Below are 144,179 nucleotides of genomic sequence, written 5' to 3'. Positions count from 1 at the left end.
AATGATAGAAGGTTACAAGAAGCCAAGGAATATGGATGAAAGGTTGTAATAAGCCAATGGATAAAAACCAAAGGTTGTAATAGACTAAAAGCTGTGAACAGGATGCATGACGTTCATGAAGATCCTCAACTTTGTCAAGATCAAAGGTGGAAAAGGGAATATGAGGGACAATATGATAATGGAGGGCAATAAGATAATGAAGGGAAATGGGATAGGATAGGATAGGATAGGATAGGATAGGATATGAAGGACAATATGATATGATAAGATAGAAAAAGTGAAATTTGCCCCCAAGTATGGTATGCAAAAAGTTCATAAATTACACATGATGCCTGTTTTCTAGATTTTCATCATGGTACTTGCCCAAAGTGCTTAGTTGCCAAGTTTTCACTAGTGGATGAATTATTTTCTTTACTTCCTTTTTTTCACTTTTTTTTGCTCTTTTTTTTTGCCTTTTTTTGAATTTTTATCAGAAAATGGACACATGATAGGGGATGGAAGAAGGACTCAAGCATCTTATTGTTTGGATATTACCTTGAAAAATGGACCATGACTATTAAAAGTATGCTCACAGATGTTGGCGAGATAATGACATGGAAATGAGATCAGACTAAGGTAAGGATTTATGCAAAAGATTGGATCAGAGGGACAAAAGGGTGGAAAATATACATTGAATAATGAAGGGGGTGCAAGAAGAATTTCTTTTGAGTGGATGGTAATTTGGGAAAGATCAACATTGGCACACACCTTAAGGGATGGTGGACTGATGGAGGAAAAGTGGATTTTGGATATTGAGATTCAGATGGAAGAAAGGCTAGGGATTTTGGGACATAGGGACCTAAGGAGGGGGAAAGGAATGCATTGATGGATAGGAATGATAAGGAGGTATTTTGGATGGATGGAAGGTACTCAAATATGTGTTCCTTTGCTGATCCTACATCAGGATGGAGGGATATAAGGACCTAAAATGGATGGAAGGGATGAAGGGCTAGGCATATGTTTAGATATAGGTTTGGTAGGGATACCAACATCTTGAGGAATGTCACTGACACCAAGACCATTAATATTTTCTTTGATATGGAGGGGTTCTTTCTTAAGAAGGTCTACCCCTTTGCCTTTATAAATTTTTTGACCTGTAGGATACTCTTTGATTTGGGAAGAATACGTAAGTCCATCATGAGATGGATATGATATGAAAGAAATGATGGGATCATGAAGTGAATCGGATTGGACCAAAGTGGAGGAACCAATTGTGCATGTAGGGGGTTCATGAACATCTTGAATCAACATGTTAGGATCATGAGGAGGATCAGGATCATGAAGGGGACCAAGATCAATGATAGGCTCTTCATGAGATGGAATGGAAGGAATAATGGGATCATCAAAAGAAATAGGATCTTGGAGTGTATATGGAGGATTAGGACATGGAGATGGAGGGATGGTAGAATCTTGTGGTGGACATGAAGCTAAAAGGACCCTATGATCTTGATAAGGAGTAAGATCATCGGATTCCTCTTTAAAGGTGTTTTACTCTTGGCATGGGGTTGGAATTTGGATATACACAGGGGATTCTGGGAAGGAATTAATGGTTTGACATGAGAGAGATGGAATTTGAATGGGATCCACTAAAATAGGTTTGATGGGAAATGAAGCACAAGGTGACATTGGGTCTAGCATTTTTTAAGTATGGCATGGACTTGTTGTTGGCATAAAACACTATTCTGGTGATGCTTCAGTGAAGATTGATGATGTATGGTGCATGATATTTCTTAAGAGTTGTCATTGATGGCAACTCAACCTATTGATCTTATCCATTATGGAGTTTTGGTTACCCTGATGTCCTGAGGAATTCTTGAGTATGTTCCGGTATAAGTCTGTCAGTGTTACTTAGTGTACAATGTTGGTGAGAATTTCTCATTTTCGGTGAATTTTTTTTGGTTCCAGTCATCTGAGTTAAATTGATTTAGTATGGGAAGAAGATTATCATGTAATACTATCCTCCAATGTTGTCTCTTAAGCATGTTAGAAGGTCTAGTATCTAGTAGAGCAGTAAAAACAGGGTTATCTTCATTATTAATGATGTATCGTGTGGACCGGATTCCTTGAGCTAATTCTAGTGGTTGTTGGTCAGGTCAAGATAATTGGACCAACTTATGGGAAGTGTGTGGTCATATTTTTTGGATTCGAATATTGTTTTGAGAAGATTTGAGCCAACTTGAAGTTACACGTTTCATATTTTTATATTTTGAGAAGTCAACTTGTGGGAGATCATTTTTGTTAGTGCGGATATATAACATTGACTTGGTTAATGTATTTGTGTGTGGATATGGGGTGTGATATGATTTTGGGAGTGACAGAGCGTAGTTTCACATGCACACCTTGAGTTTTGTTAATCTAGTAATTAGTAGCAGGGCAGAACAAAGTAGTTTATCAGAATAACAACAGCGGATCACTTTGTGCCTAACCAGAACTGCTATTTGGCATAGTTAGATGCTTTTGTTCAGTTCATTACTCATTGTACTCATTTTCTATTAGCATGTAAGGTAGTGAGCCTTCCTCTAAGTTTTATCCCTTTTTTAATTTAGCAGTGAGTTCGAAGCAGTGTGCCTGAATGCATGTGCATTCCAACTCATGTAATATTGTTTTACTACTGACCATAGTATAATAATATTGTGGGTTCAAATCCCACCGTGATTTTTTCCTTTCTAGGTTTCCATGTAAAAATATTGGTGTTATGGTTATATGCATATTTGCGTTGTCATTTGGTGGTTAAAGAATCAGATTAACAAATTTATAAATATCGGAACACTGATTCACCCCCCCTCTCAGTGTTCATTGATTCCAACACTTGCATCATGAATTGGATTAGCTTGACAATCAATTATGGACAGCCCTTGGGGGATTTCATCCTTAGGTGTATCATTTGATGAGGATGACACAGAAGGTTCTTGTGAATCTTCAAAATGTGTAGGGATGGGGGCCACTAGATAGTCAATTTGTTTACGAGTGGATGATGAGTCGTTTATAGACATGAGCATATGATTTTGATCTTTCTCGAAAAAATTACTTAGAACTCTCTTTAAGAGATTTGTAATAGAGCTACCTTTGTTTGGAGACACATTTGAATCCTTGCAAGTTTTTGATATGGTTAGGTTTTGTTTTTGGATTTGTTTGAAAGGGATTTGGTTTTGGTTTTATGTTACATTTTGATTTAGAATTTGGTGTTGGTTGAATTGGTTTGACATGTTTGATATTTGCCTTGGTGTGTGTTGCAACTTTTGTTTTTGAATTTGTGGTTGTAGTTGTTGAAACTGACTTGTTGAATGAGTTTGTTATTGATACTCCACATTTGGTTGAACCAATTGTTGACATTGTGTGATTGGTTGAGCATATTGTTGAAATTGCACCATTTATCGTGTTGGTTGGATATGTTGGACCATTGGTTGTGTTGGTTGGACATGTTGGACCATTGGTTGGATTGGTTTGATATGTCAGATCATTAATTTTGTTAGATTATTGGTTTTTTATTCAGGATTTGGTTAAATGAAGTTTGATCAAATGAAGTCTGACTTGGGGATTGGGTAAAAATTTGTGCTTGTTTCTTGAAATTGTTTCATCATGTCTATTTGAGAGATGAGAGCTAGTATGTTTGATCGTTTGATGAGATATTTACATCAATTGGCTCAATATTTCGATTTGGACCTGAAAATTTTTGAAACATTTTAGACATTTGTGTTCTATTCTTCTCAATGTTTTTCACTCTTTGTTCTATGATCTCTATTTCTCGAGCTAGTTTCTCTTTTAGTTTTCGTATTTGGAAACATGTTTCATCATTAAATGTCTGATTGATGTTGCCTTGTTTTTGGGTTGGATAGAGTTGTGATTGTGATGCAAAGGCATCATGGGCCCTTCCACAATCACTTGGAAACATTTCATGGTTTCTTCAAAACTTAAGGTTTCTTGATTCACTCTACCTTCATTAAGCCTTACCTAATGGCTTCAAACAAGGTTTTCTCTTCCTAAGGCCTTCTCAACACATTAAATGGCCTTAAAACAACCCCACCAACCTAACTCAAATTTATACACTCACCTTTCATAAGGTTTCTACTCCAAGACTCAATTTGCTTCAATTAGGCTTCATTCCTACTAGCCCTCCAAATCGGGTAATTGCACATTAACTCAAAATTCTTCCAAAACACTTAGAAAAATATTTATATTTTAAAATACCCATTTCAACCCTCTATAACATATCACAATACCAGATACTATTGTTTTGGACCAACTGTTTGAACCAATACCCTGCTACGTATGAAAGTAGGTAAATTAGGCCACTTTTACAAAGCAACCCTATCAAATACTTCACTCCACAATACCAAACCTAAAAAAATCTTAGGTTAGGTTTCAAATAAACATATTTTAAAGTTTATTTAAGGTTCCATTCCCATTTACCCATTCAAATACAAAACCCTCACTTTTAGGAACCCAAACATAGGGCTTTCCCAATCCCTCACTTCCAATCACTTCTACAACCAAAGGATACAAAACCATTAAAATGACCTATGTAGACATAATCCATCATAAAATTCTGCCCTCATTCAATGAAAACACTTAGACCTATACATGGCACCGGTTATGCACCTTGTCAACTTGTGACTCATCACCCCTAAGGTATCCTCCTTATGCATTTATGATCTCTATTGCATTATAAAATTTAGAACCACTTATTTTGCAATTTCTCAGACCCATTCCACAAGCTACAATGATTACATAAAGCAAAATGGGTCAAATTCACAAAATGGCTCTCAACAACCCCCTTAAACTGTCAGTTACAGTAGTGTATAGGACAGTCAAAATAAATTGATCAAATTTGAATGTAAAACCTTCAATAATAGTATAAAATGATAGTACAAACACTCCTCTACATTTCCAAATCCATTTCCAATAAAAAATGAAGCAAAGAAGATAAAGTGTAGATTTCAACCAAACAGCTCATGAAAACTGTGATCTTCCATTAATAACCAATTCCCTTTACATTCCAATCTATATATCCCCTTATTTTGGCATGTAAACTAATGTTTAAATACATCTACCTCCAAGGAAACTGACTCCAAACCACTTAACTACCCTTTAACCATCTTTTGTGGCATTTACAACTTGAATGTTGTCAATATGACACTTTTTATTATCATTTGACAACTTTTGAAACTCTTTCACACAAAACTCATCTAATAATTTCATTACATTATTATGGTCACACAAAACCTTACTAAACTTAAAAGGCTCATAAAAAAACCTAATTTACCCATTGAACCCCATTACATTACTAGTTTTGACATCATTTTTCCCACATGACAACTTTTGACAATTTATTACAAAATGACTCAATACATAAACAATATGACTTCAAATGGTATTATTAGCCATGATTACAATATCAAAAGGTCATTTTAACCTCATGGACTTAATATCTCATAAATCTTCATTATGGCCTCATGGCGGACAATCTTGTCTTGGGTGCTCCTGCACCATACTCTTGGGGGTTCAAAATTTCCAAGTCCCCTTGGAAACACCTACAAAACACACATTAGAGAAACAAAACAAAAACTTCATCTTGACTTTTGGTTTATACTTGTCCTCCTTCTGAAACCATGCCCTTTCTTTTCCTTTACTCACTTGGAAATGCTCTACCTCATTTATCTTCACTCTTAGTTTGCCTCCACTTGGAAAAATCAGTACCACCTGTTGCCCATTACCTTCCATTATCAACTTCATCATTCTCAACATCACTAATACTATTGCATACACTCGAAACCCAATCAATTTCATCACCCAAAGACATTTCTTTGTCTCGACATAATCAACATACTCAATCTCCATGCTTGGAGAATATACAAACTCTTTGGCCTTCTCATGGCCTACCACCATAATTTCTTCATCCTTAGTATCTTCCCTTGAGACCACCTCATCCTTCTCATGCCATTCCTCTTGGCATACCAACCCATCATCTATCTTCATGGCTACATCATTAGCCTCACCACTTGCTATTATAGGAGTACTTTGCTGATTTGTACTCTTTTCCACTCTCAATAGATATAACACAGTCCCAATCATGACTACCTCATCATTCTCAAGCCCTTCAAGACTTGAATCCTTGTTGTCCTCATCAACATTTTTGTCTTCCATCTCTATTTCAACATCTTGAACCTTTTCTTCACTAGGTTCCTCATCTTCTTGTTGTTGCACCTTGCACTCTTGCCCTTCCAATGGACAACTTACTTCTTCCTTAACATCTTCATCCATGAAGTCTTCTTCTGCATCTTCAAAAGCTTCTTCTAAAGCCTCAAGGCCTTTGTTCATCTCTTGGAATTCCAAGTTCCATCTTCTCACTTCTTGCTTCAATGCTACTATCTCTTTATCAAATTTCCTTTGCCTCTTTCTATTTTTCCTTTCCTCCTTTGCTTGCAAATGTCTTCTTAACACTTCCATCTTTGCTATTCTTCTCCTCAACCAGCAACAACATGAAAGGACCTAATCCCTTTCTTTGATACCAATATGATGCAGAGGCATCATGGGCCCTTTCACAATCACTCGGAAACACTTCATGATTTCTTCAAAACTGAAGGTTTCTTGATTCACTCTACCTTCATTAAGCCTTACCTAATGGCTTCAAACAAGGTTTTCTCTTTCTAAGGCCTTCTCAACACATTCAGTGGCCTTAACACAACCCCATCAACCTAACTCAAGTTTCTACACTAACCTTTCATAAGGTTTCTACTCCAAGACTCAATTTGATTCAATTGGGCTTAATTCCTACTAGCCCTCCAAATTGGGTAATTGCACATTAACTCAAAATTATTCCAAAACACTTAGAAAAATATTTACATTTTAAAATACCCATTTCAATCATCTATAACATATCTCAATACCAGATACTATTGTTTTGGACCAACTGTCTGAACCAATACCCTGCTACGCATGAAAGTAGGCCAATTAGGCCACTTTTACAAAGCAACCCTATCAAATACTTCACTCCACAATACCAAACCTTTAAAAAGTCTTAGGTTAGGTTGAAAATCAACATATTTTTCAATTTTTTTTAATGTGCCATGAACATTTACCCATTCAAATACAAAACCCTCACTTTTAGGAACCCAAACCTAGGGCTTTCCCAATCCCTCACTTCCAATCATTTCTACATCAAAAGGATCCAAAACCATTCACATGACCTGTGTAGACATAATCCATCATAAAATTCTGCCCTCATTCAATGAAAACACTCAGACCTATACATGACACCGATTATGCACCTTGTCAACTTGTGACTCATCACCCCTAAGGTATCCTCCTTATGCATTTATAATCTCTCCTACATTCTAAAAGTTAGAAGCACTTATTTTACAATGTCTCAGAACCATTCCAAAAGCTATAGTGATTACATAAAGTAGAACGAGTCAGATTCACAAAATGACTCTCAAAACCCCCTTAAACTGTCAGTTACAACAGTGTATAGGACAGTCAAAATAAATTGATCAAATTTGAATATAAAATATTCAATAATAGTATCAAATGATATTAAAAACACTCCTCTACATTTCCAAATCCATTTCCAATAAAAAATGAAGAAAAGAAGAAGAGTTTCAAACCAATAAAGTGTAGACTTTAACCAAAAAGTTCAGGGAAACTGTGATCTTCCATTAATAACCAATTGCCTTTACATTCCAATCTGTATATCCCCTTATTTTGGCATGTAAACCAATGTTTAAATAAATCACCCTCCAAGGAAACCAACTCCAAACCACTTAACTACCCTTTAACCATCTTCTGTGGCGTTTACAACTTGAATGTTGTCAATATGACACTTTTTATTGTCATTTGACAACTTTTGAAACTCTTTCACACCAAACTCATCTAATCATTTCATTACATTAATATGGTCACACAAGACCTTATGAAACTTAAAAGGATCATAAAAAAACCTAATTTACCCATTGAACCCCATTACATTACTCATTTTGACATCATTTTGCCCACATGACAACATTTGAGAACTTATTACAAAATGACTCAATACATGAACAATATGACTTCAAATGGTATTATTAGCCATGATTACAATATCAAAAGGTTTTTTTAACCTCATAGACTTAATATCTCATAAATCTTCATTATGGCCCCATGGTGGCCAATCTTGTCTTGGGTGCTCCTTCACCATACTCTCGAGGGTTTAAAATTTCCAAGTCCCCTTGGAAACACCTCCAAAACACACATTAGAGAAACAAAACAAAAACTTCATCTTGACTTTTTGTTTGTACTTGTCCTCCTTCTGAAACCATGCCCTTGACTTTCCTTTATTCACTTGGAACTTCTCTACCTCATTTATCTTCATTCTTAGTTTGCCTCCACTTGGCAAAATTGGTACCACCAGCTGCCCATTACCTTCCATCATCAACTTCATCATGCTCAACATCACTAATACTATTGCATACACCTGCAACCCAATAAATTTCATCACCCAAAGACATTTCTTTGTCTTGGCAACATCAACATACTCAATCTCCATGCTTGGAGAATACACAAACTCTTTGGCCTTCTCATGGCCTACCACCATAATTTCTTCATCCTTAGTCTCTTCTCTTGATACCACCTCATCCTTGTCATGCCATTCCTCTTGACATACCAACTCATCATCTATCTTCATGGCTACATCATTAGACTCACAACCTACTATTATAGGAGTACTTTGATGCTTTGTACTCTTTTCCACTCTCAATGGATATAACACAGTCCCAATCATGACTACCTCATCATTCTCAAGCCCTTCAAGACATGAATCCTTGTTGTCCTCATCAACATCTTTATCTTCCATCTTTTTTTCAAAATCTTGAACCTTTTCATCACTAGGTTCCTCATCTTTTTATTGTTGCACCTTGCACTCTTGCCCTTCCAATGGACAACTTACTTCTTCCTTAACATCTTCATCCATGAAGTCTTCTTCTACATCTTCAAAAGCTTCTTCTAAAGCCTCAAGTCCTTTTGTTCATCTCTTGGAATTCCAGTTTCCATCTTCTCACTTCTTGCTTCAATGCTACTATCTCTTTATCAAATTTCCTTTGTCTCTTTCTCTTTTTCCTTTCCTCCTTTGTTTGCAGATGTCTTCTTAACACTTCCATCTTTGCTATTCTTCTCCTCAACCAGGAACAACCTGCAAGGACCTAATCCCTTTCTCTGATACCAATATGATGCAAAGGCATCATGGGCCCTTCTACAATCACTTGGAAACACTTCATGATTTCTTCAAAACTCAAGGTTTCTTGATTCACTCTACCTTCATTAAGCCTTACCTAATGGCTTCAAACAAGGTTTTCTCTTCCTGAGGCCTTCTCAACACATTCAGTGGCCTTAACACAACCCCACCAACCCAACTCAAGGTTCTACACTCACCTTCATAAGGTTTCTACTCCAAGACTCAATTTGCTTCAATTAGGCTTCATTCCTACTAGCCCTCCAAATCAGGTAATTGCACATTAACTCAAAATTATTCCAAAACACTTAGAAAAATATTTACATTTTCAAATACCCATTTCAACCCTCTATAACATATCTCAATACCAGATACTATTGCTTTGGACCAACTATCTAAACCAATACCCTGCTACGCATGAAAGTAGGCCAATTAGGCCACTTTTACAAAGCAACCCTATCAAATACTTCATTCCACAATACCAAAATTCAAAAATGTCTTAGGTTAGGTTGCAAATCAACATATTTTAAATTTTTTTTTAATGTGTCATGCCTATTTACCCATTCAAATACAAAACCCTCACTTTTAGGAACCCAAACCTATGGCTTTCCCAATCCCTCACTTTCCATCACTTCTACAACCAAAGAATACAAAACCATTCACATGACATGTGTAGACATAATCCATCATAAAATTCTGCCCTCATTCAATGAAAACACTCAGACCTATACATGGCACCGATTATCCACCTTGTCAACTTGTGACTCATCACCCCTAAGGTATCCTCCTTATGCATTTATGATCTCTTCTGCATTATCAAAGTTAGAACCACTTATTTTACAATATCTCAGACCTATTCCACAAGCCATAGTGATTACATAAAGCAGAATGTGTCAGATTCACAAAATGACTCTCAAAACCCCCCTTAAACTGTCAGTTACAACAGTGTATAGGACAGTCAAAATAATTTGATCAAATTTGAATGTAAAACCTTCAATAATAGTATCAAATGATATTACAAACACTCCTCTACATTTCAAAATTTATTGCCAATAAAAAATGAAGCAAAGAAGAAGAGTTTTAGACCAATAAAGTGTAGTTTTTAACCAAAAAGTTCAGGTAAACCATGATCTTCAATTAATAACCGATTGCCTTTACATTCCAATCTATATATCCCCTTATTTTTGCATGTAAACCAATGTTTAAATACATATCCCTCCAAGGAAACCAACTCCAAGCCACTTAACTACCCTTTAACCATAAACTCTTTCACACCAAACTCATCTAATAATTTCATTACATTAATATGGTCACACAAGACCTTATGAAACTTAAAAGGCTCATAAAAAACCTAATTTACCCATTGAACCCCATTACATTGCTCATTTTGACATCATTTTGCCCACATGACAACTATTGACAGCTTATTACAAAATGACTCAATACATGAACAATATGACTTCAAATGGTATTATTAGCCATGATTACAATATCAAAAGGTCATTTTAACCTCATAAACTTAATATCTCATAAATCTTCATTATGGCCTCATGGTAGCCAATCTTGTCTTGGGTGCTCCTGCACCATACTCTCGGGGGTTCAAAATTTCCAAGTCCCCTTGGAAACACTTGCAAAACACACATTAGAGAAACAAAACAAAAACTTCATCTTGACTTTTGGTTTGTACTTGTCCTCCTTCTGAAACCATGCCCTTGATTCTCCTTTACTCACTTGGAACTGCTCTACCTCATTTATCTTCACTCTTAGTTTGCCTCCACTTGGCAAAATCGGTACCACCTGCTGCCCATTACCTTCCATCATCAACTTCATCATGCTCAACATCACTAATACTATTGCATACACCTACAACCTAATCAATTTCATCACCCAAAGATATTTCTTTGTCTTGGCAACATCAACATACTCAATCTCCATTCTTGGAGAATACACAAACTCTTTGGCCTTCTCATGGCCTACCACCATAATTTATTCATCCTTAGTCTCTTCCCTTGAGACCACCTCATCCTTCTCATGCCATTCCTCTTGGAATACAAACTCATCATCTATCTTCATGGGTACATCATTAGCCTCACCACTTGCTATTATAGGAGTACTTTGTTGCTTTGTACTCTTTTCCACTCTTAATGGACATAACACAATCCCAATCATGACTACCTCATCATTCTCAAGCCCTTCAAGACTTGAGTCCTTGTTGTCCTCATCAACATCTTTGTCTTCCATCTCTATTTCAACATCTTGAACCTTTTCATCACTAGGTTCCTCATCTTCTTGTTGTTTCACCTTGCACTCTTGCCCTTCCAATGGACAACTTACTTCTTCCTTAACATCTTCATCTATGAAGTCTTCTTTTGCATCTTCAAAAGCTTCTTCTAAAGCCTCAAGTCCTTTGTTCATCTCTTAGAATTCCATGTTCCATCTTCTCACTTCTTGCTTCAATGCTACTATCTCTTTATCAAATTTCCTTTGCCTCTTTCTGTTTTTCCTTTCCTCCTCTGCTTGCAAATGTCTTCTTAACACTTCCATCTTTTCTATTCTTCTCCTCAACCAGAAACAACCTGCAAGGACCTAATGCCTTGCTCTGATACCAATATGATGCAGAGGCATCATGGGCCCTTCCATAATCACTTGGAAACACTTCATGATTTCTTCAAAACTCAAGGTTTCTTGATTCACTCTACCTTCATTAAGCCTTACCTAATGGCTTCAAACAAGGTTTTCTCTTCCCAAGGCCTTTTGAACACATTTAGTGGCCTTAAAACAACCCCACCAACCTAACTCAAGGTTCTACACTCACCTTTCATAAGATTTCTACTCCAAGACTCAATTTGCTTCAATTAGGCTTCATTCCTACTAGCCCTCCAAATCGAGTAATTGCACATTAACTCAGAATTATTCCAAAACACTTAGAAAACTATTTACATTTTCAAATACCCATTTCAACCCTCTATAACATATCTCAATACCAAAAGAGTATTCAGAGATAAGGCATCAAAAGCTCAAATAATTTTTGAGAAAATCAAACAACATATGGTGGAGAATATCAACATCACCGGTGGAATAGCCAACCCCAAAGATTAGGATGATCATATCATTTTCAAGAATTGGATATTAAAGGGAAGTGACATATTTCAAGCTAATCCTAGAGAAGATGTGAAATGGGAAATCCCTCCTCATGGATGGATGAAAATTAACTTCGATGGTGCTTCCAAGGGTAACCCTGGCATTGTAGGGTGTGGTGTGGTTTTAAGGGATGAATGGGGAAAATGAAAAACCATTAAATATATTCCTATTGGTAGTTAAAATAATCATGTTGCTGAAGCCATCACTACTTATCATGGGTTGGTTCTAGCTAAGGAAGCCAATTGTACTAGAGTTTGGTGTGAAGGTGACTCTTTGAACATTATAAACTATTTTAATAATGTTTTCCCTCCCTCTTGGTCTATACACAATGCCATCAAAACTGCGAAGCAAATAAGTGAAACCTTTGATATGTGTGTTTTTAAACATGTTTACAGGGAAGCCAACACATGTGCTGACTGGGCTGCCAACTTGGCCTTTCATTTTGAGAAAATCATTACCATTTATGGTGAGAGCAATCTTACGTGTGAGGCAAAATCCTTGTTTGAACTAGACCGTATCCAGATGAAGCAACATGGCATCATTAATCATAATTCTTAATGCCTTTTCCTCTTTTTTCGATGAATGATCACAACGGCGGTGTTGATTATTTATTTAATAGTCATATCATATTAACTGGGCACGGATTCTGGGTTGTTTTTTAGAACAATAACATATACTAGAGAGGAAATATTAGAGCCGAGTTTAGGAATTCCAGTGATTTTGAGGGAAATATGGGAGGGAACAAAAAGAGGTTTGAACCAACTTCTTGCTCGGACCGGAAGAAGATTCTTCAAGAGGGAGGCTTAAGTGTTTTCATGGAGAGGCTCTATGGCAAAGACCCTATAGTTACTAGGCATTTCATAAAGAATTGGAAGAATGGCAAGGTTTTGGTTGGCACCCAGATGATGATGGTGGATGAAGATATCATTTTTGAAGCTATGGGGATGGTTAACGATGGTATTAATTTTTATAGAGACCGAAGTGTTTCTAATAAGGCGGTGGATAGATTTCCTATCACGGATGGTGAAAAAAGGAAATTGGTGAAGGTGGATAACTCCTACCACTCCCCTAAGTGTATTTGTAGGCCATGGAGGTTTGTGTTGTTTGCTACCATCAGCTACATTACTCTAGATGGAAGATTCACAAGGGCTTATGGGCACCATTTCATGTTGCTTAAACACTTCCGCCATGGTGGAAAGGTAAGCCTACCTTATTATTTAGCTTGTTCTATGGATTATACCATTAAAGAAATGTAGAAGGACCCTCAAGGTGACCATGCTCTTCATCAGGGTCTTATGGTTTTAGTTTACAAATTATTGAAAGAGAAATCCATTGAGAAACCCATTAGAGGAAAAACTACTAGGGATGATGACACGGAAAGTGAGTATAGTGGTTTCAACCTTGGTTTTGAAACTAAAGGTGAGTCTGAGGATCTTAGCAAAAAGGGGAAGACTAAGGGGAAAATAAATAGGATTGTTGTTGATTCTGACCTCTCAAACTCCGAGGATGAGTCCTTTGAGGATAAATTTATCAAAAGAAAGAAAGGAAAGGGAATGGGAAAACAAACCCAGAGGAACAAGAATACCCGTAGGGGGACTAACAAGGTAAAAAGGAAGATACTGATTGATTCTGATGAGGATGCAGAGGAGGATAAAAATGACAATATGAAAGGTAAGGAGGAGGAGGAGATTCCGGATGTAGATCGTGATGAGGACATGAGTACTCAAGGATTTCAGAATGAGGGCCAAGAGAATAAAATGGGAAATCCTAGCGACTATCATGGGGACAATGATAATATTAAGGGATTTTGGGAAACTATCAGCAAAATTGTGAAAGATATCAACAACCTGAAGAATGATATTAATGTTATAAAAAATGCTACGATATGTGAGAAGTCTCTTTCTAAAAATGTTAAAGAATTAGTGGTTGCAATCAACAATGTTGAAGCTATTGAGGTCATGGTCGGTAAAATTCTTGAAACAGAGAAGAAGGTTAAGGAAATGGAAGGGAATAGAGAGGCGAACGGGCTAGAAACTACCATGAACAACTTGGTCAATAGAGTCAACAAGATGGAATTAAATATGAAGAGGATTGTTGAACATAATTTCTAGATTCTTAAGGCCTTTGTGGATAATATGAATATTCTGATCAACAGATTTGATCACATTAAAGACAAGGAGGACGATAAGGACCAAATGGAGAAAAAGGGTCATGAGAAGAGAACTAGGACCAACACTAGGAAACAAGGTGATATCAAAGGACGAGAGCTAGATGAATTGAAGAACTCTATGGACAACATGAAGCAGATGGAGGCTTATGCAGAAGATATTATAAAAAATATTTAGCTATCTATGTCTTTGTCTTTGTCTTTGTGTTGTCCTTTTTCTATCCTTTAGTTGTCTTTATGCAGCTTTATGTGTTTTGAGTTCCCTTTTTGTTTTGGTTGGGAACTACTTTTTGTTTGGGTGATCAGGCACAGTTTTCTTCTGCTTTAATGTTTAATATTTCTCCTAATTTGTATTAAGGTTCGGGTTCCTTTCAAAAACCTATTTTTACTTAATCAAAAAATATCTCAATACCAGATATTGTAACCCTATCAAATATTGTAACCCTATCAAAGAAACATGACTCAATACATGAACAATATGACTTCAAATGGTATGATAAGCCATGATTACAATATCAAAAGGTCATTTTAACCTCATAGACTTAATATCTCATAAATCTTCATTATGGCCTCATGGTGGCCAATATTGTCTTGGGTGCTCCTGCACCGGATTGCCTTGGATTAAAACTTGATTGTAGTGTCTTATTCATTGGACCAATCATCGATTGATATGTCAAACTATGTTGCATCATAGGAGCTTGGAACCTTGTTTCTGTTGGAGTTGAGAAAATACAACACCACAGGAGCCCAAATGATCTCTGCAAGCTGAAAAACCTGTTACAAGGAGAAGCAAGGAAGCAAATCACAGAAGAAAGAAATACATAGAAAATATGCTCAAAAAGAGGGAGCTCAATATTCACAAAATGTGTAATGTAAAAAACCTTTTCTTGTTACAAAGAAAAGAAAGAACTTAACCTTTAATAGGTCAAGAAGCCCTAAAAGGGAAAACCTAGGTTTGCACATAATAATTAATAAAAGAATTAATTATTATGCACCTACAGTTAGCTTAAGTGTAAAAGAGATAAAGGGAACTTAAATAATTAAACAAATATTGTTTAATTAATCAAGTAAATACCCGAATACTCTAACACCCAAACCTAGAACAACTACTGAAAGCATGAAAGATGGATCCCGTCAACAAGTCCTAATCAGGTACCCAAATACAATGAAATCTCTATGAGACTGGAGAAATAGAGAAAACCACATGGGAACAAAACTCTACTCCAAAAAGAGATGGAAAAGAACACCGCTGAAGCATGAAGAACCTACAAACTCTGTCGAAGAATAACTGTTGATTTGAAGAACCTCCATTGAAATAGAACATTACTAGGTAGAGAAGACTGTAATCTATATGAGTGCCCTCAAATGACACTACTCGAATCAGAAGGCAAATAAGGCAAACAACTTAAATCGAAGATACAGATGGCATGAAAACCAAAGCCTGAAGAGCTGATCAATCGAACCACGAAAGCATTAGAACCAACAAGACAAACCTCCCCATAATGTTGAAGAGGGAGAGGGACAAAAACACTAAAAAGAACAGCCAAGAAGAATTGCACGATGAAGAACCAGGAACATCAAAGGTGCTGAGACAAGTACATGGTATCGTGGAAGAACACTCACTTGACACACATCATAAGGTGAATTTCATGGAAGGAACACTCACTGGACAAAGGAAGATGGCAAACAATAGGCAAACATCAACCCCCTCATGGCACTTTATAAGTAGTGCATGTACAATAAGGCACAAGATATGCAAGATCCCAAGTAAACAATACATGATGGCAATTTATCTCAATGTGTATGCATAAATACAATGCTACAATGATAAGAAGACTGGAATAGAAAGGAGAACCAAAATAGAGACACCCTACTCAGAGAAGAGATCTTGGGACTTGAAACAACCACGATATCCACCAGAGTGCTGAAAAGTGAAAAACTGAATAAAATATGCATGGAGTAGAATATGGAAATAAAACTCATATGGCTGGAAAGTACACAGTACATGCTTTCCAAAAATATAATTTTTTCAAAAAATGGAGTTCGGATGCTCATTCTACGTCTCCTGGAGTGCAAAAAAGAGACCTCAATTTGATTGGAAAAAAACATAGTCAAACAGAAAAATTGGAAAAAATTACCAATGTGAAAAGGTCCGTCTCAGAACCATCTTTCTGAAGCCTATTCGTTTTCAAAAAAATGACTCCGTATACCCAAGATATGACCAAAAAACCAAACCCCCCTTTAAAACAAGAGGAAGGGGTAGTCTGGTGGCTCTAGCAAGTGGAGGTGGCTAGTTGGTGGTGCTCCAGTGGCAATTGGGTGGAGCTCTGGTGGCCAGGCGGCTAGGCAGTGGTGGCCAAGGCGGCAAGAGCCAGGCGGTGGAGGTGGGAACTGGCAGAGCCGGGAGGTGGCTGGAGCGGCAGGGCCGCAAGGAGGCCGGCAGCGGAGAGCAGGGTCTAGCAAGAGCGGTAGGGCCACTGCGGGCTATTGGCAGAGCTGCTGGCCAGGGCGGCAGACGGCTGGTGGGGGGGCCGGGAGGGCGGTCTGCCGGGGAGTTGCTGGGAGGCCGGCGGGAGAAGCCGGCGGCAAGGGCCGGAGTTGGAGGGTGACACGGGGGCTAGAGCTGGAGACGTCAAGGGCCGGAAGCTGAGGATGGTGGGGCCTGAGGCCTGATAGATATGCAGTAGCGGCATGGGGCCCCACGGTACCCTGCATACTGTGGGGAACCCCCAAAAAAAAATTTTTGATTTTTTTGTAAAAAAAAATAACTATCGCCTTTTTCACCAATTTTTTTGATTTTTGATTTTTTTTTGTTATTTTTTAAAAAAAATCAAAATCCGGCCTACATGCCGTAAAAAGGCAAAAAAAAAAAAATTTGAAATTTTTTTCTCGAACTGTGTGCCAGGGTCATACGCCCTGGATCTGGAGAAAAAATACTCCCAGAGGCCCAGGAACCAAAACAAGTCAAATTTTATATGACCATAGGGGTTTTCGGGCCTTCTGAGCACAATGGTGAGGTTTGTTTAGGCCCAAAGTGCTCAGAAAAAAAACCTATCCCTAGGTGCATAAAAAAACTTTCTGAAACCCCAGATCTGCTTCCAATGCAAAAATTCTCAAAACAAGAATAGGTAGCTATAGATCTGAAGCTCTGATACCATGTTGGAGGTGAGAAAATACAACACCATAGGAGCCCAAATGATCTCTACAAGATGAAAAACCTGTTACAAGGAGAAGCAAGGAAGCAAATCACAGAAGAAAGAAATACACAGAAAATATGCTCAAAAAAAGAGAGCTCAATATTCACTAAATGTGTAATGTAAAAAACCTTCTTCTTGTTACAAAGAAAAGAAAGAACTTAACCTTTAATAGGTCAAGAAGCCCTAAAAGGGAAAACATAGGTTTGCACATAATAATTAATAAAAGAATTAATTATTATGCACCTAAAGTTAGCTTAAGTGTAAAAGAGATAAAGGGAACTTAAATAATTAAACAAATATTGTTTAATTAATCAAGTAAATACCTTAATACTCTAACAGTTTCAATAAACATGTCACTATGCAATGTTTTTTTTTTGGATTTTTGAATTTAGGAATGATGTATACAACTAATGGATTTTGCAAATGCAAGCTAAAAGGATGGCAATGCAACTTATGTTTTTGGACTTTTTGAATTTTGGAATGATAATGATATGCACCTAAATGTAATTTTGGGATATGAGAGTGCAACCTATGTTTTTGTTATTTTTAAGATTTGGGAAAACTTTTGGAATGCAAAGGTAAAGACCCATTCTTGAGAAATTGAAATGAAGTCAAGACCTTAAAAGGACAAGAGGACAAATGACAACGTGACAATGTCTCACCTCTATGCTTGGATACTAAGCTAGGTTTGACAAATTATGTTGATAAAAGGAAAATTTTTGGACAAGGTATAGAATTCCTAACAACAACTTAGGGTTTTATCTAAAGTTTTGATTTTTGGAGTTTGACAAACCTAAATTTGCAACTAAATGCAATGGGTACATTGATTAATGACCAATGCCTAAGGTATGAACCCAAGATATGAAATGATATTCAATTTATATGTTATGATATAGGGATTTGAAATGACCCAAAGGTATTATGCAATGATATGATATGATAGGACCTAATAATATGATATGACCTAATGATATGAGCATACTATGGATATGATATGATATGAAAATGATCTAAGGATATGAAAATGATTCAAGGATATGATATGACCTAATTACAAAGGGTATGGATGAAAATGCATGATGATATCGACCTAAGGAAAGACCTAATGCAATAAAGATATATACAAGGACCAATGAATTTAGGAAGTGTAAAATGCAACCTAGGCCAAGACCTAGTTTTGGTATGATAATTATAATAAAAAAATGAATAATAATGACCTAGGGGGGATGATTTTACACCTAAGCACAAATGGAGATAATGACAATGCAATGGACTAATATGACAAAGATAATGAGGATGTGTCCTAAGACCTAAGTTTGGATTATGCAAAACCTAACCCTGAGTGACATGAATTTTGAAACAAGGATATCCAATGTTTTAACAAGACATGTTTGTAAAATCTTTTGAATGTTGGATGGATACTTTGAAATGTTTAATACCAAGTTTGACTTTGAGTTTGTTTGGACTGCTTTTGGAAAATTATTTTTTTGTTTGCCAATGTCTAGTATGTTGATTATGTCCTTTGTTTGGAATTCACCTTTAACAAGCATAGAAGACAAAATATTTGTTTGACTTTGAAAGAAGACACTCATGCACATTTAACAACAAATCCTAAGGCTAGCCAGGACAATACTAGTTGAATCCCCTTACCCAAAATACCTCAGTCAACCAGATAGTTAGAAGCTTGGTAGCATTGGCTCCCCTCCATGACACTCACTTCTTTGGGTCATCACTTCCTAATAAATTTACTATCTCTAATTGAAGGGCACATGAGGGGTTTCTTCAGCATGCACGTATCACAATGCCTGAGTCAACAAGTAGAAGGTTTTTGGCAAATATAAACACAAGGGGTTGTAGTTAAGGAATCCATTCGATTGGTCATAATCAACAATGTTTTCCACTCTGTTAAAGGAGGTCTCCTAGCCTGCAGAGGCTATGCTCTATAGGTTTTTACGTGCCACACGGGCACTAAGGAAGACATAACGTCATTATGACAGCATGTAACACTCATCGCTTGTAACTTTCATCACAAATGCATTTATTTATAGTGGCTAGAAGATCTTGGCTTTAGCTTGTTTCCACTTGGGTCGCTCCCTCTCACCCAACCTTATGGGCTTCTCGGGAGGCAAACCTTTCTAAAGGTTAAAGCATGAATAACATCTGAAAGAAAATAGAGAAAATATTGGTTCTTTAACCTTTAGAAATTGAAATGTGCTCTAAGCTACAAAATGCAAACACGTGTTTCAAATGTAATCCTTTAACCGTGTCTTGAACCAAATGAATTAGTAGTTTATGACTTCAATATTCATCCCACAGATACTACAATGCTGCAAGAAACTAATTAGTAACCCAAAAAAAAATACGTTAGTAGAGAAAAAAAATCAACATGCAATAAAAAAAGCTACATGCAACTAAAAAGCTAACGTGAAAAAAAAAGATAAAAATTTGACATACAACTAAAAAAGCGGATATACAACTAAGCTAAAATGATGACATGCAATAAAAAAAGCTAAAAAAAATGACATGCAACTAAAAAGATAAAAAAGCTAACATACAACTTAAAATAAATGACATGCAACTTAAAAAGATGGCATGCAATTTAACAAAAATCGCATGCAACTCAAAAAGCTAACATGCAACAAAAAAAGCTAAAAAAGCTAACATACAACTTTAAAAAAATGACATGCAACTTAAAAAGCTGACATGCAATTTTTAAAAAATGACATGCAACTTAAAAAGCTAGCATGCAATAAAAAAAGCTTAAAAAAACTAACATGCAAAAAGGATAAAGAAGCTCACATGCAAAAAAGCTAAAAAAAGTTGGCATGCAACTTTTAAAAAAAATGACATGCAATAAAAAAAAAAGCTAATATGCAACTAAAAAAAGCTATAGGGTTCATTTTGACCAATTTGTAAAAAAAAACTGAAGATTGTGGTTAATTTGATCCTCTATTTAATCTAAGATTGATTGAAATTTAAACTAAACAATTGACATTGAAAATGCAGATTGTGATCAATATTAACCCATGTAATGAAAGTAGATGTTAATTTTAACCAAAATGAAAAGAAAATTTATGTTAATTTTAGTTCCAAATGAAAAGAATTAGTCCAAGATAGTGAATTAAACCTCCTAATTAGACTAAATTGAGATGCAAATTTGGGCTTAAAACTATGATCGTAGATGCAAAACACTTCAAACCTTGCACAAAACAATGTCAAAATTTTCTTCCTAGTTCCTACATGCAATCAAGAACTCATAAAAAAAACATGAAAAATGTTAGCATGATTGTTAGTTCACATCAAGTTGACCAAAAAATGTAGCTAGGAAATTGGGAAAACATCAAAGCAATATAAATTAGCCAACAACGAAAGCTAAATTACAATGAAAAAGACCCTAATACATTCAATAGAGGAAATGAAAAAAATATTTAAAATTGATGCAAACCAAAGCACATGAATCTCTTTCATAGCTCCTCCATTGTTCTTCTTTCACCTTCAAATTGTGTGGGTGTCACCTACAAATGCAACTGAATAGCAAGCAAGATGATTGCAAGAAAGCAATTTGAAAGAAACTGCATAAGATTACTCGAAGTATGGTTATCAAAAATGAGCAATGAGAACTCAATTTATAGAAACGAGGATTTTGAATCAACGGAAGAGATTAATCTAGAGACAAGAAGAATCAGTGGCTAGGATCAAACACGTAGTAGAGTTTCCATTAGGAGATAGAGAAAAAGCAAAAGAAATCTGGAATCAAATCAAGGAAGATGGAATCAAATTGAGGAAGATAATATGGGGATTTAATAAATAAATAAATTGATTATCCTCGTATTTTTCCAAATTGGCAAGTTGAAAAGATAAAGATGGGATATTTAATAAATTAAATTTATTAATTATCTGCATATGAGAATATAAATATAATAAATTTAAAATTTATTAATTTACTATTCATATTTAAGAATTTGTTAATCAAATAATTGAATTTATTTAATTATTGAGAAGAAATATTGTATATGTATACATACATACATACATACATATATATATATATATATATATATATATATATATATATACATGTATGTATGTATGTATATATATACATGTATGTATGTATATATGTATATATGTGTATATATATATATGTATGTATGTATATACATACATACATACATACATATATCCATGATATATATATATATACACACATACATACATGCATACATACATACATACATACATACATACATATATATATATGTATGTATATGTGTATGTGTATGTGTATGTGTATGTGAATATGTATGTATGTGTATGTATGTATGTATGTATGTATGTATGTATGTATGTATGTATGTGTGTGTGTGTGTATGTATATATATTGAAGAAGTTGAAAAATCCAACTTCTCACAACCCAAGATCACTTGTATGCAAGAAAACCTGTCACAAGAGAAGAATGGAGACAAAAAACCAACAATGGCTCTAAAGAAGGAAATTATCATTCAGAGAGGGAAGAAAAAGAAATACAATAATATATTATAAAATAAGATTGTGCAACCTTAAATGAGAATGTATTTAAGAATTAGAATAATTATTAAATACATACAATGCAAAAACTAAGAGAAACTTAAGAAGGAATAAAAGGTGACTTAATTAAACCAATTAAGTGAAATTAACCTTTTACTCTAACACCCCCCTTAAGATGAGCTTAGGGAGAAGCTGCAAACTAAATTCATCAAAGAAAATGCAACTACATGATGAAAGCAAATTTGGATCTCGACAACATAGCCTGATGAGGTACCCAATAACAACCAAACCTCTATAAATTGGAGAAATAGAGAAAACCACGTGGGAAAAACTCTACTCCAAAAAAGAGATGGAAAAAGCATGCTAAAAAAAACATGAAGGAAGGAAGGCCTCAATGAGACCCCCCAAGGACAACTTCCTTCACCCCAAGCATAGAGCACAACTCAAGGTAGCACAACATGCTCCTCTATAGGTATGTAATCCAAGATGAGAAAGTCATCCTGAATCAATTGTCTAATGAAGTGCATGTGAAGCTCAATGTGTTTAGTCCTTTGATGCTCCACTGGGTTGCGAGAAATGTGAATGGCACTCTAATTGTCACACCAAAGAATAGTGGGACTATCAGAAGGGAACCCAAACTCAGTCGTCAATTGTTGAAGCCATAAACCCTCTTGACTAGCTAACACCGTTGCTCGGTACTCAGCCTCTATAGATGATAATGCAATAGAAGACCACTTCTTGCAAGACCATATGATAGGGCCAAAACCAAGGCAAAAAACAAAGCTAGAAGTAGACTTCCGATCATGAGCATCACCAGCCCAATTTGAGTCAATGAAGCCAACAATGTGAGGGGATCCTGAAGTATAGTGAATGCCAAACTATGTAGTGCCCTAAATGTACCTCAAAATATATTTGGCAGCTTGCCAATGGCTCTCATGGGGATCATGGGAGAACCTAGAGATAAGACCAACTGCAAAGGAAAGATTCAGGCATGTATGTGTCAGCTACATCAAACTACCAACCAACTGCCTATATAAGATAGGATCCACAGAAGGTGTAGAACAAGTGGTAGACAAAACAACACCTGACTAAAATGGTGTGGGTGTAGGCTTGTAAGAAAGCATGTCAAATGTGTGAAGCATATCAAGAGCATACTTCTACTAAAGTATGGAAATACCATCGAAAGACTGAATAACCTGTAGGCCCAAAAAATAGTGCAGAAGTCTAAGATCTGTCATCTCAAACTGCTCCATCAAAGCTCTCTAAATATCTTGAATCAAGGAGGACGAGCCACTAGAAATGATGAGATCATCAACATATAACACAAGAACAACTATATCATCCCCCTGATGTTGAATATAAACTATGGGATCAAAATGACGTGTGAAGAGTGTGGAAAGCAAGAAAGAGTCCATCTTCTCATACTAGGCTCGAGGGGCCTGTTTGAGACCATATAATGAACATCGAAGTCTGAAAACCAAAGAACAATCATGCACAAATACTTGAGGCTGCTCCATATATATCTCCTCATTAAGGTCTCCATGCAAGAAGGCACTCTTCACATCCATCTGAAAAACTGTCCATCCCTGCGAAGATGCAAGCGAAAATACTTAGCGAATAGAATTCATCTTGGCGCCATGAGAAAAGGTCTCGAAGTAATCAATACCCTCCACCTGAGAGAACCCCTTTGCAACAAGATGAGCCTTATACTTATTAATAGAACCATCTGCAGCATACTTGGTATGGTACATCCACTTGCACCAAACCAACTTTCTTCCTTTCGGAAGAGTACAAAGATCCCAAGTATGATTCTTCATCAAAGAAGAATACTCCTCATCCATGGCCCTATCCCACTCTAGGTGACTTGTCACCTCTAAAAAGTTTTGAGGATCATCTAAAATGACATGAATCAGAAGACTAGAACCATATGTATGTGCACGAGTATGATGAGAATCTAAAGGATCACCTGCCATAGAACCAACGACATCAATTGTAAATAGGGCCCACTTGGGCAAAGGCTGAGCTACAGGTGGTGGTGGTGGTGGTGGAGATGGAGGACCATCATTTACATCATCCTCAAGGAATAAGGAATCCTCAAAAGATGAAGAGGGAGGAGTATGTGGTGAGGGAGAATTTGGTGATGGAGAATCCATCTGAGGAAGGTGCTCATCAAACTGGACATCTCGCCTAAACAGGACCTCTCGGGAATCGGGATCAAATAACCTATACACCTTAACATCCTCATAGTAGCCAACAAATATGAGTGGTTGGCTCTTCCTCTCCATGACTTTCATTTGAGCATCTGGAATAAATGCCCAAGCCTCACTACCAAAAACTTTGAATGATGAAACATCAGGCTTGATATGGGACCAAGCCTCCTCATGAGTCATCTAGCACAATGCCTTATGAGGCATCCGATTCTGAATATAAGTGACACAATTAACAACCTCAGCCCAAAAAGCAAGTTGCATAGAACGTGACTAAAACATACAATTGGCCATCTCCCATAGTGTTCTATTCTTTCTCTTAGAAACACCATTCTACTGAGGGGTGTGAGGAACTGATAATTGATGCTACAAACCATGCTCTTTGTAGAAATATGTAAAAACCTAATTCACATACTCTCTCCCATTATCTATGTGTATCCTCTAGATAGAAAGACCATACTGCTTCTCGACAAACATCTTAAAGACTTGAAATGAATCAAAGATATCAAACTTGTACTTAAGAAAGTACACCCATGTATGTCTGGAGAAGTCATCAATGAATGTGAGCACATACTTGGCCCCTAAAAAAGATGGAGTCGGAAATGACATAAGATCACTATGTACCAAATCCAAGGGTGCTTTAGCACATGTGGCTCTACCTGTAGGAAAAGGATCTTGGTGATTTTTGCCAAGTGCACAACCTCAACATGCACCATCAGTACAGGATATCTGAGGGAGCCCAATCACAAGTGCTTGTGTGCTCATCTGATGTAAGTATCTGTAATTGACATGGCCAAAATGCTCATGCCAAAGTCTGCTCACTAAATCTGCATGTGCTACAAGAGAAACACCTAAACCATCTGGACTCTCAAAGCCATCAAACCTATATAACTAAGAATCAGGATCAATACTGCCAGTAGGCACAACCAAATCAAGATCATGGAGCTCTCTAATAACCACATCATGAGGTGAGAACTCATCTATTTTACTAGAGCTAGAATGAAAAATCTGATAAACAGAGAGGAGGTTTGTCAAAATGTCAGGAACCAGAAAAACATCCTGAATACAACCACCTATCAATGGACTAGTACCTAAACTTGAAACTGAAATTTGTACTGAGTCACCAACTACAATCTATAAAGTATCCTTGTGAGCAAGTGAGGTAACAAGTTGTTGAGAGTGTGTCATGTGGTGAGAAGCCCTTGAATCAATAATCCAAGTGGATGCAAGAGTAATAGCTCATGCAGAAAGAGCATGTCCTTTCCCTATAAAAGAGGAAGAAGGAGGCTGAGGAGAAGAAATATGATGTTGTTGCATGGCTTCTTCCAAAGCCTCTAATCATTTCCAACATCGGGAAATTGGATGTCCTTCTTTGCCACATAAATTGCAAATTTCTTCGGATTTCTTCTTAGTCTTGGAGGAAGACTCACCAGACTTAGAAGATTTCTCTTGTTTGGGATATGACTTTGGTTTAGAATAAGACTTAGGTGATGGCTTGGAGGGACTATCACTACCATCTGAATCCTTCTTAGGCTTCAGTTTTTGCTTCTTGTTCTCTTTAGATGTTTGTGCAACCAACGCTTTGTTCTTTGATCCTGTGAGAGATTCCAACTGAGATAGGTGACCCTGCTCATGAGTCAAGCGATCATAGAACACATCAAAAAAGGCATGGTGAAACATGCACCCAAGGAATCCATAGTAGAATAAAATGTAGAAGCAAATATATGATAGGGACCTCAAAGCTTAGAGAGAATCAGGTAGATACACTCTATGTTTGTCTTATTTTTACAATTGTGGAGGATAGATCTGGTGGTTTTAAACTTGTCCAGAAAGTCCTCAATGTGAGGAAAGGACTCGGGTAACAAAGAAGAGAGTTCTGCCTCAATCTGTAATGCTCTGAACTTATTGATGGTACTAAAAAGATCAAAAAAATTGGACCACATAGCCTGAGGAGTGAGCAAACCATCAAGGTGAAAGAGCAAGTTGTCTGAAACATGTAAGGAGATGACACTCATAGCCTCATCCATCTTATTCCTGTGCTGAAAAATCTCAAAAGGACGTTGCAATTGAGATTGAGCCTCATCCAAACAGGACCATAACCCTCTTGATCTGAGAAGCCTCATCATACAAGAATTTGAGAGGTAATGGTTTTGTGATGTAAGAAGCTCAACTGAAGAATCTGCCATGTGTACCTATACATGTACCTATAACTTCTCTTGTGTTTTTTTAATTAAGTGATTTTTCAAACTAGACAGAGGATGCAAAAGGGTTTTTTTTTTTAGTTTTAGGTGTTCTGATTTTCTAAAGTAAATTACAAAAAGTAGAAAATAACACCCCCCACAAGATGAAAAACCAAACCCCAATACAATCTGAGAGCCAGATTGAAAACCAAGAGAAAAAAAATTGCTTCAGACAATATCTTGTGTACCTGGTAAAAATGTTGGAACAATAAACCCCAAATCTGAATAGGGCTCTCTAGGACCTTTTTGATGCCTATTCATTTGCCAAAAAAGGCCCAAGTTATGGCTCTCGGAGTGCAGAAAAGAGCTCTAACTTTGATGACAAAAACCTGTACAAAATGAAAAAATCAGCAAACCTCACCTCCAGATCTATATAGTGCTCAAAAAGAGCTTTCCAACGATATATGATATTTTGAAAAAGGCCTCTGTTTGCCCAGGTTATGGCCAAAAAACCATCCCCCTATCAAAAAGCATTTAAAACAAGGTTTGATGGAGCTTTGGTGGCCAGTGGGCGGTAGAGCTGGCAGCAGTGGTGCTCGGGCTGAGCAGAGGCAGTGGATCAGGGTGGTGCACCAATGATGGTGGTGGTGGCCGACTAGCGGATGACGATGGCAGACTGTGGTCAGCAACTGAACCACTAGCGGTCAGCGACAGTGGTTACCACTGGCCGCAGCCGTTAACAAACCGCTGAACCTGCAGATGGCTACAACGACTAGTAAACTGCCAGTGGCAGTAGGCGTTGTGGTGGCTACGGTCACCGCAGCAGTTAGGGAACCATGTCAACCTGGGCACACCATTAAACTGCCTAAACCAATTTTTATTTTTTTTTATTTTTTTTTTCCCCTCGATCCGCTTGTAGAAGGGAGTTGTACGACCCTAAGCAAAAAAAATTTGCCCCAGAAGTCAACTTTGTCCAAATCGGACAAATTATATATGAAAATAGGGGTTTTTGGGTGCTCCGAGAACAACCATATGGTCTATTTGAGCCAAAAATACCAAAAAAAAAAAAAAGGCTACCCCCAGATCCAATAAAAAACCTCTTATATCTGAAACCCTCAAAGCTCCAAAAAATTCTTCAACAAATGAAGAACAAGCTGCAACAGATCTGAGCTCTGATACCATGAAGAAGTTGATAAATCCAACTTCTCAGAACCCAAGATCACCTGTATGCAAAAAAAACCTATCACAAGAGAAGAATGGAGACAAAAAACCAACAATGGCTCTGAAGAAGGAATTTATCATTCAAAGAGGGAATGAAAAATAAATACAATACAATCCTTATAAAAAGAGATTGTGCAACCCTAAATGAGAATGTATTTAATAATTAGAATAATTATTAAATACATACAATGCAAAAACTAAGAGAATCCTAAGAAGGAATAAAAGGTGACTTAATTAAACCAATTAAGTGAAATTAACCTTTTACTCTAACATATATGTATGTCTATATATATATATACACACATATATATACATGTATATATATGTATATATACATGTATATATATGTATATACATGTATATATACATATATATACATATATATACATGTATATATATGTATATATATATATATACACATATATATACATGTATATAAATGTATATATACATGTATATATATGTATATATACATGTATATATATGTATATATATATAAATGTATATATACATGTATCTATAGATACATGTATATATATAATATATATATATATTATATATGTATACATGTGTGTATATACATATATAAATATATGCGTACATATACATATATATATATAATTAAAAATATATTATAATTATTCATAACTCTAATCATATAAGAATTAATTTTTTTCTTCTTGTTAAAGATTTTGCTTAGTATTCATGTTATACTAAAAAATGTGTATTTGTGGCTTTGATATTGTTGGTAGACAATCATTAGGTATAATCACATTGCCTATTATGGTAGAACCCATGAATTTACTCATGCTTATCCATGTCATGCTTGATGCTCTCACATACAATCTTATACTAGGTAGACCATGGATTCATGATATGCAAGTAGTCCCTTCTACTCTTCATTTCACAATAGAACTCATACATGAAAATCAACTCTACATAATCAAGGTTGATCCCAATCATTATAATGGTGTCTAAGAAGAAGTAGGATGCATATCTTTTTTGAACACTATGATTCCTTCTAAAACACGATCTCCTATCAATGATGCTTTATTAAAGAAAAATTGTGTCCAATAGACTTTACACCCTCCTTTAGTGGAGAATATAAGGTCCTTCAATCCAAATATGAAGCCTTGAAGGAGCCTTGTGTTTCATTTATGTAACCTTATTATAAATCCATTTCAACTTCCACATTTAACACATGTCTTGATGATGATTGGGGCTCATTGTATTTCAACCCAAATGAAACTAAGAGTGCATCTTCTCCTCCTGACATTTCAACACCCACTAAAAATCCTACATTTAATTTAGAAAAACAATATGGAGTTGTTTTTAAATTTCATTCTAAACATGGATAGAATGGTAATGGTTTAGGATGTATGGAATAAAGTATTGCGGCTCATGAGAAATATACATCACACTTTTCTAAAGAAGGTTTAGGTTTCCAACCTCCTCCTTTGTTGACATCTCCTCCCCCATTGTCCAATACATCTATGTCTTCTTCTCCAAAACAATTTGTCTAGACAAGAGAGTATTTTATTTGATCTTCTTAAAGCCAACTTGATTACTCTCTCTTGGCCAAAACAAAAGAAAAATCATAAACAAAACCATGAAAAACCTTCTTTTTATATGTATCATCAAATGCGTGACCATTTCACTAATGAATGTCAAGCTTTGGAGTTTAAAATTCAATAACTTATCATCACAGGTATCATTCAAATGACAAGTGGCAAGGAGTGGAATCTTTGTCCTATCCCTTCTAAATAAAATTTATTTCTTATTATGTTGCTCCTCACTATGTGACACTAACTTATCTTACCTTTTGGGGGCTCATTGCCATTCATGGTTGTACAATTTCATGTGCCAAATACATGGATAGAAACATAGTAGCCTAATTATTCTTGTTTCTATATTTGGGAACAATAATATTTTTCAAACATCCATCCTTCCTAAGGTTCCACTTTCCCTTTGTTGTGTTGTATCTTTTCTAATGGTTTTCCTTTCTTACATATAATTGTTTTTCCTTCGTGAGAATCTTATTCTTACTTGGAGGTGTGTATCCTTGATTAGGACCTCTTCTTTTCTTGAAAGTGTATATCTTTTAAAAGTGATCTCTCCTTGGTGTTTAAAGTGAGTAATCCTTCATTAAGAATCCCCTCTCCTAGCAATTTGGAAGGTGTGCATTCTTGATCTCCTTCCCCCTTTTGAGTGTTGAAGATGTCATCTTTGGTTAAATATCTCCTTTCTTTATGGAGGTGGATATCTTTAAACAAAGATCTGTTCCTGCCCATTTGATATTCATGTATCCTTGATAAGGATCCATTTGCACTTGTTGCAATATATCTCTTTTACAACTATCCCTTCCTTACTTAAAGAGTTGTATCTTCTTCCTAGCTTGCAACACATACATTTTTATTGAGGATATCTCCTTGATATTGAAGGTATTTTATCCTTAATGTATATCTCTATATCTTCCTTAAGATATCAACATAGAGGCATGTTGACATCTTAAGGAGGGAATATGAGGCCTCCTTATTGTTTGTAGTTATTCATTTTTGTACCCCCAAAGTTGTGGGTGTTGTGTTACTTAACCTCCCTTGAGACATGGTTATAAATGTATTTGTAGCAATTAACCATTATTTTACTCATCTTGTTTATGATTTATTAGGAATTGATTATCTAGTATAGTGTGGCTTGCTAGTGTGATCATTTAATTGCACTACATGAATCACACAACACAACAAACCTTGTTGACTAGTGGAATTCATGGTTTTTCCCATGGACCCCTAGCATAACATATCTTACTATTTGTTGGACCATGGTTTCTTGTCTCATCAATCAATGTATGCTCTTATCTCTTTATATAAGTCCACTTGTGTTCTTACAATAAAATTTTAAGAATGATATTAGTCGTTGAGACATTTTTGACATTGAGGTCTCTTCAACTAGTTGACTTGGAACCTTTTATTTGCTTTAGTCCTAATGTTGTTTTCTTACAGTGTATATATGAATGTTTTTGCATTGATTGATAGGATCCTATTCTTGGGGGCTTGATCATCCCTTAAACTTAGTGACATCCTATGCCTAGGTTGTCTTGCTCTCAACTTCTCTATCTCTTCATCTCTATGTAGTCATGAGTATGAGTGTAAGTTCATGTAATCACTAAAGTGGAGGCTAAATGTAATATTATAAATTATATCCCCTTATGATTTCACACTCCTTTTTGATCCCTTGCATAATAATTCCTTCTCCTATGTCATTTCAAGCCTATTTTTGGCCCTATCACATCCTATTGTTGTCAAATACTCAAATTAGGATCTGATTTAGCATCACAAGCCTTGATACTCATGACTCCCCTTTTAAAGTCTCTATTTGGGTGAGATTATATTCAAATTTGAACATAGACCTTTTTTGGGCATCATGGACTTATTTAGGTATCATAGCCTATATGGATGACCCGCCAATATTCTCTATAATTATAGCCATTGATAGTGTGGGCCTTCCCATTTGCAAATCTAGTCTCAATTTTTGTTGACCAATAGAAGTCAACCTAAATATGAAAATACCTTAATAACCCTATCTATAAGTAAATAATTTATCATTTACAACCTAATACAAGAACTCATAATCTATCATTTCAATTCAAGAGTCCCAATTCCTTCATTCAAGAGCACATTTGAGTACAAGAGGCAGCATACTACAACTTATCTTCAATTATATTTTAATGATGGATTTTGTTATTATTGTCATGTTATTTCATCAACACTTGGAGGACATATCTAAAGAGAAATTCATCACGACCATTATCAATCCTAAGGTATAATCCTATCAAGTCAATATTTCATTTAAGATTTAGCCTCTACCCTACCAAGGGTAAGCTCTCTTTCCATCATCATTACTATTGTGGATTTGGAAGAACCAACATGGGGTTAGACTTAGGCAAGCCCCTATACATCACAACCATTTTTACCTTTTATTTATGTGTAGATTAAAGCTTCGATGGTAAAAAGTTGCAGATTTGCACATAGTAAACTGAGAAAAACAATTCTAGACTTCAAATAATCAAAAACTTCTAGACAATACCAATTATCACCATATTTTGACATATTTAGTTTTAATTTTGGATGGAATGATCTATACAACCTCCTCATCTACAATATGAAGCCTTAGCTAAGGAAAATATCTCCAAGACTAGCATACAGGTAGCTCAATTGTCTAACACTTCCAGCTCCAAATTTTAGTGACAAGTTCTTTTTTGCATCCCATTTCCAAATTTATACTTTTGAGTTGACTACCAATTTTGTATATGCTTGTTTATGTTGAATATTATCAACTTTACATCACTTTACCTAGCCATTACACATTCACATCAAATCAAAAGAGGAAATAATCATACATAACATCCAACTCTCATTTGGGACTAAAGTTGGATTTTATTGGCTATTTCATCCAATGAATGATATTGATTTATGATCTTATTTTATGTCTCTAGGATAGGATCCCATCTCAACCTATTTTACAGAGCTAGGATTTTCTTTCTAAACAACTAAGGCCCCAAAGTGAGAATATGAATGCTATCTTCTTTAAAGGAAAAGGTGAAGCAAACAAGGTCTTTCAAAAGAGTAGAAATAGAGATGTTAACTTTCACAATCTAGTGAGTAGTAGGTCATTTTATAACCACCACAATACCAAGATGTCCACTAAAAAACCTTCCAACTAGAGAGTTTTCCATTTTGACCAAGGAGCGGTCTAGGGAGGGGTCCTTGATTTTAATGGTTGTCCTCCTCAGAGTGTACAATATTGACACCATCTAAGGGTTTGAACCAATCACTTTTGAAATGTTCTTTCAAAATAAACAAGGGATATAAAATTTTGGAAGTGTCCACCTTACTATGCTTGGGAGTAGAGGAGGACCCACACACTTTGTTTTGGGTCCTGACAGTTAACTCACCAGTCTCAACATCTTCACTTCTTTGGGGGGGGTTGCACTTGAAGGAAAGGAACACTCCCATCTTCATGTGAACTAGTACTAACCATTGAACCACCCTTCAAACAATGTGCATCAAAACCAACTCAATTATCCTCACCATGAGAAATCTACCCACCTACATTTAAACCAGGAGATTCCTGCCTACCACTCACACTGCTCATTTCAAAAAAAAAAATGTGACAATTATGAATTTCTTTAGCTATAGTTTTTGCAGAAAATATCTTTTTTTTTTACAACTTAAATTTAAAAAACATTAAATTTTCACACCTATTAGTTCAATTTAAGTGGTATTATAAGTTTCATGCCATCATAATTTAATATAATTTTATATACAAAATAAAAATAAAATCAGATCTAAAAATATTATATTATTTCATATATATGTATGTATGTATATATGTATGTACATACATATAAATAAATACACATATATATACATGTGTGTGTATATATGTATATGTATTAAAACATATATGTGTTGTATATCTATGTAATATACATGTATATGTATATATATATATATATATGTACATATATACACACATATATAAATAAATATATATATATATATAGACACACATATGTGTGTATATATATCATGTACATGTGTGTGTATCTATATATGCATGTATATGTATATATGTGTATACATGTATATATACACATATACATGTACATGTACATTTATATATGCATATGTATATATAATTAAAAAAATATTGTAGTTATTTATAACTCTAATCATATAAGAATTAATTTTTTTCTTTATTTATTAAAGTTTCTATTTTGTTTTCATGTTAAACTTAAAAGGTTAAATTTTGCATTCTTATAATAGCAATTAAAATCTAAGATAAATCAACAGTGCTCATATAATGCCCGCCAAAATACCCTAGAGAAATAATCTAAGATCTACTAACTAATTGCATGTACACATGAAACAACATGTATAAAACCATAAATCTAAAATACAAAAGCGGATTAATTCTTTCTAAACATCAATATATCTCTATTATACTCTTGCAAACATAACCATTCCCTAGGGTATCTTAACGTCACTACTTGACATCATCTTAACATAACACTTATCTATCTAGGAGATTATATTCTAATATCCTCTAACCATTTACCTTTCATGCATCTAGAACAACATTAACACATATGCATAATTCATTCACATGGTAATCTCTATTAAAATCATCCTAAAATATATTTAACCATTTAATCTCGATAATCTCCTAATTACTCAATAAGGATCAATGCAACCATTCTATTCTTTCCATCACTTATTCTAAAGCATGTCATAACATAATTTCGTCTCATAAATACAAATGCAACTCAAATGCATGTAAACTGTTTCATTTCACTTTCACATAGATCTCATAAACTCATATTACATAATGAACATCTGATACATCAAAGTACAATCTTTGAACACTCCTCTCCTAAACACTACATCATGTCCTATTGCAATTTCATTTACAATTACATATAGAAACCTATTACAAAGATGCATAATCTCTTTTACATATACATATCATCATGATACAATGTATTCTTTTCCATGTACATAGAAATCAGCTCTGAAGAATAATCACATGACGAATCCAAGAATCCAATCCACGCACGCTAACATCAAAAAAGAGGAATATCCCAATGGAACAAGGCATAAAACCACCCGACCATGTGGAACAAAAAAGGAACCACCCCCAATGCTAGGAGATGACATAGGGTTCTAATTCACACTCAAGACCTAAGCTGACACCTATAAACCAAAGGATACAACATGACTTCTCAAGACTTCCAACATAAGAATACAACATCAAATACTTCACATGGCTGAATCAAAGCAATCAACCTCCAGACTCATAAACAACAACAAGGCATATGGATAATGGACACATGTCGGGCAAGAGTGTCATAACATGCTATCCTCACAATAGAAGGGGCCAAGCCTCACCTTGATAGACATGTGGAACCATCTCAACCTTGGATCCATTCAAGGGAGATCTGTTGGCATTAGGGGGAGATTGTTGGCATTACAATAAGTTTGTTGGTTGAGGATATTGAGAAGGTTGTTGGAGATTAATTGATAAAGGATGATTACTATCTTAATATTATTATTTTGTCATTGATGTCAAGCAATTGATTTTTTGATTCAGTATGATGTTGCCATATCTTAAAGAGTGTGTTTTGATGAGTATAAAGATGTCGGTAAGTGACACAGAAAGAATGTGAAAATGAAGGGGAGTAATAATTTATTCAATGGGCAACTATTATCGAGTTAGACAGTAATGAGATTATGATATTTTGATTGTTTTGATATCCTATATATGTGTATTCGAAGGCTGAATAAGAAGGAGAAAAGATCTCATGCAATAGAATGAGAAAAGGTTTGATATTATTCTATTTTAACGAGCAAGGAGCTAGTCGGTAAACTCCAAAATTATCAATCACAGAGCGTCATTAGCAAGCCAAGTAACTGAGACAAGAATGTCTACCAAGTAAAGTTCAGAATTAACTGAGTATCAACTGAGCAGTAACAGAACACATTGAATGAGTGAATACATTATTAAATGAAGGATGCCAATGAGCTGGAGATTTATAGAAGATTGGAATGTCATGCAAGAAGTTTGTTAAGGATCAATGGCAATGAAAATTCAAGAGTTAGATCTATAGCACAGATTGAATGGTTATAACCGAGCACAAGTACTAAGGAAGGAATACAAGTTTCAAGGCAAGATAAAACATTTTTTCAAATCGAAGGATTCAATGAACCTAGTCAAGTTTGAAGATCTGATGGCTAAGATTAATCATGGGAAATGTGATTAAGGAGATTAAGAGGTTAGGAATTGCTTATAAATAAGGAAAAGTTGAAGAACAAAGTATGTGGGCAAATAGAAGCACAGTGATGCTACAGAAGTAATAACCGAGTACAGAAGATTGAAGATCTGTTTGAAGAATAGAGTGAGAAGCCCAACAAGGAGAAAGATAAGTCTTATGACAAGATTATCTTGAACACATAGAATTTGCTTTAGCATTTCAGATGTGAAGTTCCAGATATATTTTATTACTATTATTATTTTTGTAAGTGACAGGAAATATCTTAACCGAGTGGACCTAATAGTCTTGTTTGTAAATCCTCTAGGAAGGTAACATTCTAAATGAGTGTTTGAAATCCTTTGACAAGGTCACTTCTAACAAAGTGCAAGATTCTGATAGATTTGAGGGAAATCCCTTAACCGAGTCACATCTAGCAATGTGTTTATGTAATCTTTAACAGGATTTGCTTTTAACCGAGCATACTCTAGAAGAGTATATTTTTCTTGTGGGTCTAAAATCCCACAATGGTTTTTCCCTATTTGGGTTTCCACGTTAAATTTGGTGTCAAATGTGTTTTTGATGTTTCAAGTTTATCTGTTTATGAGTTTGAATAATTTACAGTCATAGTTGCATATCAAGTAAGTGCTACCGAGGTTGAATCTGATTAGAATATTTCATTGTGAGTTTATTTGATTCACCCCCCCCCCTCTCATCTAAATAACAATTGGTATCAGAGCTTGGACTCCGAAAGAAGAGTTTAAAGGAACTTGAGGCAAGATCCGAAGATGTATAAAAGGGATGCACCAAAGTTGAATAAGTCAAGTTTCACCACATGGTAGAAAAGGATGAAGCTGCACTTATCAGGAATTGGAGAATATGCAACATATTATTTGGAGAATGATTACATTGCACCTAGCACCTACCCTATGATGATGGAAGAAATAAAGGCAAAGCAAGAACATATTCAAGCAATGATTGAGATAACATCAACTTTGACCGACTCGGAGTTTAATGATCTAGAAGGTTGTAATGATGCCAAAGCTATGTGGAATAAGCTCACATCTATGTATGGTGGAGATGAATATGTTCAAAGAGAAAAAGCAGATAGTCTAAGAGGACAACTTGAATCCATGAGAATGAATGAAGGTGAGAACATAATCCAATATAGTACAAGGTTAAAGGAAACTGTCAATCAAATCAAAGGAGTAGGAGGAACTATTGAAGAAAAGGATGTAACAAGTAAGTTGCTGAGAACAGGTCTACCTGCTTATGCCATTAGAGTCTCTGCAATTAATGAATTAAGGTTTGTACCAAACATGCCAGTCTCTTTGGATGCTACTATCGGTAAGCTACATGCTTTTGAGTTAAGTAATTTCGATAACAGTGGGTCTTCGGTAAACAAAGTTGAATCTTCTTTCAGTTCTTTTCATCTCAGTGAATCTGAAGATTACAATGATAGAATGTATAAGTATGCTGAAGGAAATCACAGTATTGCAAGTGAGAAATTTCACAAAAACATGGAAGAAGTACACAAGCTATATGAGGAAATCAGAAAGCAAGAAGAGTTTGAAGCATTATTAGCCAGAAGGTTACCAAGAGGCAAAGGTAAGTATAAAGGGAAGTTACCTTTAAAATATTTTAACTGTGATAAAATTGGACATATGGCTTCTAACTGTCCTGACAAAGATGATGAAAAGAGAGAATACCGAGATGACAGATAGAAAGACAACCATTACAAAGGACACAAAGACTTCATAAGGAGAGATAGAAAGACATGCCTAGTAGCTGATGAGGAATCCAATGATGATAAATCTGATGGGATTGAGACAGAGGAAGTTGTATATGTGGCTATCAAAGATGGATCAGATGAAGAAAGGTATGAAGAAAAAGCCTTAATATCACACATTAATAATAATGATTCTTGGATCATAGATAGTGGATGCTCACATCACATGATAGGTGATAAACACAAGTTTGTTAAATTAGAAGATTATGATGGAGGTTATGTAAGATTTGGTAATGATGCACCATGTCCTATGAAAGGTAAAGGTTCTATTACACTTCTTGACAATGCTAAATGTGATGATGTATATTGGGTTGAAGGTCTGAAATACAATTTGTTGAGTGTAGCATAGCTAAACAATACAGGATACCGAATAGAATTTTAGAAAGGAATTTTCAAAGTTCATGACAAACATGGAAAGTTGGCTACTACCGAGACTCAAACAAGAGGTAATACATTTCACCTTGACTCAACTTAGAACAATTGTTTGTATGCAAAAATAGAAGATACCTGGTTATGGCATAAAAGGTTTTGTCATGTAAATTTTGATAACCTGATCAAAATAAGTAAGAAGCATCGTGTAAGAGGTCTACCGAGCTTGGAAAAAACTGAGAATGCAATATGCCGAGGATGCCAGATGGGTAAGATGACAAAATCAAGCTTTACAAGTAAGTCTTACACTTCTAAAGGAATTTTAGATCTTGTGCACACTGATCTTTGTGGTTCTATGAAAGTTCAAAGTTATTATGGTGATAAATACTTCATATTATTTGTGGATGATTACTCAAGGATGATGTCAGTTATGTTTCTAAAAGAGAAATCAGAAGTTTTTCAAATGTTCAAATGGTATAAGGCAAGAGTTGAAAAAGAAACAGGAAGACAATTGAAATGTCTTAGATCTAGTAGAGGAGGAGAGTTCATTTATGATGAATTTAACTTATTTTGCAATGATCATGGTATAAAGAGACAAGTATCTGCACCAAGGACACCACAGCAAAATGGAATAGCTGAAAGAAGAAACAGATCAATTATAGATTGTGCCAGAACTTTGATGATAGAAAAGAAAGTACCTCAAATATTTTGGAGAGAAGCAATAAGCATTGCAGTTTACACCCTGAACCGAGTACAACTGAAGAAAGGAACTATGAAGATACCATATGAAATCTGGTATGACAAGAAACCAAATGTAAGTTATTTTAAAATATTTGGAAGTAGATGTTATGTTCACAAAGATGATAGAAATGGAAAATTTGATCAGAAAAGCGAGGAAGGAACATTTCTTGGTTATTCCTCTAGGAGTAAAGCATTTAAATGTCTGATCAAATCATCTAACAAAATTGTGGAAAGTGCAAATGTGAAAATTGATGAATTTGCAGAAAGAAATGATGAAGGAAATTCTAAAGAACCAGAAGATTATGAAGAATTTGTATATGTACAACTGAGAAGTCTTACTGAGAAAGCCAATGAAGAAAATACTCAGTTACCGAGTGATGAAGAAGATCATACAGATCCTACCGAGCCTATATTAGCAAAATATGTTAGAAAAAATCATGCATCAAGTCAGATTATAGGAGATAAGGATGCTCCAGTGATGACAAGGAACAAACTGAGACACAACACATGTCTGATATCCGAATTTGAACCAAGGATAGTAAAAAAGGCATTAAGCAATGAAGATTAGGTGAATTCTATGATAGAAGAGATTGAACAAATCAAGAAAAATGAAACACGGACACTAGTCCCAAGACCAAAAGAGAAAAATGTAATCGGTACAAAGTGGATTTTGAGAAACAAGCTGAATGAAAAAGGTGAGGTCATTCAGAACAAAGCAAGGCTAGTTTGCAAAAGTTATGCTCAAGAAGAAGGAATAGACTATGGTGAGACTTTTGCACCTGTGGCAAGACTTGAGAGAGTGAGAACATTGTTGGCATATGCTGCTTACAAAAATTTCAAGGTATATCAAATGGATGTTAAGTCTACATTTTTGAATGGTATACTAGAAGAAGAAGTCTATATTAAACAGCCTGAAGGATTTATTGAAGAGAAGAATAAAGATCAGGTATGTAAGTTGAACAAAGCTTTATATGGCCTAAAGCAAGCACCTAGAGCATGGTATGAAAGGTTGCACTCCTACTTAATAAAGATTGGATTTATGAGGACTAGTGAAAACAACATGTATATGAAGAATGATGAGGATAATGGAATACTGATTTCAACCATATTTGTTGATGATATTATTTTTTGTGGCAATGATTCTTTATGTAAGAACTTTGGAAATGAAATGTGCAAAGAATTTGAGATGTCATTAATCGGTGAAATAAAGTATTTTACAGGTTTACAAATACTGCAAATGAAAAATGGGATTTACATTACTCAATCCAAGTATATAAAGGAAATCTTGAAGAAATTTGGAATGGAGGATTCTAAACCTGTAAGTACTCCTATGACTACTAATTGTAAACTATCAAAGAATGATGAATCTGCATCTATTGATGAGACACTTTAGCGATCTATGATTGGAAAGTTGCAATATGTAGTTCACATCGGACCTAATATAGCACATGTAGTAGGTATAGCTACAAGATTTTCTGCAAATCCCAAAGAAACCCATATGACAATAGTCAAGAGAATTTTCAGATACTTGAGAGGCACTGAATATTATGGTTTACTATATGAAAAGAGGAATGATTTTGACTTAAAAGTCTATACTGATGTTGATTGGGCAGAAAATATTGATGACAGGAAAAGAACAAGCGGTGGAACTTTCTTTTTGGGAGAAAGACTAGTGAGTTGGCTTAGCAAGAAACAAGGATGCATTTCACAGTCAACAGCTGAAGCTGAATATGTCACTGTAGCATTGAATTGTACCAATATAACATGGATCAAACAACTATTGGAAGGTATGAATGAGACAGTTACCAAGCCAGTAACTATATTTTGTGATAATACAAGTGCTATTAACATTTCAAAGAATCCGATAATGCACTCTAAGACAAAGCATATCTCTATAAAGTATCATTATCTAAGAGAAGAAGTTCAAGAAAAGAATGTTGTGCTAGAATATGTTAGCACAAAGGAAAAAATAGCAGACATCTTCAAAAAGCCACTGCCAAGGGACACTTTTGAGTATCTTAGAAGTAAGTTAGGGGTCCTACCCCTATCTAGTACTCACTGACAGAGTTCGGTGAAAGCATCAATTCTATGACTCCACAGAATACTATTTGTGAGTTGATGATAATTTATACACTTTAGAAGGTTGTCTAAAGTTGTGCAGGAAATAATGAATGAAGACAAGATACTTTGACTGAGATACATTAATAGCAAGGAAATTACTTCACAGGGGAAGTAATCATGGATCAATCTTACTTTTGGCATTGTTGTCAAAGGGGGAGAAGACTAATGATAAGAAGAGAGGATAAAAGGAGAAGAATAACAATAGTTCGAATCAATTGGAAGAATCAAGTTGGTATTGCCATCAATGCCAAAGGGGGAGATTGTTTAGGGGGAGATTGTTGGCATTACAATAAGTTTGTTGGTTGAGGATATTGAGAAGGTTGTTGGAGATTAACTGATAAAGGATGATTACTATCTTAATATTATTATTTTGTCATTGATGTCAAGCAATTGATTTTCTGATTCAGTATGATGTTGCCATATCTTAAAGAGTATGTTTTGATGAGTATAAAGATGTCGGTAAGTGACACAGAAAGAATGTGAAAATGAAGGGTGGTAATAATTTATTCAATGGGCAACTATTATCGAGTTAGACAGTGATGAGATTATGATATTTTGATTGTTTTGATATCCTATATATGTGTATTCAAAGACTGAATAAGAAGAAGAAAAGATCTCATGCAATAGAATGAGAAAAGGTTTGATATTATTCTATTTTACCGAGCAAGGAGCTAGTCGATAAACTCCAAGATTATCAGTCACTGAGTGTCATCAGCAAGCCAAGTAACTGAGACAAGAATGTCTACCGAGTAAAGTTCAAAATTAACTGAGTATCAACCGAGCAGTAATAGAACGCATTGAATGAGTGAATACATTATTAAATGAAAGATGCCAATGAGCTGGAGATTTATAGAAGATTGGAATGTCGTGCAAGAAGTTTGTTAAGGATCAATGGCAATGAAAATTCAAGAGTTAGATCTACAGCACAGATTGAACGGTTATAACCGAGCACAAGTACTAAGGAAGGAATACAAGTTTCAAGGCAAGATAAAACATTTTTTCAGATCGAAGGATTCAATGAACCTAGTCAAGTTTGAAGATCTGATGGCTAAGATTAATCATGGGAAATGTGATTAAGGAGATTAAGAGGTTAGGAATTGCTTATAAATAAGGAAAAGTTGAAGAACAAAGTATGCGGGCAAATAGAATCACAGTGATGCTACAGAAGTAATAACCGAGTACAGAAGATTGAAGATATGTTTGAAGAATAGAGTGAGAAGCCCAGCAAGGAGAAAGATAAGTCTTATGACAAGATTATCATGAGCACATAGAATCTTCTTTAGCATTTCAAATGTGAAGTTGCAGATATATTTTATTACTATTATTTATTTTTGTAAGTGACAGGAAATCTCTTAACCGAGTGGACCTAATAGTCTTGTTTGTAAATCCTCTAGGAAGGTAACATTCTAAATGAGTGTTTGAAATCCTTTGACAAGGTCACTTCTAACAAAGTGCAAGATTCTGATAGATCTGAGGGAAATCCCTTAACTGGGTCACATCTAGCAATGTGTTTATGTAATCTTTAACAGGATTTGCTTTTAACCGAGCATGCTCTAGAAGAGTATATTTTTCTTGTGGGTCTGAAATCCCACAGTGGTTTTTCCCTATTTGGGTTTCCATGTTAAATCTGGTGTCAAATGTGTTTTTGATGTTTCAAGTTTATCTGTTTATGAGTTTGAATGATTTGCAGTCATAGTTGCATATCAAGTAAGTGCAACCAAGGTTGAATCTGATTAGAACATTGCATTGTGAGTTTATCTGATTCACCCCCCCTCTCATCTAACTAACAAGATCATTTTACCACTGCAACAATCTTCCCAAGCTCATCTTGAGTAATCCTCAAGGGCTATGAGGTGGGGCAAAAACCAATTATTATCTTGTTTAGTGAATTCCTAATTACCCAAACCCACTAATCAATTATTAAGGTTATCACTTGCAATTACAAGAAAACTCTTCATGTGGTTTCATCAAGTCTAGACCCCCTCCTAGAGGCCTAATGCTCAATACCTTGGTCCACACATGCAAGAGCCCACCCTCCCTACCATGGACCAAAACCATAGGGTATAACACACATCCAAGAACATAAAGAAAAATCACAAAGGCCCAAAAATGATATAAGAGTAATCACAACAAATTGAGCAAAGAGGACTCATAAACCATACTCATACAAAGAAGCCTTCACCAAATCAACATAAAGAACAAGCCAATCATGAATGAAATCCATAAAAGAGATAAAAATCAGAAAAATTCTTCAATAGTGAGGCATAACACATCCCACTGGAGCCATACAATCAATCCCTCAACAATGAGGCATTCTCCCTCTCGTCGGAGCAACATATCGCATATGAAACACCTCAATGGTAATGCATGAATTCTCTTACCGGAGTACACAAAACATAATTAAGAATCAAAACACATCAAATGCAACTCTTAGAATGTCAATACAGATAACACATTCCTCTAAAGAAATCACAAATCCAACATGACACTAATATGGGCTCAAAACTGACTTCCTAAGACCCCCGGAGTAGTCTAACTCTCCTAGAATGCAGAGCATGGCTCCTGGATTGTAGTGTAGTGCTCCTGATAGATGAAATGGTGTTTTTAGTAAGTGAAATGACATTTTGGGTCCATTCCCTAGCGTTCTGGGTTCATTTGACAGCTCTATCAGTTTATGACCTAAGTTTTTGGGTTCTAGACTTAGCTCTCTGGGCCACTTAGCCAACGCCCCTGGTTCATTCCCCAGTGCCCCTGGGTTCCATAATAGCACTCTTGGTATGCATAATAGTGCTCCTGGTACATCCAATGGTGTTTTTGGTTGTTTTGGTAGCTTTTTTGGGGAAATGAGCAAAAAATGTAGTATAAACTACTCAATTGGATAGGGGACTTGCCCAAATTAGAAAAGGGGTCAAAAAAGACACTGATGACCAACTCAAAGGGCCTGAAGGATGCAAAAGTAATTAAGGATTAAAAAAATTGCAAGGTTGCATACACAAAAAAAGAAAACAATGATCAAATCTTTCTCCCATAGTGCTTAGATTGAGTCCTAAGGCATATAGCATGAAGGGGAGATATTAAAATCAACAAGAAAACATCAAAGGAACTTCATACAAGCAAAAGGAAGCCTAAAAAATGTCTCTGACACTTCCTATAGGTCTGCTCTTAGAAAATGCAAGTCACTGAGAGTGAAAAATGCACTCAGAAAGATCAAAACATAAGAAATCTTACTGAAACAAAGGGGAATTCAAGGAACACAATAAATATTGACAAGAAAATCCTTAATAATATAAATAACATCTTTAAATCTCAAGGAAAATGAAATATATCATTCACAGAGAACATATAGGAAAACATCCTGTCAATCAATTTCTAAAATCTGAAAAATTAATAATATTCTGCACTCCCTTCCCAATTTATTTTCAACACCAATTAAAAACCTTTCAACTCAATCCAAGAACTCCCAAAATAATTTCCATAATATCCAAATATTAAATTGCACAGTCACGGGGAGAACAATCTTTTCGGAAAATAAAACTTCAAAGAGAAAAATTTCAGCAACCTGCAAACGCAATTCAAGAATGTAGAAATCTGCAATTGAGCAATCCACAAGCAATCCCAAATCCTCAAGCCAAATCTTCAATCGAATTCCAAAATCTGTTGGATGATTAACCCGACAACCATTCCAAAAAGCAAAATAAATAGAAAAAAACCATTCAAAACGTCAACCAATCAAAATATTCCATAAATCATATATTATACCTAACTTGTATAGTTTTGAGGGATATATTATTTACCCAATATAATTTACCTACCAATTAAAAATCAACCAATCACATGCAAGGGTAGGTAAATGTATTACAAATACAATTACCGACAATATTAAATTTATATAAACACATTCAATAATAATTCTTTACCCAATAAAATAAATTATATAAATCAAATGAATAAGGCCTTAAAAATAGGACCCTCAATTAAAAATATAGAATCAAGTCACAAATAACAATAAATAATTTTATTAAAGCCAATAAATCAAAACCTATAATAATTATTAATTAAATAAAGTAATACAACAATAAATAAATAAGACATTCATCAATAAAACAACATAAATAAATAATAAATCAAATAATAGATAAATCATTAAATAATTAATAAATAAATAAACCTTTAAAATAATTCAATCTCATCAATAATCAATTTGAATAAATAAATAATTCATCAATAAATAAATAGATGATTAATAATTCAAAATACACAATAATTAAATCAATTAAATAACCAATAAACCAATTATATTAATCCTAATTGGTTTAAATAAAACCTCGCAATGAATTCATCATCCAAGATAATCAAATAAATATCTATAATCAAATAATTAGATAATAATCACATTACCCAATTAAATAAGCATAGACTCCAATCATCTTATGCCAAGGGGATGAACACAACACAAGACCCTAACCTCAACTTGCATCATGGCGCAATCGACAAGGTACACAACTTAGACCTAGATTGTGTGAGGGAAACTATGTCATCTTTGACAACTTGCCATTGGGATAAGGACATGCTCAGATCTGTGAAGCCAAGTGGAGCTGATGTCTAGTACCTGCAAACCTGCATCAACACCAAACATGACATATATGATACATATTCATCATAATAAACAGACATGTGATAGAGAATTGCGGTGACATATCATGCTCGCAATGAGTGGTATGACATCGTCTCTACTCACGAAGACAGTCAAACAATATAATATCAAGACATCGCATAGAATCATCATCATGAAATACGGTTAGTATCATCATGAGTCACATAGTCCACATAAGCAATGATCATATGTAAATCCATGAATCATATATATTCATCCATCAAGGTGATACTATGTACTAACATCCATAAGAATCATCAAAATGTCACATATCATATAATAGGTCTAGCATCATCAATCACATAAATCTCCAAAACATGATGAGTCATATCGAGTAATCATAAATCCACATAGAGTCCTAGCATCAATGTTACCATCTAAGATAGCAGTAGAGTCATAAATAACCATCCAAGTATCTATCATAAATCTATATAAGTCTATCAGAATGCAAATCAAAACACAAATCTAGAAGGGGCACTACAACTCACATCTTATTCATATCAAAAAAAGAATATAACTAATGTTTCCATTTTAATTAGCTAAAATTTAATTTTAATTAGTGAATATTTAATGTTTAAAAATGGCTGCACTAGATAATATAAAGTTATAGAATCTTTATAAAATGTTTAAATTGAGCATCCAACATCACTTTCTAGAATAAAAGCATTCTCAAATTTTGACTTTATAAATTGAATATGCAAACAAAGACTATAACTACATCTATTTTGTATACGACGATTCTTCAAACAATAAACAATTTGATTTGTTTAAATCTAAATAGAGACACATAGTGGATGGATGGTGAGTTCAATTCTTCCACTATACAAATAAAATAAAACAATATTCAAACTTATTTAAAATCTTTCACATGGTTGAACGTTGGAGTCGACCATTTTGTGGCATATCGAAATTATTTTTGTGTCAATGACAAAAAGATTTAAGCTGGCTCATTTGAGACAAAATGTCACGTGCATGACTTATAAGCCCAGGTTCACTATTCTTCATGAATATCCCACCCTTTTAATTCATCTCTATAAAGTATGGGAATAGAATTAATGGCCAGTTTACCAAATAGAGCAATCAAGTTGGTGGACATATGACTCTCACTTGAAATACTAGGTGACAAATTCTTTGGCCAAAGTAGTATAGGTTGCCACTGTGTACATTATTGGTTCACTATGATCCAGGTTTACATACTAGATAGGGAACATCACACATGTAGGTTGTAGCCAATGTATGGAAGCTCTAGTTATTTAGGACACCACACTATGCTCATAAGGTTGTATTATTATGAGGTCACCAAACTAAACTCTTCGTCGAAGGGTCAGGTCGACTTTATTAGAAGATGCATGAGGGACTATGAAGTCTTGGTTGGGTGGAAAAGCGCTTGAGTGATTCTCTTCCTCATTTAGTCAGCGACTAGTATTTGAGGATGTATACCAGGAAGGACATCTAGACCATTTTGTATCTTTTATGTTTCTTTAAGCTCCTAGAAGCTTTATATGTATTCAAATATTCCTAAAGTAAAAATAATTTTGAAAGGTAAAATGTAAATGTATTCATATGTTTATGAATATGATATTATATATGGTTCATGATGAAATGAAAATTGAAAAGAGATTTATTTCAAATATGTATCTTATTTTTGAAAGGAAAGAGAATTTTTTTTATTACTTGTAATTTTGCAATGTATTTCTTTCATTTATGGGTTAAAAGTTCATAAATCGAATGGGTAGAACAATGGGCATGTTACATTCAAACCATCAAAAACTTTATTTTTTATATCAAAACCTTATAAACTATCATACTAATTATTTAAAAATATGAACCAAAGACACTAATATGCAACAATAGATTTTAAAAATCCATGTTAATGCCAAAACTTATATACATAGATACTCTTTTTCCTTATAATATAGTTTTTATTGTATCAAATTATTTCATTTGTCCATATTAAGTATTTACCATCTTTGTTTATAATTAGGAAAACATGCATTTTATTGTTTTAGAAAAAAATGAGTAATCTTATTAGTATTAATTTTTGTGATGTTATTTGTTAATTATTTTCAATGATTTTTTTAAACAAAATTTAAATATAATATATATTTTTCTAAATTTAAAAAAGTAAATATTAATTCGTGGTTTTATTAGTATAGTATGATGTTTTTCATTTAAATCAGTTAATTTTTAAATTTGAAAAGAGTTTGCACAATTCAAACTATATATGAAATATTTAAGAAAAATAACATTTAAGATGCACATTAATTACATAAATAGTATTAAGATAATAAATTAAATCAATAGATTTTATTGTTGATATTTTTTTCTTTAAATTATGCATTTTTTTAGATTTTCACTTTTTAATTCTATGTGCGAGAGTTTATTATAAATTCAAATTATAATTCTTTAAAACCAAAATATATCATATTTTATCAACCATTTGATGAGTATTAAAACTTGGATTTGATACATGACCTAAAATAATGATGAAAGTGTACTCTTTGCAACATGCACTATTATATCATGATTTCTCACTAATAGTATTGCATCTTACATATAACACATTGTTGTTGTTCATCTTTTTTACATTTTTTTTCTCTTCTAAACATCAAAATTTAATTCACGATATTATATCTTTAAAATTATCCCACCATAAAGCTCTTAATTTTTTACCTTTTTTCTATGTCACAATACAACAACGTGTCATATTTTTTTTGAGATTACATGTTGGCATGTATTAAAACATGAATATATAATCCCTAAACCACATGTTTGACAAAGAAATGATTATATTGGTTTTAATGTAATTAGTCCTATATTAGTCTTTTGTATTAGTAATACTTATGATAAAGTTTTGTAGATAATTGTATACAACAATTATAGGCATAGAAAAGCTGCAAGAAAATTGCCCCCTGGCCCTACTCCCTAGCCTATCTTGGGAAATTTGCTTCAGTTGGGAAAGCTTCCCCACCATAGTCTTCAACATCTTGCTATGAAATATGGGCCCATTTTCTCTCTGAAATTGGGCTTTGTTCCCGCAGTTGTGATTTCTTCTCCCTCCATGGCCAAAATATTCTTGAAAACTCAGGATTCAATCTTCGCCAACCGACCTCTAAGCTCTGCAGCAGAGCACATGGCCTATAACTACAAGGATGTGGGTTTCAATCGTTATGGGCCTTACTAGAGGCAGATGAAGAAAGTATGCATGGTGGAATTGTTTAGTGACAGAAGATTGGAGTCCTTTCACACCCATACTGGAGGAGGAGCTTGATTTCGCTCTTCGTTCAATGTGGAAGGAGAGCAGAGAGGGCAAAAGTGAAGTCAATCTTAGCAAGCTCATGTCGTCCATTATGTTAGCCCACGCAGAAAATAACAATCTGGAATCTCTGTTAGCAGCAAATAGAAAAAAGAATGAAAAGAATGGCAATCTGAATATAATTTGTATTCAAATAAAAAAATTGTACATTCAAAATAAAATAAATAAGAAGATATAAAGAGGAGGCAAAAACAGTTGTAAACTGTTATACAAAACTACCGGAATAGAAAAACCTAATAAATAAACTAATGAAAAATTAATCTATATAAAACTAAACCCGTGAAGAGAACTAAACCCGTGAAGAGATATTAACATCCCCCCCTTAAACTGAAGGGGTTAAGCCGAGCATGTCTCTGAACTTCTCAAACTTTTCTCTGCCCAAAGCCTTGGTAAGAATATCTGCTAGTTGATCTACAGTGGGGCAATATTTAAGGTATATGGTGCCATCTTTCACATAATGCCAAATCAAATGAAACTTTGTATTGATGTGCTTGGTGCGATCATGAAATACTAGATTTTTAGCCATTTTGATAGCAGATTGATTGTCAATGAAGAGTGGAGTTGATGAAATCTATGGTGTCTGCAAGTCTTCAAGAATTCTTTAAAACCATAAGATTTCTCGAGTTGCTTCAAAGACGGCCATATATTCAGCTTCGGAAGAAGAGGTGGCTGGAATAGATTGCTTTTTAGATCTCCAAGAGATGACAATAGATCCAAGATACATTAAATACCCAGATGTAGATTTTCCATCTATGGAATCACCTGCATAATCAGAATCGGAATAGCCAACCAAAGAAAATTGGTTTGTCTTGGAGTATTTGAGCCCATAGTGTTGAGTACCTTGCAAATAGTGAAGAATGCGCTTGGCAGCTAACCAATGAGTTTCTCTAGGTTGTTGCATAAACCTTGAAAGAACTCCAACACCAAAAGAAATATCCGGATGAGTAGTTGTAGCATAAATCAAACTACCAACAAGTTTCCTATAGATAGTTGCATCAACCAATGCTGAAGGGTCATCTAAAGAGAGCTTAAGATTTTGCTCCATAGGAGTACTAAGGGGTTTACAATCAACCATGCCAAACTTATGCAAAAGTTCACCAATATATTTTTGTTGGGTGATAAAAATAAAATGAGGTGTTTGAGTTACCTCAATACCCAAATAGTAATGAAGATGGCCCAAATCAGTCATATCAAAACCTTGCTTGAGTTGTTCTTTCACATTTTGAATGTTATTCTCATCAGGACCAGTGATAAATAAATCATCCACATAAACAACAAGATAGACAATAATCTTATCAAGTTTTTTAACAAAAAGTGTGGCATCATCAAATTCAAAATGTTGGAAATTCAACTTTAAGAGATACTCGGTAAGTTTTTTCATACTAGGCTCGAGGAGCTTGTTTCAAACCATATAATGATTTGACAAGCTTGCATACCTGATGTTCTTTTCCATTGATTGCATACCCATCTGGTTGAGTCATATAAACTGATTCTTTGAGATCACCATTTAAGAATGTTGTTTTAACATCCATTTGGTGAATTTTCCACCCATATTGAGCTGCAAGGGCCAACAAAGCACGAATGGTGGTCCATTTTGCTGTAGGTGCAAAGGTTTCATCATAATCTATGCCCTCCTTTTGAGCATAACCTTTGGCAACAAGTCGGGCTTTGTGTTTGTCAAGTGTACCATCTGCTTTATATTTGTTCCTGAAAATCCACTTGCAACCAATAGGTTTACAACCAAGTGGAGGATCAACCAACTGCCATGTGCCATTTTTCAACAGAGCATCATACTCATCTTGCATAGCTTTCCTCCATACTGTAATATTTTTGGCTTCATTATAGGATGATGGTTCAGAGTCAATTATGAGATTGAGTTCACCAATGGTCTCCAAGTTATCTGCACTATTGGTTTGAGCTTGGAGCCTTGCTTTGTAAGAGCTTCTTGTACCTGTTTTACCTATTTCATCAGGTCTTAAGTCTTTCAATGTTTGTTGGACTTGTTTTGCCCACTTATGAGAAGACTTTGGTTGCACAAAAGATGTGACCATTTCATTACTAGATGTTGTATTAGTGGTTAATAATTCAGAGAGTTCAAGCTCATCATGATGGGCTTCTTCTTGGTCATTTATTGATGGAGCAACATGAATTAGATCACTTGGAGATATAGATTCTATATGTGGAATATCACAAGAGTTTTCTATCAAAGGAGAAAAATTTGTAATTGTATCAAGCTGTTTGAATTTACATTCATCATTTTCAGCAATGTTGGAGGTTTCAACAAATACAACATCACATGTAATAAAGAAAGTTTTGTTGACTTCATCATACAACCGATATGCTTTGGAAGATTCTGAATAACCAAGAAAAATACACTTAATACTGTGATGTTGTAACTTACTTCTTTTTTCCTTGGGAATTAAAGCATAGCAAGTGGAACCAAAAATGCGAAGATGTTGAACAAAAGGAGGATATCCAAACCACACTTTATATGGAATAGATTGGTGTAATTCAGATGATGGAGATCTATTACGAAGATAAACTACAGTTCTTGTTGCTTCAGCCCAAAAATGTAATTTGATTCCTTTAAAATATAACATTGCACGAACCATATTCATGATAGTTCTATTCATTCGTTCAACAACACCATTTTGTTGAGGAGTACCTGGAATAGTAAGATGATGTTGGATCCCATTTTGATGTAGATAGTCCTCAAAAATTAGAGAAGTAAATTCTCCACCATTATCTGTTCGAAGAGTACCAATTTGAGATTGAGCTTGTTTTTCAATCATAACATGAAACCTTTTAAAAATTTCAAAAGCTTATGATTTTTGCTGCAAGAAATAAATCCAAGTCATGCGACTGTAATCATCAATAAACAACATGAAATACTTAGATCCTCCCACAAAATTTACTGGTAAAGGCCCACATAAATCAGAATGAATAAGCTACAATTTTCTTTGTGCTCTCCAAGTGGAGCGAGGAAAAGAATTTCTATGTTGCTTGGCAAGAATACATGCTTCACATTTTTCAATTGTTTTAGGCAAAATAGGTAAGTCGTCAACACCATTCTTTTGCAAGATATGAATGTTATCATAACCAATATGCCCAAGTCTTGCATGCCATAAAAGAATAGGAGATAGACTACCTTCTTCAGTAAGATATGCAAAAATTTTAGAAAAAGAAGTGCCATTTAGTTTTAATAATCTCCCATCCTCACATCCAGTGAATACAACTTGATTATTTTATTATTTTCTAACAACAACTTGCCCATCTTTTAATAGAATAGAGTAGCCTTGTTGTCGAATCAATAATAGTGATAACAAATTACGTTGTGATTTAGGAATAAACAATACATCATGAAGCACAAAGTCTAGAAGATTAGGCAACTTAAATCAAACAGTTCCTTTTCCAATAGGTTTGAGACTTGATTTATCAGCTAAATAAATTGGACCACATGCACTTTCATGAAATTCCTCAAAGTAATCACGCCAGAATGTCATATGTTGTGTGGCTCCAGTATTTAAGATCCAAGAATCATACCATGAAGAATTAGATGCAAAGTCAAAAACAGAAAGCATATATTGATCACCATCACTATCACAAGCAAATTGGGCTGCTCCTGGAATTTTATCATTTGAATGTTTATCATCATTATAAACTTTTGTTTTATCTTTTTTCTTAAAAGTATTTTCTTTAAAACTTTCTATCTTATCCCATGACAACTTGCATTCATGTGCTTTGAATGATTTTCTTTTCTACCACATCTTTTACAATATAAATGTTGCCTATCATTTTGATTATCATTTTTCCTCCATTGACCTCTACCTTTGCCTCTATCATTATAACCTCCTCTTGAAGAGCTCTTATTTAGAGGTTTTTCTTGGTGAGTAAAACAAACATTTTCATTAGTATTATCTATTTTCCTTCCAAAAGCTTTTTCACGTTCAACCAACTTTTCAACCAATAAATCAAAAGTAATGGTTTTCAATTGGTTACTTGCTTGAAGGGACTCTAGATAAGTAGAATGTTTTGGAAGGAGTGCCTTAATAAAAGCAGTGAGATAAATATCAACTTTCCCACCAGCAGCATTAACATCTTGTTTTATGGCTCTAATTTCATAAGCCAAACTCATAACATCACCATTTTTTAATTCAAGATTGAACAATGTTAATTGTAATTGAATAAATTCTAATTCTGAATGAGAATCAAATAAATTTCTTAAATTGTCAAGGGCTTCCTAAGCAAATTTGCATCCTTGTATATGATGATATACATCTCCATTAACTGAAGCTCTTATCAAAGCCAAGGCTTTTGAATTTTTATAATTCCAAATTTCTTTTTCTTTAACATCTGTTGGTTCTGTAGGTTGGGTATCTCCATCACATATTTTATACCATAAATCATTAAAAATTAATGTATTTTCCACTTTTCTATGCCTTTCCAACCAAGTATCTTTTCCAGTTAATATTTCCCCAATCAATGAAACAATAGATTGCATTGTAAATTGAAAATAAGTGTATATATAATTTGCACAGTTTGCAAATTTATAGGATTGCTCAAAATCTTTTGCCAAACTTTACCAAATATAACAAGATAAAATTCTTGTACAAATAAATAAATTGATTTCACCTGAATCAATTTTTGTTTCTGTATTTTGATTCTGTAGAAAGCTGCAATCTTCAAATGCTTCACATAAAAATATACTCTAAACTCCAAAGCTCTGATATCACTTTTAGCCCACGTAGAAGTAACAATCTGGAATCTCTGTTAGTAGCAAATAGAAAAAATAATGGAAAGAATGGCAATCTGAATATAATTTGTATTCAAATAAAAAAACTGTACATTCAAAATAAAATAAACAAGCAGATATAAAGAGGAGGCAAAAATAGTTGTAAACTATTATACAAAATTGCCGGAATAGAAAAACCTAATAAATAAACTAATGAAAAATTAATCTAAATAAAACTAAACCCGTGAAAAGATATTAACACATTATACAGGCGCAATTATGGTGAAACCTCTCTGGTGGCAAATCTAATGACTATCATTTGAATGAAGATGCCAAGGAAATTAAAGCTCTGTTGTGGGAGATTTCCCACTTAGCTGGTCTTTTCAACATTGGAGACTTTATTCCTTGGACGGAATGGATGGATTTGCAAGGATTAAAGAAGCGCATGCGAAAGGTACATCAATCCTTTGACCAATTCACTACCAAAATAATAGAGCAGCACAAGTAGAGGAAAAGCAGCTCAACCACAGACGTCCTTGACGCGCTTCTCGCAATGCAGTCCAACGATTCCATCTCAATCACTCCTCAAAACATCAAGGTTGTCCTTTTTGTAAGTGCCTCTTTTTTATTCAATAATATTAAAACAATATGATATCTTTAGACAACCTTTATTTATATTACAATGTAGATGTATATGCTATGACAATCATGGAGAATTTGTGTTCTATATTCTTTTAAAGAATATCTTATCAGAATCATTTTTTCAAGAATTCGTGTTCTTGCAAGAGAGGTCACAAGTTCAAGTCTCAAAAGAGTAGGGTATGTATACCTTAAATATGATATCTTTTGACACACTTTATCTATATTCCTCATGAATCATCTTGGTTGAGAACTTGTACTCTTGAAAGAGGTCACAAATCCCACAAAAGGCAAGATATGTATGCCTCCCAAAAAAGTACGGATAATCCCATATTACTATATGCCATCTGAGAATCTTTCTTCCTTTCATAGTAGTAAATAAATTTCTATTCCAGAGAATTTGTGCTCTATATTCCTTTAAAGATAAATATCTTATTAGGAATCATCCTTTGGACAATTTTTGCTCTTGAAAGAGAGGTGACAAGTTCAAGTCCCAAAGGCATAGAGTTTGTATGTCTCAAATTCACAAATCATCTTGGTTGAGAACTTGTACAAACTCTTGAAAGAGAGGTCACAAGTTCAAATCCCACAAGGAGCAGGATATGTATGCCTCCTAAGAAGTAGGAGTAGTTCTATATTGCTATAAGCCATCTCAAAATTTGTCTTTCTTTCATTGTGATAAATAAATATGCTATCATATAGAATATGAGCTCTATATTCTTCTCAAGATTAATTTTCTATCACCAATCATCTATTCTGGAGAACTTGTGTTCTTGAAAGACAGGTCACAAGTTCAAGTCCCACAGGGATAAGGTATATATGACTCAAATGTGATATCTTTTGACCCATTTAATCTATATTCCTCACGAATCATCCTGATTGAAAACTTATATCCTTGAAAGAAAGATCACAAATTCAAATCCCACAAAAAGAAGGATATGTCCGCCTCTTTAGAAAATACAGATAATCCGATATTGCTATAAACCATCTAAGAATCTTTCTTTTTTTCATACTACTTATTTTGGGTTTTTCTGCAGGATCTTTTCGTGGCCGGCGTGGAAACAACGACCACTACCTTGGAATGGGCGATGAGTTTGCTGATCCGAAACCCTAACGTGATGGAGAAAGTGCGGGAAGAAATCGAAGGCGTGGTGGGCAGGGAGAGGGCAGTAAAAAGCAACGATCTTTGAAGCATGGAATATCTTGCGTGTGTGTTGAAAGAGACTCTGAGATTATACCCGGTGTTGCCTTTGCTACTTCCCCACGAATCAATACAAGATTCTAATGTTGAGGGCTACTTCATTCTCACGGAAAGCAGGGTTATTGTGAACGCCTGGGCTTTTGCAAGAGATCCCTCCGTGTGGAATGATCCTCTGGAGTTCATGCCAGAGAGATTCATGGGAAAAGATGATGATTTTGTGAAAGCCAAGGAGTTTTTTCATATGGTTCCCTTCGGAGCAGGACGGAGAGGATGCCCTGGGGCTACCATGGCCTTCTCCATCATGACGATTACCATTGCTCAGCTTGTGCACTACTTTGATTGGCGCGTGGAAGGAGAGTTGGACATGACTGAAACCTTTGGTGCCACCACGCCCAGAGAACATGAACTTCTTGCCTTTCCGACCTTGAGGTTGCCCACTTGCCCCTGATCTACCTTCTCCCTTTGAATATGGTATGCTATTTAGTAACAACAATCTCCTTCCATCAATAAATATATGTAGGCATAGTCTCTATTGAAATAAGGTCCTGGTTTTAGTAACGCAGGAATAAGTGCAACAATCTACTCTAGTAATGCATTATAAATGCATAGAGTTTTAGTGCCTCCTTGCACTTGCATGTTGTAAAATCAGGTGGATGGTTTTGGATCATTGATATTCTATCATTCGAAAAGTAGTTTTTGAGGTTTTTAAGTTTTGGATATTCTAAATGTGTAATGGATTCATATTATCATGGGTCACTTGGATCTATATATAGTTGCATGATTTGGATCCATGATTCTATCTTTCAAAAAATATCTTCAGAGGTCTTTGATGTTTGGATATTCTAAGCGTGTAATAGATTCATATTATCATGGCTATTTAGGTCTATATATAATTGCATGATTTAGAAAAATGATATTAGTCATTCAAAAAGGTACTTTTACAAGTCTTTAATGATTGGATATTCTAAGAGTGTAATGGATTCATATTATCATAGTCATTTAGGTCTATATACAATTGTATGATTTGGGTCAATGATATTCCATAGTTCAAAAAGTAGTTTTAAAGGTCTTTAATTTTTGGATATTCTAAGTCTGTAATGGATTCATATTTGTGTGGTGATTATGTGTAGCTTATTGCTAGACGTAAGGCATTCAATTTTAATGGATGTGTTTTGAAATTTAATTATTTAAATATGTGTTTCTTGTATGGATCTATTTAAGAATGTTATACAAAGTGTGATTATTGAAGTTTTCCTAAATGAGAGACATGCACAAAGTTATATTCATGGTTCGAGCATCAATGGAGGCTTGTTCAATGGTTTTCGGTTCCCAAATTATGGTTGTTCTATGTTGTGGATTTATGACATTTTTGGATGTAGGATATTTTGGATTTGATGCTTATGTGATGGGAAGAATCTACTTTATTATCTCTATTTTTTTAGTATTGATGGAAAGTTGAATATGCATAGCATTATACATCAAGTTGCATCCAATAGGGTTGGGAGATGAGTTTTGATATAAAATGCATTAAATACTTTTGCTACTATCAAAATTTTCAATTTCATAAAGGATCCTATTATGATTTTTCATGCAAATATATGGAATCCAAGATACAACAATACCACCTATTGGAAGTTTTTGATATACAATTTGGTGAACCCAATGTGATATATAATGGATGGAAATACAACCAAACTATATGAAAATCATATAATATATCTACACACAATTCTTTGAAAGTAAAAGATATACCCATAAGTATATATAAACACAAACTTCCTATTACCTAAATTTTACTACAGTCAAATTTGGTGGCCTATTTTTGAAGCCTTATACATTGCAGATTAAAAAAGGTACACAAATTTTTTTTCAACTTTCATTATCTTTATAGATAAACATGTATGCCATACAAGTTTCATATTTCAAATGTGCAATTGTTTAAACGAAAATAGATATACAAAGAAGCATCGGGATCAGATGAAAAGAATCTTTGATAGGAAGGCAGTACAACGCGTATTCAATGAAGGTGATCTTGTTTTCAAGTGGGATGATTTAAAGAATAGACATGGTAGACATACCAAGTTTGATGCCATGTGGGATGGCCTATATGTTATCATAGAATGCAAACAAACTAATGCATTCCAACTTGCTAAGTTGGATGGAGAGGTGTTGCCAATCCCTATCAACAGGATTCACCTCAAACTGTGATATTAAGTTCTAACAGTTTGCATATGTACATTGTAGGAGTTTCAGTTTCAGTTTTTTTATTTTTGTAGTTTGCCAGGCCCAGCTATAGGTAGTGTTGTAGTAGTTTGATTTGAATAAGTGTTGTTCAGCACAAAGTAGTTTCAGATTCAATGTTCTTGTTTTGAGTGTTTTCAGCAAGTTTCAGTTGAATAAGTGATTTCAGCACATTGTTGTTCTCATGTTTTAGTTTGATTGTTGTTTTCAATAAGTGTTGATGCACAATTTGCAGGATCAGTTGTAGGCAACGCCAAAGTAGTTTCAATTTTCAGTTGTTTTGGTTTTATTTCAAGTGCTAAGTTGTAGTTCCAGATTTTGAAGAAGGCAAAAATGACTCATGCCCAATGGATTATGCAAGGCTACTGGTTTCATTTTGTTTAGTGGGAAAAAACCTCTGAGAGGTCGCCAGAATGTTACCTAAATTTTACTATAGTCAAATTTGGTAGCCTATTTTTGAAGCCTTATACATTGTAGATTAAAAAGGTACACAATTTTTTTTTCAACTTTCATTATCTTTATAGATAAACATGTATGCCATACAATTTTCATATTTCAAATGTGCAATTGTTTAAACCAAAAGAGATATACAAAAATAGAACATTTGCATGAAACACATTTATTTACAAAGATAAACTGTTCATGATATCCCACACAAGCCATGGGAATAGCTGAAATTGAAACCATAAACATATATTTTTATACCATTATGAAAATAAACTATACAACAGAAGAAAGAATGAGTAAGAGAACAGGGTAACCCATCATTGCCTGGAATGGCAAGTTTGAACTTGAGAGAGTTGTCAAGTTGCAGTTGCTCATCCACTCCACCTTCTTCCGCTCCCAGTCCATCAATACCTGCACGAGATTTGAAAAAATGATGTTAGAGCAATGAGGATTATCATATTATCATACTCAAACTCAACAACAATATAGTTCATCTAAATAAAGATATCAAAATAAATACCTACAAAAATCAGCATATCAGAATCAGATGCAAAGAGTCAGTGCAGAACGAAGGTGCTGAGAAATAGCAGCAAGTACCATATTTTATCTAACTTGTTTGTTCACTATGCATGTATAAGATAGATTTCCATCTCATAATATCAAGTATGTGGAAAAAAATGGGCTCCCACAAGGGTTGAGCTCAACATACAAGTCATCACTCACAGGGTAACACTAATCAACTGCCAGACATGGGGTACAATCACATCCATAGTCCCATATAATGTCACTCAATGACAGTATAAATTGTCATCCAATGGAAGCATATACAACAATGAACATGATTTCACTCAATGAGAAACAACTAACTAGGGACATCATATGAATGAAAGAGATAAGATCATGACAATCATCTAGTCTTAAGGGCATTATACAATGAAAGTTATGAGGCTTCATGAGCATAAAGGAATATTCCTACTTTATCACTATCACAATATCATTGAAAAATAGTGAAGAGATACAAGACAACCATAATCCCTTTTCAATGAACACTTCAAGATCAGTAGGCATTAATAAGAGAAGTGATTATATTATCAAATCTCCAAAAAGATAGTGATATTATCAACAAAGGATCTCATCATAGTTATGACAGAGCAACATTTCAGATGTTCACAAGAAATAAAGTCAGTCAAAGTTACAACCATAAGTTCAAATGACAAGAAAACTAGATGATCAAACTGTGAAGGACTGCCTTGATAGGGTTATCGTCTCTTCTATCTCTTTTGGCATTGTATCTTCTATACAAAGAGCAGTATCATACATAGTGGAAAAACCAAAAGAACAGTGACAATAATCATATGACATTCCCATCAAACAATAGTAATGCAAAAGCAAATAATTAGTGTCAAAATATGAGTACAGTCATATAAATGACAGTATTTGGCATTTAAAGATAGTCAATAACGTACAATCTTCAAATAGTGCAAAGTCCAAGACAAATCAACCAAATGCAGCCATAGACCTGTAGCATTACAACAAGCAACACAAAATTCCCTTTATGATCATGTGTACATTGAAAAAGCAGCATAGTGCAGTCCACAAAAAGCCTCAAAACAAGACTAAGATCCAAAGTAAGAGACAATGAATACAATAAAGGAGAAATCAGATCATGTTTCATAGGGCATAAGAGTAATAATGGGCACTAGATAATACCTTTTGTTTTCACATAGTCACAGTAAAGTAGATGAAGCCATCCCAAGGAGTAGGGCTCAAAACAGTAAAGACAATCATCTAAAGAAGTACAATGGACAATGATCACAAAAAAGGAAATGGAAATTGGGACTGTCACAAGAAGAAATACTTAACAATAAGATAGTAGCCTCTTACATAGTTAAAATTAAGGATCAATAACCTTAGAGCAGACCCATACAAGGAAGACAGGCGCCTAGTTAAACAATAGTATAAGGGCTTGCAAGATAGTGATGATAGGTGCACAAAGGCTTGAAGAGAAGAGATCACAGTTCCATTGCAACATGCAGTCATGATGAAATGACAAGATGCTCTTACCTTCAATACATGGTTGTTACAGTTCTAGAAAAGTTGAAAGACATATGCAATCAAGAAAGGATCCTTCACACAAAGCATTCATTGACAAAGGTACAATGAGTTAGAAACAACATTAATATTAAGGCAGTCAATGAACACCAAAGTATAGTTTGTTTTAAGGACAACTTAAATCACCTTGACAGTGCAACCAAAGAGTTTTAACAATGATCAAATAGCCAAAGAATGGAAATAAATGAGTACAAGTGATCTCAAAGGTGTTATCAATCAAATAATGTCAAGGCATCACTGTGTTAAGAGCAACCTGATATCTTAATGCAGTATATAGAGGTCAATATGAGAAATGAAGAAGTCTGCCTTTTGAGACAGTCATAAAGCCAAGAATCTGAGATAGTTTTCATCAAATGCTAGAGGTGACTATCATACAAAATCTTAGATCATCATAGAGACAAAGCAACACCATTTGCAGTCACTTCACAAATAAATGGCTGAATAAAGTTATAATAACCATGAAGCCAGATAGAAACAATTTGAAGGGATTGTTTGCTAGTATGTTGGATTGCCCTCACAAAGCTCCTCTAGGGTTCATATTAAGTGGCTACAACCAAAAATGATAAAGCAAGCATTCACAATTTTCTAAGACCTAAGAACAATCAACTTAGAACAACCTTAACAGTAGGCTAAATCATGAAGGAGTGGGGTCATATAGTGATTGTATGATAATGGTATCAATGGCTTTGAAAGGATACTAGTGAACAGATCATAGCATGAAAGCAACCATCATTCAAAGTTTTGAAGATCTCAAAGGGAAAATAGAAACACAACATCATATGAACTAGAAATTATAATCACAGTATTGAGAGTAGTAAAAACATCCTTCAAACACAATTACTTTTACAATGAGCTATCACAGACACCTTGAATCTCAGTATTCATGATACAGTCCAAGCTACAGAGCAACATAACAGTAACAGGGCCATGATAAGTATGATAGCAGGCCAAACTTACAAGAAAGTCACAACATGGATAGTCATAGAGTCTTAGAGACAAAGATGACGAAGGTTGACAAAAGTTTCAGAATCAATGATAGTAGTGTAGAAGAAGATAATCTTAATCATAGTCATATAGTAGCTCTAAGTCTCTATGAAAGAGCAGTGCTTTGAAGCTAAAAATATAGTCCTTCTCAAAAGATACAAAGCCCGATCCAAAGAAGGTTTGACTGTTTTTATTCGGTAATTAGGCCACGACTTACAGTGAATAGTAAAACTCTCATAGTGCTAGCAATGTGCAGTCACAAAAATAGTTGATAACAACATCTTTACCCCACAAAAAGCAATATAGACTTGATCACTATCAAATAGGTTATCCCAAAATTCAACAAAAGAAGGAAAAGGCTATTGGAAGCAATACTAATAAAGATAGCCATGCATAGGCAATAACACAATCTTGCATAGTATACCAATAAAGAAGAGGTAAAACCCAATTATTATTACCTGTGATAGTGCCATGTATACAAATGCCTTATCAAGAGATAAAGAAATGATAGAAGTGGGCAGTCATGGCTAAATATACATAGAGAAAAAAGTCATACAGAGACAAAAATGTATTGAAGAGAATTACTTCAATGCACAAAGTATCAGCAACCATGTATCATCAGAGCACGGAAATAGAGATATCATGCACCTTATGACAATTGCACAAGTGAAGGAATATGACATGCATTGTAGTGTCCACCCTTTACTTGACTTGTTTTGATTGGAGTTGACTTTTATTTCATGCATGATTTGGATGATTCTTGTTCATGTGTTTTAGTTACGCATTGTGATGATAGACATTATTATGCATATGTTATTTTGGATGATTTGATCATGTGATTCGATGTATACTATATGCTTACTATGTGATAGATTATCAAAAGATTATATTGTTCATGGATTTGATGTTTATTTTGATTACACTAACCTTATTTTATGATTACATTTGATGAGATGTGTTTGACATTTATTTGTCTGTCTTTGTGATAGAGACGATTCCACATCACTCAGTGTGAGCGGGATGTGTCATCGTGACTCTCTATCACTTGCCTGTTATGATGTGTGTGTGTGTGTGTGTGTGTGTGTGTTGTATTATTGTTTTATGGTTGCAGGACCTTGTAGGTACCAGACATCGACTCCACCTGGCTTCATAGGTCTGAGTGTGTCTTTAATTCTAATAGCTTATGTGGTTCGGAGATGACATGAGTTCCCTTCATATACTCTAGGTCTAAGATGTGCACCAAGTGTCATAGCATCTTGGCGTAATTCGCCATGTCAGTTTGTGAGTTTTATCCTTTCAATATTGTGAGTATGTTTAGAGATGGTTGATTTATTTGATTATGTGATTCTTGATGTGTGATTTTATAATTAATAATGTTTATTTTAATGCATTTAATTTATTGGCCTTGAGAATTTAATTATTTGATATTTTATGGTAATTTATTTTGTATGATTTTAATATTTATTTGGTATTTTAATCTTTATTTAGGTTTGACCATTTATTTGATATTTAATTATTTAATTATTATTAAATTTTTTTTTATTGGTAATTGGTTGAAGCCTGAATAGCTTTTGAGTGGAGCTATGAACCAATGGGGACACAGTAGGGGGCCCCATCCCCATTACATATCTTTGAATTATTACTATTATTATGTTTGATTAGATTGACCCCAAGACCTTCCCATCCTATGGAAGGCCAAGAGTCACAACTTAAAGTTCCATTAGATTGACCCCAAGACCTTCCCCATCCTATGGAAGGCCAAGAGTCACAACTTAGAATTCCACTTCAGATGTCCCTATTGGGAATTGAACTTGGGTCTCCATAGTGAGAACCCAGTGTTTTAGCCAGTTAAGCTCAACCCCTTGGACAATTATTTATTTATTTATTCATTTAATGTTCATTGAGTTATTATTGATTTATTGTTTAATTGACATTTATTTATTTATTATTTATTGTTTAATAATGCTTTGATATTTTAATGTTGATTAATATTTATTGGTGGCTTTTAATTTATTTATTGAGCCTTGGTTATTTTATGTTTATTTATTTAGTTAGCTTTTATTTTATTAGCCTTGACATCTTGTATTTAATTATTTAATTGATTTTATCTTAAATGGCCCTTAGATATTTAATAAGGCATGGTCATTATTGTTTGCGCATTGGTAATCGACACTTTATAATATCTTATTACATTTCTCTTCATACTTGGTAAATAATATTTTATACAATTTTAGCTATTTCTCTCGTTACAAGAGTAAATGAGTTTATTATATTCCCCACCTACCATTAAATGCTATTGGCTTGACTATTTATGAGATTATATTTAATTTAATTTAATTTATTTATTTATTTATTTAAGGCTTATGTTTTATTTATATAGTTGGCTTTATTTATTAATGGGAGTGTATGAACACATTTGAATAAAATAATAATATCTTGCCACTAAGTTGTATCAAAAGATTTTGTGTTACTACTACCTACCCTTCATTCTCATTGGTTGAATTTGAAATTGAAAATATAAAAGTAACCTAGCATGGGATTGGTAGAAAATATTATATTTTGATTTATTTTCATTGGCTAGGGTTTTGCTTTGGATTTATTTTTATTGGGTAGTCTAGGCTTGTTGCCGGGGGTTTTTTTTGGCATTCTTGGAGATTTTTTCTACAACATTTGGATTGTGGCTTTTTTTTTTTGCTAGGTCTTGTGTTTGGATTTGGATTCGGAGCTCTTTGTCAAATTTCTTCCATAACTTCTAATTTCAAGTTGGAGCCTTTGTCTTTTGTAGAGATTATTTTATTTATCTGTATTCTCTGTGTCTGTAGAAATTGTTGTTTGTGAGTTTTAAATGGGGAAAATGATTATAATCAAACTAAAGATTATGTATTTTAATTTATTCATTTTGCTTATGTGTCACAACCTGTATTTTATGTTTGTGTTGTATCTATTGTTCTCAGGCATAAATCTGTGACTTTATTTCTAACATTTCTCCAAAAATATCAACTGGGTTTTCACTAAATTTATTGGGTTTTTTTGCCTTGAAGTTGTCTAAATTCTATATAAACATTGTGAAATTTGCAATCTAGGTTTTTATGTTATGACTAAAACACTACGACTATCTATTTGGAGTTTTCCAGTATTTTACTTATTTTAATTTGTTTCTCTCAGTTATTTGTTTGTACCAGGGGCTTTTCAGACGTTTATTGATGATTTTCCAAATTGTACAATTGATGGATTTGATGAATCTTTTATGGTTTTGCTTGTATCTTTATGATGGAGTTATGCCTCTACCATGTTGAGAATCCATGGTAGAGAGTGTTATTTATTGTGCTCAATCCAACAAGTAGATGTGCCTTGCTCTAGAAATTTATTATCTTATTGATGCATTTTATGCTATGAGGCTCTTATTGTTTAATTGGTTTTATGACCTTTGGATGACCATGTGTATGAATGGGTGTATGATGATTATGATTTCAGATTTAATTGATATTATGAGCCTCTTATTGCATTTATTGTTTGGGCCATGTTAGGGGGGAGTGGGCTTCCATGTGATGACTTGGGTCATGAGAGATAGGCTTGTATGAGGTTCCTAGTAAGGATGTATGAATTGCATAAGGTTCCTAGTAAGGATGTATGAATTGCATAATATTCCTAGTAAGGATGCATGAAGTCTAGACCGTCAGGGCACATTGGAAGTTTATCATGTTTTGTAATTAAGTGATAACCTAATAATTAATGGGTTGGGTATTTAGATTCATTAATAAATATAATAAGTGATGTGAGCCTCATGACTTGATCCTAGGGAGTATGTTTTAGGATAAGCATGAGAAGGCCATTGCTATGGAAAGTCAATCTCCCTTGTTCTCTCATAGGTTGAGATGGATCCACATGCTCATAAGGCTAGTGCCTTATGTTGATATATATATTGCATTTGTTATGTTAGAGGATGGCATGTGATGACACTCCACTCCTACATGTGTCCCCTTGTGGTTTATTATTACCTCTTTTGAGTTTGCATTTATTCTTTGTTGATTCATGCGCCTCTGGAAGTTTAGTCTTGTATGATGTGATTGGCTCATGTGTGCGAGTCCATGTGTGGTTAGTATCTTTGGTTATAGGTGCAAGCTTAGGTTTAGAGTGTGTGTTGGGACCTTGTGTCATCTCCTAGCACAGGGGGTGGTTCCACATGGTCGGGTGGTTGGTGCTTTTTAGCCATTGGGATGTTCTCTTGGATTCTTCGTGCATGGATGTGGATTATCCTTCTTGATGGAATATAGATGTACCTTGTAGAAGACTTATGTAATGAAAATGATGAAATGCATGTATGTAGTATCTTGTATGTGGTGGATGGAATCATGTAAAAAGAGCTCTGTTCTTGAAGTATTGGTATGCCAATGTATTTGTAAGTAATTCATGAATGGTAGCTAGGATATTTTATGATTTGTAAATGTGGAAATGAGATGTTCTTGTTAAATGAAGGGAATGATTTCATGTACCTAAATTTGGCAATGGTGTTGCAATTGAAATAAATGTGATTTATAATATGATCTTTTTGTATTGGTTAGAAAGGAATTTTATGGTTATTCTTTAGATTGTGATTTAATATGTGAAAGAACCCTGAGAAAAGGAATAATCTTGAATGTCAATATTGAGGATGTTAGATAATATGGATAAGGTTTAGATAATGATGTCTCAACGTGTACGCTTGAAAATTAAGAAAAGTATGCAAAGAATGAAAAAGATTATGGAATAAAAATATTAGGATTCTTGTGTTATGCATTAGGGTTTATTATCAAATGAAATGATCATGTTAGGAAAGTGGTTGTATGTGTAGTTGGATTAGAAAAAGGAAATTGTTGCTAATGGATTCGTGGATTTGCTTTTGGTGCTATGTGTAAGCTATGATGTAATGAAGGAATTCTAAATGTGAATAGATCATGTTGCTAATAGGTAAATCATGCTAGATAGATAGTAAGTGACTTGTATATGATGTATGTCATTTACTTATATTAGAAGTAATGGATTTATATAGTTATATGTTTGTAAGTTAGTAAATGAACTTTATGATTGAAGGAATAGTGTGATGTTTTTCTTACTCATGATTAAGTAAAGAAATAAGGGAATTTAGTTTATCATATGGATTGAAGAATGAATTATGATTTATACATTATGAGTAGATAATCATAATAGATGGAATGAGATCATGTTAGTATTAGATACGATTGAAGTATGTTTAAATGGATTAGTAAGTATGGATTATACCCATGCATTAGGATTGCACTATTATGGAAAATGATAAGAGCATGTAGAAAGGAAATGATGGGTTAAAACACATTTAGATTTGGTGCATAAAATGAATGTATGAATATGGGGTTGTCTTACATTTCTAAGGAAGGAATGTAATATGTAGTAAAATGGTAGAATGACATGCATATCATGATGGATAGATAATTTGGTAGGTTGTATATCTCATGGTGAGGAATATGATGCATTAAATTAAGACAGAATATGTTTATCATGTGAGTAGGATGTCATTATGGTGGTAAAATAAGTAATGATGTTGAAGTACCTCAGAGAGAGATTAATGATGTTATGTTATTTCTGCTTACGTAATTAATGTAATGATGTGTGTTCATAATGGTTATTGGTTAATGAATGTAATTAGATGGAGATGTTATGTGACACATTACTTGTTAATAGATGTTAATAAAAAAAAAATGAATCTTCATTATTGTGTTAGTATTTTTAATTTCTCTAGGGTATTTTGGTGGGCATTACATGCATTATCTCGAACAAAGATGAGGTATGAAATCTTTTATCACTATTGAAAAAGAAACAATCCATGTGTGTTCCCAATCATGAGGATAGTCCAAAATAATAGTGGATACCATTAACAAAAATCAAGTCCAAGTACATAAAGAAAAGATATGGAATTAGGGTTTTTTAAGTTCAAACCCTAAATACATTTTCAAGTGAATGTAGTCCTTCTTCTTTGAAAAACGGTCACAGGCATATAAGAGACAACATTAAAATTAAAGAACCGTGAAATAATTATAAGTAGTCTGGCAGTGTTCATCAAATGTGCAACCATGACCAGCCTCATGTACAGAATAATGCTTTCAATTAAAGCTTCAAGATCCTAGACACTAGTACATTTGGAGCGGTTTTTCAATGACCGTTCGTCGAAACTCGGACAACTAAACATCAAAATTTAGACATATTCAGGGAGAAAATCTTCGTCACTATTTTTTCATCAGTGATTCTGACGACGGGATTCATGTCAAAATTCCAACGTCACCATATCGGAAATTTCTATGCACCTGCAACATGTTTTTTTGACAAGGAGACGTCAAAATTATGACCTCGTTGCATCATTTATTGTCGTAAGCTTTGCCAATGACCCTTTATCACTGTAACCTTTGCCGATGCATTTTAATTTTGCTAGTGTCCATTGGGATAAGTCTTACTGATAGCCTCATTAGCTATCGGCAAGACATGATTTCTCCATTGTTGCTAGTGTGTGTTCATTCATTGGACCATCTTCAAGGGGATGTTGGAATTTCAATGATTATGATGACAGACAAGGCTACATCCTGTGACGTTTGTGTCATCGTAGGTATGGCAACATCATCGGTTGTCTTGTGGTGTCTGTCAAAACTCTGACCTTCCCCAACATTTAAAAAAAAAAAATCCCGACTGCTTTTGTCTACACTGATGACCCTTTATCATCATAACCTTTGTCGATGCATTTTACTTTTTGCCAGAGTCCATCAGGATAAGTCTTACCAATAGCCTCATCAGCTATCAACAAGACAAGATTTCTCCATTGCTGCTAGTGTGTGTTTTGCTGATGGACTTAAACGGTGTATGCTATCCCGATCACATGCTTCTACTTGTCAGTGTTACCATCGGGTTGACTTTTGTCGATTACAAAGGATTAATATCAACAATATTAGTGAGCTTACAAGGATTAAGAATAGTAGGTACTTCATTATCAGGAAGATAAAGATGAAATAGCTACAAGAATGCATGAGAAGAATTATCACAAGGAATCATAATAGTAAATGCCAAAAATGTCTTGCAGCCAGTACATAAAGCATTCATAAATAGTCATACAAATAGTCATATTGTTGTTTAAAAATACTATCAAAGGAGGATATTATAAAGATAGAGACCTAGAACTTAGTATGCAGTCATGAATAATAGTGTAGGGTTAGGTATAGTCCTAGACCTTGCTTAAAGGGAAACATGTGATAGTTCACATGCCTAAAAACTCTACAAAATAGTGAGTAACAAGACTATCAAGAATAATATTTCAGTCTTAGGCATACACAACTCAAGGAGATAATGATTAGCAAAGAAAGCACTTACAAAGATATATCTAGTCATAAAAGATAATCATCTGAGTTGGAGACATGAGAATATTGTAGAACAGAAAGTAGATAGTGCCATCATAAGGCGTACACTCCATTTCAAGGCTCCAAACTTAAGGAAAATACAAGGAGATTCCATCAATTCCAATTGTAGTCCATAAAAGCCTTGTCACAAAGCAAATCAAAGACAAAGTACAGTCATAGAGAGATAACAATATCAAGTCTATTAAAGAAAAAAAAGAACTCAAAGGCATTCAAAGATGTAATAGTCATAAGGCATGCATAGAGGCTCAATACAATGGTGATACAATGTTGTAGACCAGTAATGAGGAGTGAAGAATAAATATTGTGATAGAAATCAGGTTCTAAATAAAGAGGCACATGATAGTAAGTTTGAGATTAGACAATGCAACATGGAGATATGATCACCTTCTATGAGAAATGAAAGTGCAGTCATGATAGTATTTTTTAGTAGATTGGACTATCATAAACATGCACATGGAAATGACTAAAGGGTGGGAGTTTCAGTTAAGTTAACTTTGAGTTAGAATGCAAGTTCTTAGTATCATTCATCAATTCAGGCATTAGCTTTTAGAGAAAATGTGGATTTGTAAGTTCATCATCAGTTTGAGGCCTAAAAAGGTGGAGTTTTGAGGATAATTTAATCAGTTGTACATCAGTTAGAAGCCCCTCATAGGTCATACATGAGACAAGATGAATTTTAGACAATTTAACAACTAAGTTACCAATTTGGGTACACATATGGATACAAAATCGGGTACGAATTCATAGAATCGACAAAAAAACAAATCCTTGGGTATGGGTATGGGTACGTCCGTACACACACACACACATATATATGAAATAAAATATACTCCAATGATATAAAAGCAATTGAGAGAAAATGTAATCTTGAATTTATTTAGTTTATGATAGACTGAAATGAAATTAAAGTAAACACTCATATAGTGAATTGCATAGATACAGAAACTAATTTGATTAATGATGCTCAATTAGGTCTTGAAACCCTTACAAAAATTTGGACAATACCAGATCTAGTCATCAAGATAGTAGGATGGCAAAATCTAGTGATAAATAATCCCACTATAACTATTAGAAGATCTCAGAGCTAATTACTAATCAATATGATAACCAGTTGACCAATAAGAAATCACTAATAGCTTTTTCACATCCTTATGATAGTATGAAGAAATCAACAAAAATAGAAATAAAGACCAGATTGCACCAATGATGATAGGTTGTGTATTTATGACAATTGCAATTTGAATAGTAGTTTGAGTCATATCACACCCCTTAGTAGGCTCAGATACCATGTTAATTTTAGTAATCAGACTGAGAGTAAATAATAGAAACTAAAAATGCAACACATCATAGCATAAGAGCAACACACAAGAACACAAGAATACCCTGGGAAAACCTCCCTCTTGGAGGAAAAACCCAACAACACTATTCAAATCTATTATATTAATGTCAGAATGTAACTAATTACAAGTACACCCACCTAGGGCTTAATAAAATCAACTTATCTAAATTACAAGTTCTGATCAGAACTTGACCAAATCCCAATCATATAGGGTAGTCTCTAGGGAAGATATCCTTTATTCAGAATTCACCACCAAGTAAGGAATACTTGATCAGAGGTCTCCAAAGTTGCACATTGGATGAACTCACTCAACTGGGATGACATTCATTTTTGATGTCCAATCTTTGATCCCTGCTCTATTGATCACTTGTCTTCTTAAAGATTTCACAGATCTCAAGATATGGTTGTTGTCCTTCAATATGTATTTATTGAGCCTTGGATAGATTCACTGACCTCCAAGGAAGATTCACTGATATTGCAGAAGGACTCGCTGATCTTCAAGATAATTCTAATCTATGTGAAAGGCTTCAACTTGCCTTGACTTTATATGAGTTACAATGCCTTAACTTTTCTAGGTCGGCCATAAGAAAATTACCGCCAAAATATAAACAAATAATTTCATTTTACAAGTTACAAGTATAGGTCATGACCTATTTACAAGTTACATATTTTTGGTGCCAAGCCATATTTTACATAATGTTTACACGTTATACATTCAATTTACAACACATTACATATGCATTTAACATAAATCTCCCAAATAGGGCCCAACCAACATGATGACAAATTGCTAAGTTTCATGAAGTCATAGCCAATGCATAACGTCTATCTAGAGTTTAACTAGATACATCAAGAATCCCATCAATTACCAGAGCTCAGTTGGATCTGCATAAATCGGAGTTAGTTGTAGAAGCACTGCAATCCATCATTCAAGATATCAATTCATTGGATCCTTGGCATACTTCTAACTCTAGAGAGTAATGTATTAGGCCTAGTTTTATTTCAAATTCTGAAACTAACTTAGCATTTCAACATTAAACCGTTAGGATCAGTATCATGCGTAGAAAATCCTAAGCTTATAAAATATTGTCAATTCTTTCATCAAAGCATTTTACTGAGGATTGTAGGGAACATAGAACCAAATCTTAATCCTTAATATAAATTGTGAAAACCAAATCTTATGATGATTACATAATATAAGAATCCACTAAGGAAAGCAACCATCATAAGTTTTCATAAATCAGATTGAGAAATGCTAAATTTTTTTTCCCTTAATTTCACTTTCTATGGAAAGGACCCATAGCACAATCATTATGAACACGAAGCACCTTCAACCATCTTCTCAAGTGAAGGAATGAGCTGAAAGCTTGTATAGGCTCTCATGTCTATTCCCAATCTTCCTCTAAAGCCCAAAGCATAATAGTTCAAGACTATCTCGAAGAGAAACATCAATGTTGGAATCAAACATGATTCAACATCCCAATAAACTTATCTCTTTATTGGCTATTCTTCCACACAATCTACCAACGTTCTTAAGTTGTTCCATTTTCAAGCCCATCGATCTCTGATGGTAGTGTGGCCTTCAGCCCTTTCCATCACACATCATCTACTAGTAGTCATGCATTTCATCTTGATTGCATTTATATGTGGTTGTTTTCTCATACAACTTGATGACTTCGAGGTGAGTGACTATATACAATTTGAACTCAGGTTGTGCTATAGATCGCTAATTCTAAAATCAGAATCGCCCTTACCAAAGTTATTGACTATCAAACATAAATCGATGTGTCTAGGATTAGTTTGCTATGTTCATGGAGATTAATTCACAAATAACCTTGTGAATTGCCTTAATTCAAACTGGTTTCTCTCTCTGGTTGATAAATTTGATATAAATTCAATGTTCGAGCCAATATATCCACCGACTTCTCAATGAGAGAAAATTGTACATTGATAGTCCAAGGAATATGAAGATGCTCACGGTCATCAATATCTCTTCCTAAATTAGGTCATTGTGATATAATATAATCAATTCACATAATTCGAATACGTTCAATCATAGTATAAAACTACACTACATTATTTATCAGAATGTAAATTGTTTTCCAAATATTGAATAAATAATAGGAAGATAACTGTGCCAAAAGAACTGAGAATGTCATATGTTGATCACACCTGATCATATTATTGTGTTATTGAATTGTAGTTAAATAGTGGTTGATCAAAAAAACTTAAACAAGTGTATGTCTTCAGAGAAGTAATGTACATAAGTCAAGTTGTCTTTCTAGCCAATGTGTAAAACTAATAAGAAGGAATACAGAATAATTATGTAAGCACCAACCACTCAATTGAAGAGACACATTGTATAGTTAAGCACAAACATATGACTAATAAATACCAAAAGAACCAAGGCCACAAAATCTCCATGTTGGGAGCGCCCACATCATTCGAGCTGAATAATATATTTTCAATAGATTAGATACTTCTATTCTGCATTGTTCTTAGGTTTCGTCATCAAGAGATTGAACAAAGTCTCAAGTATATTCAACTTTTATGAAAAGAAAGCAGAAACTAATCAAGCATTAAGATTTAATAAATGTTTACTTCAAAATGTGATAGGAAGTGTTCCCCATACAAACTAAATATCACATATGTGCCATGATGAATGAAGAAGAATATACCACTATATATTATATGTGTAGACACCCAAAATTGTCCAGTCTAATTAAATAAATATTTTATTTATTTAATTATCTAAGCCTATTTCCTCTATTAATTAAATAAATCTTTATTTATTTAATTAATTCATTTATCCTCTTCTAGCCTTATTTCTCATTTTAATAAATACATTTATTTATTTAAATTATCATTTTCCCAAATTAAATAAATATTTTATTTATTTAATGATCCCACTTCTTCTATTAATTAAATAAATCTTTATTTATTTAATTAATTCATTAGCCTTTTCTACCCATGACACATGTCATTCATCTCTTAATTCCTACACTACCTACCCCTTTCATTATTTTATTATTTCTTTTACCTACCCTCTAATCATAGCTGACCTTCTTTTTCACCTCTCAATCTTATCCCTCCATTTCATATAGTGTCTTCTATATAAGGAGATGCTTCCTTCATTATCAAACCCTAATGAATCATCTTAATGACTTGACTACATTACGATCCTACTTGCAACCACATTCCGTTCTTTGTTGAGCTCTTTTGCACATAAAATCTGAGAGCAAATATATCAAGCAAGATCAATGGAGATAGGAAGAATAGAGATCCAAACCCTATTGGACATGTGATGGTATAATCTTTGTGATTTCATTTGATTTGCATTGTTTTAGGTAATCTTTATATGCTATGGTGCATCTTTGTTGTTGTTAGGCTAGGGTTTTGTAGTTGAATTCATTTAGCCTTTCAATATCGTTATTATTGTTATCCATTTTCGCCATACACATTTTGGCACGCCCGTGGGACTCTTGTCCCTTTTGCATTTAACATCCTTGTTGCAGATTTTGTATTTTGAAGTTGCAGATCTGATGTTTTCGGCAGCATTTTGATATTCCCGCGTCTGTGCACTTTCGGATCACGTTTTTGCTTTTCAAGCGCGTCTGCGACATCTTGAATCGCGTTTGTGTTACTGGTAGTATTTCATTTTGCAGGTTCCGAGAAAGCACGTTTGTGTTATGAAGTTGCATCTACGCTGTTTTTAGCCGCGTCTGTGTCCAGAAGTCGCGTCTGCGTTCTGTAGCCGTGTCTGTGTCTCACAGAACCACGTCTATGTCATGAAGTCGCATCTATGTTGAGGGTAATCGCGTCTATGTTCACTGGTTTCAAATTTTGGGTTTATTGATTCAGTTTTTGGATTTTGCATTTAGGGTTTCAGATCTGGTTTATTTTGAGCTAACATTTTCAAATCTAGCTAACAAAATTGGTGCAGCTTGTCTTGAAAGCAAAATCATTTGGTTGAAGGCCCCTATTTTCACAAAGTCTTTTGGGTTTAAAATTTACCTAACTTGTGTGCTTGCAGGAAGGGGTGATTATTTGAAACAATCCAAACTACTAACAACTCTTTGGTGTAGGTCCTTGGCAAGGGTTTTTGGATTTTTATTGTGTGCCTTGTTTTCATAGACTAGCAAACACTTCAATTGGTGCACTAAAATTGAATCATTGTCTTTTGTGTCTTGAGCAATAGGCTCTTTTTGTTTAATCTTTAGAGGGCCTGTCTTCCCGTGTGGTCATTAGGACTACTAGTGAGAAGAGAACGACCCAAGTGGTAGCGAGGAAAACCCACCTCTTCCGAACCACTATAAACAAATGTATTCATGGTGAAAACTATGGATAAGGTGTGCTAATTAGTTCATACCGACACTATGTCTCCCCATAAACCCGTTTGATCAAATTTATTTGATCAGTTGTAGGGTGTAACCCCTACTGGCTGGGAGCCTTCTGTATTTACAGAGCTGAAAGTGCCGCATGTATGGCCACACGAGCGGATGCCCTTACTAGCACCTTTTTGTTTTAGATGCCCAGATCCTTCTAGTTGTTAGGGTAGGAGGTCGGACCTCTGGTAGCGGCCCAAACACATACGGTTCTTAGTAGAGATACAAAGTTCGCCACAGGGAGTTTTCATGGGGACTGATGCTTGGCTGACCCGAGAAGTGAGTGCCGAGGGTGGAGCCAGTGAGGTCAAGCATCTAAGTATCCACCCTGAATAGCGTAGCCTCGGGGGTAAAACCCCATGTGGAATCAACAATTATTGTCTTGGCCAGCCATAAGAATTGTGCTTGACTTATTTTAAACAGTCAAAACATTCAAGACCAAACATCAAAACATTGTGTCTTTTGTGTTTTCAAGTGTATGCAAAACATTTTTACATCAAACAACACACTTTTCTTGGAGTCATTTTGAGTCTAAACACTTGCAAACATTGAGTCCTCATCAACACTGTGTCCTCTTTTCATGAAAAATAGTCAAACAGTCAGATTTGGTCACAACAAAATGACTTCACAGATTGGAAAAAATTGAACAAATTTTGCAGAAACGCGTCTATGTATGACATAATAGCGTCTGTGTGGTATAACCGCGTCTATGAAGGACAGAAACGCGTCTGTGTTCCTAGAATCAACATTAAAATTTGCACAAAATCTCAAAGGCGCGTCTGTGTTGAATAGAGCCACGTCTGTGTCAGGAAACCACGTCTATGAAGTATACAGGCGCGTCTATGTTCAGAATTGAAAAACTGTTACAGTCCAGTAAACAAACGCTGTCAGTTTCAGAATTCTTGAGCTTCCTAGGTCATTTCTCCAGGGTTTCATTTAGAATTCAACCTGTCTTTGGGTCTCACAAAGTCCATCATTGCTTCACATTTCACATTACATTCACAATTGTCTAAACTTGAGTCAAAAGGTCACTTGCTTGTCCTCATCATACTTTGTCAACATACTACATACAACAACATTTTGCTAAGTGGTCCCTCATCAAGGTTTCTTACCTTTGGGTCTCATTTGGTCTTACTTAGAGTCAAGGTCCACTTACCTCATCAAGAGAAACAATCCTCTCTTTGGAAGTCACACCTACACTACTACATACATACTTGGTCTTACACTTTGGACATTGCAAGTACATCTCAGATTCATTTACATTCCATCCAACTCCTGGTCTTCCATACTTTTTCCATTTTTCATCTAGTCTCACACATCTCGGTCAATACCTAGTTCATGGTTGAAACCCATCTTCAAAAATCTAGGAGAGAAACTAAAGAGGCTCAAGAGTCCACAAACATGAGTTCTTATGAGTATGACAATGATATCTTTTTCAATTCTAATCATACTACATTACTTGACATGGATGCCTATAGAAACATTCCAAATGTTGAGAACATGGACACTACAAACAACAATACTACACATAATGACAATATGGACAACTTTTCCGTACATTCAGTGGATGTGGAAGAATCCATTATGAATCCCCATTTCAATCGATTGGTTGAAGAAATAATGAGAAGGGATAGACAATACTTCTTACAAATGATGGCACAAAGTGGAGCCAAGATACCTCATGATTTTGACATGTCTCAAATAATGGAAAATTGACCTTTGCAACAACCTCACTCCAACATGGATCAAAGGAGACCTAATAGTGGAGGCAATAGAGCACCACATATGGTACCTGAATCACCATCATCTTTGTTTCAAAAACTAGAGGTCCCATACACACATGGTCAAGCATATGATACTCACCTTCGCAGACCATTATGGAAGTCTTATGCAGAGAAATATGCTCAATCACATATCAATGCTAAGGATCAACCACCAAAGCAATTGGATATTCAAAGGCATGCTCAAAATTTCGACACAAGGAAACCCCGTGTCAAATTTGGGGGTAACACATTAGAACATGACATGCCTGTAGAGTATGGTATACATGCACAAAATAGATATGGTGTTCCTCAACATGAATCTATACCAAGTGGTCCATATACGCAGCATCATTATAGACCTCCTCCATATGAACATGTGTATGATCAATATCATCCATATATGCAACATGCTCCTCTTCCAATTGGTGCCTCAAGCATGGGGTATGGTCCAAGAAGTTGATCTCCACCTAAGAATAATTTGGAGCAACAAATCAGGGACTTGCAAAAGAAAATGGAGGACATAAATACACCAAAGCCAACATACACAATGAGAGACATATGTCCTTACCCATTTGACAAGAGAATTCCAATGCCTCCTTTTCCTACACACTTTGTGATGCCTAAATTTGATAAGTATAGAGGAAAAGGGGATCCTAAGGCACACATAAGACAGTTTTTCACAGCTTGCATTGAGGTAGCAGCAGAAGAGACATATTTGATGAGATTATTCCCACAAAGCTTAGGTGATCAAGCTATGGAATGGTTCTCCCAACTTCCACCTAGCATTAAGTCATGGGGTGATCTAGCAGAGGAATTTATTCAACATTTCTCCTACAACATAGAGACAGACATATCAGTCACTACCTTATGCAACACCAAGCAAAAAGAGGGAGAGTCTTTTGCATCATTCTTACAAAGATGGAGAAATCTAGCTAGCAGATGCTCTTGTGAAATTCCACAAAAACAAATGGTAGAAATGTTCACCCAGAATGTTAACAAAGGCATTGGCTATGATCTAAGGAAAGCTTGTTTGTCCACCTTCAAGGATGTCATTAAAAAAGGCTTAGCAACAGAGAAGGTCCTAATTGAACAAGGAGTCATTAAGATATTCAAGGAAAACAAAGATGACTTCAAAGGAAAAGACAAGCCAAGATTTTGGAATAAAAACAAGAACATAGTCAATGATGGTGTTGTTGACACCAACATAGTGTGACCCAAATTCATCTTTTCAGGATCAAGTTCTACAAACAATCAAGTGAATACTCAAACAACTTCCAGATCACGAAGGAAGTACACTCCATTGTGAGAACCACTTGAGTCAGTCTTCAAGAAGCTAGTGGCAAACAAAGTAATCACAGTTCCATATTTTCCTCCATATGAACCAAAGGTTAAACCAAATTGGTGGAACGATGATGAGTATTGTGAATTTCATAAGAGCAAGGGTCATAAGATAGGAAATTGCCATCGACTAAAGAACATCATACAAGATCTCATTGATAGAGGTGACATTGAGATTGAGGGACATTCCTCCAATCAAGAACATGAGATGTTTAAGGAACCATTCCCAAAGCATGACAAGGGAAAAGCTAAAGCCACATATGACCAAACCAACTATACCAGAGCATCCTACAACTATGATTCAACCATCAATCACATCTTGATGGACAATTATGTCTCTACCATTATCATCAAGGACAAAACGTCTGAGAATTCTACTCAAAGACCCAAGATTGTCCTAAAAGGTGTTGGATCTTCTTCCGAACCTACCTCTGAATGCCATGTTACAACCCGCCGAGGTAAAGTCACTTTGCAAGGTGCTCCAAATAAAAACACTGCTTCCTCATCAACCAAACCTAAGTATGACCTTGTAGAATAGTTAGGGAAGACACTCGTGCTCATCTCCATCCTTGAGCTATTACGCATATCCCCCGCACATAAAGCTATTCTTGACAAAATCTTGAGTGATACTGTCGTTCCTACTGATCTGAACGTGGACTAGTTTCAAGCCATGGTGGGATACCTTTCCATTCCACATTCCCTTACATTCATAGAAGCCGATGACACCTCCGTAAGTCAACCACATAATGCACCGCTACATGTTGAAGCCTTCATACACAAACATCGAATAAAAAGAGTCCTGATAGATGGAGGAGCGGGTCTAAACATTTGTACATTGAGCACTATTAAACAATTGGGATATTCTGATAAAGTTGTGAATTCTACAAATAAAATCACCATCAAGGCATATGATGATGAAGAGCGTTCATCCAAGGGCACAACCACCCTACCTCTCAGAGTTGGGCCAGTTACAAAGGATGTGGTTTGTCAAGTCCTAGACATGGATCTCACTTATAACATATTACTAGGATGTCCTTGGATTCATGAAATGAGGGCAGTCCCATCCACATATCATCAATGCATTAAGTTTCCTCATAATGGAGTAGAAGTAACAGTTAATGGCGATCCTAATCCATTCATATACTGCAATAACCTGAGATCAAAGACTGAGACCATCATTCCCAGTAATCATGAAGTCGTTCCTTCCTCAACATACATTGATCCTAAGTCATTAAAGCCTTCGACATCAAAACAAGGTGAGCTTAAAGGCAAGTTTTAAGACAAGGGCATGGGGGAATACACTTTAAATCAGACCATGTACTTACGACAAGTCATGAGTTCCCCAAAAGAATATGGAAGACCACATCCTCACAGGCAAGTATCCATCATGATACTCAAATGGGACCCTACTACCTTTCAAAGATGGGGTGAACTAGAAGAGGAAGATTTATACAAAATGATTTACAAAGACATTGAAGATGACACACAAGATCACATCAGTCTACCATGTGAGAAATATGGCAAAGGCTTCAAAATTCTACAAAAATTTGGGTATGATGGAAAAAGCCCTCTTGGGTTACGAAAGGAAGGCATCATTGAAACTTTACAAGCTGAATTGACATTTAAAAAGGAACGCTTGAAAGGACTTGGTTTCCTGACTTCCAAGGTCCACACTCAAAGGACAGAAGAAGCCTTACAAATCAAAGCTGCCAAAATTCAACAAGAAGATCGCTATTCCATGGAGTCCAACAAATGGGAATGGGGTTCAGACAAGTCTTCTAGTGACTACGAGCTCACCGAGACATTTAGAGAGCCAGATGAACCCACAGAAGAAGAGGAATTCTATAACAAGTTCAGAGTTGGTCAAGAAACAACCCATGAGGATTCCACACAGTCCTTGTCTCAAGGTTCTAGGTTGAAATCACATAGGATGAGAACACCTGTCCCAGAATGCGCTACTAGTGATGATAATTTGGATTCGTTCGCGATCGAGACTGATGAGGAGAGTGCCATCGATGACCTCGATAATTACCTTGACATACCCGAATATAACTACATCTTCACTCTTAGCCCCGCTAACTTCAAAGACATTAACGACCTTTCCCTTGTTCACCACCAACTCATTGACTGGGATCATGAAGGACCTACATAGTTTGACACATTCCAAAATGATGAAGCTTTTATTGACTATCTGGGCATATGAGATGATCTTCCTCCCGGGGACCATAAAGCGGGATACACTATAGAACTCAACAACATGGCATATTTTGGTGAGGGTGTCAGACCTTCCAGTCGCAAAAATGTGAAAATAAGAACAAATCAAGGGTCTTATGGTGAAAACCACACTGTGGCGTTGTCTGAAGCCCAAAAAAGTAAAAAGAAAGGACGTATCTGAGGGTGAAAACCTCTCTGAGGCACCCGAAGATGGAAGGCTCGACATTCTCCCAGCATCATATGAGGAAAAGTCATCCATGTTGGTAGAGGAGACTATCAAGACAAACATTGGTACAGAAGAGGTTCCACACAACATATTCCTAGCTCAATCATTGACAAAGTCAGAAAGGTCAAAATTCATAAGTTTCTTCAAAGAACGACAAATCAACTTTGCCTGGTCATATGCTGATATGCCTGGATTAGACCTGGATTTGGTAATGCATCATTTGATAGTTAAACCAGGGGCAAAACCAGTGAAACAAAAATTAAGAAAGATGCATCCACAAGTGGCGTTACTAGTCAAAGAAGAACTTGAGAAATTATTGGATGTTGGATTCATATGCCCAATTGATTATCCTGAATGGATCTCTAACTTAGTGCTTGTCAGTAAACCAGATCGCAGCATCAGAATTTGTACAGATTTAAGGGACATCAACAAAGCTTGTCCAAAAGATGACTTCCCATTACCAAATATTGACTTGATTGTGGATCTCACAGTAGGTCATGAAATGTTATTATTAATGGATGGATTCTCTAGTTATAATCAAATAAGGATCACGCTTGAGGATCAACATAAAACATTAGTCACTTGTCCTTGGGGAACTTTCTACTGGAACGTCATGCCCTTTGGGCTAAAGAATGCAGGTGCTACATATCAAAGAGCCATGACTACTATCTTTCATGATCTCATGCACATAACCATGGAAGATTATGTCAATGACCTCTTGGGAAAATCAATTGATAGAAATACACATTTGGACATACTTTCAGTCGTCTTTGATCGGTTGGAAAAATACAAAGTAAGATTAAACCCCAAGAAATGTGTCTTTGGAGTAACCTACGGGAAGCTCCTAGGATTCATTGTATCCAAAAGAGGAATTGAAGTTGATCTAGAAAAATTCAAGGCCATCTTGGAGATGCAACCACCAAGAAATATGAGTCAACTTCGATCCTTACAAGGCAGACTCCAATCCATCCGAAGATTCATAGCGCAACTTGCAGATAAGTGTAATCCTTTTCAGCATCTGCTACATAAAAACATCAAATTCAAATGGGATGATAACTGTCAACAAGCTTTCTAGATGCTCAAAGATTATCTTCTAAATCCACTAGTTCTAATGCCACTAGTTCCAGATCAACCTCTATTACTATACATCTCAGCTACTTCAACAACACTGGGGGCACTCTTAGCACAACAAATTGCTGAGGGCAAAGAAAAAGCAGTATATTATATCAGTCGCACATTGGTAGGATATGAGCTAAACTACACACCAATTGAATGTGCATGTCTCGCCGTGGTCTTTGCTTCACAGAAATTATGACATTACATGCTCACTCATAAGACTAAGTTAGTTGCAAGGATCGATCCATTGAAACACCTTCTCAATAAAGCAACACTTACTGGGCAACTAGCCAAATGGGTAATGATCCTGAGTGAATTCGACATCGAGTATGTGGACAGAAAAGCAATAAAAGGACAAGCCATCGCAGATCAATTAGCAGATGCTCCCATGATAGATGATGTTCCTCTAAGTTCAGAATTTCCAGATGAATCTATTTTGACAATGTCACATGCAAAGCCATGGCAACTGTACTTCGATGGCTCATACACACAGCATGGGGCAGGAGCTGGCATCCTCTTTATAACTCCTCAAGGGGATTCTATACCAAAATCATACCGCTTATCATTTCCTTGCACTAACAATATAGCGGAATATGAGGCATTAACAACAAGATTACGAATTGCAGTTCAATGGAAGATCCAGGAACTTCATGTTTTTGGGGACTCTCAACTTGTCATCCGTCAAGCAACTGATGATTAACAAACAAAAGATGAAAAACTAATGCCTTATAAACAAATGGTGGATGACCTAAAACAACACTTTACAAAGATAGACTTTGAGCAGATACCAAGAGAGCAGAATCGCACCACAGATGCCATGGCTACAATTGCTTCACTGATTGATCTACCTCCAAACGAGCCCCGCTATGAGTTCTTGGTGGATAACCTTTTGGTTCCTTCATATGAGATCATGCCTACTGAGATGATATGTGTCGTCGATCCCGAGTCCCAGTTATATGGTTCCATTTTGACATACCTACGTGACAACATCCTACCTCCTGATCTATCAAATAACCAACGTCGCACTTTTATTTGCCAATCCTCTTGATATGTCATTTTAGCTAATATCCTATACTGGCGAGGTCTAGATGGCACTCTTCTTAGATGTTTAGAAAGTGATGAAACTCAGATTGTGTTACATGAAGTGCATGAAGGGATATGTGGTCCACATGCTAGTGGTCCTACCTTGGCCAAGAAACTCATCAGGACTAGATATTACTGGCCCAATATGGAAAAAGACTCATATCAGTTTGTCAAGAAATGTAAGCAATGCCAAATTCATGGTGACCTCATACATGCACCAACACAAGAACTTCAACCACTTGCGTCTCCTTGGCCCTTTTGTCAGTGGGGACTCAATCTCATAGGCAAGATTCACCCTCCTTCTTCCAATGGTCATAAATTCATTATCACTGCCACAGAGTATTTTACAAAATGGATTGAAGCCGTGCCTCTCACACAGGTCACTGGAAAATAGATTGCTACATTCATCCTCAACTATATCATTTGCCGATATAGTATTCCTGTTTCCATTATCACTGATAACGGACGTCCCTTCAAAAATCAGGATGTTTGTGAACTCTGTGACCATTTCCGTATTTCCCATCGTTTCTCCACACCATATTATACCCAAGGTAATGGCCAGGCTGAGGTGTCTAATAAAACAATCCTTAAAATCCTAAAGAAGACAGTCGACGATGCTGGCCGTAATTGGCATATCCATTTTAATCCTGCACTTTGGGCTTACCGCACAAGTGTCCGCACACCTATAGGAGCTACACCCTATTCACTTGTCTATGGCGCTGAAGCTATCTTGCCTATTGAGGTTGAGCTACCCTCTTTATGGGTCTCTTTGCAAAACATCATCAATGATGAAGACTATAGGGTCTCCTGCTTACAAGAGCTGGAACTACTGGATGAATGAAGACAAACTGCTTTTAATCATCTCAAGGCTTACCAACAATGAATGAGTCGTAGCTACAATCACAAGGTCAAGCCTCACATATTTGGGGTAGATGATTTGGTTCTTAGAGAAAACCCCAAAAATCAGCAAGACAGAGAGAAGGGTAAGTTCGAACCAAATTGGCTTGGTCCTTACACCATTACAGCAACATATGGATCTGGGGCATATCAGCTCTCAACTACAGAAGGTGAACCTTTGGAGGATCCTATCAACAACATGCACCTTCGCAGGTTCTACACATAGCTCTTTGGAATATCCTAATTCAAAAATACAAAAAAATCAAAAAAATTCAAAAAAAAATCGTTACTTGGTGAAAACCTGGCAAACAGGCGCCTTGTGACACAAAAAAAATTGAAAAATCAAAAAAAGTAAAGAGAAATAATATTGTCCAACGGTGAAAACTACTTCGGTGGTGCCCTGGGCAAGTACCATGGTGAAAACTGGGTTACCAACACCATGTGTAGAGACATTGCTCCTCCCTCCTTCAGGATTCACTTTCATCCTTTCACTTTGCATAGACTCACAACCTATTCGTTCATAATAAACTTACCCATTCCCATCATGGCTTGTTATTGATCTACCCAAGATTGGTTAGCCATTCATAATAAACCTCCCTTTTCACCTCCCTTTCCATCCATAATAAATCAGATCCTATCTATGGCTAAGGCAAATCCTACGTCTAGTGATGGATGTGGAACTGAGAGCATCACATGTTTCAAGGAGTACAGTTTCTTCCACTTCTCTTCAGTCTATCCGCGCACAATCCGCAATAAAGTTCCATCTTCTTTGCAATAAAGTATCAGTTTCATGGATTCAGTTAGTTTCAGATGAGACACAATAGCAACAATGGGCTTCAACAAATCAAATCTTTCAACCGACTCAGACAACATTATGGTTCAGTGCTATCTATCCTTTTTGTGAAAGTAAACATTGTGACTACAATCAAATAGACTTATACAAGTGACAAGAGACACTAAACTTGAGGACTACAGTGGATGTTGGTGTCGAGTCTTGCTTTTCTTTTTTGATTTTATCTTTTGGTGACATGTCTTTTAGCTTTTCCAAGATGTCTTTGACTAGAGATTTTATCTTCAGGATGTCTTTGACTAGAAAGGCGAGGATGGGGTATCGTCACCTATTTGTATTTGTTGTTTGTGGATTCTCTCTTAGTAATGCTATGACTTGTCCAAGGATATGAGGACACTGTGAGTCTAGTGTGAAGTAGGGCATTCCTTGTTTGTGACTGTCTTATCTCCATGCAAATAGGTACAATGACTTTCTGGGTCGAACATATGCCTTGATTGTCATAACCTACTTGCCATAATAAAGCTCAATGATGATAATGCATAAGAAGCTCTTTCACTTTCATATCTTCTGTCTTCCATCCCCCTTTCTTGATTGACTTCCATCATCCTTCTCGAATCCACGTAGCCTGCTATCACATGACTGAGTACAATGACACACCAAAAACATTTGCATTTCATGTAGTTGCACCTGCATTACCACATATAAGCATTTCATACATACATATAGATATCACAACTGCATCACATCCTGCACACAACACCTGTTAGCACATTTTACATTTGCATTATCATATTCATCTACATTACATACATTCATATTTGCATCATGCATACACATATAAAACATAAAAGAACCAAAAAATATATTGCATTGCATCATATACATATTTGCATCCATAAACATAAAACAAACATCACATAAGAACATCTCATCATATAGGTACACATGCATATAGCTGCCGCAAAGGTGAATCATCTCATATATATAATCATAAAGTGTCATGATACAATGATGTCAAAATCATATGGCTACAAAGCACCCGCAGGTGTCTACATCATCATATAAAAATGGTACAATACTGATACATAGGGAGCCCTCTATGGCTATGATGAACTCCCTCCCTCGGAGCCACCTGGCCTCAATGGAATCTGAGCCTCTGAAGGACCTGCCCTAGGATCATCCCTCCTATCCCCTTTATCTTATGGTGGTGGAGGACCCATAACCCCACCACTCGATGCTTGTCTCCTCCAGCTCCCTCCCATAGCAGTCGTTGTACGCGATGATCTATGGAAGCTCCTTGCCCACTGATCTGTTGGCACTGCACCATAATAGAGATCCCGCCAGTAGGCAATCTCCTCCCCTGCCCGCAGGACATAAGCATATCCTGCCCCTATGTCCTCTACTGCCTATCTCCCAACCCTCAGTGCTGTCTCAGCCTTTGTATAACGTTGAATAGCCTGATCCCACTCCCGCTCAGTATCTCTGAGCCTCCTCCTGAGCCTATCCCTCTCCCTCTCCAACTCTTGGATCTCATCTGCCTGTCCCTAGCAGATCTCCCTCAGCTCTATCAGCTCATCCTCCTCTGCATTAGCCCCCTCTGGCTCTGCCTATGGCTCCCCCTGTATGGGTGCCTACCCCTATGCCTATGCCTGTACCTGTATGGGTGCCTGTACTAGTACCTATCCCTATATCTGTCCCTGTCCCTGTACCTATACCTGTCTGGGACCCTGTGCTGCTAGCACCTGTAGCGGCAATCCACCACAACCCCTCACCACCCAAGCCTATCTCTCCTCTCCACCCTCCCTCTGTGGTGCAACCCTCTACTCTCCAACTGCTCCCCTCCTCCTCCGTCAGCCTTTGCCCCCATCACCTCCACCATCATCATCATCCCCACCACCATCTCCATCTAATGCCTCTCCTGGATCTGTCAGACGTGGGAATGGATGCTCCGCCCAGTATGCCGTATACTCAGCATCCATGCTGGCATCCTCAATCTCTAGCCACATGTCCCAGGGTAGTGGCATCATCTCTACCAGCTGCATAACATCCTGATCATATGATAACAGGGGCCCAAACTGCGCCTGATCTCTCATAGTCCGTGCATACATGCCTGAGCCCTGTGGCATCCTCTGGATCCTGCCAAACTGCCTGCCAACCCTGTCCACTAGCTGCCTCTCTAGCACATAGGGCATCTATCCAATCAAGTACCTACTCCAGAAGGTGTAAGGAAGCTCAACTGCATCGTTCTCCCACTACTCACATCCCAGATATGGTCTCCATATGACCATGTCAAGGTCATCTATCACCCACCGCCAGTGCTCTAGCCTGCCAATCCATGGCTGTGATGTGATCATGTTATACAAGTGCACAAAACTACATCCATGACCCCTGCCTCTGAAGTGTATCAGCCTCATCACTGGTAGATGCTCATAAGCCCACACCCGCAGCAATGTCACCCCGCAGCCCAATCCCACTGATCCATGATATACGAACTAATGCAGCTCATAGTACAGGTGTGCCAGCACACACGGCCCCAAGCATATCTAGTGTACTGTGTCACCAGTGTCTCTAGTGCTCCTCCCTAACCCACAGCCAACCCCCATGTCGCCCTATCTGGACACAGGAACCCACTGATCGCTCCCCCTACTACTGCTGGCAGCGCTAGCCTTGTAGCTGTCATAGTGTCCCAAGCCACATGTCCTGCCCTCATCTCCAGTCCTGGGTCCTGGAACATTCGTCTCAGGGCCTCCCTATCTCTATCTCGATTGTATGGGATCAACTCCCCATTGATCGGTATCCGCAGGATCCTGTATACATCCTCAAGGGTGATTGTCATCTCACCCATCGGCAAATGAAAAGTACATGTCTCGGAGTGCCATCTCTTCGCCAGCGCAGTCAACAGTCCCATGTTCGCTCGAAACTCAGGCACATACAAAATATGTCTCAATCCCATAGCCTCGATAGCAGCTCGCTCCTCGGTTGTCAGCTCAGGTTGCAATCTCTGAGTAGATGGGAATCTCTCCCGTGACTCCAGCATAGGCAAATACTCCTGGAGTCAAGCAAATCAATCATGTCAGTCATCGTGGCATTCCCTGTTTATCACAAAATGCTACTTTTTATCTACATGCATGTGACATTCTATCCTAGTGACACTCACTGTTCATCACAAAGTGTTGCTATTTATCCTAGTAGTACTCATTGTTTATCACAAAGTACTACGTGTGTGACACTCACTGTTCATCACAAAGTGTTACTCACATTTGCACTCCCTGTTCATCACAAAGTGCTGCTCACATTTGCACTCACTGTTCATCACAAAGTGCTGCTTACATTAGTACTCCCTATTCATCACAAAGTACTCTATCTTGGTACTCACTGTTCATCACAAAGTGCCTAGATCTATCCTAGTCTTCCCTAGAGGACCTTCTTGAGTGTATCCTCTTAGCAGCTTATCCAATTGACAGCGTATGTTCATCACAAAACTACCGATTTGACCTAGAAGACAAAAATTCACTTTTTTTAAACACAAACGCGCTTACCTGACATAAACGCGCTTAAAGACTGCACAGACGTGCCTGAAAAACAAAGACGCGCCTGGGCAACATAGACGTGCCTATGCTCTGCACAGATGCACCTGGGCAACATAGACGTGCCTTCTTGGCACAGATGAGCTTAAACATCACAAACACGGCCGTATTGGACACAGACGTGGTTTCAAGCACAAACGCGCCTGGCACAAACACAGACACGCCTCACGAGCATAGACGTGCCTGGCACCAACGCAGACGCGCCTGGACATTTTTGGATATTTTTTGGACCCTAGTCTAAGCGCATTTATTGCCCTATCTACCATGCATTAATGACAACAATAAATGCATCAAAGTACGAGGAGGTCTGGCGGTACTTACTAGCTCTCCTTCCTCTACTGGCCTCTGAAATCGGCGAATGCGGTCGAATCTATGAATGAAGGCCATCGCTGCTGACTGCTGCTACTCTATTTTTTCTCTGCACTCTGCTCTCGTGAATGTGTAGATGACAATGAGGATGAATTTTCCCCCGTGGTCTATCTTATAGACTACCCTAGCCCTAGCCCTCGCCTCCCGAGTCAGTCTTCTTTATCCTGTGACTTGGTCACTTTATCCGATCAGTCCATTCTAGCCTTTCTTTCTTATCGAGAGATTGTCTGCAATCTTTTCACACATTTTCATCCAATCTCTTGAGGGGGCATATCATTCCCATCTTGGGGCAACTCTATATCAGTTCATCTTATCTTCTTTGAAACAACGTGACAAGCCGCATTGTCTCAAAGAGGGGCAAAATGTAGACACCCAAAATTGTCCAGTCTAATTAAATAAATATCTAAGCCTGTTTCCTCTATTAATTAAATAAATCTTTATTTATTTAATTAATTCATTTATCCTCTTCTAGCCTTATTTCTCATTTAAATAAATACATTTATTTATTTAAATTATCATTTTCCCAAATTAAATAAATATTTTATTTATTTAATGATCCCACTTCTTCTATTAATTAAATAAATCTTTATTTATTTAATTAATTCATTAGCCTTTTCTACCCATAACACATGTCATTCATCTCTTAATTCCTACACTACCTACCCCTTTCATTATTTTATTATTTCTTTTACCTATCCTCTAATCATAGCCGACCTTCTTTTTCACCTTTCAATCTTATCCCTCCATTTCATATAGTGTCTTCTATATAAGGAGATGCTTCCTTCATTATCAAACCCTAATGAATCATCTTAATGACTTGACTAAATTACTATCCTACTTGCAACCACATTCCATTCTTTGTTGAGCTCTTGTGCACATAAAATCTAAGAGCAAATATATCAAGCAAGATCAATGGAGATAGGAAGAATGGAGATCCAAACCCTATTGGACATGTGATGGTATAATCTTTGTGATTTCATTTGATTTGCATTGTCTTAGGTAATCTTCATATGTTATGGTGGATCTTTGTTGTTGTTAGGCTAGGGTTTTGTGGTTGAATTCATTTAGCCTTTCAATATCGTTATTATTGTTATCCATTTTCACCATACACAATATGTTTCCAACTAATGTTCTATACTTCAGAATTTTTAAAAAAATAAAAAAATCATTTCATTCATCTTTCAATCTTCCTATTTATGCTTTCTACTTTTTGTAATATCCATCAGGATACTACAACCGATACTAATAATATTAAATATCAATAATTTATGACATATTCAGATCAATGCATCAAGGCATCATCAATATTCAGATCATTAACATTATTGATATTTGGATCATTGCATATAGAAAATCACATCATGAATTTGGGTTAAGAATAATGTTGTGAGATACGCATACTCAAAGTAGAGAATAATTGAATACCAACTTCCATAACTTGAACTAGGGTTAGAAAAAATTCTTAACACAAAGACGAAGCTCAAACTAGAGTGATAGTTACAAACCCTAGGATGATAATTATACAAACCCTTAATAAAATACAAGGAATACTATGGTTTGAAGCTAGAAGAATACAAATGCACAAAATCAACATATGAAAGCACTCTTTGATGAGATAGTTAACAAACAAGAAAAACCTATGCTCTAGTTAAGACCCCAACTAGGATTACAAAACAAAGTGCTAAAAGAGCTAATACCAATAACAACAAAGAAAACATATACAAATCCTCAAACTAAGTGAACCCTTCTTAACAAAAGAAAACAAGTGAGAGTAGAGGAATAAGGACACCTGTATTCTAAGATTTTTTTTGAAACCTTCATACTCTTGTTACGGCCCCATCGATACCCTCAATCTTCAAGTTATTATGTTGTTGTTGAACTATCTGATATAATTGATTCCTGGGTATTTTACCAAAGTGGATACCATTAAACAAAGTGAACAAGAGAATGCAAGGAAAGCAAAGGAACTTGCAAAAAAATCTTGATGACAAGAATGAAAGGACCAACCTCTTGTACAATTGCTTTTGAGCATCTATCTGAAAAAATTGTGCCCACTTCCTCCCAATTTTTGCACCCTGAGCCTGCGTATAATGATGGCACGTAATTACTTTTTTTTTTAAATACAACGTGTTCATCAGAATTTCGATGTGAAATAAGAAATATGCACTATCAACAAAAGCCAACCCGACAGTAACACATAAGTAGAAGTATGTGATTGGGATAGAATACACCGATGAAGTCTATCGACAAAATGCACACTAGCGGCAATAGAGAAATCTTGTATTGTTGATAGCTGATGATGCTATCAGTAAGACTCATCCTAATGGACACTAGCAAAACTAAAATGCATCAACAAAGGTTATGGTGATAAAGGGTCAAAGATTATGCTGAGGAGACATAACGTATCGGGAGGAGATAGGTCGAGGGAAAAGACATCGGGGAAATTATGCCCATCGTCTGAATAAATTTTAAGTTATCCTGATGCTCGATGAGACCAGTGGGATTACTCGCACCGATCAGTAGGAAGAGAGTTCATCAACTTATGTTATCCTGACAAGTAAGAAGAAATCAAGAGGCTATGAAAATCATCGGACCAACATATGTCGATCAACAGGTAAACGTGTTCGTCGGAATTCCGACGTGAAATACGAAATCTGCACTATCAACAAAAATTAACCTGATAGTAACACACAATTAGAAGCATGTGATCGGGATATAATACACTAATCAAGTCTATCGGTAGAACACACACTAGCAGCAATGGAGAAATCTTGTATTGTCTATAGCCGATGATGTTATCGGTAAGACTTATATTGATGGACATTGGCAAAAGTAAAATGCATCAGCAAAGGTTATGGCAATAAAGGGTCAAAGCTTATGTTGAGGAGACATAACATATCGGGAGGAGCTACTCCGAGGGAAAATACATCGGGGAAATTATGCCCATCGCCTGAATACATTTTAAGCTATCTTGATGCCTGATGAGACTAGTGGGATAATTCACACCAATCAGCAGGCACAAAGGTCATCGACTAATGTTATCCTGATGAGTAAGAAGAAATCAAGAGGTTGTGAAAATTATTGGACCAACATATGCCTATCAATAGGTAAAATCCATGAAATTTTAACACATCGAAATTCCGACGAAGACAAGGTAATTTTTGAAAAAAAACAAATTAATCTGACAAAGCAAAAGAAATCCCATAACTCGTCAGAAATGCTTGTCAGAAAACTGCTCCCAATTCATTGAGGACTTCTGATGAACACCATTGTCGTCGGAATTCTGATGAACGGGGGAAAGGTTTCAAAAAAAATGAAATTTGACACAAATTATGTTGTAAAATTTGACAAAGCAAAAGAAATCCCATAGTTCGTCGAAAATCTTCGTCGGAAAATGCACCCAAATGTACTTGTGAGAATAGTCTTATAGACCAGTAAGTAAAGTTGTAGATACGTGCATAAATATGAAAGCAATAATAGAAAATTTTAAAACCCTAGAAATATACATGCACCTAAAGCAGATATTTATTTAAATAAATCTCTTTCAGAATAAGAACGACAAGATGAAAATGGAGAATAAGGCACATATTGTGCTATATCATGCAAGAGAAGCCAATGAAGCCGAGTTATAGTTGAAAACCCTATCCTGAGCATAGAGTTCATGCAAGAGGGCAACAAAGTTCTTCTTCAACAAATGCAAAGTGAATGCATCCTTTAAGGCTCAATACTTCTTTTCTTCGCATGCCCTAGAGTTATGGTTTCTTTTATTTGTTTTAAGAAATAAATAAGAGATGCATATAATAAGAATCCCCATGGTCATGACTATTAAGTCATAAGACCTATACCATGTAATGGAAGCCCACATGCATAAAGGGCTAAAAAGGCTTTAAAACCCTTTAAAATGATTTAAATTAGCAAATATTATAAATTAATATATATTAATTAAGATTTAAAGCTCTTTGAAAATCTTAATTAAAATATATTAAATTATAAAAGAAATAATAAATCTATTTTAGCTTTTATTGAAACAATAAAATTATTTGTTTAATAAAAGTTAAAATAGAATTATTTAAAAGATAAAAAGGAGAAATATATTGTATTCATGCAATATTAGAAAGGGGGAGTTGTTTTCTTTTTGAGCTATATTCAACAGTTATGGAGTGCATGCAGATTTTCAGTAGAAGAGGTTTGCTTTTTCTCAGGGCTATATTTGGCAGCTCATAGCATGCAAAATTTTCATATGACATAGTGCTTTTTAGGGGGACTATTTTTAGCAGTGTGGTAGTTCTATTTTTAGCAGAGGATATCTTTTTCATGCAATTTCAATTGAGGGCCTATTTTCAGCATCAGGAGCTATTTTTGGCAGTGTTTCACATGAATTTTTTATGCCATTTTGGGCAAACCCGCCCAAGGCTTTTTCTCATGCAGACTTTCATATTAGGGTTTATTGAAGGACAGTTTTATATATATTCTTTTCTCCTCCATTTTTCCCCTTTTTCTTTCTTTTTTTCTTGCACATTTTAGCAGAAAAGCATTGTATCTCAACACTTATCGGTATTTCAGTTATTGGAATAGAGTTATTTTATTCAGCTTGCAATACAGAGTTAGTTTCCTTATCAATATTTCTTGTTTTTCATTGTTAGGTGAGAGATTTGATAAAGTTATTGTGATTCTTGCAATCCTTTACTCAGTATCATTTTTTCTTTGCAGAAGTAGGATAATTTCACAGTGAATTCAGGTTTTGGGTTGTGTTTGTCTAGTTTCCAATTCCTTGCATGTTGTGAAAAATCACTTTTCCTACATGTAGAAGTTGGATAACTTCGAACCTTTTTGCAAAATATTTATGAATTTGGTGATCTAATTGATTTGTGAAGCATATTTCATTCTTTATTGTAGCTGCCATAGTTTTAGTACAGTAGGAAAAACTCCATCATCTCGGTGTATCACCTCCATTAGGATAAGTTTTATTTCACATACAAGCATTTTAACCCTTTTCTCACAAAAAGAAAGTTGTAGGAGATTCATCAAGATAGGAAGCCAACCTAATATTTGGTGGTCTACTTTCAAGATAGGCAACCCACAGGCCTGAAAGTATTCCCATGTTTCACAAGATTGCTAGGTTTTACACTTAGCCATCATGGGTGAATCCTTCATGAAAACAGTTTTTTGGCACGCCCAGTAGGACATGTTTGAGCAGTTACAACTCAAAAAAGATTCATTTTTGTTGTTGTTTTGATATTGACAACAGTATTATAGCCTTTTAAGGTTTATTTTTAAGTACCTGGTGACTTTTTTTGGGGTTTTTTTTGTGCAGAACAGGTCTTAACAACATATGAGAAAGATTTAGACAAGACAAAGTGTGGACCCAATTGATCATACCAAATTACCAACATCACAAAGGAGACCTAGAATAACAAGCAAGACAACAAATTCATCAAATTCATTAGTTGGAATTCTGCCCATCCTTCCAAATTCCCATTCTTTGTCTAATCTTCCTAATTCTCAACCTAATTTTGCAATCCGTACAAACCCTCTATTTGCAGTAACTACACCTCAAGTACCCATTATCTAGAATCCACCAGTAAATCCTCCATTCAATCCACCGGTTAATCCTCCAATAAACCCACTAGTACATCCAATGGTCATAAGAGCACATGCTTTTGTACCTTTTGATGGGGGCAACCCATTAAATTTGACTCAACACGATCCTATATTGTAGCAGCTCTGAAGAATCTACATATATTCACAGGTGAACGTCACACCACACCAATTGAACACATAAGGGATGTTGCATCCATATGTGGTGTTCACCACATAACGCAATAGAACATAGCACTCAGGCCACTAGCAGCATCATTCAAAGGCAAATCACTCCAATGGTTCAGAGGTTTGCCTGTCAATTCAGTTGGTGATTGGGATGATTTGGGTGATAAGCTGACAAAGCAATTTGTAGATAAGTCAGATCACCTATCATTAGTTGAGCAGTTGATCACTATCAAGAGGGCTCCGCAAGAGCATATGACAAATTTCAACCACCATTTTGAGTGAACATGGAATATAATTCCTGCAACGGTAAAACCCTCTCTTGAACATGCATTTTTTATATTATTTGAGAGCTTTAAACAATGATATTGTTGTTATGATTCAGTCAATGGGTAGGGTTACATTACCAACAACTTATGATATAGTTATTAGAGAAAAAAACAACCTTATACAGGCTAGTAAAATAGCTCTTAGACCTCCTATGCCTATTTTTGCAGATATACAGCCTTTAATGCCTTTGCAAGTAGCTTCTCTAGCTCATATACCCATTGTTCCAGCATTAGGCTTTCATAATTTTTCTCAAAATAGTGTTGTTATAGATCCTTCAAAGAAAATTCAAGAGTTAAAGGAGATGTTTATGAAGAATGTTGAAGAAACTTATCAAATACAACAGATTATGCAGAATTTTAGTAATAAGCTAGTGAATATAAAGAATAATCAAGGCCAAAATCAAAGGTATCAAGCCCCATATGAAGCTCCTTATCATCCCAATAGACCTAATTACCAGAATGACCCTAAGAATCAGAGGAGGAATTACAATAACAAGCCTAACCAGTAGTACAATCCAAATACCACTAGTAATACCAGAGATATTGTCCCTGCTCAGAACAATATGGCTCAAGATTATTGGTTTTCATGCCAACAAGCTCATAACCAAGCATCATGTCAGAATGCAATGAATGCATAGTCACAAGTTTTGATGGTACAAAATAATATGTCTTATCAAGATGTCGGTATTAATGAGGAGTCAGAAGGTCCAAGAAGTTGCTATGATGAATTGGCAGGGTCAAGAATTTTGTGGAGTTAATCATCAACAAGTGCAAAATAGACCTTATTCACCTATTGCAGCTAACACAAGGTCCAAAAAGTGTGCTATTGACATAGGACAACAAGTTGTAAATCATCAACAACAAGCTAGAAATGATTAGCAACAAGCTGATAAAGGTCAACAACAGGGAGACAAAGGAAAACAACAAGCTTCCACAAGCTAGGCAGCTACTAGGATACCTCCACCTATCCAAAATGTGCAGATTATGCCAAGAGGATAGCCTACAGTGCCCAAAGAATATAAAAAAGTTCACTATTAGGCTAAACCATCTCAAGCAGAGCCTGTTGTTTCAAAAGTACAACAAAAGATTAGTGGGGCTTCTTTTAATATTGTTCAATCTATGGAGAAAACCAATATTACTATGTCTATGATGGATACTTTACTCTTTCCCAGGCAAAATAGACTTGCCGCAAGAAGCCCTAGCTAACCTTTCCTTGACTAATGAGCCTCAGAAAGATTGGCCCAAAATTATGCTAGCCAATGATACCAAAGTCAAGAATAATCAACCAGCCCAAACAACAAAGCCTCCACCATTTTACGTGACTTTGATAGTTGGAAACGACTTAGTCCATAATTGCATGATAGACTCAGGAGCCAACACTTCAATTATTTCCAAGGAGATTTTTGATAAACTTGTTTTAAATTATTAGCTTGCTTCTAGAGGAGTTGTTCAATTAGACGGAACAACAATCAAGTCAGTGGAGTGGTCAAAGATCTTGGTTTGAACTTGCATGCTTGTCCCAACTTTGTAATACCTTGGGAAATTTACATGGTTGATTTGCCTCCACACTTTGCCATTTTCTTATCTAGAGATTTCACAACAAATTTGGGAGGATACCTTTCCTCTAGTTGGTCACACCTATTTTTTAGAACCCGATATGGCAGTAAGGTGACCATTAAGTCAGAACCTCGGGCCACTTCTCATTTAGAACCATACATCTGAAGGCCCATTAATATAGATCTTGTTGTCTATGACCATGATGAGTTACCACCTATTTAGGATCCAGACAAACCCATTCAAGGAATACCTGATGTGATCTTAGATGAATGGGTAGTTCAGAATAATGTAGAAGATCCTTTAAGCAATATGGATGAAGTTGGACTTGGTATTTACATGATTCATGAGGAATATGTTGTTTTTCCTAAGCTTGAAAATGATGACATTCTGCTGGACCAGCAATCAGAACAATAAAAAAATGAGGTATGATAGCTTTATTTTGATGGTTCAAGAGGTAAAAATGGTTTTGGAGGTGATGCTATGCTTGTTTCACTCGAAGGTATGAAATACTATACTACTTTCAGAATTTATTTTAGTTGTACAAATAATATAAAAGAATATGAATCATTAGCATATGGATTAGAAAGGGCTAGGCATAAAAAAGTTAAGTGTTTGCAAGTTTTTGGTGATAGTGAACTAGTTGTGAACCAAGTTAGAAATATCCATGTCACCAAAAATGACGTTTTGAAGATGTACAAACACATAATTTGGGACTTAATTGAAGATTTCATGCATTTAATATGTTGTCCATACCTAGAAATCAAAATAAGGAAGTAGATAGGCTTGTTGCCTTAGGTGCTTAGTTTGATATTCTGAAAGAATTAGAGAATGTGAAAAGACAACAGTATGTTAAGATTGTTGTAAGACCTTCTATACCAAATAACAATATGATAAAAAAGGATACTATGTTGAGAAGCCTCTCTCGGAAAAATTTAAAGAATCAATGGTTGCTATTAACAAGGTTGAAGCAATTGAGGCTATGGTTAGTAAAATTTTGGAAATAGAAAAGAAGGTGAAGGAGTTGGAAGGGATCAGAGGTGATAAGGGTCTGAATACTAACCTGAACAATCTAGTCAATAGAGTGGATAGGATGGAGCTTACTGTGAAAAGGATTGCTGAGAAAAACTTCCAGATCCTTAAGGCCACTGTTGACCATGTTAACATGCTGATTAACAAATTTGAATAGATTAAAGGCAAGGAGGATGATAAGGATCAGATGGAGAAGAAGGGTCATGAAAAAAGAACAAGGGCCAACACTCAGAAACATGTTGATATCAAGGAAAAAGAGCTGAAAGAAATGAAAAATTATGCGATCAATATGAAGCAGATGGTGGTTCATGTTGAAGAACTCATGAGAAACATTTAGTTGTCCTTGTGTTGTCTATGTGTCATCTTTGTGCTTTCCTTTGGCTGTCTAGTGTTGCTTCCTTTGTCTTGTGTTCCCTTTTTGTTTTGATTGGGAATTGTTCTATGTGTGGGTGATCAGGCACTGTTGTTTTATGCCTCTTTTATGCTTTATCTTTCTCCTGCCATGTAACAAGGTTCCAGGTTCCTTTCAAAAACTTGTTTTTTATTCATCAAAACAATGTTAATTGGCAAGTTTTTTACTCAGATGAGCAGATTGCTAACTTCCTAATTGAAGAAGCTGAGTTTTTTGTCAAAAATCAGCATAAGTTCAATGAACAATATAAAAATCAGATACTTCAATTGAAAACTAACAATTTTCCCAAGGGTTTGGTAACCCTTGAATCTATTTGTAATACAGATGATCAAGTTAGAAAGGACAAAGGCATCATGTTTGTGAAGGAAGAACTATAAGCCTATTGAAATGTTCAAGGACAAGCTGCTGAAAATTGGCAAGGTATGTACCCCTGAAGAACAACATGCTTTTGTATTGCTTTGTCAATAATTCAATGATGTTTTTTCATGGAAGTATGAAGACTTGAAATGATTTGATCCTCATTTATCCCAGCATACTATAGAGCTGGTAGAGAATGCAAAACTAGTTAGGCAGAAACAAAGACCTCTAAATCCCAAACTTGAGCATCTTATGAAAACATAATTGAATAATTTGATTGAAGGAAACATCATATTTCCTATAAAACACACATCTTGGGTGTCCAATCTAGTTCATGTTAGGAAGAATAATGGATAACTTGGGCTTTGTGTTGATTTTAGAGATTTAAATATGGCCTCCCTGTAAGACCATTACCCGTTGCCCTCAATGGAGAAATTTTGCAAGTTGTTTCATGTTCAGAAAGGTTTTCACTGCTTGATGGTTATTCAAGATATAACCAAATTATAGTTAATGAGGAAGATCAATATAAAACAACATTTACCACCAAGTGGGGTATAATTGCTTACAATAAAATTCCCTTTGGATTGTCCAATGCAGGGGCAACATTCCAAAGAGCAATGGACATGGCATTTTAGGGCCTTATAAATAAGTTTGTTTTGGTTTATTTAGATGATGTAACTATTTTTTCTGAAAAGGGTGATGAACATCTTGACCATCTTAGATAAGTATTTGAAAGCTGTAGGGAGTATGGATTTTCATTGAATCTCAAGAAGAGAATACTTAAATTATCTAGTTAGAATTCATTCTCACATTTTGATTTGGGTTTAAAATAAATGAGTTTCTTTTGTCGCCAAGGTATACTTATGTATGACTTCCTTTCGCAGTCTAGGGTGATCTTCAGGATAAAAAATAAGTTTTATTTTGTTTATCTTTTAAGAAGAATATATAGAGATTTCTTCACGCTAGAGGATGATCTCAATCAATTATTTTAGGAGGGTGCGTAAAGGTGGTAGAGAAAATTTATACCTCAAAAATGATCCATCATAATTTTTTAACAAATCCCAAAGACCCCTAGCCCATGAAGAATTGTGAGGTGAATAGAATAGGAGAGACCCTTCTAGTTTCATTCATGTAGATTGGCCCTTAGTTCACATATTAGACTCACATATCCTTGTGGTATATAGAGGATGACCTAGATTACCTTTTACGACCTAATTTAAGACAATCAATCATCTTTTAGTGTGTTGCAAGAGAAGTAGATCACCCTCTGATATTATTCATAATGTACCTCCATGTGTTGAGATAGAGCTAATCTTGGGTGGAGACTTTGGCCATTCTTTAAAGGGATATCCATACAAAATTGATATCCCTATCTATCCCTCACATGGTAAATGGTATTATTAATTAATTTCATCATGGGCCCACACTAGGAGTCGCTCCCATGTGAATAATTTAAGGATTATTCTTATGTATTTTATATATGTCATTATTATATTTTAGAACCTCCCCAATTTAAGGTAGAATAGGACCTCATCCTTTGAGCCACACATTTTTTAAATCTTTATATCATTAAATTCTTATTGCACGCTTTAGAAAAAACAAAATCCAAAAATATTGAATTTTCTAAAAAGAAAATTTCTTAGATTAGGATTATCCCCTAGCTAAAGTTTAGGTTTTCACCATCTCCAAGTCATTTTTTCCATCTATCAAACCCATCTTATTTACTTAATCATCTTATTTTGATGTAGCCAGTCATGTTTAGAACATATTTCCTTAGGGTTTATCCATCAACCTATTATTTCAATCCACATACCCTCATTTACATCCATACCATTTCCTCATCTTATCTTGGGGCAATCCTATCTACACACCCTCACATACATCCACATCTTAATTCTTCATCCTCATACACAATCACTATTCTTTGTTTAGACTATCCTTTACATCCATTGTATACCATTGTTTTGTCTAAAACTTAGGTTTATATATTCATAGACATACATATCCTATATTTAGACTATCATTTACACATCCATCATATACATTCATACTGTTAACCACATCTTATTCAATAATTTATACATTTATATCCTATGCATGGAGACTATCATTTACACTCATACTATACCATACCATCATATATATCCATAGAATAATGTATCCTTTTGTCATCTCATAACCTCATCACATCCTTATGTACATCCATTATCATATGTTTATGCCAACATCTTACCATACCATATTATACCATCATCCTAGGTTACATCTATCTTATAAATTTATATAATAATTTTACCTTGTCTAATCTTAGAGTCAATACCTTATTTTATACATATCATAGCATTATTTTTCAATATATAGCCTCACATACTATACCAACATTTCATTTATACTCTAGATTTACATCCTTATTCTCATATCATAACATCATTTTTTCCAACCTTAGAGTCAACATCCTCATTCACATCCAAATACATAACATCATTTTACCTTACACATCCTATCATAGCATATGCATCATATTATCATAGGTTTATACAATCATCTACATTCATACTATACAATTATCCTAGGTTTAAACCATCATCTATATACAAATCATAACATCATTTTGCTCAACATCCCTAATTACTTAAATACGCTAATATCATCTTGCATTTTCAATCCAGCATAGCACTTATCTTAACTACATCTTAGGTTCAACCCCAACACTTACATACATATCTTAGCCTCATATCATATAACCTTTGTAGCTCATGTAGACACCTAAAATTAATATTTAATTAATTTAAGCTTATCAACATAATTAATTTATTTAATTATATTATCCTTATCCTTCTTAGTGTCAATTAAATCTAATTTAATTAATCATGTCACTATTGTCCAATAATTAATGTATCAAACAAATTAATTATTTCCCTCTTCTTCTAAAGTCCCCTCCAATAATTATTTCTCCTAATCCCATTCAACCTAATTAATCCTTCTAGAATCTCTCATAATCATTCTTATCATTATTCTCCAATTTTAAAATTCCCACTCATGTCACATCAACATGGAGCCTCTCAAAGAAATTCAAATTTTTTTGAATCCCTCCATGCATTCTTTATTTTGGAATTTTTAATTCGTCATTTTGAAATTCAAATTTCCTTTCCCCCCCCTTCTCAGGGAATTTTATATTCATGTTTATTTTTCAAAGGCACCCTTGATCCATGCCTTCTATTTCAAATCAATCTCAGCCCTCCATAAGCAAATCAATCCTGGCCCTTCATTGGCCTCTTCCAATCTATAAATGGGAGGATCATTTCCTCACAAAAAGATCCACTTCCTCCATAACATTCTCATGCTGCCCATTTCTCTTCTATCTTCTTCCTTCAATCTTCCAATCCAAATCCATCCAAATCCTATCAAATCCAATCCCTCTTATTGAGAAAAGGAGAGAAATTCACATCCCCATCAAGGACCAATCCACTCAAGTGAGGAAGTGGCCCATTCTTCACTTCACCGAAGGTCTAATCTGAAGGAGAAGGCAAGACAACAAGATATAAGTGGTTTATTATATGTTTGAATGTTTTATTTGAATACTAACCACTAGATCTTACATTTGCTCATTTTCTCCTCTTCATTCTGGCACGCCCGATGGGACCCACATTCCTAGAATTTAATCCTTTTTGGAGTTTTTGTGAGTTTTTTCTCACAGGTGTTGGAACAACATGAGCGAATACAAAATAGCACGACTTCCATAGGATCAGTGCGAGCGTTTCCTACTTTGGCACGTGCGCAAGCGCTTTAGTGCGTGGGATTGGAGTTTGAAAATTTTAACCCTTTTTTTTTGTAGGTCTGCAGAACAGCGCGAGCACCGCGAGAATGTCACGTTTGCCTGCAACATCATCCTATTCCTTCTCCTCTCTTCTATTCTTCCATCTTCTATTTCTATTCCAGGACCAGTACTTAAAACACACTAAAAAGAAGAAAAACTTTAAAAAATAAATTTACCTAATTTTGTATTTAGCTATCTTTTTTTATTTTGGAAGTGTAGCTTCACCACGAGCACTCTGTGAATAGTGCGGGTGCTCTAGTAGAATCCCACCGATTTTTGAATTTTTAAATTTTCAAATTTTTTGTTGTGCTAACCTGATTCAGCACAAGCACATGCGCTTTAGTGTGACTGCCATCAGAACAATGCATCTGCCTCAGGTATATTCTTCTTTTTTTCAAATTTTGTACTTCTCTGATTTTTTTTGTTTTTCTCTTTTTGGACCTCCTACAGCGCGTACGCAGGCGTTTCAATGCTTGCACAGGTGCTTCAGTGTAGGTGTCTGCAGAATAGCGCAAGCGCTGTTTTTGCATAATTTTGTCTATTAATCAAATTTTTGAGTTTTCTAGGTCCTTCTTGAGCGGTCAAAGACATAAAATCAAATTACTAATCTGATATTTTGCAGGTTGCCTAAGGAAATCCAATCAAACATTGTATTTTTCTTAATATTTTTATTCTAGATACCTAGATCTAATTAGGGGTAAAATAATATATGTTTGAAGTGTCTAAGAAAAGTGTGGAAGTAGGAGAGTATGCTCTTGTCTATCTAGACAATCAGAAATCTAGACCTTTGGCACTTTCCTAAGCTTGTTGTGTGCTTTCCCTTAGCGATCCTACCCTCTCGATTTCCTTAGGCATTGGTGAGAGGGGAATGAACCAAGTGAGTACAACCAGACTTGGGCATTTCAACTCACTATAATAAATAGGCCTCTTGAGATGAAAGTTTTGAAGGATAGAGATATTTGAGAGTTCAGTCTCATATTGAGCACTTTGTAGGGCCCCTTGAGGTCTCAATCACACTTGCATGACTACATCTTTCTTAGTACTTTATAGGGATATAGGCCTCAATCGCATTTGCATGACTACAAGGAGTAGTCTTCGAATGAAAATCCATACTAAAAACCCTAGGAATAGAAGCCACCTGGTTCACCTCCAAAAGGTGGATAATCTTTGTGCAAGGGAGATAGTAACTCCCCCAAGAGACTTGTCATATCATGCCCCCATTATCGTTTGGAGATGGCTAATACAACATTGGGAATTCATTGCGTGAGACCCAACTGTCATATTCTGATTAGCTATTGGTTGTGTACCCAAGTCAGCAAGAAAAGGTTTTCCTCCTCATCCAACTTCCTAGGATAGCACGTTGTGTTTGGATTCTATATGTGCATCAGTAGCCAATGTGTATTCACTGCTTGATATCTCTTGCCAAGTCCATCATTCCTCCAACCAATCAATCCTACCTCTTTCCATATTCCATCTTGTCATCACAAAATATTTAATCCATTTTAATTTATCCAAGCAATTCTTCAATCCCCAATCCTCTTTCATCCATTCAAACAATCATCCTTCCTCAACCAATATTTTTGTCCAAATCATTCATCCGACTTTGGGTAGCCTCCCCCTTTATTCTTCCTATTATCTATTTGTTCTTCCATAATCATTCTCCCTCTAATCCAATCAAATCTCCAAAATTTCAATCAATCAAATCAATCCATCTTTCTAATCCAGTTATCCAATTTCTCATCAACCAATCATCCAATCCAATCCAATCTAATCCAATCCAATCTAATCCAATCCAATCCAATCCAGTCCAATCCAATCAAGTCCTAATACAAGGACCAATCTAATCAAATCAGGTCCTAATCCAAGGACCAATCAAATCCAATCCAATCCAATCCAAATCAAATCTAATCAAAATCCAATCAAGTTTGACCCATCATCATTCGAAGCCAAGTCCTAATCCTCATATTCATCCAGTTCCAATCTAATTCTTCATTCTCAGCATGGCTACCCAGAATTTCAAATCTTGGTATGAGCAAATGCTCATGGAAGTTCATGAACCACCTCAACCTTCCTACCAAGTCAATCCCATAATCTCTCACCCACCTATCATACCTTCATCCATCCCACCTCAACACATTGTACCTAATCCAAATCCATATCATATCTTGTATCCCTCCTCTACCTTTGACAAGGGAAATCCATCTTATTCCCCATCCGTATCTCCATATTATCCCTCATCCATATACATACCTTCATCTCTCCTCTCATCTACATCACAATCCCCATCCTTTTACAACACATTCATTACCTCCACTCCCCATCCAAATCCTTTACTCCATAATCCTCCAAGCATTAATCCTAATTCTCTAATCCTCCATCTAATCCTAATCCTCTAAAATACATATTATCCACATCCTCCAAGTCCATCATTCATAATCTTATCCAATACATACTAGCAAAGGACATAAAATCCCCACCTCAAAACAAAGTTGCCAAGTCTTCTCAAGTCCTTTATCCACCCCAATCACCTCCACCTCAAAACAAATCTCAATACCCCACATTTCATGATACCCCCATTCCTCCATCTACTCACATCGAAGCTTCCATATTCTCCTCCATCATACAATCCCCACAACTCCAAACATGTCAAAATCTTGTTCCAAAGAATTGTAGCATAGAATCCTCCCATCTCATGACGCATCTCCCTCCACTCCATCTAATGATCCCATTCCCTCCACTTCGTCTCATGATCACATGATCTCTACATCCAATCCTCTCTCACCATTGCATGATCCTCTTCCATCTCATGAATATCCAATCACCCCTCCCACTCCATCTCATGGTACCCTCCCTAATCAAGATCAAAGTATCCCTTCATCTCCATGTCATAATCCCAATCCATCTAAAGATCCTAATCTTCCTTCCACATCTCATCCCCCTGAAAATGGACTCGCATCTTGTTTATGAAATAATAAGGGTCCTCAAGCTAATGCTAAAGATGTTGGTACATCCTCTATTCCTCCTAAATCCAAAAGTCCTTCATGAAAATCAAAATCTCGTCATCCCCCATCATCCACATCCATTTTGGGACCCTATATTCCAAAGCTAAATCATCCATTCCTTCCATACATTTTGGGTCCTTACATCCCTCCATCCACCACTCCATCAACTCAAATAATCCCTAAGAGAGGTCAACAAAGGCACGCATCATTGAATTCCTCCCAACACTCTCCTTCCATCATCCCACCATCCATAAAATACTTAAGTCGTTCATCCTCATGCACCCATCCCATTGCCATTGGATGCAATTTAGATGCCCAATCTAAAAATCATAAAGCTCAAAATCCACAAAAATCAAAGGATCATCATGTCCCCTCAAAACGACATGCTCAAAAGAAAAATATGATCCGAAAGAAGGAAAAATAAAAAAGGCCACAAAGGCCCCAAAAGAAAAAAGAAAAAACAACGTGGATTCCCAAACTACTCAAAGAAGCAATGCATCTAAAAGTAAAATCAAAATTGGCATCCAAACTTGCTAATCCAAAAGCTCCATCCATTCATAAGTCCTCCAATCTTCCATCTAACACTCCTCCATCTTCAAAATCCATTTTGGGTCCTTATGTCCCAAAATCCACTATCCCAACTCCATCATCCCCCTCTTCTATTTTGGGTCCACATTTCCCAAAATCCACACTTTATCCTCCATTTAATTCAAAACACTCTCCTCCACTACTCCACCACCCTTCAAGGTGTGTGCCAATGTTGATCTTCCACAAATTCTTCAAAACCCCATCCATTATCCACCATCCATTTTTCACAATCCCATTCTGTTAGTCCAATCCTTTGCAAATTCTCATCTTCCATCCCGTATCCATTTCATCTCCCCAATTGTTATCAACATCTATGAGCACACCTCTAGTTCAAAGAAAAACTAATGGATACCATCCATGGAACTAGACGCTTGAGTCCTCCCTTCCTCCTTCATGCACCCACTATCTTCCATATCCCTCATCCTCATACTTATCCATCCAAACTATTCCAAAAATTCAACAACAAAAAAAAGAAAAAAAAAATCAGAAAAAGTAAAGAAAAATCATTTCATCCAATGGTGAAAACCACTTCTTGTGGCACCTTGGATAAGTACCATGATGAAAACTTGGCAAACAAGCATCATGTGTAATTCCCTCATCCTCTTTCACTCTACACTTGGGGGTAAGCTTCATCCATGCAATCCTCCCATCCATTTGCACCCTATCTAAGTCAATTCTCCTTTCCTATCTTTGATCTTGACTATCCTATCCATATCCGCCATCTCATATCCCTCATCCTATCCAAATTCAATCCTCCATTATTATATTTGGTCTTGATCATATAAAGGAAAAATAATAATATGCATGCATTCTTTGGAGCACACAAGCCTTAAATCCTCTACCATTCATATCCATTACACATTATCCTTCCATCTCATACATCTTTATCCACCATCCTTACATCCTTAATTCCACTACCCTCAATGGGGCATTTTTTTTCTCCTTTGCAACATAGTCCTTGGGTCTCCATCATGCTACCCTCCATCCTTTATTCCTCCATATCCCATCCATATCCATCCACTCAATCCATCTATCTCATATCCAAACAATATCTCCCTCCCTCCATCCATCCATCCTTTTACCAATCCTTGGTTATCCCTTGTCATTGGTTCTAGTCAATCAAATCCTATCTAATTATTTTTTCTAATCCAATCCTATCTCATCCAATCATATTCTCCATCTCTTCCAATTTAATCATTAATCCCATCCCCAATCCAATCATACTCAATCATCCATTTATCCTTCATCCATCCTATCCAATCCACCAAACTAAGCTTTTCCAATCTACCTGAGCTTACACTGACTTGTGCCTAATCCAATAACCCATCCATACTTTGCTAATCAAATCCAAGCAAAAATCCTCTCATCTACAGACCTTGCACATCCAACTTGTCTTTTGTCATCCATCAATCTATCCACACCCTGCCCATCGGGATGAATCCTTCCTATGTCTAGTAGTTCATCCAAATCCATCACTTGCCCATCAAGATGCACCCTTCCCTAGTCCGACAGTTTACTCAAATCCATATCCTTCTCTTGGTATGAGATATCGGTTGGTCATGTGCATGTTGTTTGCATGCTTGATCTTTTCACTTTAATTTTCATCTTGTGTCTTAGGACTATACTTGTTCAGGACTACCTTGATCATCCTATATCCTAGTATGTCTTGGGTGGTATATAATGGGGCATACTTTTCATGGCATGGTGTGTTTGAAGGTTTTTCTTATACAATCTGACAACCCTGCATTAGTGCTCATCAACACTTGCATGATTGTGTGCAAGGCATACCTATTTGACTGAGCATCAGTCCATGCCTCGGATCTTCATATCATCATGGCTCTTATAATCAGTGGTGTAGACTATCCATGGCAATATCAAACCTAGGTTTACTCTATATTTTCTCAACAAGAAATCCAATCCATTTATCATTTCTTTATCTCATCCCCTTTTTCAGCATCTTCATCTCTTCATCACCTCGTCTTCACATCATTTTTGAGAGCACACCCGTGTTCCTTGAACCCACATTTCCTCACGAGGGTACATACAAATACTTCCTCATCATTCTTCCTCATCTCATGGTTGGGGCATCATGCTACTAGTCTTTATCATTTTCATCCACTATGTTTTATTATTCTTTGATATAACATCATTTCATGAAACTATATCAATGAGGGGCAAAATGTACACCTAAAATATATTTAATTAATTTAAGCTTGTCAACATAATTAATTTAGTTATGTTATCCTTATCCTTCTCAGTGTCAATTAAATCTAATTTAATTAATCCTATCACTATTGTTCAATAATTAATTTATCAAACAGATTAATTATTTCCCTATTCTTCTAAAGTCCCCTCCAATAATTATTTCCTCCAAACCCACTCAAATTAATTAATTTTAATTAATTAACCTATTCATGTGATTCCTACAAATCACTTTTTCCTAATCCCATTCAACCTAATTAATCCTTCTATAATCTCTCATAATCATGCTTATCATTAATCTCCAATTTTAAAATTCCCACTCATGTCACATCAACATTGAGCCTCTCAAAGAAATTCAAATTTCTTTGAATCCCTCCATGCATTCTTTATTTTGGAATTTTTAATTCATCATTTTGAAATTCAAATTTCCTTTCCCCCATCTTCTCAAAGAATTTTATATTCGTGTTTATTTTCTGAAGGCACCCTTGATCCATGCCTTCTATTTTGAATCAATCTCAACCCTCCATAAGAAAATCAATCTTGGCCCTTCATTGGCCTCTTCCAATCTATAAATGGGAGGATCATTTCCTCACAAAAGGATCCACTTCCTTCATAGCATTCTCATGCTGCCCATTTATCTTCTATATTCTTCCTTCAATCTTCCAATCCAAATCCAATCCCTCTTGTTGAGAAAGGGAGAGCAATCCATATCCCCATCAAGGACCAATCCACTCAAGTGAGGAAGGGGTGCATTCTCCACTTCACCGAAGGTCTAATCCAAAGGAGAAGGAAAGATAGAAAGGTATAAGTGTTTTATTATATGTTCGAATGTTTTATTTGAATACTAACCACTAAATCCTACATTTGCTCATTTTCCCCTTTTCAACTCACAAAAGAATTATTCTATATTGACACATCTGATTTTGACCCTTTGCATATAGACATCATAAACCCTCGTTAATATCATCTAAAACATATATTGAATCAACTCGCATCATCATAATCATCCATCATCAACCTTAGTTAAACACTATCCATTTTTTATCTTTATCCTTGACAACCAATATTGTCCAAAAAGCATAATAATAAAATCCCAAAATCTAAAAGAAAATAAAATATTTTTCAAAAATCCAAAAAAAAAAACAATCCTAAAATATAAAATCAATAAAAAATTTCTAAAACCTAAAAAACTAAAAATGCCAATATTGTTTAAAATTAAAAAAATAAAACATTCCTAGAATCCAAAAACATATCAAGAAACATTACTCTCAAACCCACTTCTAATTATGTATTCATGGACCTCCTTACCATGTTCTAAACCTTCAAAATTACTACATGCCTGAAGCATACCAACAAGGGTAAATGAATTCGGCTCCACACTTGCAAGACACATTTATGAAAACAGTTTTTGCACCTCATCAAAACATTTGCCTATTATGAACTGCATACTCTCCTCCCTCCATTTTTACTTAGGAAAATGTGGGTCCCCCTTTTTTTGTTCTTTTTTTTCTATTGTCGTTCCTTTGTTTTCCCTATTTTTTTGTTCTATTTCAAAATTCCAGGTTTTCGGGTTTTGGAGTTTTAGGCTTCAAAAACCGGGATCCTAGGTCTCTAGTCTTGTGGTTTTGTGTCATTGTTTTTGGCTTTGGAAATTTGGGTTTTCGGGTGTTCATATTTTGTTAGTTCTTGGGATTTCAAGAAATCAAAAACCCAGGAAAAAAATTGAGGTCTTCCTTTGTTTTGTTTTGGGAACCTCAAAACCCCAAAATCTCGGGATCCCAAGATCCTTGTTTTTTTTATGTCCTTGGTTGGAGCTTTAGAACCCCAAAATTCTGGGATCCCAAGTTCTTCATGTTTTGTTTGTCGAAACCCCAAAGCCTTGAGATCTCAAAGTCTTTTGTGTGTTCCCTTTCTTTTTGTTTGGGGCCTTGGAACCCTAGAATCCCAGAATCCCGAGCCCTTTTCGATTGTCTTTCTTAATTCTTCTTTGGAGTCTTGAAACTCCAAGTTCCTGAGCTGATTTGTGGTTTGAACTTAGAATTTTGGAATCCCGAAACTCCAAAGTGTTTTTATAGCATCTTTATTTCTGTAACCATGGGGAGGTATAAATACAATTTTAAGTTTTCTTCACCCTCATTCTTGCAACCGAATTTTATGTGATTGAGCTTTGTGCTTGTGGCAACATTTGCAATAGTGGATGCAATTTATTGGTGCCATTCTTTTTCTCTTGTTCATTATTTTTGAGGTAGGCTTATTTGGCCTCTCTCATGTTTTGTTTTTCTTTCTTTCTTTTTATCTTGTTTTTCTTTCATTTTATTCTTGTTAGTTTTAGGGTTTTTCCTTCTATTGGTTTTCTTAATAAGTCAATTTTTTTCGACATCTTGGCCTCTTTGATCTCTTTTGGCCCCTTTTTGACCTTTCTTGCCCCTTAGTCCTAGGGTTTTGCACTCTTGTCAATCAAATTTTTAGTACCATTTTTTTGTGCCCTAGGGTTTCTTGGATTTATCGTCTCTTTGGGATCCCAAAACTTTGGAAACCCAACCTTCAAAAATTTCTTCCTTCCAACACTTTGGAATCTCAAGTTTCATAAATCTAGAAGTAGTCTTAAGTTATGAAATTTCACACTTCAGAATCCTATGTTCCTGAGATCCCAAAGTGCATTCAAGTTGGTCCTTTCATGACTTTGGAATTCTGGGATCCCAGAGTTCCAAAATCCTTGTCTTTCCAAGCTTTGGAACCTCAAAATCCCAAGATTCCGAAGTACTTTTAAGATGGCTATTTTCAAGATCTTAAGTGTTTTGCATTATAGAGTTTGGGATCCCAGAATCTCAAAATTTGGAGTTTATAGTGCCTTTTTCACTTTGACACTCTGAGATCTCAAGATCCCAAATGAGGTTTAAAGATATATTTGGAAGTTCTATTGAACCTGGAACCCTAGAGTCTCAGGATTCCAGAATGCACTTGTTTTGATAAGAAGATAAAAATTATTCTATGTACAAATGACCGAATTTCCTCTTGCAGGTTAAAGAATTCATATGGAAGCAACAAGTGTTCCTTGAACCTTGAGGAAGAAAACAAGGAACATGATAAAGCTATAAAAGGTCCTTGTCACAATGAAGTACCAATATAGAGGCTAGATATATGCTTCCAAGTTTTAAAATGATGTGCAATGGATTACAGAGACCGAAATAGGTCATATTGAATTAGAAGCAATCAAGCGAGAAGTGTTTGGTGTGAATCCCACCAGTCACTAGAGGAGGATTGGAAGGTCCCGACTTGTAGAAGCCACAACTTTTCCTCAAGCAATCCAGACACCTGAATTAATTTTGGCAATTTCACAATATTATGATAGAAATACCAAGAAGTGTATGGACACCAAGGGAAATGTCGTAGTATATCTTTCATTGGACATGCTTGCTCTAAATTTTGGGATTCCACAATATGAGAAAGTTCTACAAACTGCTGAAGAAGAAGTTGTAGAGATTTTTAATGATGACCTAGTGGATAATAGAGATTATATAAATGAAACCTATCTTAGAGAACCAAGAAATTTAGGCTTGAAAGAAACCAACAACATCCTTAGGGAAAAATTAAAAAATGCTCCATGTGATTTGACTATCATGCTTAGTAGAGATTTTGGAAAGGAAGATGTTAAACATTATCATTTATGAATGTATCATTACATCTACACCATCCTTAAGGGAAAGGACTATTTTGACTGGTCACAAATCCTTTTAGATAGCATCCATGAACAAATATGCAGTGTGATGGAAACTAAGAGGTTCTTTATGACTTCATATGTGGTATGGAAGGTGGCAAGGAGCGGTTTATACCCGGGCTTAAACATTGATGGTGGGATGGGAGAAGGTATTAATGAGAAGAAAGTATGGGAGTGCTACACTCAATTTCCTTTTCAAGTAGCCAAAGACTATTTCAAGAGGATAAATAATGCTTTTATATATGGAAATTAACTAGTGATGTTGGGTATCGACTATCTACTGAAGCAATAAAATTAATTGAGAATTGGGGAATGTGGTTCATTTAGAACCAAAAGTCAACTTATATCAAGTTGAGTGGGTTTATTGGTAATCCTTTTCTTCTTCCCTGTTATTGTAGTAATAGGATTATTCTCCTTGAATATTCTAGGAAAATTGTAGGAGTTCAATCTCTGATGACTAAAAAACATAGGATGGGAGTAACTTTTCCAATTACTCTTGAATATTACAAATGCCATAACCTATAGACTACTAAAACAATAGTCCATGAGCTTCAAGATTTTAATATCAAAGAGTTTTCCTATTCCTAGCAACATTATGATCCATTTGGAAAGTTAAAGAGCATGATGTCAGTTGCATATGAAGGACACAAGCCTGCACTAGAGGACTTTTGAGCAGGGTTGCAGGATAGCTTCAAAGCTAGGAAAAGGAGATATTGGAGATTAAATTCCTACCAGATGAGGGAGTTTACAATAGAAACTAATATTCCAAAGTATCTTAGGGATAATGGGATAATCCTAGACCCGACTTACGAAGAAAAAAAGGTGGATCAGAGACCTTTTTCTCCCATAAGATGGTCAGAAGCTGAGAAGGTAAAAATTGATGATGTTTCTATAGAAGTAGTTGAAAGAAGTATATGATGGTTAAGCCTCAAGCTTTGGGGAAGTATTTCAAAAGAAAATAAGAAGAATAAAGCCACTGGTAATCCACAATCAAAACCCACCCAATAATATGTGAGAAGGAGAAGGACTGATTCAAGGAAACCCACTCTTGTAGATGAAGAAGCTCTTGTATCTTCCATTGAGAAGGGTTTGTTGAAGCAATTAGACTAGAAAATGAGGAAGTCTCAATCTTTGAAAGAAGCAACTGACCAGGGAGTGACCATTGGGTTACTTTCTACAACTCAAGTGTCAATTTCCCTAGTCATGCCCACTATTGGTATCACCCCAAGAGAGCGAACTTCGCAAGAATTGAATCCAAAATAGGCTACCTCCTATTATCAAGCTCCTATAGCTATGACTAATTTTACTTATGAATGAGTGACCATTCATAAAATTGATTCTGATATGAGGATAATGAGCCTATCTCATTAATAACCCGCAAGAAAAGGGAAACCTCAATGCAAGAACAAAGTACTTCAAAGCAAGAATTGGAGGAATCAATATTGGTAGAGGTGCCTATCATTACTCAAGATGAAAAATCAACTCAACCATGTCTTGGTGAACATAAGGACTAAAATATTAAAGCTAATCAAACACAATTGTATGAACCACAAGAGGAAGTAATGGAAATTGATGATTAGGACAAACACATGGTCCTTACACCTCAAGATCAAGAGGTGCTTCTAAGGTAACTTGAGGAGAGTTAGGGAAAATGGAAAGAGGAGGAAAGAAAGGAAGATTTTGAGCAAGAGATAGGTGAAAAATTAGAGGAACTCTCCAAACAACAATAACAAGACTCTTAATATTTGGAATAAGAGCACCCTACTCGACAACCTCCCTAGCCACGACCACAACATGAAGAGTTTACAGGATAGCAACAAGAGGAAAATCATAATGTAGATGAAGAACATGAAGGGGAAGAGAAAGAGAAATAATAGAAACCAACAACTCATGTAATAGTATCTCAAGTCTCTTCACAAGGTGAACAACAAGATTCAAGTATGTTGCAGTGGCTTAGCTTTAACTTTGAGAAAAAGAGGAAAGGTGTCCTACCAAGCATAACTTTAAAAGATGTAATCATTGAATCACCAAGAAGGGCTAAGAAAGAAAAAAAAAAAATCATTTGAGTAGAAGAAAGTCTAGAGAACTCATGGCTACCATAGCAACTCCACTACCAACTAGGGAAGGTGAGGAACATCTCTCTTCTTGTTATCGTAGTGGAGTGGCTAGTTATAACTAATTTGGATCCTGCTACCGCCACCATAAAGACAAGGATTGAAAAATAATATAAGTCAAAATAGGAGGCCAAGGCACAATTATAGTAGTACAAACAATTCCTCATGGAGATGTCTATTGGAATCCAAGAACACTAATAGGGGGGGGGGGGTGGGGGGGTGAATCAGTATTCTGCTAGTAATATAAGGTTTTACCTTATTATAACATACACATATAAACCAGTAAATGAAGAAACATATAACATGAAGTAAATAAACCAGCCACATTAATGAACATCATAACACACTGAATTTTATACGTGAAAACCTCAAAGAGGAAAAACCACAGTGGGATTTGTGACCCACAATATCAATTCACTAGCCATATGAAAGATATTACATAGCATGGGTTCCTGTACATGCAGGAAGGCACACTGCCTAGAGAACACTACTCAACACAGAAGGTTCTCACTAACTACAAGCTTCTATTGTGATAAAACAGTAATGGTGAACTCACAAAATTCATCTACAATGCCAAAAAGAGTTTCGGTTAAAGTTTTGCTCTGTACCGGTTCATAAACCCTGAACCCTTCTACTGGTATCTCCTTTCCTCCAAGAATGATATACAAACTATTTACTGATCATTGCATGATATAACTTTCACATACAAATTATCTACATACATATCCTTCACATCACTCTATTTCTTCCTTGTCATATATCAAAATGACCTAAGAAACTGACTTATATACCCTATATGCCTTATGTCGGCTTACTATACAAAATATATTCAATGTCAGATTTATACAATAATTACAAGATGATTTTAAAAATAAAACCTTTCGGATCCTAGACTGATGTTGGCTTCACTGAAGTGCTGGATGCCGGTGCCGGTGGCAGTGATGACCCTGATTACTCCAATGTTGGTATTTGTCGGTATATTCCTTCTATAAAATCTTGTTGCCATCAATGAAAACATATGAATCCAATGAGTGTCAATTGCCAACAATCTCCCCCTTCGGCATTGATGGCAACACTCATTTGAAAAATGGATTCCCTGTCAGTTCAACTGAAACATGCTCCCCCTGAGCTGATTGACTATGTTTGCAATATACTCTTTGTTTGATATCCTCCCCCTAGGATTATATACATATACATATTTTTCACATACATATACTCCCCCTTTAGCATCAATGCCAAAAACCAGTGAAATAATTGAAAGAATAATTATAGATTACTTTACCGGAGCTTGACCAATTTCAAGATTTCCGGATAAGCTTTCTCTAGCAATTGTATATAGGTATCCTAGCTGGTTTTGAGTGTTGTAGATATGGATACAAGTCCACTCAGTAAATGTGCAAGTGTTTCTTTCTCAGTGACTTCTTTCGGTGTGGGCTTTGGAAGCATATCCATGCATTCCTTCTTATGTACACCAAGTGAATCGAATCTTGGATTCACCAAACCTCTGAGACTTCTTTCTCTCCAAATAATCTTGTCTCTTTCCTTTTCAAAAGAAAAAAATTGGTTCTCCAAAGTCAAAAATTTGTCCATCAATGGATGTTGTAAGTGAAGTTAGTCCATCAAAAGAATTTTCAATATTAGCAATCTTTTCTTGTAACTCCTTTATCCTCTTATCTACATTTGTTGTAAGAATCTCTATATTACAACATACCTTGTAGATGTTAGTACATTATTTCAAAGAATTTTTAATAAGTATAAGTTTCTCTTCAACCTTCCTCTTTTCTATCTCAATAATCTGGTCAAAAGCAGCTTTCTTAGCCAAAGTAAATCTTTAAAGTGCTCACAGGTCGGAAAACTAATGTAATGATTGAAAGTTTTTTAGATATGTACCATGTAAATGCCTTAAGCTTTCCAAAGGGCTTGATTCATTTTTAGTCATACAATCAAGAATCAATATGTGCAAAATTGTTATTAACTGATCTATTATTCCTTTGTCTACAGATCCTTCCTTCATTATCTTTTGAGTAGCCATCATTATTAGCTCTGTGGGACTCAAATATGTGATTGATTTCTTCTCAACTTGAGAAGTGTCAATTGCCAAATTTTTTGCTGGGGAATCAACTGTCGGTATGGTAGTGGATGTCTTATTAGTCTCCTTTACCTAATCCTTTGCCAGTGTATCTCTTTTCTCATCCTCTTTTGCATCGGTGGCTTCACCACTTGGTGCAGTATCTATTACTATCGGTGGAGTATTATCCATAATATTATCAGTATCATGTACATTACCTATATTACCTTTCTTGGACTATACAAATGTTGTCTCTATTTGTTTAGTCTATACACTCTCATCAGTTTTAGGATTAACTACCAGTTCATTCAAAATTTGATCTGAACTTCCCAAAATTCCTTTCCCTTTAGATTTGTCCTTAATGGTGGGAGCAGTTGCCTTAGCAAACTCTTCTTAAGAAGTAAGGAAATCAGGATTGTTTTGGAAGAATTTAGCCGAACCATCTCTGGTCTCATTTATTATTTCATTGACTCTACCTATCATAAGCTTATTTACCAGGGTTTGCTGCTAAAGATTGTTCTATTTGCAACTTCTATACATCTTTTCATTTCCTCATTATTTATAGAACCACAAATGCCTAAAATTTCAACTTCCTTAATCTCTTTGTCCCTCCTAATTGCATCTTATCTCCTTGCATCTAACTTATAAAACAATGATAAAGGAATTTCTTTCAAATTCTCTACCAAAGCCTTCTTATATATGTCTAAATGTAACAAAATTGCTACTTCTATTTCATTTTTCTCATTGTCATCTGAATCTTCATATAAATTTGACACATTCTTCAAAATTCCATCTTTTGTTACCTCATCAATTAACTCTACATAAGTCATATTACCAGATTTAGTTGCTTCATCACTCTTACTCTTCTTCTTATCGAGGGTTGCAAGAGTGGATGGAGAAGGCTTCCTCTTCTAAGTAAGTTTCCTTGTTGGGGGTGTGGATGTTGTTGTTACCTTTCTTACTAGCTTCCTCCTTGGTTCCACCTTCTTCTCTTCTACTGGAGGCTTGTCATCTTTCTTCCTCATTACCCTTCTAAATGAAAGAGGTTGATTATCCTCTGGATCAGAATCAGAAGTGATAGGAAATATGAAAGTTGTTGGCCTCTTTACCTTAGGAGCACTTTTCACTATAGTTGCTACAACTGCCATTGTCAGTTGATGTATCGGTTTAGATCCAGAACCTAGTTATGTATCTATCCTGTGAATTACATTCTGAATGAAGGAAAGCATTTTATCTATCTTTGTTTCCCTTCTTTTCTTCTTGAAACCAATTTAAACCTCAAGAGCCTTCTCCTCTGCAGTGCTAAAGTGTTCAGCCTTATCATCCAAAAGAGAATCAATCAACATTTTAGCATATAGTTCCAAGATGTTGTCATCAACTTCATAACCCAATTCAGTGACCCGTATTGTTCCAGGTTCAACTGCTTCCATGAGTGTCTCATCTGTTTTTACCATGAAGCAAATTTTAGTGGAGTTTTTCTCCACAATGTGTTTGGAGATTCTCTCCCTCAGTCTCATGTTCTCTTGAAAAGTTTTAAAGAAGCCCCGAAGCTTCTCATACCTGCTACTTCCAAGACCGGTGATTGCATCTTTGATCTCCATGCCTACCAGTATGTCATGAGCTCAACGTTTCTTTTCCAAACCTGATAGGTCATTCATGAAATATAACATCAAGTAGACAATAAGATTGCCAAACCATAAAGTTCCTTTCTTAACCCCTTTTATCTTGCCATGATTTAACATTAATTCACTTCTTAACCATTCACACAAATCATACTTTCCATTATTCTTTATCATTTGATATGCAACATGGATACAGGAACTGGCAAGAGAGTTCAATCAACTTGATTGTGTTACCTTGTAGTCGATGATCATGTTGGAAAATTTCACATATGTATATTTAATGGTGCTGACCCTCATCGACCTTCCATCATGGGTGGCGTCAGTGAGCTTTTCAACCTCAGTGTTGGAGATCTTCATCCTTGGTTCTTGTCCAACTTTGGGTAAGCCAGTGACTACCTGAATTTATTCTTTGCTGATCATGTGAGGTCAGTCCAACCAGATGAATTCATTATGGACCCTTCTCAGAACATATCTAATCATTTCATCCCTAAATTCCAGTATATATAGGATTTCGGTTAACCCTAGGTCTTCAATGATTTGATATTTTGGCTTGATTGTTCCAGAGCTTCCTAGTATCATAGATTGATACATTTCCTTGATTTCCTTAGTGCCTAAATCCTCCAAGGTGCAGTGAATATAAGCCCTGACATCTTCCACATAAATTATGCCATCAGGAACCCTTGAAAATGCACCATAGAGTCTTCCTTCATTTTAATTTGAGGAACTTCATTGAAAACTGGTCTAAGCCTATCCTTAACCTTAACAATAGTGGGATTTTTAATGAAAGTAGGAGTAGATGATGATCCAGATGCCATTTAAAAGAAATACCTAGATAAAAATCATCAGTTGAAAGGTTTTGATTACTTCTTAGATACCTGCTGGAAATGTTTTAGAATGCCTTTGCTCGCTCTTGATCGCCTATGATTCGCCTGTTCTTTGCTCTAGTTTTCTTGAGTGTTGGGTGAGTAAAAATGAGTCCATTTTCCCTTTTTATCAGTGAGTAAAGCATAATTCATCATTGTCATAAATTCTTAGCAGTGTGCCCTACCGGATGCCAATTTCACAGTTTTATGCCGGATAAACCTCCATCAATGATCAATTAAACTCTCCAAATCTCTTTCCAGATCTCTTCTGAGGAATATGCAAGATTTGTAATGAATTTTCCAACCCCTAAGGCATATGCCTAATTTACTAGTTGAATTTCCTGTCGGTGCAAGAATGCTTTGTTCTACCAGTGGAGTTAATGGTACAATCACCGATGTAGTTGCATCTCCACTTGGTTCTTTAGACTTTCTAACCCATCTCTTGGTGTGATCTTGTTGTATTTCATCTACCTTTTTCTTTCCTTTCTCATTTTCTTTATCATTGCTAACTAGTTTAGTCTCGCTTCTGTAGTACTTAGCAATATGACCTATTTTTTTGCATGCATAACATGTAACATTGTTCTTTTGAATTTCTTTGACATATCTAGTGTCATTCCTTTACCTAAATTGATTAGCCAAATGTCCAAACTTTCCAAATGCATGACATTTAACATTCATTCTACAATCTTCTAACTTATGACCATATTTCTTGCAATTTGTGCATTGACTGGGAACTGAAATATAGTTTTGATTTTCTCTATTTCTACATTGTTTAGCCATATGCCCAAATTTATTACAAACAAAGCATCTACCATTGAATTTGTAAGCATTATATTGCCTTACCAGTTTCCTCTGGTCTGATGAGTTCTGCATACCAGTTGTCTAATCTTCATTTGTAGTACCGAAGCTTTCACCTTGTACAAATTCAAGTCCTCTAGAATCTTCACTTTGCCATTGTCTTTTCAATAAATCATCCAACTGTGCAACACTAATCTTGATTTTTTCTTTATACTCACTTGCAATAGTCAAATCATCTCTTAGAGTCATTATTTGTCTTTCAAGCTCTTGTTCATTATTCCAAGATTGTACCAAATCAGTTCTCAACAGATTATTCTCATGAGCCAATCTGCCACATTCTTCAAATTTGTTCTTCAAAGATACAACAAGATTTTCTTCATTCTTCTTTCTGTCCTCAATATCTTTTGACATCCTCATAGTCAGGTCTTTCATTTAATTTTTCATCAGCATGTTTGCTTGACTTAGTTTCTGACATTGTTCCTTAAGTGCATTTTTCTCTTCATCATCCTGGTTTTGCAAAAGTTCCTTCCTCCTGTTGGCATTTTTGATGATTATGTTGTGATTGTCATTGATGGACATACACTTTCTATGAGATCACCTCTTGAATGTATGAATTATGCTCAACCGATATTTGTTCCAAACTGGTATTATGTTGTAGTTTTTAGACTATCGGTGTTTTGTAGAAAGTGTTTACCGATCTCAAGTGGCATGAAGATCTCAAGCGGTATGAAGACCTCAAGAGGTTCGAGGATCTCAAGCAGAATGGAGCAAAGGAACTAGAAGCGACAGGTTTCATTTTCCCAGTCTTCATTTTTGTCAAACCAATAATCTGTTTAATAGTCAAACCGGTATTACTCTGAGCTACCAACCGGTAATTGGTAAAGTTGTATAAACCGGTAATACTCTGTGATGAGTTACCAACCGGTATATTTTTGTGATGAGTTACCATCCACCGACACTTTGACGGTGATTTTATGCCATGTTACCAAATGTGTCTAGATATAATGAACCTAGGAACTTGCAATATAATCCTATTGGACCGACATGAAATCAGATTCCTTTTAAGGACATCATGTCTAGGGTTTTAATGTGTGTAGCTGTTAGGGTTTTTTGGTGGTTGATGAGTTCTTGTATGTGCGATCTTAATAGAGAAGATTAAGTCTATGTGCTGTAACAGAGTGTGGATTTACTGAAGACTGAAGTAATGCTGAAATGCATCAGCAATGAGCTACCATGGATCTAATCAAGCAGACTATGCCATTTGCTAGATCATTCACTTGTTGATTACTCACATCTTTGACAAGTCAAAAACCCTTAATTGGGTAGGCCTAGAAAAGCCTTTGTAAATCCTCTAACAAGGTGATTCACATCTATGGGTCTAAAATCCTCTCACAAGGTAGTCTTTAATCGGACTTATCTCCTAATAGAGATTGAGATTCCTAATAGTATCTGTTCTGGTAAAGAACATTGTGTGACCTTAACCGGTCTGGTTAATATTCTGCAGATAGTTACTTGTGAGTTTCATCTCACCGTGGTTTTTCCCATTTGGGTTTCCATGTCAAAATCTCTTGTGTTATGGTGATTGTGCTTCTGTGGGTGAATGTCTTACTTGCTATTTGGTTTGCATTTGTGTTAACCGGTTTGTTAGTTAAACTATTATATGGGTTTACTACTAGATTGATAAAGTGTTTGAGTTCAGTATTTTTTTGGTATACTAATTCACCCCCCCTCTTAGTATTCATCAATTGGTATCAGAGCCAACCTTTCTATAAGTCTAACCACTTGGAAAGAGATATGGGGGAATACACTATGAGGGAACTTACTCATCAGCTCTCTTAGACTGAGCAAGCCTATGATGAACTCAAAGTCAAATATAAGGCCTCTCAGGCAAAAAGAAGAGAGCATGTTGAAAAACTGATGGAGCTAACTGAAAATAGTTCTTCTCATGAAGCGGACATGGAAGCCCTAGTTCAAGAAGTTGAAAAACTGAATGAGTCCAATGCCAACCTAAGAAGGGAACTTGAAGGACTAACTATCAGAATGTGTCAAGAGCTTGAGAATCGAACGAAAACTAAAGATCTGGTAAAAGACAAAGATCATGAGATCTCCAAGTTGAAGCAAGAGATCAAAGCACTTACTGCTCATCTTCATGAAAATAAAATGGAAAAGGAAGAAATGCAAGATGAACTACACATGGTTGTTTCTGAGAATGCAACCTTAAAGGAATCCAATGCTGCTATTACCAAAGAATTTATTGAGTCAAAGGAAATACTTGCCAAATTCAATAAGAGCACTGTCAAGCTAGAGCAAAAGCTTGAATCAGTTAAACCGGTAAAGAATACCAATGGACTTGGTTTCTCTGATTATGAGGAAGGTGAGACCTCTAGAACAAAAGATGGAGCATCAAATAAACAACCGACACCAAAGGATAAAGGTAAGCAAAAGTTCAAACCTATTTTCTTTAATTGTCTCAAGGAAGGACACACTGCTAATGTATGTAGAAGGCTTACAATAATTTTCCTTATTTTCTAAATGATAAGCCTAGACCCAATAGATTCAATGGTAATTTTTATGCATGCAACAAGTTTGGGCATAGAGAATTTGAATGTAGGTCTATCGTGCACAACACCAGAAGGTATCCTCAAAGGAGTCAAGGAGTTTTTTCTGAACCCTCTGGGAACCAAAACCCAAACCGGTTTAATACCTATAATCATCAGTCAGGAAGCAGTGGCTATCAAGCGGCAACTAGATTGAGAGAAACCTATTTGATCTATCATGGTAGTGGTCACACTGCTGCAACATGCAGAAGGAAGAATGGAAACATGAACAATGGAGCTTGGAGATCACCTGGAATGATTTGCTATCATTGCAACAAACTGGGTCATACAACAAGATTCTGTAGAATGAGAAAGAATATATCGGATGATATACCAATCACTCTGGAAGGAAAGATAGATGTTGAAACTGTTCAAGTGGATATGAAGAAAACCTAGAAGAAGAAGCCAGAAGAAGTGATTCAAGAAGAACCGGTTTCTGCACCTAGTGTGGAAGACACTGAACCGACAAACTAAGCATCAGAAAAGCTTAGGGGGAGCAAACGGTGAAATGTTTCAAACCCTCGGTTTATACTGGTAAATGACCTTAACCGGTATGTGATACCTATCAACTAGCAGAAGACTGGAAATGGTAAAAGGCAAATTAGGGTTTACGCCCTAATAGTGGAGCATTTATTATGGTAGTTGAAGAACTTGTTTAAAAGGATTTTTCAAGTCATTTTTCACTTATCAGTTCTCGAGCAAATAAGTTTTCAAGAACTTAGCGATGAAAAGCAATTTGGATTGCATTTTGAATAATTTTCAAAATCTTGGAGAAGAATCAGAAGTTAATATCAATCTGTCAAGTGTAGAAGACAAAGTGGTATTTCAGCAACCGAAGGAGTGTGTGGTGAAGTATAATTTCCAAGCCCTAAATTTTGATTTACGAAGGTATTTTTCAAATTTCTCTATTTATCATGGCTTTCGTATCACACTCTAGCTCTAGTGCACCCATTGAATCAGTAGACTTCATTCAATGGAAGGCAAAATACAATGTCGTATCTCAAATACCCGCTGGTGTTATAGTGGAGGAAGGTATTTCTAATTACATTGATTGTAAAATTGAAGACCTGGGATCTCTGATGATCCATTCTTAGTTGAGTTTGTTCTGCGGGAAGGATAAGAAGATTAAACTGGAATTTAGCATCCTGGAAAAGAAGAAGCTTCACAATGCAGTCTATTTCCTTGAAGAGTTTTCAAATGATTACATCTGCATCATTCTGAGCAGAGTGCATGGTGATGTACTTAGAGCGGACGCATGACATCACACCGGAAGTGATTCATGTCGTCACCAGTTTCTGTAATGTTGGTGAAGTGCCAGCCCTAAGGAAGATTAGGAAGATGGAAATGACCAAGCTCACCGATTCTGTGAGCGACCAACGGGGAATGACCATCAATCCCATCGAGGATGATCTAGTCAAATATGCCTGCATGGTAATAGGTTACCGGACATTTTATACTAGCAGGATCAACTCTGTCTCTGCTGCAGCAGTAAATGCTACCTAGAGGATGATCATGGAAGATGCATCATTTGATTTATGCACCTGTATGCAAAGGCAACTTCTGGTGAACCTGAAGTCGATTAAATCGGATAATTCCTTGAGATTTAGGTTTGGACAACTATTGGTTGGGTTGTTCTTCTACTTCCAAGGTTACTTTCCAGGAGTCAGAGATATTCAGTGGTCTGCTGACCAACCGGTTAAAAGAAAATCAAGGAAAGCCTTCAAGTGATTGGAACCGGTTATCCAAAAGTTCTGAACAAATAATTTGATGAGTTCAGATGCAAAATGAGCCAAAGAGTGATAGGTGATATTTTCAAGAAATATGAAGATGACATCTGCTTCACCATCAAAGTTGATGAGTGCATAATGGAGGTGGTTGAGCCTAGATAGGAAGAAGTGGAACCCATGAGATATGAGGTAATGTATGACATGCTAGATGGGTATGCCTCTACCCTACTCGCCTCACCCCTTGATCCAAAGGCAAAGAGAATCGACACCTATTTGGAAAGGGTTACATTGGTTGAAGAACCATCAGTAAAGAAGGGAAAGGAAGTGCCTTCAGTATCGGCACTGGTTACCACAACAAGTCCCAAAGTGATCAAGCAGTCACCAGCAAAGAAGAAACTGGAAGCTGCACCCACCAAAGTCTTTGAGAGAAAGCGAAAGACAAAAGACAACTCACCGGACTCAGAGGAAACTATGTCTAAAGAACAACCTAAGAAGACTAGGCAAATGAGGAAAAAGACAAAGAATGAACCGGCAACATCTGCACTGGTAAATATTGATATTTCCTCCTACAAACCTTTGACACATTGTCAAAGAACTATTAAGAATATCAGAAGAAAAGTGCTTGGTGATTTCAAAGAGTGCTTTGACGATTTTAATGATGATGAAAAGGAAGAAGTTGAACAGGAAATCATTAATTATTTATGTATTAATGACCGGTGGCCATCAGAAATTAAATCTGAGACACCTGATTCTTTATATAATTCTTTAGATAACAAATGGCGCATTTACATAAAGAAGGAACAGGAAATAAGAGAGGAAGTATTTGCACAATACTTTCCTGATGTGCCTAAAACAAAACTTTATGAAGTGATGGAAAGATATAAGAGCCTCTTCTTCATGAGAAGAAGGAGACTCCTATTGCTAGAAGGAAAAGTCCCAGAAGTGGTAAAAGACACCCACTCCCTTGCTCAATCCACTCTAAAGTTGCACCAAGTGGCATAAGCCAACAGGAAAGTTGAGCAAGAACCATAAATCAATCAACCAGATGAAGCGTATGACAGTGAAGGAGTATCGATCACTAATCAAATGAAACCCATTGATGTTGATGCCTTGAACGGTGAAGATGTTACTCTGGGTACACCAACTGAAGTGGCAGGATAGGAAAAATAGGCAGAGGAAGAGAAGAAGCAACAGGAAGAAGGAAAGAAGAAACAGGCAGATGAAGAGGAAAAGAGAAAAGAAGAAGAAAAGAGGAAACAAGAAGAGGATAGGAGAAAAGAAGAGGAAAATAAGAGACAAGAGAAGGAATTGGAAAGAAACGGAAGGAAGAAGAAAAGAGACAAGAGGAAGAAAAGAAGGAGGCGGAGAAGGAAGAAGAAAAGAAACATGCAGAGGAGAAGAGGAAGCAAGAAGAGGAGAAGAGAAAAGAAGAGGAGAAGAAGAAGGATGAGGATGAAGAGAAGTGGAAAGAAGAAGAAAAGAAAAGAAAAACAAAGGAAGAGGAGAAAATGAAGGCAGAAGAAGACAAGCTAAGAGCGAAAGAGAAGGAGGGAGTGACACAGAGCACTCAAGTGGAGACTCCAAAGGCAACTAGTAGTCAAGCCAAACTAGCTGACATTACCAGTCCTGTTGATCTCCAATCTGCAAATGAATCAGAGCTGCTATAGAGCATTAAGCTTGCTCAAGAATGCCTGGAGGTGATAAGGAGGAAGGAGTAAGATGTGATACAAGTTGCGGTGGACACTCTTACCAGTTTGATACCTGGTACCAACCTCCCTAGTACCGATTCCTCTCTGGCCCAACTAAAACTCTTATGGACAATTGTGGAGGACCAGGTACAAAGCCTAGAAGAGGTTGCTGAACCAAATGCCAAGAAGGAGCATCAAAAGGCTTTGAACACTGCCTTGGTGAAAAAGTTACATGAGCTATGGTCCGATCTGCAGAAGGCACAAAAGGATGTCAAAGATGCAATGGATGAGGGGAAATTACTGCTTATTAAGATATGTCAACCCCATCTATTCTCTGATGATGTACTTGATCAGAAAGACAAACTGCAAACTGATTTGCAGACATTCATAAGCACCTTCTAGATGATATATGATTTCTTTACCGCTTATGGGAAAACCATTCACCGATTTCAACTTCAAGCTGCAAGAATTGATTTGGAGATCAGCAACTGGACCAAGGATTTGTAGGAACTACAACTGGTTCTACTACTAAGACTGCAAATACTTCAGAAGTGTTATCTCAATTTGGATGCCTTGACGGTTACTCAAGAGATGAGTACCTTGGATGCCATGGAGGAACAGGTATCCCAGATGTAAACAGAGAGTGAGGTTGCTACCTCATTACTTGAGTCATGGTCCTTATCCATGAAGCAATTTATGTAGGACTTTAAATCTATTTTTGATAAGTTTCACTCTTTATTGTCATAAACATTTATTCAGCTAATAGAAATAGGGGATTATTCAGCTGTATGTTGTCATTGTTGGCAAAGGGGGAGAAGTATTCTGGTATTTAAAATTTTGATGCATGCTATGTATACTCTCATGTCTATCTCTGTAAGGAAGTAGTATACATTGTATTTTCTACAAAGGGATAGTGTATATGCTTAGGGGGAGTATTTTTTATTATGGCATTTTTTTTTTAAACACTTAGATGTCAAATTTTTCCTAAGTGTTGCCATCAATGCCAAAGGGGGAGATTGTTGGCATTTTTTATGATTATGTTGTGATTGTCATTGATGGACACACACTTTCTATGAGATCACCTCTTGAATGTATGAATTATGCTCAACCAGTATTTGTTCCAAACCAGTATTATGTTGTAGTCTTTAGACTATCGGTGTTTTGTAGAAAGTGTTTACCGATCTCAAACGGCATGAAGATCTCAAGCGGTATGAAGACCTCAAGCGGTTCAAGGATCTCAAGTGGAATGGAGAAAAGGAACTAGAAGTAGTAGTTATCATTTTCCCAGTCTTCATTTTTGTCAAACCGGTAATCTGTTTAATAGTCAAACTGGTATTACTCTAAGTTACCAACCGGTAATCGGTAAAGTTGTATAAACTGGTAATACTCTGTGATAAGTTACCAACCGATATATTTTTGTGATGAGTTACCATCCACCGACACTTTGACGGTGATTTTGTGTCGTGTTACCAAATATGTCTAGATACAATGAACCTAGGAACTTGTAATGTAATTCTATTGGACTGACATGAAATCAGATTCCTTTTAAGGACATCATGTCTAGGGTTTAAGTGTGTGTAGCTATTAGGGTTTTTTTGGTGGTTGATGAGTTCTTGTATGTGCGATCTTAATAGAGAAGATCAAGTTTGTGTGCTATAACAGAGTGTGTATTTACTGAAGACTGAAGTAATGCTGAAATGCATCAGCAATGAGCTACCATGGATCTAATCAAGCAGACGGTGCCATTTGCTAGATCATTCACTTGTTGATTACTCACATCTTTGACAAGTCAGAAACCCTTAACCGAGTTGGCCCAGAAAAGCCTTTGTAAATCCTCTTACAAGGTGATTCACATCTATGGGTCTGAAATCCTCTCACAAGGTAGTCTTTAATCGGACTTATCTCCCTAGAGAGATTGAGATTCCTAACAGGATCTGTTTTGGTAAAGAACATTGTATGACCTTAACTGGTCTTGTTACTATTCTACAGATAGTTACTTGTGAGTTTCATCTCACCATGTTTTTTCCCATTTGGGTTTCCACGTCAAAATCTCTTGTGTTATGGTGATTGTGCTTCTGTGGGTGAATGCCTTGCTGTTTGGTTTGCATTTGTGTTAACCAGTTTGTTAGTTAAACTGTTATACCAGTTTACTGCTAGATTGATAAAGTGTTTGAGTTCAGTATTTTTTGGTATACTAATTCACCCCCCCTCGTAGTATTCATCACCTCCTAGCTTGAGCTGATGATAACCTTTCTTGCAGAACAAGAATGAATTCATTAGCATAATTCAATTAATCTCACAGCTTTAGGTTCTTCAACCTTTCAGCATCATAATCCTCAAGTGCCATCTCAAGTTGCTTCTCCATAGCCATGTTCAATGCTTCCGATTTCAGGATCTTCCTCAAGCTATTAAACTTCCTTTGAGGTATCAATCTCTGATACCAATTATTGGAATCCAAGAACACTAAGAGGGGGGGGCGTGAATCAGTGTTCTACCAGTAATATAAGATTTAACCTTATTATAACATACACATATAAACCAGTAAATGAAGAAACATATAACATGAAGTAAATAAACCAGCCAAATGAATGAACACAATAACACACTGAATTTTATACCTAGAAAATTTCAAAGAGGAAAAACCATGGTGGGATTTGTGACTCACAATATCAATTCATTGGCCATATGAAAGATATTACATAGCATTGGGTCCTGCACACATGCAGGAAGGCACACTGTCTAGAGCACACTGCTCAACACAAAAGAGTCTCACTGACTACAAGCTTCTATTGAGATAAAACAATAATGGTGAACTCACAAAATGCATCCGCAATGCCAAAAAGAGTTTCGGTTAAAGTTTTGTCCTGTACTGGTTCATAAACCATGAACCCTTCTACTGGTATCTCATTTCCTCCAATAATTCTCTACAAACCATCTACATATCATTGCATGATATAACTTTTGCATACAAATTATCTACATACATATCCTTCACATCACTCTATTGCTTCCTTGTCATATATCAAAATGACCTAATAGACTGACTTATATACCCTTTACAAACAATATTCCTTATGTCGGCCCTATACAATAATTACAAGATGATTTTACAAATAAAACCTTTCAGATCCCATACTGATGTTGGCTTCACTAAAGTGTTGGATGTCGATGCTAGTACCGATGATGACCTTGTTTACTCCAATGTTGATATCTTCCAGCATATGCCTTTTATAGAATCTTGTTGCCATCAATGACAACATATGAATCCAATGAGTGTCAATTTCCAACAATGTTATGCCTGCTTGATTCAAGGCTGGTAGATTCATAACCTTCTTCCTTCGGGCTTCCTCAAAAAGATGTCAAATCTTTGTATCTAATTAGAAAGAAAGGTACCACTATTGATGCTTGGGCTAGATACCAGCTAACTAAGGTGAAGATGTTCTTGCAAGGTACCATAGAGGTGTACAAGGATGCTCATCTTCTTAAGAAAGGTATGACCTTCCCTTCAAATCAACGGGAGACCCACTCTAACAAGCTCACCAAACAAATCAAAGTTTTAAATAAAATCAAAGATTTAGGTGAAGATGTCATTAAGAAAGAAGATTTGTTGGGTGGAAAGAACTTCAGTATCCTACAAGGATACATTGATATGACCAAGTTCAAAAGGGACATCCTTGATGAGTATAGAGAAAGAGTATTGAGAGAAAATCCATCTTTCTTGGAGCTCTTGGAAGGATATGAAGAATTTGTAATTGAAGTATTAGGCAAGCATGGGTCCATGGTGCTTCAATCAGGTTCATTGAATAGAGAGGAAGTTCTTAAGAAATGGGAAGCATATGTGTCAAAAAAAATCTCTTCAACTGTTGAGTTTGATGTTAATGCAATGGAAAGATACATGTATCTTTTTTTACAATCTTAGCAAGTGACACAGGAAGTAGATAACTTGGTCAAGAAAATGGATGAACTAAGGGAAAACGTTAGAGTCTCCAAGTTTCAAATTGAGTATGTAACTAATCGACTGCAAGATTCAGTTGAGTGCTACATAGAAAACTACCAGAGCTACAAGAAGAACAAACAATTAGTAAATAAACTACATCAAGTGTACCTCCAGTTGTTGTAGAGAAGGAAGACCGGTTGCTGCATAATCAACAATTTTGACAATGTGTTCAAAGGATAATATGTTTGACATACATGCCTCCACATAAGATTACCTTCATCAAGTTCCACTTATAAAGTTTTGCACACAAGAGTTAACTTGGGTGAAGGGGTAGTTGCTTTCCAGTCAAGTTGCAACTCCTCCTATTTTGTAACTAGGTCTTAGGCATAAGCTATTTTGGGTTTGCAGGCTAGAAGACCTATAAATTGAAAATTGGAGGCCATTAGTTAGAACATTTCTTTTATAATTTTCAAATTTCAAGTCTTCATTTATTGTTGAACTTTTATAGTATCAATGCATGTTGATACATATCTTTCCAAAATTAATGCAAGTGGTTTCATGGATGGCTTGTTTCATGATTTTCACCATCTAAAATTGGTACTTTTCAATCGATTTAACATCTTCTTTCATTATAGATAGCATACTTATTGTAAGTGATGTTATTTCATGAATCATGGTACGCATGTTAATGGTACATGAGAAATGAATGGTGGTCCAAAAATTGGTATATCAAACTCATCTCTATCTACATGTGTAAAATTTTGGATCATGCGTGTGGATTCAAAGTTCCATCTAATGTTGTCTAGTTTGTCTTCGATAATATTAAGTCTTGTAAAGTACTTGTTTCATGATATGTGAAGCTTTCTTAGTTGACTGTGTTTTCTTTTCTCTTGCAACCCTTTCTTTTGCATTTTGTTTGTGTCAGATCTACATTAGAATTTCACTCTGCTACTAGCATACCACCTTGACCAAACAAGTCACATGAACCCTGAGTTGCCTCTGCATAGTTGTGACCCAATGAAAGAGACCTTGGAAGGTAGGAATTTTTGAATCCCTATTCTTTTCAAGAGAATCCCTACTTTGTACAACTTGCATGTTAGGTGAGTTAAAAGTCCCATCAATATAAATTGACATTGTTTGCTTTTCTCTTGCAACCCTTGCTTTTGCATTATGTTTGTGTGAGATCTACATTGGAATTTCACTCTACTACTAGCATACCATCTTGAACAAACAATTCACATGAACTTTGAGTTGTCTCTGCATAGTTGTGACCCAACTAAAGAGACCTTGGAAGGTAGGAATTTTTGAATCCCTATTCTTTTTTAGGAGAAGCGCTACTTTGCAGAGCTTACATATTAGGTGAGTTAAAAATCCCATAAACTATATGGTGAAGAGCTTTGTGGGATAGACTAAAGAAACTATATGGTGAAGAGCCTATCATTGCTGGATCAAAATGTGAGAGGAATAATATCTATGAAGTAGATAAATTTCAAGTTGATGTGTGCATACCTGTCAGTTACTGGATTGAAGATGAGAATGAATCACATTCATTCATTACACAAGAGACACAAGATGAGGAGAGAACATCTTGCTATGATAATGTATCACCTTCCTGTAGGAAAGGTCTTTTTAGTAGTTATGATGAAGAAGAGAAAGGAGAAATTGAAGCTGAATTTGATCTTTAAGGTGAGTTAATAAGTTCTCTTGAAGAGTTGAAAAATATTAGGAGAGAATATAAATGCTATAAAAAATCAGTCTAAGAAAAATGTGATCAGCTGAGCAAATGTCTTGAAGAGTCCAATAAGAATATCAGCATGTTAACAACTCAACTAGAAGAAGCCAACGAGATGTGTGAAGGAATAAAATCAAATTTTGATGCCAAGAAGAGAAGGTGTGAAGAGTTAGAGCTAGAAGTGGAGACAAAAAGAAAGGAGTGTAAGAACATTTAAGATGAAATAGAAAATCTCACAAAAGAGCTTGATATTTGCAACAATGAATTCAAACTGAGGAAGAAGTATGATGGTGGCACCAAATAACTGGATGAAATGTTGAGTAAACAAAAGCACTCCAAGGATATCGAAGGTTTTGGATATGATGCTAGTAAATGATCTACCATCAAGGACTCGGCAAAAAAGGAGATACACTTTGTCTCTTCAAGTGATAATGGTTGTGGACAAACTTTCACAATTAGAAATGCTCCAAGGAAGAAAATTGATCTAACCACTACTGCAAAAAGTATGAAAGAACAGGTTGTTGCGGCAAGAATTAATAATGTTGATTCAAAAAGGAAAGTCAAGTTGAATGAAGAAGGCTTCATCAGAAATAAGAACCCAAGAAGGAGATATAGAAGACCAAACCATGTTGTTGTACTTAAGACTGAGAATAGGAGGGAATCCCAGGATCAGCAATAAAGGAAGAAGGAATGATACAAACATGTCTGCAAGATCTCCACACATATGGCAAAACAAATTTATAAGTTATAAGTCATCCTTCTCTGGTTATTTTCATTCATGAAATGGTTATGTCCATAGAGCAAGTGCGTGTAGAAAACGGTCTAGGAAAGGTCAAGTTGATTTCTCTAGAAATAAAGTTCTAGTTTTTCAAATTTCTAATGCATATGGACATAAAAGTTCAAACTATAGATTTATGTATAGAGTTGTTCCAAAGTATGGGAGCAAGATTTTTTTTTTGTCCCAAATGATAGGAATGTTGTAAGCTATAAATGTAACAATGTTGGTCATATAAGTCATGAATATAGAAAGAAAATTTTTTAGTCATATGGCAGCCCCTCCACTTTCTTTTCCATCAAAATTGAAAGGAATAACAATTATGATCAGCATGGAAGAGTTGGCAGAACATATTAAAGATTTTTTTTTACATGGAATAAAATTAGAAGTGCTCCAAGAAGGTCAAGAAGTTCTTTTGTTCCATCTACAGCTAGTCACAATGGTATGGCTCAAAGAAGGAGAACAGATCAAGTTAATAGATACCTATCTATTTCCTCATTTAGCAAGAACACAATGTGCTACTACTATCACAATTTTGGTCACACTACAAGGTATTATAGAGCAAGGGTTGTCCAACACAAGAATAAAATTGATGATGCTCCAGAAGTTGTAAAGAAGAAGAGGAATGAAATGAAGCAAGTTTAGAGGATAAGACAGAACACAACATGTGAGAATGGAAAGAATGTATTCATGGGCCAGGATAGTGCTTTTCATGCAAAAATGATATCTCCTCAAGCTTAAGGAGATGCAATATCTTAGGGGGAGATACATATTGATCATACCTTTTTCCCTCAAATTTTTGAAAGGACGTGTATGGACAAGTTGTTGTGAATGTGATGAAGACTAGATCTAAGAAGGAGACATCATGGAAGAAGTTGAGATGGAAGATTTTACAGTTGATGCTAAGTTAGTTTAAAATGTCTGTAAATAATGCTCTAGGTATTTGTGTGATAGAGGTTTATGCCTTGGTAGCATGTGGTTATGGTTTCACAGTTACATACTTAAGGATGCATATTGTTGCATGTGTTGAATACTTTTTGAAGACAGTCCACAAAGCACTTCATTCGACATGGAAAATTGTTGTAGCACAAAAGAGAATGGGCAAAAATGAAAAGAGGAGTACATGTTAAGTGTGATTGTATGAGATAGAGGAGACTGTAAGAGAATTCATTGATGCAGTAGGGCAATGAAAAGGAAAAATAACATAACTTAGAGTATGGGAATAGCAGATGGAAGAGAGTAGAGGAATGGCAATAAATGGTGTTGATTGATTCAAGGCTATGAAAGATGATTTGTGGTAGTTGTGAAACAAAAAAGTAGGGAAAGAATAAAATAATAAATCAAATCAGAATCTTTGTAGAGAAAAGATAGGATACCAAGAAAGAAAATGAAGCCACACAACAATACTCATGAAGTAAAAATGAAAGGTGTGTCAGATCAGTGTTTGAGAATGAAGAATACTTGATTCAAGGGGAGATCATTGTTCAAGGGGATAGAAAAATGAATGCATGTGGAGTAGATGGGAATATAATGAGTGGAGATGTTTAGCCCTTGGGGACAATTCAAGCTCAAACATTGTTGGCGTATAGATCTTGGTGAAGTAACATGACAGGTCAACAAGAATGTAAATGAAAGGATACAGATGAACACATGATGCATATTGGTTGTGGTTCTCAAGGGGAGAAAAAATACATATGTTGGCAGTGGATCACAAGAGGGGCTGAACATAACTGATGAGAGTTTATTTTTATAATGTTGGATCCTTTCCAACATATATTATAATAATAGTTCATCTAGCATGCAACTAATAGAGGTTCACACAATCAAAATGGTTATTCTCAAGCACATCAAATAAATCAAAGGGAGAAAACTTCCTGTTTAGAAGAACATATGGCCTAAGGGGGAGCATGTAGATATCCATGGTTGGTGGTCACATGTCAATTCAGGTGAAACTCTATTGGCTGTCAGGGCCCCTTTACTATTGTTGTCAAAGGGGGAGAGAATGTGTAGTGTTGATATCAATGCCAAAGGGGGAGATTGTTGGCATTGATGTCAACATGTGTGTGTGCAGGGCTGATGAAGTTGTAGAAGAGTTTCAGTGATCAGGATAATGGATTAGATGGTTGATGAAGAGGTTAATGTTGTTGAAGACTCCCAGAATGCCTAAAAAGTCTATGAAGTTCTTGTTGGATTTTTTGAAGCAAGTTGGGGTTGTGAGAACAATAAATCATGTATATCGACAAGACTTCACTATGATATACTGATCAAGTGTTGTGTTGCTTTAGTGATCTTATCAGGATAACTCAGTCAATCACACATTGTGCAAGTGAAGTGCTCATATCGGGATAACTTATACTGATCAAGTGTTGTGTAGGTAATGGTTGCTCTGGTGGTCATATCAGAATAGTTGAACATAGACAGAGTAGCATTTTTGTGTTATGTCGATAGAGTAAACTAATCTGATATCATTGCATCAAAATAGCTATGTCGATCCAGAGACCGAGTAGGTGTATCGAAGTAGCTATTGAAAGCATAATGACAAATTTCAACTATGTCAATAGACCAAACTATCCCAACATCTTCTTATCGGGATACTCTATTCCGATGCAGATACCATCGAGTCACATTAAATATCGGGATAGCTATCTTGATGGATGTAAATGTAGAGAAGACCCCTTTGGTTAAATTATCAGAATAATATATGTCAATGAAGTGTGTCAACGTGGAGTTTACATTTCGGGATGCCTATGTCGATAAAGGGAGGTAGACAATATGGCATCAGTATAACTTTTTCTATCGTTCTAGCACATTTTTACTATGTCGATAGTGATGGTCATTCTGATAAGTGGGGGTTTGGCATGAAGTCTTTTTGTTTGGGGTAATCTATGTCGATAAGGTCTGTAAACCTAGAGATTATGCTTCAGGATAGCCTATGGTGATGTGTGAAATCAAAGAGGGATGTATATCAGGATATTTTTTCCCTATGAGATAGCGAAAGAGACCAAAGGCATCACATGGTCATCAGGATAGATTGTGAAGGCAGAGTAGAGGCAGGATGTCATCCTGATAGTTAAAACTATACCGATGGAGCTTTGAGAAATACAACTTTGGGATATCTATGACAATAAACATGAAGAAAGAAAAAATCCAGTTGACAGAGTTGATTGGGATAAGTGCTTGTTCTTAACCCAATGCATTTCTAGAGCCTGCCACCATGTAGCCCAATAGTCCACATAAGATTTGACCAAGTTTGAATTGACAATGTGGTTTGTACAGAGTGAATCAGAGGACGCCTGTTGAGAAGATAAAAGGGTGTTTTTTTTTGACAGAATTGAAGCCTGTAATCAACTTTGTGGCCATATCTACAAGTCGGTAGACTCAGAGGTCCACAAGGATGTTGATTACAACTAAAAAAGTGACTTGGATGATGATAATGAAGACATGTGGCTTCCAGAGGTCACATAACAAATCAGATTTGCAGAAGTCAATGACCGTGGATTTAAACATGGTAGTTGTCCATCTTTTCTTCAAGGTAGGTTGACAGAGGATAGAGATGCATTAATGGTGAACCTAGTACAGGTGTTTGTAGGGCTCAAGATGATCGATTGAGGCAGAACCAAATCTATGGGACAAATTGAGTTTGCCAAATACAACAAACCAGGAATAGTGAACATAAGAGACGTGTTCGGTGTAGGTAATCCAATATGATATAGTGGAGATCTTCAGTAACTCAGTAAAGAGTCATTTAATGCAGGTGTTTGATTCAAGAAGGGAGATCAAATCTGATTCATGCCAAATCTCTTAGGACAAGAATGCATTAGTTTTTTAATTTCAGTTGGAGAGAAAAAAATTCTTGTGTGCAGAGCCGACTGTGCAATATAGTAAATGCATTTTGGACTAAGATGGTTAGTGAGAGAGGACATAGAGATGATATGGCATGTGAAACCGCCATGATGCCAACAGTAGAGGTTGAATCTTACAGATCAATAATCTTGAGTAAAATTCAATGAAATAAACAGATAGCAGTGTCTTGTGTGTATAGAAACTTGAATTTTTACTGGGAGAATACAAAATTGATTGGATGAATGATCTGCATGATGCATAGGAAATTGTATAGATCATATGGCATGATAACAAAGGAAATAGATCTTATCTGATGTGTGATGAGTTATGATCCAACCGATCTCCTGGATGTGTATGTTGAATACAAAAACATAGACTTATCAGCAAAGGTAGGGGTGCTTAGAGTTGGATAAGTATGTGTGCAGTTGTGGAGAAGATGAGACACTGAGGAGAGAATAGTGAATGGTGTGGTATGGTCATAGAGTGAAAATGATTAGAGAGCAGTAGTGACTAGAGGTCAACAGTGCAGAGCTAGAGCAGACATAATAGTAAAAGAGATAAATCCTCAGAGACCAAGTGGGAGAGTAGCAAAAACCAGAGTGAGTAGAAGCCAAGGTAGAAAGGCAGAGAGGGAGAAGTGATCCTAGCAGAAGACAAAGAGCAGAGAGTAGAGAACAAGAACAAAGACAGATAGAGAGCTGAGAGTTGAGATTGAAGCCTAAGATCAGAGAGCAGAAATGAGTCAGTTCAATCTCTAGAGAAGAATATTTGTGAATTGCAAAACCTCATTTGCAACAAGGTACCTAATTTTTTAATTTAATATATCTTCATTATAATCTTTGAGTTGTAATTGGATATATCTTCATTATAATCTCTGAGTGGGAGCTCATAAATTTTGGGTCGGTGCCCATAAAGACTAGGGGTTTGTGCTCCTTTGGGTTGGGGCCCATAAATTGTAAGAAACATGAGGAGATAAACAACACTCATCCAAACATGCAAAATACAAAGCATTGTGGCATGATATTACCCAAAATACAAGCACGGGTGTATCAGAACATCATAGGCCAAACATACATGCCAATCATATAAGAATCCATAAATCAACACCAATAGGAAAGGCATAATCATCTTCTAGGTGCTACTCAAATATAGGACTAGGTGCTAGAGAACAAGAGAGGAGAGTATCATCATTTATCTCAAAGGGATGGTTCACACAAAAATGAGTAATTCTCTCATACAAATGAGGAGACCCAATCTTACCTTATTTGGTACTCCATGAGCGGAAAAGTCTTCCCAAGTAATCCTTAGCATTTATGAGTGCTCAAGGAATGTGATGGGAATCCAATTATGTTAAATAATTTTATTACCCATGTTTTCATTATTTATCACTCAATCAAGTAACTCCCCACACCTTGGTTGTTAGTGTGTCACTTTAGATTAGGAACATGTTGGGAGCCACTCTCGTCATTGACATTACTACCTACCCTAGGCTCATCACACTCCAATGAACACAAAATTAAAATCAAAATCAAATGATACAAAACTTTAATTTTCATAGCTATTCACAAAATGATCCAAATACCTCAAATTCAACAATTAGATAAAACAGGATCCAAAATCGATCCAAAATAAAAATTCATATAATGATCCATTAAATTTTTACACAAAATCCACTTATTAAACATTTTCCCAAAATTATTCAAAACCAATGAATAGTAAAATCCTCCATTAAATTAGCTTCAATAACACATAGAATTTATAAATATAAGAATACCTTTTTGGCCCTTAAGTGCCCAACACCCCATTCCCATCATAAAATCTCCCATTCAATCATTCTCTAAAAATTTGGGCATAATGAATTGGTTTAAACAAATAAAACACATCTTTTAATCATACAAATCATTTTCAAGAAACTAGAAATCAAAAGAATGATAGATCATGGTAGGCCAAACTAGGCCCTTAAGTGGCAATGAAAATTCAGAAAAAATGAAGTTAGGCAACTTGACATTAAAATTTGAATATGTTATGAACATAGTTTAAAAAATATGTAAGAATAGAATTTGTTGCAAATTGAATGTAGTTTCTAAGATACTAGTTATTTTCTAGAAAAAATAAAATCTTTTTGGTGAAAATTTGAAATTTCAATGCAGTAGTACTAAATTTTTAGGAAAAGGATAAAAAGAAGGTGTATGTTTGACCAACCTAAGTACAAAAAAAACATAATATATTTGTTTTTCCACTTTAAATATAAGTAGAGGACACATGCTCGGATGTGATGCATATTTTTTTGTAATTTTTTGCTAAGTAAATAATTAGTTATGAATTTTATACTAGAGCTTTTTAAAAATATAAAAACTCGTATGTTTGACCACCATAACTTGGTCCAAAATTTATGGAATTCAAAAAACTCCTATAGTATGTGAAGTATAGAATGTGGTGCATCTTTTGGATTCAAAAAATGTTAAACAATTTGAAAGTTATAGATGTTTTTCAATCAACTTATCAATCAGGACTTTAGACATAATGTATGTAAAAAATCAATAATAATTATTTATTAAATTCAAGGGTAGAATTTATATTGGTGGAAGCTAATAATTTTCTTAAAAAACTCTTTTTAGTTTATCAATCTCAAGTAAGAAAATTCAGCATCCATGTAGGTGAAATTTGGAAAACCAAGGAAAACTTTTAAACACATTTTTGTGTTGACTTTCCAAGTTTGGCACGTCCAAGCCAAATCCTAAAGCAATCCTGAAGCAAATCCCAAGGATGCAGGTTTTTGTTTAAAAAATTGGGCATCTGATAATATTGGATATCTGATAGTATCAGATATACGATATTAATGAATATCCTTTAATATATCGGATATCTATTATTGACCCCTTTTTATTAGCTTGTAATTTATTATAACAAAATTTATTATTTCAACGATAAATTTTGATAACTAATTTATTAGTCTATAATGTATAATATATTATAATCTCTTATATAATTATACATAACATTTTAATATTAATATACATTATATATTTATATAATATGATATAATTAAGGATATTAATTTATATATAATATATATTAAAAATTTTACATGTATGCTTGATATAATATTTTATATTAAATAAATTATGTTTCCCTTTGTCCCTCTTATACTCTCCCTTTTGGACACTCTCTCCCTCTATCTACATGTCTACCTCTCATGCTATCCCTTGCACATTACACCTATCAATACCCAACTCTCTCTCTCTCTCTCTACATAGTACTTCTATATTAAGCACCCTATCTCCCAACCTCCCTCCTCTCCTACTATCCTACTGGATCCCTCCCTCTTTATCTCCACCTCTATCACCTTCCCTTTGTTCTTATATATTTCTCTCTCTCCCTTTGTTTATATGATACTTCTATCCCCCCTCTCCCCTACCCCTTAATTACCCCCAACTTTCTTCGATTCTCTCTTCCCCCTAATTAGCTTCTCTCTCTCTCTCTCTAAATTCTTTTCCTCTCAAGCCTATTGTTGATACTTCCCAAGCTCTCCCCCACTCTCCCTCTCCCCCTAATTGTACTCTCTCTCCCCCTCTCTCCCTCTCTCCCTTGTTCCATCCCTTTCTTTCCCCTCTCTCTCACCACTAATACATTTGGTCTAGAATTTCGACAGAGGTTTCCAATGGAGAAGGTATATTGTGACCAATTTTTTTTTTTTTAAATTTCCAAATTCGTCAGAATTCTGATGATAATTTCACATTTGGTTTCGATGAAGAAGGCATTAAGAATGATTTTTTTTTTTAAAAGTGCCTGTGTTCATCAAAATTTTGACGACAACAGGCATTACTTAAAAAAAAAAAGAAACACCGCAATTCATTTTAACCCAAAGCTGCAATCTCGCGCAAGCAGAGCTCTATCACTCCCTATGTGTGATCTCCTCCACCCAATCCTAAATCAAACTACCTACCTATGAAAAGAAAATCTCTATGGCTTCCACCAAACCCAACATTTGAGCTTCACTGCGGTGACACATTCCAACTTTGACAACATTTCACGCAATTTAACAACTAAAAGGTTAGGGCGCTCTACTTCATATGAATTTTGCATATGAATTTTCATTTTGGGGTTGCACATTATCAATTTAACATTGATAATATAGAATTTTGCATATGAATTTTGGACCTACTGCAAGGGAACTTTATGCCATGCTATCAGTAGCTACATTATCTATGAAGATCATGATTATTGATAGCTAGATTAACCTTGATCATGCTAACAAAATATGGAAGTTGAACCTTAACAATAAAATGTTGAAGAAAACCCTCAAGTCTTATTGAAGCTCCCATACATCATATCAGGAATAATCCTAAAAAGGACCTCTTTCCTTACATTCCCATCATCAGTATACTAGACCTAATAGACATACTAGAATGCATAATTCCTAAAAAACATAGCATTAATTCGCAAGGGCTTCAAGAATGATAGCCAGATAATTGCCAATTTCTGCTACTTTCACCATAGAAGCCACCGAGAGCTAGCCATCTTCTGCATCCAGCATCCTTTGGAAGGGGGATAAATTTTTGTTGATGACCCCAATTCGGTACACCTCCCATGCATCTTCTATCAGGGTTTTCTTTCTTTCCTCTTTCCTTCTCGGCCTTTGCTTGGACGTGCTCCTCTTCATCATCATCCGAGTCCTCTTTTGAATCTAATGAGACGTAATTGCTCGAGTTGAAATAAAGACCCAACAGTCTTACCCAGCTACTTAAATCCAGGTTCAAGATTTTGTTAGCAATGGCCTGGCCATCCACAAAGTGAATAAACCCATCTATCTTTTGGATACGTGCCTCCTTTGAATCCAGAACATCGACCATTGGGCAGAGCATGACTTCTTAGATGAAACCATCACACCAATGTCTACCACCGCCCAAGATGGAGGTCACCCATCTCCATACTGCATCTCCTACCCTTGATGAATACTAAGAGGGGGGGTGAATTAGTATACCAAAAAGTACTGAACTCAAACACTTAAATAGTTTAGCAGTAAAATAGTATAACAATTTTACTAACAAACCGGTTAACACAAATCCAAACCAAACAACAAATAAGGCATTCACCCATAGAAGCACAATCACCATAGCACAAGAGATTTTGACATGGAAACCCAAATGGGAAAAACCATGGTGAGATGAAACTCACAAGTAACTATCTGCAAAATAGTAACCAGATCAGTTAAGGTCATACAATGTTCTTCACCAGAACAGATCCTGTTAGGAATCTCAATCTTTGTTAGGAGATAAGTCCAATTAAAGACTACCTTGTGAGAGGATTTCAGATCCATAGTTGTGAACCACCTTGTTAGAGGATTTGCAAAGGCTTTTCTGGGCCTACCCGGTTAAGGGTTTCAAACTTGTCAAAGATGTGAGTAATCAACAAGTGAATGATCTAGCAAATAGCACAGTCTGCTTGGTTATATCCATGATAGCTCATTGCAAATGTATTTCAGCATTACTTCAGTCTTTAGTAAATCCACACTCTGTTACAGCACACAGACTTGATCTTCTCTTTTAAGATCGCACATACAAAAACTCATCAACCACCAAAAACCCTAACAACTCTCTTATCTAAAACCCTAGACATGATGTCCTTAAAAAGGAATCTGATTTCATGTTGGTCCAATAGGATTACATTGCAAGTTCCTAGGTTCATTGCATCTAGACTCATTTGGTAATATGACACAAAATCACCGTCAAAGTGTCGGTGGATGGTAACTCATCACAAAAATACCAGTTGGTAACTCATCACAGAGTATTACCGGTTCATACAATTTTTACCGATTACCAATTGGTAACTCATCATAGAGTAATACCAGTTCAAATATTAAACCGACTACCGGTTGACAAAAATGAAGACTGGGAAAATGATAACTGTCGCTTTAGTTCCTTCATTCTGCTTGAGATCCTCAAAGTGCTTGAGGTCTTCATACCGCTTGGCTCTTCATACCGTTTGAGATCAGTAAACATTTTCTGCAAAAACACCAATAGTCTAAAGACTATAATACATAATACTAGTTTGGAACAAATACCAGTTGAGTATAACTCATACATACAAAAAGTGATCTCAAGGAAAGTGTGTGTACATCAATGACAATCACAACATAATCAAAAAAAATGCCAACGATCTCCCCCTTTGGCATTGATGGCAACACTTAGGAAAAATTTTGGCATCTAAGTGTTTTACAACAAAAATATGCCATAATGAAAATTACTCCCCCTAAGCATGTACACTATCCCTTTTGCAGAAAATACAATGTATACTACTCCCTTATAGAGATAAACATGAAAGTATACATAACATGCAGCAAAATTTTAAATACAGAATACTACTCCCCCTTTGCCAACAATGACAAAGTATAGCTGAATAACCCCTATTTATATTATAAAAAATAATAAGTGTTTATGACAATAAAGAGTGAAACTTGTCAAAAACTGATTTAAAGTCCTGCATAAATGTCTTCATGGATAAGGACCATGATTCAAGCAATGAGGTAGCAACCTCACTTTCCATTTGCATCTGGGATACCTGTTCTTCCATGGCGTCCAAGGTACTCATCTCTTGAGTGACCGTTAAGGAATCTAGATTGAGATAGCACTTCTAAAGTATTTGTAGTCTTGGTAGTAAAACTAGTTGAAGTTCTAGAAAATCTAGGGTGTGGTTGTTGATCTCTAACTCTATTCTTGCAGTCTGAAGTTGAAACTGGTGAACAGTTTGCCCATATGTGGTGAAGGAATCATAGGGCATCTTGAAGGTGCTTATGTAGGCCTATAACTAAGATTGCAGTTTGTCTTTCTAAGCAAGCACATCATCACAGAATAGATGGGGTTGGTATATCTTACTTAGTAGTAGATTCCCCTCATCTAGAGCATCTCTTATGTCCTTCTATGCTTTCTTTAGTTCAGACCGGAGCTCATTTAACTTCTTCACCAAGGTAGTGTTCAGAGCCTTTTGATGCTTCTTTTGAGCATTGGCTTCAACAACATCTTCCAGGCATTGCACCTGGTCCTCTACAACTATGCATAAGAGTTTTAGTTGAGCTAGAGAGGAATCAGTACTTGGGAGATTGGTACCGAGAATCAAACTGGTAAGAGTTTCCACCACAGTTTGAATAACATCTTGCTCCTTCTTTCTCCTTAGTGCTTCTAGTCACTCTTGAGCAATCTTAATGCTTTGCAGCAGCTCTACTTCATTTGTGGATTGGAGGTCAATGGGATTGGTGATGTCAGCCGGTTTGGCTTGACCACCGGTTGCCTTTGGGGTCTCCACTTGTATGCTCTTTGCCACTTCCTCCTTGTCCTTGGATTTTTGCTTTTCTTCTTCTGCCTTCTTTTTCTCCTCTGCTTCTTTCTTTCTTTTCTCTTCTTCCTTCTTCCTTTGTTCTTCTTTCCACTTCTCTTCTTCTTTCTTCTCCTCTTCCTTCTTCTTCTTCTCCTCTTCCTATTTCTTTTCTTCTTCCTTCTTCTTCTTCTTCTCCTCTTCCTATTTCTTCTTCTCCTCTTCCTGCTTCCTCTTCTCCTCTTCTTTTCTCTTCTCCTCTTCCTGTTTCTTTTCTTCTTCTTTTCTCTTCTCCTCTTCCTCTTTGCTCTTTTTCTCTTCTCCTCTTCCTCTTTGCTCTTTTTCTCTTCTTCTATTTGTTTCCTCTTCTCTTCCCATTTTCTCTTTTCCCCCTCTTGTTTCTTTTTCTCATTCCTCGCTTGCTCTCTATCAGCCTTTTCTTTGTCCTTTTTCTCCTTGTCCACTTTCTCTTTGACAGCTTTATCCTTTGCTGTATCCAAGGTGACATTTTCACCATCCAAGGCATCAACATCAATAGGGTCCATTTGTTTAGTGACCTATTCTCCTTCACTATTATACACCTCATCCGGTTTTCCAGTTTCTGGTTCTTGTTCAGCCTTCTTGTTGGCTTTGGATACTTGGTGCAACCTCAGAGCATCTTTGGCATGAGAGTGGGTATCTTTTACCACTTCAAGAACTTTCCCTTCTAGCAATAAGAGTCTCCTTCTTCTCATGAAGAAGAGGCCTTTATTAGATACATCAGGAGAATATTGTGCAAATATTTCCTCTCTTATTTCCTATTCCTTTTCTATGGCAATGCGCCATTTTTTGTCTAAAGATTTGTATAAAGAATCCGATGTCACAGATGTAATTTCTGATAGCGACCGGTCATTAATACATAAATATTGAATGACTTCCTATTCTACTTCCTCCTTCTAATTGTCATTGAAATCATCAAAATAATCTACTAAATCACTCAGCACTTTTCTCCTAATGTTCTTAATAGTTCTTTGACAATGTGTTAAAGGTTTGTAAGAGGAAATATCAATATTTACCGGTGCTGATGATGCCGGTTCATTGCTAGTTGTCTTTGTCTTCTTCCTTGTTTGCCTAGTCTTCTTAGGTTGTTCTTTAGATTCTGTATCCTCTGAGTCCAGTGTGTTGCCTTTAGTCTTTCGCTTCCTCTCAAATACCTTGGCGGGTGCAACTTCTATTTTCTTCTTTGCCTGTGACCACTTGGTCACTTTAGTACTTGCTAAAGTAACCAGTGCCGATACAAATGGCACTGCCTTTCCCTTCTTTAATGAAGGCTCTTCAACTAGTGTAACCCTTTCTAGATAGGTGTCGGTTCTCTTCTTCTTAGGATCAAGCAGTGAGACAAGTAGGGTAGAAGCATACCTGTCTAGCATATCATACATTACCTCATATCCCATAGGTTCCACCTCTTCTTTTCTAGGCTTAACCGCCTCCATTATGCACTCATCTACTCTGATGGTGAAGCAGATGTCCTCTTCATACTTCTTGACAATATCACTAGATATTCTCATCTTTTGGCTCATCTTGCATCTAAACTCATCAAAGTATTTTTTCAAGACTTTAGGATAACCAGTTCCAACCACTTGAAGACTTTCTCTGATTTACTTGGTAACTGGTTGGTTAGCAGACCCATGAATATCCCCAATTTCTGGTAAATAGCCTTGGAAGTAGAAGAACAATTCGACCAATAGTTGTCCAAATTTAAATTTCAAGGCATTGTCCTGTTTAATTGACTTTAGGTTCACCAGAATTTGCCTTTGCATACAGGTGCATAAATCAAATGAGGCATCTTCCATGATCATCCTGTAGGCAGCATTTACTGCTATAGTAGAGACATAGTTGATTCTGCTAGCGTAGAATGTCCAGTAACCTATCACCATGCAGGCGTATTTGACCAAGTCATCCTTGATGGTATTGACTGTCATTCCTTGTTGGTCGCTCACAAAACTAGTGAACTTAGTCATTTCGGTCTTGATGACCTTCCTCAGGGCTGGCACTTCTCCAACATTATAGAAACCGGTGACAACATGAATCGCTTCTAGTGTGATGTCATGTGTCCACTCTAAATACATTTTGTCAGCATGCACTCTACTTAGAATGATGCGAATGTGATCATCTGTAAATTATTCAAGGTAATAGACCGCATTGTGAAGCTTCTTCTTTTCCAAGATGTTGTATTCCGGTTTGATCTTCTTGTCCTTCTCGCTGAATAAGCTTAACTGAGAATGGATCACTAGAGATCCTAGGTCTTCAATTTTACAGTCAATATAATCTGAAATACCTTCCTCAACTATAACACCAGTGGGTATTTGGGATAGGGCATTATATTTTACCTTCCATTGGATGAAATCTACTAAATCAATGGGTGAACTAGAACTAGAGTGTGATGCAAAAGCCATGATAAATAGATAAACTTGAAATATACCTTTGCTAGTCAAATTTTAGGGCTTGCAAATTCTGCTTCACCACACACTACTTTAGTTGCTGGATTATCGCTTTGAATTATACACTTGACTGATTGATATTATCTTCTGATTCTTCTTCAAGGTTTTGAAATCTCTCTAAATCACAAGACAAATTGCCTTTTGTTGCTCTGCACTTGAAAACTTCTATGCTTGCAAACTGATAAGTGAAAATGACATAAAAATCCCTTTTAAATGAATTCTTCACCTACCATAATAAATGCTCCACCATTAGGGTGTAAACCCTAATTTTCCTTTTACCATTTCTGGTCTTCT

The sequence above is a fragment of the Cryptomeria japonica genome, chromosome 10, assembly GCF_030272615.1.
Source record: "Cryptomeria japonica chromosome 10, Sugi_1.0, whole genome shotgun sequence".
Taxonomy (NCBI): domain Eukaryota; kingdom Viridiplantae; phylum Streptophyta; class Pinopsida; order Cupressales; family Cupressaceae; genus Cryptomeria; species Cryptomeria japonica.
Note: the sequence above shows the minus strand (reverse complement) of the source record.